At 43.1% G+C, this 116,302-nt stretch overlaps 10 protein-coding genes across 19 annotated transcripts; 6 read left to right on the top strand and 4 right to left on the bottom strand.

Moving 5' to 3' along the window:
- Positions 1-11,651: 11,651 nt before the first annotated feature.
- LOC147196127 (protein L-Myc-1b-like) lies at positions 11,652-15,019 on the bottom strand. Of its 2 annotated transcripts, XM_086127983.1 has the most exons (3): positions 14,774-15,019; positions 13,930-14,491; positions 11,652-12,945 (listed from the first exon to the last, which is right to left on the bottom strand). In XM_086127983.1, the coding sequence occupies exons 2-3, from the start codon at positions 14,441-14,443 to the stop codon at positions 12,371-12,373; spliced, it is 1,089 nt and encodes a 362-aa protein (XP_085984109.1). In that variant the 5' UTR covers positions 14,444-14,491; positions 14,774-15,019; the 3' UTR covers positions 11,652-12,370. The 2 variants fall into 2 exon arrangements, with proteins under 2 accessions (XP_085984109.1, XP_085984110.1); XM_086127984.1 differs by lacking the exon at positions 14,774-15,019 and having other exon boundaries at positions 13,930-14,741.
- Positions 15,020-21,651: 6,632 nt separating this feature from the next.
- Positions 21,652-25,142, top strand: LOC147196126 (zona pellucida sperm-binding protein 3). Its single transcript, XM_086127794.1, has 9 exons — positions 21,652-21,710; positions 22,661-23,129; positions 23,197-23,309; positions 23,690-23,796; positions 23,880-24,054; positions 24,133-24,250; positions 24,321-24,400; positions 24,480-24,568; positions 24,641-25,142. The coding sequence occupies exons 1-9, from the start codon at positions 21,652-21,654 to the stop codon at positions 25,057-25,059; spliced, it is 1,629 nt and encodes a 542-aa protein (XP_085983920.1). The 3' UTR covers positions 25,060-25,142.
- Positions 25,143-25,407: 265 nt separating this feature from the next.
- LOC147196125 (uncharacterized) lies at positions 25,408-63,748 on the bottom strand. Of its 3 annotated transcripts, none has more exons than XM_086127630.1 (8): positions 63,479-63,748; positions 44,167-44,479; positions 32,309-32,449; positions 32,164-32,204; positions 31,942-32,077; positions 31,619-31,729; positions 27,510-31,253; positions 25,408-26,158 (listed from the first exon to the last, which is right to left on the bottom strand). In XM_086127630.1, exons 2-8 carry the CDS (start codon positions 44,453-44,455, stop codon positions 26,118-26,120), a joined length of 4,503 nt encoding a protein of 1,500 aa, XP_085983756.1. In that variant the 5' UTR covers positions 44,456-44,479; positions 63,479-63,748; the 3' UTR covers positions 25,408-26,117. The 3 variants fall into 3 exon arrangements, with proteins under 3 accessions (XP_085983756.1, XP_085983755.1, XP_085983758.1); XM_086127629.1 differs by lacking the exon at positions 63,479-63,748 and adding an exon at positions 61,660-61,758; XM_086127632.1 differs by lacking the exons at positions 44,167-44,479; positions 63,479-63,748 and adding an exon at positions 33,437-33,681.
- Positions 63,749-64,057: 309 nt separating this feature from the next.
- LOC147196124 (syncoilin-like) lies at positions 64,058-67,337 on the top strand. 4 transcript variants are annotated; one of them, XM_086127824.1, is made up of 5 exons: positions 64,058-65,049; positions 65,287-65,732; positions 66,070-66,480; positions 66,550-66,674; positions 66,876-67,337. In XM_086127824.1, the coding sequence occupies exons 2-5, from the start codon at positions 65,292-65,294 to the stop codon at positions 66,943-66,945; spliced, it is 1,047 nt and encodes a 348-aa protein (XP_085983950.1). In that variant the 5' UTR covers positions 64,058-65,049; positions 65,287-65,291; the 3' UTR covers positions 66,946-67,337. The 4 variants fall into 4 exon arrangements, with proteins under 4 accessions (XP_085983950.1, XP_085983951.1, XP_085983949.1 ...); XM_086127825.1 differs by having other exon boundaries at positions 64,058-65,732; positions 66,876-66,974; positions 67,061-67,337; XM_086127823.1 differs by having other exon boundaries at positions 64,058-65,732.
- On the bottom strand, positions 67,180-72,274 carry LOC147196123 (histone-binding protein RBBP4). Its single transcript, XM_086127822.1, has 11 exons — positions 72,156-72,274; positions 71,335-71,482; positions 71,115-71,260; positions 70,097-70,270; positions 69,882-69,997; positions 69,622-69,782; positions 69,418-69,544; positions 69,261-69,338; positions 68,008-68,142; positions 67,814-67,924; positions 67,180-67,733 (listed from the first exon to the last, which is right to left on the bottom strand). The coding sequence occupies exons 1-11, from the start codon at positions 72,169-72,171 to the stop codon at positions 67,671-67,673; spliced, it is 1,275 nt and encodes a 424-aa protein (XP_085983948.1). The 5' UTR covers positions 72,172-72,274; the 3' UTR covers positions 67,180-67,670.
- Positions 72,275-72,338: 64 nt separating this feature from the next.
- tslig1 (tRNA splicing ligase complex subunit 1) lies at positions 72,339-74,695 on the top strand. The gene is made up of 7 exons (XM_086128192.1): positions 72,339-72,512; positions 73,140-73,164; positions 73,255-73,376; positions 73,443-73,525; positions 73,707-73,759; positions 73,866-73,902; positions 73,984-74,695. The coding sequence occupies exons 1-7, from the start codon at positions 72,431-72,433 to the stop codon at positions 74,068-74,070; spliced, it is 489 nt and encodes a 162-aa protein (XP_085984318.1). The 5' UTR covers positions 72,339-72,430; the 3' UTR covers positions 74,071-74,695.
- Positions 74,696-76,770: 2,075 nt separating this feature from the next.
- On the top strand, positions 76,771-81,715 carry khdrbs1a (KH domain containing, RNA binding, signal transduction associated 1a). Of its 2 annotated transcripts, XM_086127764.1 has the most exons (11): positions 76,771-77,136; positions 77,589-77,716; positions 78,261-78,377; positions 78,478-78,624; positions 78,696-78,820; positions 78,889-79,144; positions 79,260-79,336; positions 79,420-79,481; positions 79,568-79,742; positions 81,404-81,466; positions 81,533-81,715. In XM_086127764.1, the coding sequence occupies exons 1-9, from the start codon at positions 77,046-77,048 to the stop codon at positions 79,675-79,677; spliced, it is 1,113 nt and encodes a 370-aa protein (XP_085983890.1). In that variant the 5' UTR covers positions 76,771-77,045; the 3' UTR covers positions 79,678-79,742; positions 81,404-81,466; positions 81,533-81,715. The 2 variants fall into 2 exon arrangements, with proteins under 2 accessions (XP_085983890.1, XP_085983889.1); XM_086127763.1 differs by having other exon boundaries at positions 79,568-81,466.
- Positions 81,716-82,828: 1,113 nt separating this feature from the next.
- On the top strand, positions 82,829-90,841 carry tmem39b (transmembrane protein 39B). The gene is made up of 9 exons (XM_086128078.1): positions 82,829-83,000; positions 83,545-83,727; positions 83,803-84,022; positions 84,637-84,720; positions 85,264-85,418; positions 87,425-87,758; positions 89,397-89,584; positions 89,682-89,802; positions 90,473-90,841. Exons 2-9 carry the CDS (start codon positions 83,597-83,599, stop codon positions 90,704-90,706), a joined length of 1,467 nt encoding a protein of 488 aa, XP_085984204.1. The 5' UTR covers positions 82,829-83,000; positions 83,545-83,596; the 3' UTR covers positions 90,707-90,841.
- Positions 90,842-91,769: 928 nt separating this feature from the next.
- On the top strand, positions 91,770-97,017 carry ccdc28b (coiled-coil domain containing 28B). Its single transcript, XM_086127203.1, has 6 exons — positions 91,770-91,919; positions 93,370-93,639; positions 94,674-94,843; positions 95,074-95,228; positions 96,161-96,183; positions 96,262-97,017. Exons 2-6 carry the CDS (start codon positions 93,401-93,403, stop codon positions 96,314-96,316), a joined length of 642 nt encoding a protein of 213 aa, XP_085983329.1. The 5' UTR covers positions 91,770-91,919; positions 93,370-93,400; the 3' UTR covers positions 96,317-97,017.
- Positions 91,913-115,458, bottom strand: togaram1 (TOG array regulator of axonemal microtubules 1). Of its 3 annotated transcripts, XR_015102664.1 has the most exons (25): positions 115,202-115,458; positions 112,560-113,724; positions 111,066-111,132; positions 110,571-110,699; positions 109,579-109,836; positions 109,214-109,491; positions 108,835-109,058; positions 104,607-104,707; positions 104,357-104,521; positions 104,228-104,293; positions 103,887-104,041; positions 103,651-103,798; positions 103,304-103,540; positions 102,624-102,747; positions 102,312-102,417; positions 101,618-101,853; positions 101,372-101,530; positions 100,783-100,909; positions 100,178-100,293; positions 99,758-99,941; positions 99,458-99,677; positions 99,291-99,377; positions 97,993-98,498; positions 92,901-93,006; positions 91,913-92,520 (listed from the first exon to the last, which is right to left on the bottom strand). XR_015102664.1 is itself a non-coding variant. In XM_086127201.1 (23 exons), exons 2-23 carry the CDS (start codon positions 113,592-113,594, stop codon positions 98,239-98,241), a joined length of 4,482 nt encoding a protein of 1,493 aa, XP_085983327.1. In that variant the 5' UTR covers positions 113,595-113,724; positions 115,202-115,458; the 3' UTR covers positions 97,379-98,238. The 3 variants fall into 3 exon arrangements, 2 of the variants coding, with proteins under 2 accessions (XP_085983327.1, XP_085983328.1); XM_086127201.1 differs by lacking the exons at positions 91,913-92,520; positions 92,901-93,006 and having other exon boundaries at positions 97,379-98,498; XM_086127202.1 differs by lacking the exons at positions 91,913-92,520; positions 92,901-93,006 and having other exon boundaries at positions 97,379-98,498; positions 104,390-104,521.
- Positions 115,459-116,302: the final 844 nt, after the last annotated feature.

The raw sequence follows: 116,302 nt of genomic DNA, 5'->3' as shown, positions 1-116,302 counted from the left end.
ATGTGGGAAGGCAGCGAGTGCTCGTGCCAACTACCTGAGCTGCAATTCTTGTGTATGTGTTCACTGGCGGCACGGAATATGCAATGGCTCTCTTCACTTTGTGCCCATCTCTTTGAACAGAAAATACGCACAATAGCTATTCTTAGGCTAAAATAATTAAGAATTATTGAATTAAAAGCAAAATAACCAATGGAAAGCATGGACCATAGAACAGAAATAGGGACATAATGTATACATCCATCCAATTTCTGAACCCCTTATCCTCACAAGGGTCGCGGGCTGGAGTTTATCCCAGCTTTCTTCGGGCAAGCTGGGGTACACCCTGAACTGGTTGCCAGCCAATCGCAGGTAACTTAATTTAATGTAATCCTTTTTTATTTTTTTTTTTAATATCCTTCACATGCAGGGGATAGGACAGCATGGAGCAGCACTGCCTCACTTGCCTACCCTGACTGCACATCCCATTTTGCTTCAGGCATGACATCTAAGTTTCTGCTCAACAACTCTCAGCCCATCATTATTTACAAGGCAAATAAACAGTTGTTGGATGGCTCTTCCCGCTCTTACTATATTGTCTTTCGGGTTGAGTGAACGCTGGCGCGTTTTGGCTGCCGCTGCTCAACCCATGTTGTTTTGTGTTTTTTGTTATTGTAAAGTGTCCTTGGGTGTCTTGAAAGGCGCTTATAAATAAAATCTATTATTATATTATTATTATTATTAAAGCCCGGACTGCACCTAAAGTAGCAGGAAGTGTTCCTGCAGTTATTTCAAATTCTTTGGCAGTCTTGATAATCCCGTCTCAGAAGTTTGATGTCACCTCCTGCAATCCACAAACACGATCCTCGGCGCGTCAAATGAGAAACCACATTGTAATTAAAATTATTTAATGAGCTGCAAATTACCCCAGTGGCTGCCACATTCAAATGCACTACAATGGCAAACAGCTAAAAAAGATCGTTGGATGAAGTTGAGAAAAGAAGTGCATTGTGTACATTTTGACAGGAATATAATTTAAAAGATATGTTATGTGCCACTGCTGTATAACAGCAACAAAGAACAAGGGTTATCTCAAGGGTCACATATATTGAAGACGTCCAACAGATCCATACATGTGTCAGCACTTTGGTGACAGAGTCACTCTAACATGAAAAAGCATCTAATGGAATGGAAAAAGAGTTGGGGCTCTAATTTCATGACTGATATTAGTTTTGCACAGCACGTGACATATCTCTTGTGCGGGGGCGGGTTAGATCCGATGTTGGTCATTTCCGTGACAAGCGCAGGACAGCGATCTCCGCCGCTGTGAGAGTGGTCATAACTGACTTTGGTAATGGTAAATCAAAATGGCTCCTTTCATTTTCTTTATATTTGGTGTGTTAGGGGGTTTTTTGTGTGTGTGTGGAGGGTGGAGGGGGCAAGGGTTGTTTCAGGCACTGCTACGAGTTTGCTGCCCAAAACCACTACGCGCCTCACCTGTTGCTTTCACTGAGGCATCAATAGAGCAGTAAATCAACCTTCAAGGTCTAACCGTAGACATGTCGACCAGTCGGGTCAACCCCTACAAGGAGCTGGCTAATCCCAGCATATAGTAATTACACTTGATACAGTACAACCATTTTATTTCTTTACATTGTCTTATATGTTTTATGATGTTTTTACACAATAGAGTGGGATTTTCCTTCAATGAAAGAAAAAGTAACAGTACGGTGATTTTCGGGGGGCTGGAATGGATAAACGGCATTTAAATTCATTTCAACAAGGAAACGACTTGATAAATGAATAAATTGAGTGATGATCTTGGTCATGGAACGAATCAAACTCATGAATCAAAGTACCGTTGTAATTATTTATGATTATGTCATTGTGTAAGAAATTGCTTATCCGTAACTGTCTCACCCGCAGAACCTGTCCACCTTCTTTGAGATTGTGTCATAACCAAAATAAAGAGGGATTTAAAAATAATAATAATTTGTTTCGAACATGCATAAAAATTTAAGTATCATACAATACAGTAATTTGTGAAAAAAAACTGCAAAAATTAAATCCCTCCCAAAAAAAAATTTAAAAAAAATATGCAAATAGAATTACAAATGATCAATACAACATCGGTGATATTTTACCTGTTTCCACCTCAATTTTAAGTTTAATGCGAGTGTCATGCAGTGTGACATCTTAAGAACTTTTGATGGGTTCATTATAATGACCGCCATGGTGTTTGCAGGCACAGATGGCAGTAGTGTTTACACTAATGGGATTAGGGTTGTCTTCAGATTAGACAGGCAAATTGTTAGGTCTGATGCAATGACATTGCATATGCTACATGGCTCCAGTTAACCTTTGTTTAACCCGGATATGAAAATCCAACCAAAAGTAACATCACCATCGCCTGATTTGTATGCGGGCATCGTGGAATCGGTTCTCACTCATTGACAGGGTCGTTGTGGGTGTGAATGGTTGTTCGTCTCTATATGTGCGACTGACTGTCGACCACTTCAAGTGGTCAGCTGAGATAGAATCCAGCAGCCCGTCCGCCCCTGCTCAGGATGAGCGGTGTTGAAAATGGATGGATAAAAAGTGTCACCGTGTGCGCTGACGGGGTGAGAGCAGTGCACAGTTGCTCAAGTGCCTCCCACACGCCGATCCATCAGCCTGTGTTCGTCGTTGAAATGACCAACATCGGGTCTAATCCACCTCTGAGCAGAGTTACACTATGAGTCGTGCAGCATTTGCAACGCTCCTGAAAATAGACCCCAAAGCAATGGTTCTTAACCTTTTTAGGGGTACCGAACCCAACTAGTTAATATGCACATTCACCGAACCCTTCATGAATGAAAAATAGAGGTTTTTTTCATAAATTCAAGATGTAAAAAAAAAACATTTTTTTAAAACTGAAAAACAAATTCAAGAGATAAGTATCCAGGTACTTAAAAAAAATTGTACGACGTACTATAACGACAGTCACACGTTGACGACTAGGCGAAGTAAATTTCCCACAGCACTGATTGGACAAGCAATGTCATGTGATCATCCGCAGCCAATGATGGCCAAGCCGGCGTGTCATAACTAAATGACATGTTGAGTCAGGTCTGTCTTAACCTCCATGGCATAGGCTCCGTCGAACCCCTGAAACCGATTCACCGAACCCCTGGGGTTCGATCGAACACAGGTTAAGAACCACTGCACCAAAGAGTGGACTAATACATGGATTTTTAAGGTGAATATCAACTATGGGGCGTAAAAGCACAAATGGCTTGCCATAAGTTTCAGTCAAGTAATGATGTTAATATTGCCTCAGTTACTTGGCAATAGCATAGTTACTTAGCATTCAACAATCAATATCAGGCTATCAACAGAATTCTTCATGTTTAATCAATTGTTTTGCCCTTCCCTAGTCAAGACAATCCCCATTCTTTAATTCGATAATTTTTCAAGTCATGTAAGGGCAGGCGCTGATAGAGATAATATGTTTTTGGTGAGTGGGAACGACCGGGAATCCAAACAATGTCCAGCAGGTGCTAAAACAGGAACTTGTCAGGCTGCGTGTGTTTATTTGGTCTTGAGAGCAGCAGCAGCGTGACTTTACTGAAATGAATGCCATCGCAAGCCAAACAGTTTAACACCAACCCAGAGAAAGAGGAACACATACACCCTGTTACAACTGAATCATCGTTGTTATGTAACGCTGACCTTCGGACGGGGAGGGCATGGAGGAACTGATCAAAGAAGCATGACCCAGATCAGCAAATACATACACGCATACCTGGGGAACAACAAACTGTGACTGTCGAGATAGGAAGTCGATACGGTAGATGAAAAAAAGGATAGTGTGGGAGGGGCCGACTGGGGGGCGGGGAGACAGTAAAACGGGGGATAAAGATTATGACTCGCACGCCTGTGAGTAGTGACTGCCGGCTCAGTTCCAGTGACACAATCCTGCTGGAATGTGGGACAGTAGGCAGAGAGAGAGAGTACAGTGTGACGAGAGAAAGTTTCCTTAAATCTGTGTGCGTCTGTGTGTGCGTGCCGTGTATGTGTGTGTGTGCCTTTGCGCCTACATGACAGTAAGCATCTCTTCCTGCTTGTGTTTGCCACAGCTTCCTTGACTGTCAGCCTCTCGAACATAGACATAAGGGAAGGGCAAGTGAGTGTAAGCAAGTTTCAGGACGAGACAGCTTCTTCCTCCAGCTAAGCATGCAACCGCCACAAATCTTTTGAATCACATCCCAATGAGTGGTTATAACATTCCCGCCATTTACACACAGTGCGTTTGACGTGATCTATTCATCTTCCGCCTTTATTATGTGTCCTACATTTGCGAAATGGAGGTCAGTGATAAGAAACACCAACTGCAATGTGTTTGGGGTCATTATTCACACCACCTCACTAGGTAAACACACAATGCAAGCTGGGCCAGGTAGAAGACAACTGTCAACAATGGCAGAAATATTGCCCAAATAGTGTGTGTGTGTGTGTGTGTGTTTCAACTACACAGGCAAAGAGACTCAGCACAAACTAGCGGATGCGGATGTTGCAAAACTTGACCCTCCCTCATTCCAAGAACGAAGATGCATTTTATCTCATTGCTCAATTCAAAAGCCTGAAACGGTGAAGTTGATGTTGTCAGCGCAACACTTATTTAAGCTTCACGCCTGAAAAGGAGAAGACCTGTCCGTTTCTGTTTACATTTTTTCAATTCTACTCAAAATAGCATGGCTAGACATGCGACCACACTTTGCAAACAATGGGTAACTTTCCACATTGGCCTATGATGCAAAATGTCAATTTTGTTCACCGTGCAACATCATGCATGACAAGATTTGACACAAAGTCAGGCCATGTACTGGAAAATCCTCATCATAACCTGAAGCTAAATGACATCAAAATTTGCGATGTTCCATTAGGACTTGGCATTGGTGAGGATTGGAAAGATGCAACAATTTTTGTTGTTGCGAGTATCTCTGTACATGCTGCAGGACTAGTCCCCAGGACTGTTTGAACCACACGGCACTCCACTCTGTATTGATCACTTCCTGGTTTTCTACCAATCCCCTGCCACTCACTCATATTGAGGTCATTATGGTGCATTCTGGGCCTACGGAAGTTACTAAAGGAACCTACAACAAAACTGCAGTCTGAGCATTCAATAACTTGAAATGAAATTAGTTCTGAGGTTGAGAGTTCAAAACAAGGCTTCCTGTGTGTGAGAGGAACCCGGACTCAGAGCAAACCCACACAGAGAACATGAAAACACCACACAGGAAGGACTGGGCCAGAATCAAACCCATGATCTGTGCACAATGAGGTGAACGTGCTAACTAGTCGACCACCGTGCTGCCCCTAGTTTATACTTTCCGCTACCAAATTTTCAGGTGCACCAGCCACATGTGAAAGGAAACCCTCAGTATGCTCCCAAACATGCTGAAGGAGTCTTGCACCTGCACGCAAATCAAAGTCCGCCAGTTTTTACTCCCGTGTGCGCCATGCGCTGTCTGCAAAAATAGAGCCCTGTGTCCCAGTTCAAGGTATGCCCCACTTCTTGCACAAAGTCAGCTGGGATAGGCTCAATCTTTCCCGCGACTCCAATAGGGACAAGAGGTGTGTGTGTGCGTGTGGGTCGGGGTTGTGGGAGGCGGTGGGGTGCCTTTTTTGCCGGCAGCAGCGATCTAACTGTGACCCAAAGCAAACATGAACTCAGTCTGTTTTAAGTTTGTTGGTAATTCTTATTTACCTTGCCCTTCATGATCCGTCAGCAATCCGACCGGCATGAGCTTTGTTCCGCCCACATCCGATCCTACCAGGAAATACAAACCAGCAGGTACTCGATACGATGCCTGGTAAGGATGAAACCACAAATCAGGTAGAGCTATACAATTAAAACACACAAATACCCTCATTTGTAGTCCTTGACATGTGACGGGTACCAAGTCCGGAGAATAATTTAAGCGGAAACATTCAGAGAGTAAAACGCTATGTAAAAGATACAACCTTACTGATTTTGAACGCGATAAAGCAATGAGCATCTAAAATGGCTGAGATCAAAGGTCAACTCAGCCCATATTGTCACCCTTCTTCCCAGACTACCACTTAGTCTGTGATTGCACCACATGTAGATGTCACACACACAAAAAAAAGCACATTGTCAAAGAGATGAAATTGAGTGTGCGTGGAAAGAGGAAGTAAAGAACAAAAAAAAAAAAAGGCCTCTCTCCACATAACCAAATCATCCATTCTCCACAGGCCCACCCTGATCATGTACATCGAGTTGTGTATTCAGAATAATGTGCCAGATCGATGTTCCTTCAATACTGGAAGGGAAAGCAAGAATACTAAAGTAAAAAGCTTTGAGTGCATCAAATGGTTCCTTGTGGCTCCCAGATGGGGAAACGAAAAGAGCCGCATACATTCTAGACGTGTGTGTGCATGTGTTTGAGCGTGTGCGCGCGCCTGCGTTTGTGTGAAAGTGCTCACATGTGCACTTCTAAAGTTTTGTGCGGTGCGAGACTTAAAACTCCGGAGCTGAATTTCTGGTCTGGCAAGTTTGTGGAGTCGAACCGGTTGAGCAGAGCGTCTCCCAGGATAAAAAAAAAAAAAATAGAATTTCACTGCTAACTCGTTCTGAAAAGTCTGCTTTTTGACAGAAATGAGTTGGGTGTGATCTATTGCGGTTTATCTAAACTAGACCGGTGCAATTGTACATGCTCAGGAGCCACCAAGACTCTTTTGGTGTAAACGTTTTTTTGGATCTGGATAGCCATCGGTTAAGTTAAGAATCAATAGAACTGTTAAGAATCAATAGAACTGTTTCTCCACGTGAATGTGAACGAGATGATATAAGCGTAGCTTGATACTGGCCTGAGGTCGTATATCAGTCACAATTTAACTTTCACTTCCTCGTGCAGTGAAAGTTTCAACCATCCGGTAACAACTGGTAACAAATGTGACAGAAGCATTTGTCAGATACCTTCACTCTGTTGAGAACCTGAGTTGAAGGATTTTGTACAAGAAGTAAAGCACGGTACAGGAGACATTTTTTTGTCTGTCCCAATGAGACGTAATGTTTTGAGGTTACTTACAGTGCTCATTGAACTAGCTTGTGCAGTGGAGAAAGAAAACCTTTATGTCAGAAGGTGCTCAACAGTTGTACTTACCTTCTTTTTGTTTGATTGTGAACATAATCACGCCCAAAACGTATTTCTTACCAAGTACGGTTTGTAGTGTACTTAGATTTTCACCGCTGTGTCGCCGTAGAATTCCGACACAAATTTGTGTTTCGTGACCAATGTCGCATATCAGTTATAGATGAAACAAAATGCATGAAATTAGATGTTCTCTGCTCAGAATCAGACCTCTCCTATTTCAAATGCGGATTTTTTTAAAAAAATGTTTATTGGATATTTGCCAGTGTGACTAAATTGCATCAGGATGGACTGGATCTAGCCTGTCATGTCTGGCATCATTCAAATAATATACAGCTATTTCCCAAAACAATATGTTTAATCAGGAGTCCAAAAAACAATTGGTGTGTGGTTCTCAAAGGAGCACCAACCCATCCATAGTCTCCAAGCGGCCTTTATGATGTGAAAATAAAATGTCAAGTATGTGCTGCTTTGATGTTGATGCGCGCACACGTCGGCAGGGCAAAGGAACAAGAGCAACGACTTGTCTTGTGCCAACTTGCCAATTGGGAGATATTGTTGCTGTACTTGGTGACTTCTCCAACCGTTTTATGAATTGTCACGAAACGCATTAGGGCAACACTAACTTTGGTCCTCGTGTTATTTCCGGCACAGTGGAGGGAAAAGGGGAATTTGCCCTGGTTATGATTTGGGGAGTCCTAATTTATAGACGTCAATGGTTTGCATCATGTCAGCAAACAAAATTAGGAAAAAAAAATTATAGACACCCTCGACATGTTATCCATCCATCCATCCATCCATTTTCCAATGCGCTTATCCGCACAAGGGTCGCGGGGGTTGCTGGAGCCGATCCCAGCTGTCTTCGGGCCGTAGGCGGGTGACACCCTGAATCGGTTGCCAGCCAATTGCAGGGCACACAGAGACGAACAACCATCCGCACTCACACTTACACCTAAGGACAATTTAGAGCATTCAATCGGGCTGCGATGCATGTTTTTGAAATGTGGGAGGAAACCAGAGTACCCAGAGAAAACCCACGCAGACCAAGGGAGAACATGCAAACTTCACACAGGGAGGCTGGAGCTGGAATTGAACCCAATACCTCTGCACTGTGAGGTCGATGCGCTAACCACTGGACCACCGGGCCGCCCATGTTATTTTTGGTGAATTTTGATTTAATGTGATGCTAAACGGATGTAAAGATGACATTTTGTGGTGATTGATGATATTTTTAATAGTTTTTATGATAATATTATTTTCTAAATACATCAACAAAACCACAAGAGTCATTCCGTACACAGTGTCACACGAAACAATCGATTTGTGTGATAGTTGCAAAAAAATTCACTATGTACAGCAGGGGTGTCAAATCCATTTTTGTAGCGGGCCACATTTTAGTTCCCGTTTCACTTGGTGGGCCGTTATGACTGAAACCATATAAAGAACTCAAGAATAACTGTTGATTCAACTATTGTTTAAGTGACTATCATGAGGGGTTTGGTACAAGAAAATGCTTCGAATATATCTCTTATTACATATGAGAATTAAACATTTTGGCAGACATTTTAGGAAGGATCATGGAAGTTGACATGTTTGAGCTGCTTTCCCAGGCCACATAAAATGATGTGGCGGGCCAGATGTGGCACCCGGGCCTTGAGTTTGACACTTGTGACGTACAGTAATCCCTCCTCTATGGCGGGTTCTGGGTTTGCGGTCTAAATCCTCTGAATTTCAGCCTATCAACAAAATATATTCTCCTATTTCTGTATTACTCCATGAAATGGAGACTGATTATCTTTGCGTTCAATCAGAATAACACATTTGCAAACTTTTTTCAAATGTGAGCATGCCATCAAAATGTCCAGTGTGTGTTGTTGAATTTTTGCAATTGGTTTCTTCCCGCTGAAAATGTGTCCTGGGGGGGTGAAAGTGCGCAGGAAGCAGGTGAAACACCAGCCACCAATAAGGCCTTAACAAAGGAGAAGTGTGAGACGGTTGGAGTGCAGGGTGTGCCGGGCTCGTTCATCAAGCTGTACCTGAACAAAACTCTGCTTGATGTGCAACTGACTGAGAATTCCACAGCTCCAGTTACCCAGGCTTGCTGGGACTCGTCTGCGGGGGGGTCATCAACACGGTCATCGAACAGGAACTAACTGTAGTAAACGGACAGTCTTCCTGTGTTCGGAGTAGTACGAAACCAAATGGTGTTTGTACAACCAAACTGCCGGAACGCTGCAACAGTTAAACAGCATCAGTTCATGTTTTCCGCCTTTTGCCCAAAGTGAGGTGGGATAGCTTCCGCCTTGCCCGTGTCCCTCAAGACGACAAGCGCTGTGACAAATGGATGGCTAGGGGGTTTCTCATGATTTGTGAGGAGCGAGGCAGGGAAACCACGGAGACAGACAGACAGACAGGAGAAGAATTCACCTTGCAAATTGCTTGGTTGACTCACACAGAATACTACTGAAATATTTTTACACGACACCTTAGTGCAGTGATTCTCAACCGATGGATGCGGACCCAGAGGTGGATCGGGGACAGGTACTAAAAAAAATACAGGGTGTTTTCGGTTTCATGACAGGGTGTAGACATAGGATATTTTGAGGTTATGCTAAAGTGCATGTAATTAAGTACTTTGTTCAGCGGTGTAAGAATAGGTCACGCTAAATCAGCGTCGTACTGACTGCGTTTCATTGGATTATTTTATATTTAACACGTGCTTTCCATGCAGATATTTGCTGTAATTATGACTTTCGTTCTGTGTTAGGGTACTTAGTGACAGAGTATAGAGTTTTCTGGTTTACGTACAATATCGGATTACGTCGCTCGGAGCTAAGAACGGAACTCGATCATAAACTGAGGAGGTCATGTCCAGGTCACAACGTGCACAATTTCCCAAAACAATTTTAAATGTGGACTCGTCAGACCACAGAACACGTTACTACTTTGCATTTTAAGTTGCACTTACAGTCGTAGCGCCAAACTATTTATTTTACACTGGTTTTCTGTAGTGTTCCTGAGCCATGTCAGTTTTTGATGCAGTGCCGCCTAAGGGATCGAAGATCACGGACATTTAACTCATTCACTCCCAAAGACGTTTTTAAACGTCTTTTCAGACTTGGTCAAGAATTGGCTGGTACTGAATGAGTTAATGTTGGTTTTTGGCCTTGCCACATACATCCAGATTATCTGAACCTTTTAATATTATGAACTGTAAATGATGAAATCCCTAAATTCTTGGAACGTAACCATAGACCATGGACGGGAGTTTGCTATATTATACAGTATATGTATGTGATGTTTACTGTAAACAAGCCAATGTCAGCCATGGCTGTTATGTTTGTAGCATGACTTATTTGTAAGAGTCTACAACACAAATTGTCATAGTGTTTCACTTATTTGGAATGAACAACCCATTAAAAATCAAAAAGAGGTGGTAAACTTACCTGTTGAGCAGAAATATTGCGATTGCGATTGTATACGGGGGCTTACCTGCTATGAGTGTGCCCATGAGGGTACAGAAAATTCTTGACACCTTCATCCATCCAGCCATTCAGGAATCCACTTTTCCTCACAAGGATCGCGGGGGTGCTGGAGCCGATCCCAGCTGTCTTTGGGCAGTAGGCGGGGGACACCCTGAACCGGTTGCCAGCCAATCGCAGGGCACACAGAGACTAACAACCATCCACGCTCCCACTCACACCTAGGGACAATTTGGAATGTTGAATCAGCCTACCATGCATGTTTTTGGAATGTGGGAGGAAACCGGAGTACCCAGAGAAAACCCACGCAGGCCAAGGGAGAACATGCAAACTCCACACAGGGAGGCCGGAGCTGGAATTGAACCCGGTACCTCTGCACTGTGAAGTCGACGCGCTAACCACTGGACTACCGGGCCGCCCTGTCTGTGTCTTATGTGTTGTATTATTTTGTCATTATGTTAGGACTTCAAGATGGCGCCGCAAGAGTGGCTGCCTTTACAACAGCTCCTATACTTTTTGTTCTTTACTTTTCCTTTCATAACTTTGCTGCTGTAAGTTGGGAATTTCTCCATTGTGAGACGAATAAAGGTTTTATTTTTCTTCTTGTACAACTTTCTGCCTCTAAATATCATCTTGCTGGATGGAAGAATAGGCCCATATTGACATCACTCGCTTAGGATAGTTCTATAGATGCCAAAAGTGTCTTTACAGTATGTGTGCACGCGAGTGTAACCTAGATCAGAGCACATCCATGCAGCAGCCACTGCAGAAGGGAGGATCCTCAGCAGCATTGCGCGCATGCTTGTTAAGGAGAAGTCTCAAGGACAAGCTGTCTTACCTCATGTTGTCCAGCAGCTCGCCAATATGACTCTGCTTTGAGGCAATACGCCTTAAAGCAGAGTAGTGACTCAGAAGGCACGATATCGAACAGTTGGCTCTATTCATCTTGCTGTTTATTCGGTTCAACTGTAGGTTTGCTTTGCTTTCAAGGTGTGTTACATGTGGAACCCCCCCCCCCAAAAAACGCTTCACATTTGGTTGCAAATAACGTATCAAAATTTAATGTTGCCGTTGAATGAGCATGCTTTAAAATGAACCAAAAATCAACAGATGCATTGCATTTACAAAGTGACGTGTGAGTGTAAAGTACAGCAGTGCGACTTATCAAACTTTTTTGTTGCATTTTTTACTCCACATTTTCTTAAACAAAATAGAGGCTCCTCTATGCCTAGTGGGCAATCAAACAGAAAAGTAAAGCTCAGCAACAACTGATGATTTTGTTACGCTCCTCCAACCGGGAGCAACAAGCTATTATTTACAGAGAAATATGAACAGGCGCACAAAAACAAACAAACCAGCTCGCACAATTGCACCGTACTACCCTACGGCACTTCACTCCATTCTAAATGTGCAACGATGGAATGAAGTCATCTCAGCTCAATTCCACACATATTCTGAAGGATGCGTCACACCACATTGGAGTTCCTCAGCTCCCATCACAACATACCGGAAAATAGCTTCTGTCAAACTACAAACATCTTTTGCATTATCCTCACTGCATAACTGTGCAAAACAGGAAAGAACCCCCACACCTTGAGTTATGACAAGCCTACTGTCAAAAACAGGCTGAGGGCAACAATTGCTCAACAAAATGATCGTATTCCAAACGTAACTGCGGGCGATTAACAGGAGGCAAGTCGTCATATAAAAATTGTGGCTTTGCAAAAGTGACAAAAGTTCCTATTTGGAGATTCAAAAACGCTTCAGTGCAGCTAATCTGCGCAGGAGATGCTGCTGCCGGATCTTGAGGCGTTTGCGCTCCTGGAGCTGTCGCTTCTCCTTGGAGTGCATCTCCTTGAGGTATTCTGCGGCGTGGTTCAGGATGGCAACCTTGGGGGTCTTGGTGGATTCCAGACCTGGGATCTGATCTCGGAGGGCCAAGAACCTGGACCTGAGGTCGTTCCTCCTCTTCCTCTCCAGGTAGTTGTGGTTCTTTCTGCGATCTGTGTCCTCCGCATCAGAGTTCAAGGAGCTTCCCGAGGGCGAGGTCGGGCGACTGGATGCCAGGTGTGCACGTTTGCTTTGGAGCTCCTCTTCGTCGCACTCTCCTTCCTCCTCTTCCTCCTCCTCTTCATCATCTTCCTCGTCAGGCTCAGTGTCGGGGAAGCGGGCAGCGTAGTTGTGCTGCTGGCGGTGAACCGAGGCGTGGAAGTGTTTGGGGCAGGGGTCCGCACGCACAGTGAGGGTCACTGGCTTGCGGACACTCGCCACTCGGGCCTGGTTATGCTTGCTCTCCACGGTGACAACGTCAATTTCCTCTTCATCATCTGGCAATTATACACAAAGACAACTTTTAAAAGCTCTATAATGACACAACTGAAAGAAAGATGCAAGGGATATTTCATTTAAACGTCACACATTTTCAAAAGATAATAATTCACAATCCCTGTGCGGCACAAGATGAGATGTGGTCACTGGAATTTATCCGATTTCACTTAATCGATGTGAAAACAAAATTTACCTCCTACAAATGATGTACCTTTCTCCATTTAAGCCAGTGATGTAAAGTGACAGGCATAATAATGAAAAGCCCGTCCGCTAAATGTTAGATAGTAAAATTAACGTGGATATCCGACTATCGCTAGACATCAAACAACAGAGTAGTACGTCAATGAAACAGACCTAGATATCACAATGAGAATGTTCGAATAAATTCAGATCAATTATAGCATTATTTCTTTTTTTTGTGACAAATTGTTGTGTGGCATTGCCATGAGATTCTTCTCATGTCAAATGTGTCGCTTGACTCATGAGAACCACTGTCTAAGGGAAAGGGACAATAGCAATCCAAATTAGGTGGCTATAGGAAGTGCATTCCACAGCCAGGCAAGCGCATCACTATTTCCCCCCACGCAGCCTTGGAGCGTTGGAGCAGAGAAGAATTCAAGCCTTTGTCATCGACCACAAGGAACATTAATCAGCTATTGTAATGACAGGACCTGGTGGCAGTAGGCGTCCACCAATTAAGAAATCTGAAAGTTTAGCGCTTTTGCTGCTGAGTGGTGCAAATGCTGATAAATCACAAGGACTCTGCCAATACAGCCCCTATGGTGCACTCTTGATTCTTTCCATTCACGTGAGGAGGGGAAAGGCGAGGGGGGATGGGTTAAATAGCCACAAGACACACGTGGTATATTTTCGGCGAGTAAAGCTATGCTCGGGCTTGAACGTCCTTTATAGTTATGCAATGTTTTCATATTACGTATTGGTAAAGGGCAGTAATGCGGAGGGAGGTCAGGCTGCGCCCTTACCGGAAGAGTCGGTCCGAGACTCGGAGCCAGACGACGCCGTCTTCCTGCAGCTGCTTGCCGGGTATGTGAGAACAGCAGCGGGGTCGACACAGTCCGCCAACGACGTGGCGAGGTGAGCACTCGGCGAGACGCAGTGAGCTTTGCTCGCCCTCGCGGGGCTTTGTGGGCCCGGGGGAGCTCCGGGAGGCTGTGGCGGAACCGATTGCCTGCCGTGGACCGCCTTCTCCAGCTGCTTGCTGGCTGAGAAACTACTCCACATGCAGTCCTGGATGATGATGGAACTGAGGTTGCGGAAAAGCCCCTGACCCTCGCATTCGTCGTCCTGAGCCAGCACTCTGGACAACCAGCTGAGTTTGTCGTCCTCGTTCTGTAGAGTCCGGATGGGCGACAGGGGAGGGGTGGGCAGCAGCTCGAACTTTTTCCAAATGTCCTCGCTTGGTGCGGTTGAATTGTAGAAATCCTCTTCGGTGTCAAAGTCATCCAAAAAATAGTGCTGGTAACAGTCAAACTCCATTGTAACGCCGGATAAAAAAGTCCTGTTTTGGTTTTAGTCCTTTTGAACCTGAAGGAAACATTGCAGTTAGTTCGCCACTTTGTCCCTGCACAGATCACTTCCGACACGTTGAACGAACCAGTTTAATTGTTGCAGTGACGCCGGAGCACATGTGTATCTTGCATAATGTCCTCTCTATATATATTTAAGCGGTAACTACACTTGAGTGGCGATGAGAGCGGCCCGTTCATAACTCGAACGGCTTCAAAGAACATTGTGGAAACTCCATTCAACTTAATAACCGCGACCAACCTAAACTTTCACAGAAAATAGGCCGCATCTACTACTCACCGGCTCGGAAAATTCAGGCCAAAGACAAATCCACTGATAGAGCCTTCAAACCAGAACCTGCCCCCGTCGAGTTGTTTTTTGTTATGTTTCGTTCGCTTTATTTTAGTCGTCGTTTAAGTAGTCAGTCCCGGGCTGCGATTCCGCCGCGTGACGTGTATTGAAAGCCGCGTAGTGCGTTTTTCGCGCCAGTCGAAATCCTGTTATAACCACAAAAGTTTAGGGAGGGGCCTCGTAAATGTCTGCCGCAGAACATCTCCAGCGAGATCCGGGTAAGCCTCTTCATTTGCATAAAGGGCGGAGACGAATAAGCTCACCCCGCCTCTATGACGTCGCCATTTATGGCCACTGAAAATCGATTTTGGACTAAAATTTCCACCATTTATCGCTCTTTACTCATGTACGGAATTTTAATCTGAAGCGGTAGCACTTTGATCTACAAGAGCAGATTTACACAACATTCCAAGTGAAACCAAGGGAGTTTGGAATGTTGGAAGTGCCAAACCAAGGAAGTGCTAAATAAGAGATCTTTGTACACATTATACACTTCATTATTATTACCATATATGACCTACTGTGTGGAAATATGGGGAAATGCCTGCAAAACAAACACACTCCCTATTCTCAACCTACAAAAAAAAGCAATTCGAATTATTAATAGATCAAAATATACGGAACCCACAAATCCACTATTTATCAAATTAAATACGATGAAATTTTATGACCTGGTTGACTTTAAAATCGCCCAATTAATGTACAAAGCACACAATAACCTGCTCTGCCAAAACATTCAGAAGTTTTTCGAAATTCGAGAAAGCAGCTATGATTTAAGAGGTACCAACTTATTCAAAAAACTCAAAACAAGAACAAACATCAAGCAAAGAAGTGTATCTATCAAAGGTGTTAATCTGTGGAATAATCTCGAAACGGACCTGAAAATGAGTAAATCGCTTGCCGAGTTCAAAAACAAATTCAAAAAAATAGTACAAACAACCTACATCAATCAGAGTTAAAATGATAAATTCAAAACATTAAATATAATGATAAATCAGAAATAAGTTGATAAATAGAGAAAGGTATATAAATATCCATTATGAATACAAGAGAAAATTGACACAAGAGTGTCAGGGTGTGGAAGTATATAATCCCGATACAAACCAAAAGGTGTAAAAATATCACGGTAAAGGGTAAAGTATGAGCCTTAATGGAGACTTCTTTCTTCTTACTTTTTTCTTTTCTGATTGATATAAAAATGATTTATTAGATACAATCACATAACGGGGTAGGACTAGATAAGTGTTTTACTTCTTCCTACTCCCTTGAACATAATAACTGTGTTGAATGAAGATTGATTTCTTTCTTTTTACTTTTTCTATCTACCTTATTTTCTGTCAAATTATTACTGTATATATGTTTTATGTTCAATAAACAAACAAACAAACAAAAGCACAAAGTGGGACACTGAAAACACCAATAATACGCCAGTGTTAATGCAGCGGCATTGACTCTCAAATAATTAGCATTTTAAAAGTGTAATCGGATGTATTATTTGTGTTTAAAACCGCGTGTTCTGATCATCTCTAGCGAAAAAAAACAAAGTGCAACAACAACTGAAATGGGCAGCATTTTTCACAGCCCCACTTTGTTCAGCGGAAATGTCGGTGTTGGACAGTCTGCGGCTGGATGGATGGAGGACTTGTGGAGCCGACGAGAAGAAAGAAGCATCAGCGCAGAGCGCCGATGCGTATGTGGAATTGGGAGTCGCGGTTTGGAATTTAAGCGGATTTACATGGGCCAGGAGATGTGAGCCAATCTCTTTTTCGTCAATGGATGCCACAGCCTCTTGTTGCTTTCAAACTTAGCTTGTAGCAGACGTGTGCACATTTTCACCATGACGTCTTTGATCCACTGGTGAAAGGACACTTTGAATCGCTCCTCTTTTATCTATAACTGCTTCAAACAACAAAGTGTATGCAGAAAAAGTGGTTAAGATTGCACGACTTATGTGTTGTGTTGTATTATGTTGTCATTTTATGTTAACTGTTCTTTTGATGGGGGTGCGGGCACACGCAGCGCCTGTGGTTGAGAGGAATGAAATTTCATCTGTGCTGTACGTTACACATGTAGCACATTTGACAATAAAGTAGTCAAAAAATCATCTTCTCATAATATTGCACTACTAATCATAATCATGTAAATTGAAACAAAAAGCAAAAAGAAAGCTGTTGCTTTCTGAAATTGTAAAAAATGGAAGAGCATTGAGACGGTCAATAATCTCTTTTCAAATAAAGGAGACTGATCATGAAAAAAACGTTCCCTTCTTTCAGTGTTGAAAATTAGTGTGCTGCCCCCAGTGGCGGAAACTGCAATTACAGCAAAACGCCAACTACTGTACTGATATATTGGATTGGATTGGATATAACTGGACAACAACAACAAAAATCCATAAAATAGTGAGACCGCGAACCTGGAAGGCACGATGGAGGGAGTTCACTGTGCTCTGTCCAACAGAAATTGGGGAGCCCTAGTAGTAATCAGCAGGTGCTGAATTCACTTTGCTGTCAGAGATCATTGAGAAACTGTGATTATCAATGTGATGATTAGATACATGGTATGCGAAGTGCATTCCATGTATCTAATAAGACAAGAGTACAAATGTGGTAAAATTCTGTCATTCCTTCACTGGCTCCCCATACATTTTAGAGTTATTTTCAAGATCCTCTTATTTGTTTTCAAATCTCTGAATAATCTTGCGCCACCTTACCTCTCTGAGCTCATCCGCCCCTACACACCTGCCCGGCGCCTCAGGTCTGTGGACCAGACATTATTAGAAGTACCAAGAACTAAACTGAGGATCAGAGGGGATCGAGCCTTTTCTGTTGCTGGTCCCTCTCTCTGGAATGACCTCCCACTGAACATTCGGCAAGCCTCCTCGCTGCCCATCTTCAAAACCCTCCTCAAAACTCACTTGTATTCTTTGGCATTCGACTCAGCATGACTTAGATTTGTTCTTGGTCTTACTGTTTGGTGCTTTCTACCGCCTTTATTACCCATTTGTCTTACTGTTTATTGTGCATGTTAAATTGCTCCATGTACAGCACTTTGTATGCAGCGATGGCTGTTTGAAAGTGCTCTATAAATACAGTTGACTTGACTGGACTTGACTTTCAAATATAGTGTTCTGTTTTGGGGAAGTACAGGTTTTATCAGTGTTTTTTTTTAATTTACATTGGTCATGATACTAAGATTCGTGCTGTTACAAAAGTTACAAAAATCACATTTAGACACCCCCCCATTGACATTTAGTCGTTCATGTTTTCTTGTGATTTTACTTATGAATGTTGTTATACTATTCCCAAAACATTTTCACAATCTGCTGTGATTAGTTAGGATAGATCACTTTATTTCATGAAATTGGATTCATGAGGGGGGGGGGGGGGTCAAGTACCGTTGCTGACCTGCTGTTGGCAGATACTACAGAAAACAGCTGAGAAACTCGTCAAACACTATTGTATTGGTAAATACACGTCTTAGCATTTGTATGGTAATGGGGGTGCAAATAATTCAGAACAGCTGGTGGCTATCTCATTTCCATCCCAACACTCATCATGTTGGGGAACAGTGAAAGGCGTGTACTGTATAGCATGCTTGAAGACATTATCAGGTCAAACTTTTGTGGTACCTGAGGTGGGGCTCGACTTCACTGCGGCTAGTATATTGTTCCGTTTCAATCTTACTCATCACTTGTTCAGCCTTCTCTTTAATCACACATCAACAGTGGGCTGGACAAAAGCGTCTGTACTATGTTCAAGCTGAGTGAATGACACTGATTAGTTGATGGTCATCTGTCTTTGGCAAACAGCCCAAGGTCAAGCACATGATGGTGGTGGGGAGACCTGAATACTGTGCTATCAAACTGGAGGCTTGAAATAGCATGACAAGCCTTGAACATTTAAATTAAACAGGTGACTTGTTGGCCCCAGCTCCGGCCTCCCTGTGTGGAGTTTGCATGTTCTCCCCGGGCCTGCGTGGGTTTTCTCCGGGTGCTCCGGTTTCCTCCCACGTTCCAAAAACATGCTTGGCAGGCTGATTGAACACACTAAATTGTCCCTAGGTGTGAGTGTGAGCGCGCGTGGTTGTTCGTCTCTGTGTGCCCTGCGATTGGCTGGCAACCGGTTCAGGGTGTCCCCCGCCTACTGCCCGATGATGGCTGGGATAGGCTCCAGCACCCCCCGCGACCTGAGTGAGGATTAAGCGGTTCGGAAAATGGATGGATGGACTTCTTGGCCAAAAAAGATTATTGTGTTTCTGATGTAAAAACTGGCCCGTTGGCATCGTTCTTTCACAATTTCATATGCATGGTGCTAAAACTTGTCAGTACAGTGGTACCTCGACTTACACACACCTCTTCATACAACATTTTCAAGTTATGAAACGCCTCAATGGGAAAATATTGCCTCTTGTTACGAAAGAATTTTCAAGATACGAAAAGGTAAAAATACCACCAAATCAACTACAAACACTTATTTCAAGTGGAATGCTGTCATCCAGTGGTTATATTAAAAAAATAAGTCTAACATCTCTGTTGAAATGCCAGGTTTTTGTGATGTATAAAATGAGACCAAGATAAACAATTCTAAAACTCTTTCCACCATTTATATGACTTATAACCTATACACCTTAATTTTTTTACATCTTTGCAAAAGTAAGAATAAAAACCCGACAGAATGAAATATGTCAAGGTGGAAGGAATTCTGTACAATTCAAAATAGCTGTCACAACCTTCAAACTTCTGCGAGAAAGCATAAAAATGTCACGAAAAAGCTGACAAGAATATCTGAGCATTATTTGGGGATAAAAATGGTGTCAGGAATGTGCCGATTCCCACATAACAAGAGATCAAATGCCACCTGTTATATTAAACAATAAGAAATTGACAATATAATGAATGAACAACTGTTTATGTTTAGGTGCACTAGTAGCTAGTTGAAGCTGTTGCTAGCAAACTGCTTCTGTTGTAGCAGAGAGAATCCGTCAACGTTCGCCTATGTAAGCCCATCGAAGCTTTTTGAGACTGTCTTGATCATTCTTCTTCTTAAACTTTCTTTTGAGGGTTGTCCTCAGCGATTGATTCTCAGTTATGCTATTCACTGCCTTTGGATTACGTGCAAGATTTGAACCTTCCACTGCGAATAGAAAAGTATGTAAAGTCATTTACAGTATGTAAAATGACTCACATTCAGAAGCTCATAGCAGAAAGACTGACACAATTTACAAAGTAAAAAAAAGCCACTGTACTTTGAAACAGAAAAAAACAGCTCAAAGTATGTATTATTTTTCATGGCAAAATTATATTTATTATGGGTAAACTTTTTTTTTTCTTGACTCTGAGCAGGACTGCCTTCTAGCCCAATTTTGATTGGTGCCAAAGGGAACCTTGTGAAAAAACATCCATCTTTAAAATCTTATTTTTCCTCAGTAGGGACTTTATTGGGGTAACAATCCTTAACACTGAGAAAAGCCCACCCTCTCCGTTACCCCACACCCTCTTCTTAACTTTAAGTGGCCACCATTGTCTTTATTGTTATGGTAGTATACGTGTGAGGATGCTAAAGAAAGGAAAGAGGGGGGTGGGTTTCACCTCGATTGAGCACTCATGTTAGTCACATGACCCATGGAGTATTCCGAGGGGTATCACACAGTCGGCAGAGAGGGAATTTGGATGGCTGGATGTGAGCATGAGGAACCCTCCTTTTCCCCACGACCTCCATGACACTCACACTAGCCTTTGACCTCTACATCCCGTCTCTGAGCAGGTTTCAAAACGGGTCTAGTCAACCAGAGACCATGCAGATAATGTGAATTATTCACACACGTTTTATTGCTCCCATGAGTGGTAAAAACACCACTAAGACACCCCCCCCCCCAAAAGAGGAGTGGAACAGGCCGGCTGACAGCTTTAGCTGTCAAAAATGACATAGAGCTGACTTTTTTTTTTTTTTTTTACATTAGATGTTATGTCCTCCCATAATTCTCACAATTGTGAGTTGGAGATGCAATTTTAATATATAATAATAATACATTTTATTTATAAGCGCCTTTCTAGACACCCAAGGACACTTTACAATAAAATACATATATTATTTTATGTATTATTTCTTACTTTCTGGGAATCTGTAAATCATATCAAGAGTGAAACTCAAAGTCAGTGTGATAGATATTCAAAACAACCACACAATCGTGTTTTATTCCAAGGGCAGTGGCAACTTTGGAGGTGTTGTACTTCCACTGAAGGAAAGTGAAATTGGTATCAATGACTGCTTGTCGTAGCATGCCTCTTGGTGGCTAAGATGCGTCATTACATGCTCTTCTCTTACGGCGAAAATCGTTTCGGAGCCGTGGCTATATAAATATATATATACAGTATATATATACAGTGTATATGTATACACTGTATATACACACACTCACACACACACTCACACATGTATATAACGGTACTCCAGTGGATCATTTTCAGGTTTCAATTTTCCATACAAATGTCAGGACTAATGTACGTATTATATTTGAGATAAAAAGACAGTCAACATTTATTTTGGGGAGATTAACATTTACACATATTCACAACATGCTCAAATATGTCCTTGGAGCTTTTGAAAGAAAAATGAATAAACTAAAATAACTGACGGGAATCGAATAACCCAGGGGTAGGGAACTCCGGTTCCTTGAGAGCCATATCCTGCCTGTTTTAGATCCCTCCCGACACCAACGCATCTGATTCAAACGATCAGTTCATCAGCAAGCTCGGGAGAAGCCTGGAACGATCATGATCAATTGAATCAGATGTGTTGGATTAGGGAGAGCTCGAAAACAGGCAGGATATGGCTCGCGAGGAACTGGAGTTCCCGAGTCCTGGAATAACCAGTCCCTCGGTGCGATTGTGAGCGTGGATGGTTGCGTGCTGGAAACTATCCCAGCTGTCTTTAGGCAATAGGCGGGCTACACCCTGAACTGGTTGCCAGCCAATCACACCTGGGGACAATTTAGAGAGGTCCATTAAACTGTCATGCATATTTTTGGAATGTGGACGGAAACCAGAGTACACGGAGAAAACACATTCCGGCATGGGGAGAACAGGCAAACTACACTGGAAGGGCAGGGTCTAGATTCGAACCCTGGATCTCTCTACTGTGAGGCAGATGTGCTTACCAGTCACCCTCTCCAATTATTTTTTAAAATTATTATTTTAAATGTTTAATGTCAATATTTATCAACACCTGCTGATATGAAATACTGAAATTGTGACACATTTTTAGTCCCATTTTCTAACTTCATGGTGTCATGCTTCAAAGTTACCACTAAAACCTGTATTATTTTGCATTTGAATTTATTTTAAACAGACTAAAACTCAGGGTGATGTCAATTTTATTTTTCACTTTTGTTAATTTATTACAAATGACTCCTAAATCGGAATGAGTTTTATTTTGGAATTAAATTCCCTATTGCAAAGTGAGTCTTCGGCCTTTTGTCAGGAATAAACAAAAGGTCTTCAACATTATTTATCACTGGTTTCATAGAAATTTTATTTCTCAAAAGCAGGGCAGTTGGCACGGCAAATATGGCCCTTCATCAGCCAAATGGCCAATGTTTGCTGATTGATTCGACCTTTATGTAAACTAACCATTTACAGCTGTTGTACAAGTGGCACGGGTCTCATTATTTATAACACAGAATTTAATACTTTTTTTTAACAAAATGAGCCCCCAGTTGCCTGTTACTTGAATTATATGATGGATTATATGATGAAACATAAACGTGTTGGCGCCTATGTGGTTGTCCAATTCTTATCTTTTTTTTTCTTTTTAATGTATCGCCTCTAATAACCTCCAGCTGTGACCATCCGTGGTTTTACGTGCACCTTGCGAGGAAAGACCGACCAAACGTGACAATGACTCGGCATTTTTACTCTTTATTTTGTGCTTTGTTACTTTTCGGCCTCGGCTGCTGCCAATCAAGTACCGACGGCTCAACGTCTTCCGTAACGCGAAATAAATTAACCAAACTGGGCACCTCAAAATCCAAACCTCGCACAATTCAAGTGAACAAACCCACGTGCGGGTTGCTTGACCACGACACCGCAAAAGGAAATACCCGTTTGGGCTTGACATACCTTTCGGACGTCTCTGTGACCTGCTCCGCGTTCGATTTGGTCGTCCGTGTCAAGCCATCTTTCTACGGATTCGGCGCGGATGAGTCGGAGCTCCAACTGGGCCCAAACTGCCTAAGCAACGGTGCCCTGAGCCCCTTCGGAGACCTGCTCTTCATCTATCCCCTGACGGCGTGTGGATCCCGGAAAGAGGTACGTATGCTATGGACACTTTTTGTGCTTCATAGAATAACTTAACCCCCTCTCCTCCCCACGGCAGTTGCAGCGGGACTTCATTGTCTATAAATTCACTCTCCATTATGAACCTTCAACCGAAAGGTTTCCAAGCGGAGCGCCTCGGATTGACGTCGATATTGAATGTCGTTTTCAAAGGTAAGAAGAGGTGACAAAAGTAAAAACACTCTGTACTTCAGTTGACATTTCCTGGCGGCTCTCCTGCTGGCTAGACGCCAACTTTCCCACAAGGTAATTTATATTCCAAGAAAACAAAAGCAGCTTGCTCAATAAAGATCGGGAAACACTTAGTGCGGGACATAAAAAATATTTATTTGAATGTGGCATCAGTATGAGTTGATCCTTTTGTGCAACCGAGAAATTCAACACAAAACACGGAAAGTGAAATGATCCCCTTAAGAGATAAACAGGTGAACTGAATTAATGTAAGGAAGAAAAATGCTGTTGTATGTTTTTTTTTTAAAATATTTTGTTATCAGAAAACTGACTTGCAAATCTCTCATGCTATCTTTGCCAAGGTACCACCATGTGTACCAACTGGCAGTCAAGCCCACCTGGACAAATACCTTTGCGCGCAAAACTCTGAGAGCCCATCCAAATGAGTTCCAAATTCATCTTATGGATGGTATGCCTAAACACAGCATACGGGTATGGGGATGCTTTACGTTTACGTGCATTATGTCACTGTAAACTGTGTGTCACATTCAGATTCATGGCGCAATCCTGTCAAAAATCAAGTCTTCCAGCTTGGTCAGAGGGTTAACGTCCAAGTCTCTGCTCCACATCTGCCCGCTGGAAGGAGACTGTACATCAGCGACTGCTATGCTTCCCCAGGCGGTGGCTCTTCATCGTCCTACAAGTACACAATCATTGGCAATATGGGGTATGGATTATGTACATGACTATGCAGGTTATTCTCTTTGGTGTTCCATTTGTGATGTCACATTTTCGCCCTCCGTAGTTGCATGATGGACAGCAAGCGAGACACAGGAGGGGCCACTCAATTCGTCTCACATGCTAACGGGACCCTGAGGTTCTCATTCAAAGCCTTCCAGTTCATTTTTGATCCAGACAGTGAGGTGAGACTCAGCAGCCGTGCCCCCTTTGTCCTAAAGTCAAATTTAACTTAATCTGTCGTCTTGTTTTCAGATCAGCATTTACTGCAAATTATTTGCCACATCAAAAGAGCCAGGCCCAGCGCAGAAATCGTGCACTTATGGAGAGGATGGGTCAGACTTAACTCTAAATTAATTTATTGTTCAGTCTTCACCGAGTGGACGGAGCATTTTTTTGTGCATCTTTTGTTAGGTGGAAGGCCCTTTCGGGAGATGATTCCATTTGCAAGTGCTGCGATTCACAATGTGTGAGCTCCAAGTCAAAGAGAAAAAGCATGGAAGGTACGCAGGCTTTTTTTTTTTTGTTTTGGTTCTTGAATGTTTTTAATCCATACGTTTTGTTTCTTTACAAAGGGTCCGTAAGGAGTGGCTTAATGGTTTCAGATCAGCCGCTGGTTGCAGAAGGCTTACTGCGTGTCAGAAGACTGAACAATCCCCTCCACGATGTGCACAGTGATGACATCTTGTGGCAACATGCACACATTCTCAAGAATGATGACGAAGAAGAAAAAGACGATGTGGACGATTCTGGAGGAGAAAGTGTGATTCTAGAAGAAAATATAAGACATGACGGTGACCCGGTTGCTCTTCAGAGGAAAAGATCTGAAGCCAGCATGCAAGGAGATCTGCCACCGCTTCATGACAAAAGTGATGAAGGAAACCAAAATCACTCGAATGGGACTGAAGAGGCAACAAGAATGCAATCCTCCAACGTGCACAAAAATGAGCTGGTAGATGATCAAGAGCTGACTTGGTATTTTACATGGATGTAATATTACCACAGCTGAATACATCACTCTTCACACACTGCCATTTCAAAATAAAATTGGGCATGCATCATGATGTGGTAAACATACGGCTTTTGCTTGCATGGTAGTTTTTTTTTTTTTTTTTAAACCTAGGCTTGTAGCTGGAGCGTCCAATGGTGTCAACTGACAACGGTATTCCGAAGTGCTCCCGAGCCTGCGTCAATATACCGGTTTTTAAAGCAGTGTCACCGGAGGGGTCAAAGGTCATGGGCACCCAGTGTTGGTTTTCAGCCTTGCTGCCTATATGTGCGGTGATTGATAATGACGTTGCAGGCATCAAATTCAGAGTCCTCCGCAGTAAGAAAGAACATGTAGTGTGTCCATAAATCTTTATTTTTTACATTTATAAATGATTTATTTCACTCGTCTTTTTAAAGTCTGTGGGGGAAAAAGGTTCAAAGCAGAATTATCCCACTGAGCCATAACAGCAAATTGTGCTCTAAATAAGGAATTTCAGTATTACTTGACAGTGATTGTTAACTGACCTTGAACTACATTAAAGGCCATGAACACAGAAGACCTGAAATTAAAGGATCATCTTTTGAATTGTTGAACAGAGAACACAATAAGAGTAAGAGTGAAACACAAACTCTTGATTCATATTATAGAGATTCATACAACTTTGCAACGAGGTTGTAGGTACCCTCTTTCTGAAAAATAACTTATTTGTTTTCTTAAACATGGTGTTTGGAAACATCTTTGGTAAATTACAGAACTCCCCGACATTCGCTATATTTACAGAAGAGCGCCCTGAAGTCCCATTGTCAGAATTCCGACAAGCACTGATTCAGCAGGACATACTGCACGACAGCGGCACAATTATTATCAAACAGTCAAGGGTAGCATATTTCAATGTCTTGCATCAGTAAAGCTCAGAACACCGTGTGGCGCGGAAAACGTGCTGTATCTACGAAACTGTTGAATGTGCACACAACCCACACCATTTGCATCAGAGTGATTTTTTTTTTTCCAATTTACAACAACTTAGCAATAAAATCTGTCTCGTCTTCAGTATGAAGGGATCATGTCTTTCCTCCTTCAGAAGTAGCCGCCTCTGCTGCATCTGAAGTTGAGAACAGAGGAAGAGTTGGTTAATGTGCTGTTTTGGGCACTGTGGTGACCTATTGGATGAAACTAAGGTAAAGCTACAGAGTTGAAAATTAACTCCCTATTTTAAAATACATTATTTGTGTGTTTTTTCTTTTTACTAGTTATTGTTATTATTTTAAAAAGTGCTTTTCTATTACCCAGTATAAGGAAGCTTTGAGATGACTAATCATTGTGAGCGTCAAAATGATTGAAATGTAACTTATCTAATACAGTGGTGCCTGGAGAAAAGAATGACTAACGGTAGTTTTGTTTTTGTTTTTTTCAAGAAAGGAGCTTTCCAATTAATTTTTTGCTTTGACTTGTGAGCACAGACTTGAGAAGACGAGCACTGTAGGATTTCAGCCAACCTCACAAAGCAGCACTTAATAAGGAACCAGTGCTTCAAAAAATGCACTTTCCACTCTCAGTTGAGGTTTACTGTGAAACTAAACTTAGAACAAGTCAAGTCAAGTCAAGTCAACAGTATTTATAGAGCACTTTCAAACAGCCATCGCTGCATACAAAGTGCTGTACATGGAGCAATTTAACATGCACAATAAACAGTAAGACAAATCGGTAATAAAGGCGGTAGAAAGCACCAAACAGTAAAACCAAGAACAAATCTAAGTCATGCTGAGTCGAATGCCAAAGAATACAAGTGAGTTTTGAGGAGAACAAAGAAAATTACACGCTGTGTATTTAAAACAACAACAACATAGTTTAGTCTTTCAGTCCACTATCTTAATGGCAACATTAAAGAGCATCAATAACGCTTTAAACCAGGGGTAGGTAACTCCGCTTCCTCAAAAGCCATATCCTGCCTGTTTTAGATCGCTCCCTATTCTAACACACCTGATTCAATTGTTCATGATCGTTTCAGGCCTCGACAGAGCTTGATGATGAGCTGATCATTTGAATCAGGTGTGTTGAAGTAGCGAGAAATCTAAAAGGGGCAGGGTATGGCGCTCGAGGAACTGGAGTTCCCTACCCCTGCATTAAAATAATGGATTGAAGAGAAACGGTGCAGCATCACTCGTAGACAGAATGGGTTAATGGCATTTCCATTCATTTCAGCAGGAAGACATTAGTTGAGATACAAGTGTTTCAAATGACAAGTATGGTCAGGGCATGAATTATGCTCTTATCTCAAGGCACAACTGTAACAAATCCTAATTATCCATCAAAAACATTTAGCATTCCCCTCTCAGTTCATTATTCCAATTCAGCGAGAGATCACGCCCCCTTGATTCTCAATTGATAACTCAACAATAATACGAGTTAATAAGTGTTGATTGATAATGAAAAATATGTACTTAAACTCTTACCGATGATGCTCTCGGTCTGTGCTGGCTGTCCTGCAGTCTGCTCCATTCCATCGCCGTTCTCCACATCTATGGCCTTTGTTATGGGTTTCTTTGCAACAGGTGGTGGCATCTTGACTTTCTTTGCCAACTCCACCTCCTCGACCACCTTGATCGAAATGTCTTGGGTTTTCTGTAAGGGTTTTTTGGTGTCTATCACCACCCTCTTGTTCTTGGAGAAGATAAAGCTTGCCGTGCTGGTTGGAGACCGACTGTGGTCTTTCGGGGACGTGGGTGATTGCAAGCTGAGGCGAAGTGCAGAGCTGTCTTTTGATCTGGCAGCTGTCCGCAGGCGGATGGCCTCTTGTAGGTTCATGGAGGGGAGAGGAGAGGTGGGCATTGCTGGAGACTTGAGGGCTGTAGGTGAAAGTGGAGGTGGAGGTGGAGCAACAATAACAACAGGCTGGGGCTGGGGCGGAGCTAGCACGGAGGTGACAACGGCAGGTGGAGACGTGGATGTTGGCGAGGATATGATCAGAGATCTCCTAATGGGCTTCTGTGGGGCCTCATTCATGAGTTGGGGGGCTGGCGTAGGGTTGCTGGCTTGCTGGTTTGTCAAAACGTCCACAGCTTGAGCTTGTTGCTGTGCCACAGGAGATTCGGGGCTGTTGTTAACGTGCCGCAATTTGACCATCTGCAGAAGGGAAGCGGTGACCACAGGGCTGGGTTCCTCCTGAACATGATCAGAAGAAGGTTGAGGGGTTTCGTTCTCTGTGCTTGCAATATTTGTCTGGTGCGAATGACTGTGAGGACCCCCAACAGGAAGGGGTGGTGGCACAGGAATGCTTACAGGTGGCGATGACTGCGGGTCCTTGGGCCTCTCTGGAGACGTAGGGATGTCAAAATGTGATGGGCTGGACGTGTCGCTCGGTGGTGAACTGGGGGCCTCCTGAGCATGGAGCCCATCAGTGTTTGGTACTGCAAGCTTACTCGAAAGGAGAAGGTGTAAGAGAGTTGGAGGCGGAATACTTTGTGGGGGAGTAAAAATACCGTGACGTGACAGCAGCTTATTTTGAGATTCAGGTGAGACGCTCTCTTGTTGAAGGATGACCTCTGACTGTGGTTTTAGGGATTTATTTGGTGGTGGCGGTGGAATACTTTGGGGCAGATAGAGTTTGAAAGCCGGGGTTTCTTCTTCCGGTGTCTGTGAATGACTTTCTTGACAAGATGGAGAAACAGCGTCTTCAGAACAAAGAGCTGAGCCCCTTTCTGGAGGCGGAAGGAGGTGCTGACTTCCTGCTGGGGGATCTTCTTTAACATTGACCAATGGTGGAGGGATGCATTTTGTTATCTGAGGAGGCTGTACTTGAACCGGTGGTGGGACAGACTCTATAGTTAACACAGCTGGAACGACATCTGGGGGCGGTGGAGGAACCTGTTGAGTTATCGAAGGAGAAACCTCTTTCGGTGGAGAAGTAATGCCTTCTGTCATTCTCATAGGGATGGCGGCTGTCATTGGTGGAGGGGGGGCTGCGTAGGCTGGTGGAGGGGGTATTTTCAGGGGAGCTGGAGGTGCAACCCCATGTGCTGTGACAGAACCCTCTGGTTCAGGTTCCGTGGTCACCATAATTATTGGAGGTGTGCAGTATGAGTGACCTCCCGTGATTGTTCCCGAAGCAGGTACGGACCTTGGCGGCGACGTCGGAACGGTTGCAACTAACCCGTCTCCACTAATTAAAGGTGGAGGCGGAAGGGGGAAATCTAACTCATCAGGCGCACCCGCCACTATTATTGGTGGAGGTGGTGGGGGCCAGGATGAATCAGGGGACGCTGCTTTGTTTACCTGCGCGGTCTGTTTGCCGGGGGGCTCTGGGGGGAAGTGTGCAGGAGGAGGAGAAGGGGACGGAGTTACGCGTGTTAATGAAATGGCATGTTTGCTATCCACTTTAGTCGTTACGTCTGGAGCTTGTGCGGGTGGATTTTTGCCCACGTCACTCCTCATGGCCAACCTTTCTTCCCTTTTCTCGATCGCCTTCACCAACATTCCATTCAACATATCACTTACACGTACGTTCTCATCATTCTGTTTCACTTTTCCATTTCCTTCTAAAGCTACATTCTGAATCAGTCTTTCATTGCTGATTTTGTGAACCTCATTCACATTCAAAAGTGCACTTTCTTGAACCTTCTGTGTACCTAACGCAACTCCATTCGTAGACTCCACGGTTGCCGGCAGACTTTTCGGTTTTCGTTCTCCGGTCAAACTTTTCACTGAGCCCTCTGTCGACACAGATGCAGATGACCTCTGCTGTCTCCTGTCTTTCGGATTCTTTTTGATGATGGCAGAGACGTTGTCTGGAGCTGGGGGTCCCAGAAGCAACTCAAAGGTGCGTTTGTTGTGAGCCCAAACCTCCGGAGGAGGGGCTGGAGGTGCATGGACCTTCGGGTGTGGAGGGATGTCAAAGAGTTCTCTCAAGGTCCTCACAGAGGGGCTGACGCTTTCACAATCTATTTTCTCTGACTTTGGGTCCTGGGTGGATCTTGTGTTTTCATTCGTTTCCAAATGTGTGAGGCGGGGTGGAGATGAGGCACCGGGAAATAACCTTTGCAGCTTTGCGAGAATTCCGCCTTTGTGTTTCGGTGAGGAGGTGCAAGGATGAAGCTGTGGGGACATGCAGTCTTGGCTGGAGTAGCCGCTGGATGGGGAGGTTATTTTGCTTACTTTATTCTCCTGTGATGATTCCCACTTTTGTTCTGAAGAAGAAACCGTTTTTCCCACCTTTGCTGAGTCACTGGCCTCTGGTGTTTTTGCCATACGGAATATCACAGAGCCTGTTGAGTCATCCAGAGAGCTGGTGTCCCCGTTGTAGCCGGGGCTATCAATGGTCCTCACGGGGGACGCTTCGGGCACATCAGTCCCCCCACCTAGAGCTGAGCCGCTTTGAGGAGAGGGCTCCTTTGAAATGACCACCACCTCTGCTAAATCTCGTGACCGCCGCTTCATCTTGTTGTGCAGAGAATAGGAGCGGTTTGGGGGCGGCGGTGCCCTTTTGGCCTTCATAACAGAGAGGCTACGCGCAAAGGGCCCCTCCCGCTGAGCGTCACGTGCCTTACTAATGAGCTTGCCGTTGATGATGATTTTGATGGAATCGGCATCTCTGTCTTGTGAGGACGCCTTTCTGGAGATATTGCCGCTAGAGATGGTGGAGGAGTCTGACACCAAAGTCTCTGAGGACTCGGACTGGCTCCAACCTGAAGCGTCTGACAGGTGGTAGGGGTTGTGGTGGTAGGCTGAGCTGATTTTGGAACCTCTAGAGGAGCTACGGGATGGAGAAGGGCTGGACAGAAGAAGGCTGCTCTTGCTGACAGTGCGGAGGCTGTTGCGGCTCTGGCCTCGGCTGATCTCCACCACTTCAATAGATGGCGGCAGCACAGCATTGGGGATGATTTTAGACATATAAGCAGCCTGGGGGGACATTGACATGACCGGGGAGGGCAGTTCCTGCTGGTAGCTGTTGGCGGTGGTCATTGAGGCAACGGCCACTGACCGAGGCCTCTCCCCATCCAGCAAGTCCGGGCCCAGTTGGTGCAGCAAGGCCAGGTCATCGATCTGACCAGCACAATTCTGCTCAACTTTGTTTTGGTTGATGGGATGGATCCGGTTTTGGCCGGTCTCATTAGCTCCGAGTTGCTCGCCGTCACTCACACTGTTGAAATACTCCTCCTCATCTAACTTTGAAGATGTTGTCCGGCCAACTCTATCCAAACCTGATGGTAGGAAAAGTAATCAACACACGTTCTGAGGTACATCTGTGGTGCAAATCATCTTGCTATTAAACCATCACCACGCTATGATGAAACTGTATCGTGTTTTTGCTGACACATATTGTTGTCATGTAGCTGGTTCTCCGCAGGTGTTTTTCTTATCTACCTAAGATTTTCTTATCTACCTAAGGGTGTCTCGACAAGTGATTTGAATTTAGAAAAAAAAAGAAAAAGCGCGTTTGAAAAAAAATCTAAGGTTTCTGCACCCATTATACGACCAGCAAAGATAAATGAAGACCTGCTATCGTTTGAATCAATGCGGCCAATAATCTGTCCTCTGGGATAAATTTCAAACATATGCTCCATACCGAATTCTCGCTGGACATGCCGAGGGATGCTTGCCACAGTCTTCCTGTGTCGTCTTCGTGTCCTGCCTTTTTCTGCTTGCTTCCCAGAGTTTAAAGGCCTGAATGTTGATCCTGGTCAAACAGAGAGAGGCAAGAATAGTCTCTCGAAATTGTCCGACAAATACAAAAACATATTGAAAGTAAACTCTGTGTGAAAATTGAGGCCGACTATAAACATTTAGCAATGTGCCCGGGTTCTCCCTCCTCCCACCATCCGTAACCCATTACGATAAAATTGTCATTGATTGCTAGGAATTGTAAATTGCGTCTTATTTTGCAGTTACCTTGCCTGGTGAGACCAGAGCGGGAGGATCTCGTGGACACAGACGATTTCATCGAGGCAACAGAGGATGCGTCAGGAATGGTGCTGTCAGTCGTAAACCCTCCACCCTCCCCGTCTGTCTGGGCCGTCATTGTCGACTGACAGGGGTATATGATAACAGTTCATTTTCGGAAACTAAAATTAACCCAAGAAATAGAGAAAATTAGCTTGCAGAATAACTTACAATTGTGCTTTCATCATCTTGGAACTCCAGACCAGCGTTATCTGCAAAAAGAGCGACATTCACATCTGCCCTTTTGCAATGTCACACTTTTGAACCACAGACTTATGGCATGCACTGCCTCTTCGGGACTACAACAACATTTTACCTTCCTGTTGCATCATTTTCAAGCCTTCCAAGGCCTCACTGTGAAGGTCCTCAAGGTACTTGGGCCTGCTGGCCTCGATGAACACGTTTTCCTGGAGCAGCGGAGGAGGCGGGGTCTTGTCATCATGCAGATTTAGCGCAGCTTGAAAGAGAGAACAAGAAAGCGAGGCGAGGTGATTAGCAAAGTACATTGTTACTCTAACAGCAGATTAGCTGCCCATATGTACCTTTCCCAAAGAAGCAAACAGCAGACAGAAAATCAATGAGATTAAAACCTTAGTTTCACTCTTGAATGCAGGATTAAACTTTGCCTTTGACATAAGCGCCAAGAAGGATTATCAAATAATATATTTTTTTAATCGACTTTTCTATAATTAATGATGGGATTTACACATTCTTTTGGACCGAATCTCATTAGACAGTGAAAAGGTGAAACACCGTCACATTAAATTGTCCATGTGTCATATGATATTTTTCTTGCTGAAGTAATTCAGGGACAGCAGCAATAAGGTCTCATGACTGTGGATTCAGTCCAGAAAAAGACAACCTGATTTGAGATACAAATGACTTTCAGTCACATGAGAACTTCAAACAAGACAGAAACCTGAAGAACCACTTTGTCGGGCCAATGAATGTCTCGCATTCTTGCACTTAGATCATCACTGATTTCCATGTTGCTGTACATTGCCCTTATTTTCTTGACCTAACATATCAGCTACCGGAATATTTGGATCTTATTCACCATACAGCCACTTCAATATGTGGGCCATGTGATGCAACTCCGGTGGGACCTGCTAAGACACTTTTATGTAATGCTGACAGCCACTCTACATTTAGCCACCTACTGTCCTCAATTTGCCACACAGTCACTGGAAAGCCATGTGAGAATTAGCCTTAGCGGCCGCATGCTTAACTCTTGATTGTCAGCACTCTTTTGTAACAGCAATTAGAAATTTCCTATCAAGAATGTTACTATTGCAGTATACCTTTCTCACATTACGGAGCATGTTACAGGGGGACGTGTGATCCACAGTGAACTGGTTTCCATGAAGCAGTCCTGGTTTCATTACGTACATAAACCAATCTGCTTTATTGAACGGATAATAATCGATGTGCTGCCTTCACTTACCTTTCTTCTTGACCTTGGGAAAACAGTAGAAACTCGAGCTGAAGTCATTAGTCAAAAGCACCACCATGACTTCTTTTATAGCCCGTCAAAGATCCAAAAGTGCAACAGAATTTGGTAATTAAAAAAAAAAATGTCTTGACCAAAACTAGGCAAAAATCCACATGTAATTTCAACAGACTGCCCGATTAGGACAAAATTATGATCCGTGTTGTTTTTGTCCATTCCATTCAAAGTGGACAATGTCTCAACAGCCAATGGACAATCGGAGCTCAAGCACTAATCCTGTGCAGCCTAATTCCTGCCATCCCTCTTGCTGCCCATCTGCAAACAGCCTGATTGGTCAGCGGGGATCAAACTGTGGTCGTAAATGTCAACAAATAAGAAAGACTTGTTGTCAGGGATTTGACAAACGAGAAATTTAGCGGCGTTTCCTCACTTATTCACTGTAAAAGCTTATATTTCCTAAACCCCTCTCTTTATGGGGAGGTTTATTATTTATCCACAAGGGGGAGCATGTAGACCGAGTCAATGAATTCCGAAAAAACAGGATTAAAAACATGTTTCAAAAGTGGCCTGAAGCTCCACAGCACATGGCCACACATGTGAAAGGTCTTCCTGTAGTCTTCACACAACTTTGTTAGGTCGTAAAAATGTAAACCGGACGAGTCAGACGAAAACAGGAGACTAATTTGTGATTTAACTTATTGATGAAAACTAGTTCGACGTGACATTGACATGACGTCTTTGAGGTGTGACTTGATTTAGTTACTGTATTTTCTATTTACGTCTCCCATGCAATGTGTACATTTGCGGCTAGACAGAATATACGACATCTGAACACGTGCAAAAGGTTCTTATGCTTGCAAATCGCCTCAATGTCTCAGACAAAATCAGTATGCAGAAGAGCAGAATGAACTTTTATGTGTGATACAGAAAGAAAAAATAAATGAACCACACTGGCTTGCTGTTTTGGCATGCACATTATGTATAGAGTGACTTGATATGGACACGAGACGGTGTCTAGTTTCTGTGACTGAACACGCTTGACAGGAGAGGCATGGGTGGGGTACGACTGGCAGTTAATGAGGAACTTTGTCAACTATCACTTGACTGCACTGGAATATGTGTGCATATTAATCACTGACCTCTTAAAAGCACCATCTGTCTGTGGTGGATTGACAGTATTAACAGGCTGGAAGTGATTATGTATCAAATCCGGGCTGATGTTTACATCTTGGATTTGAATAAATTTGCTAAATCCACTGGACACGACCGTGTGCGTAACCAGTCTATTCAAGTTACAGAGCTCAGCCTCCAGAAAGGGAAAAACATTGTGTGACAGAAAATCTGCTTATGGAAATGCGATTACATTCAAGAGTCATACTGTAAATATTAATTCTCTTTATATTTGGAAAATGACAAAAGGCTTTCAGAAACATGTCAATAAATTGATTGCCAACAACATTCTGTTCAAAGACTAACTCCAGTTAAGTAATCAAAACAGTCTTGTTAAAGAAAAAGGCAGAATTAATGAAATGTTTGATTTTAAAAGTATAACTAATGAAGTTGCTGATGTGTCTCTCTTCATTTTTTTGGTAACTTTTTTTTCACCATTTGTAGTGAATGACAAAACCATCTCCTTGATCACAATAATACGGTCATTTAATCGGGGTCAGATGACAACTGTTATTCATACACGACAACGGCAATTTTATTCACCTGACGGTCCCGCTGAATACGAACTCTGATAGTCTTTTGCGAACAATTATTTCAATGTATTGTTGACCTTGAAGTGGCCAAACTGACCTGAAAAAAAATCCACCTGTCAAATAAAAAACATTACAAAGAGCGTTAGACCTACAAAATTGTTCCAGCAACACATTAATAACTTGTTCAACCTGCTGTCGACAGTTGGGGATTACCGTGCATTTGTTGCAGCTTCACAAGGGGACGTGTGATATCACACTGTAAGCGGAATATGCACCACGAGAAGCGTTCGAAAAGAATGAATACCAGTGGTGTACTGTATACAGAAAGCATATCTATCAAAATAAAAGTAACATTTTGAGCTCTTTGTAAAAGTGACGCGACTCAGTGTCGCCATGGTTCCATGCACGTATCCCATATAGCGCAAAGACCCTGCCCTAACCTTCCCCTTTTAGTTCTGACACAGCCTGGCTGTTCAGTGTTTTTGTGAACCAGAGACAACCACCCTAACACAAACCACAGTGGGAAACATGAATGGGCCACTGACTGTATTAAGGATGAAAAGATTTGCACTCACAATAACATTATGTACAGCAGTACCAGTCCATTAAGATCCAATATAAACATTACACACAAGCAGCAAGGCCCCAATTGTTTTTGGATAATTTATTTTTATTATGATTATTATTGTCATAATTTTGTGTTTGTGTTTATTTTTCGCAAATAAAATAAAATTTGGGGGGACCTAAACAAGCACAAAAACTCAAACTGCACACTCATCAGCCCTGATGAAAAATTTGATATTTTAGAGTTGTCATGAAACAAAATGGCTCAGAGTGTAAAAAAAATCCCAGTACGTTTGACCAACACCTACAAAAATTGTCAGACACATGTAACACCCCAAGATGTACAAAAAAGTCCATTGCAGTCATAATTGAAAATGAACAAAAAGTGAGCTATGAATTTTTGAAAGTCCAGTTTTGGCTCTTTTTTGCACATTTACAGGGGTCATACTTTTAGGGATATTTGACTTTCAAGTGAAACTTCAGGACGAGCCTAAAATGCATTCAAGGTGAACTTAATGTGAACTTTTTGAATGCGCATGTCCGACTGTTAAATGTTTCAGTACTTTTTGCACAAGTTGCTTTCTCTAACGAGGAGCTTAATGACAAAATTCACAACAGATATATGACCCTTTGAAGTGATCAATAAATGTCCTGCTTCAATTAGAGCTAGTGTTTAAACAGTCGTCCTCATCACACTGTTCACATTTTGACATCATGAGACCAAGACGACACCTAACAATGGATCAACAGTACCTTGCCATTGTGATGCTTTAAACAGGACGTTCTCAGACGGAAGTGGCCGCTGAGCTTAGAGTGTCACAGTATCATCAGCAGGTTGCAAGAGAGATATTGGAAGAGTCACAGACAGATGTAGAAGTGGACATCCATTGGCCACATCCCATGCTAATGACCGCTACAATGTGAAAAATGCCCTGAGAAACCAGATGATGATTGCCACTCAACTCCAGACAGGTTTAAGGGAGGCCCATATTACCTGAATAGCAATAGTGATTGTGCCCCTACATGAACCAATTCAAAAAGAAGTTTGCCATTTTTAATTTCCTTTCAGATTTAGCCAAATTTTGGGCCTTTTATACTTTACCAAAATATACCTAGGAGTGAACACTTCGTATACATACACACTCTATTTTGCAGAATCTAGCTTTGAGCATTTAGCTTTCTGAGGCTGCAAGAATTATGTGGTCACTTAAACCATCTAAACAACAACCATTTAAACTATTTTCAGCTAAACAGTCTAGTAGAAAAGGCCCCTAAGGACGTACTCACACAAGGCCATTCAAACCGTGCCAGGCTTGGGCAAGACTTACCCTCCCGTTCCTGTCCTTCACTGCATGCACATGTTTTTTTGTTTTTTTTTTAAGCATTCTAACTTTATCCCATTTTGCATTTGCTCCCATATACAAGGTTGAATTCTGTTCATTTCGATTGGGAAACGTGACAGTTGCTTTAGTGGAGTATATGACAGCACATTGCAAAGAGTCATGTGCGTGCCATTGAACAAGCCTGCTGTGGACTCTTTTAGACACGGTATTATTTCTATTTGCTATTATACATTTTGTAAGGTGACGGTTATCGTTATCGTATAATCAAACCCTTTCTGACAGTCATCAGACATCAGCGAGGAACCAGGTTCCATTAAAGGTCATGCAGGAGAATGTAAACTATCAAGGCCTGCTAGTGCGAGTTTAAGTGCAGCTTTACAGACTCTTACTGTATGGTATGACAGGCAATAAAACTGGATTTGATGTTGTGTGCCACGCTGTAATGGAGTGAGTTGAGAGACATGTTTAAGGAAGACTGAGTCATCGGAATATCAGAAGAGTGTGAGTTTATCGCTGTGGGCTCCTGACCTTGACAGAACACTATGTGCTCGGACAGGAAACAACCAGCACCTTTGTTTTACCAAAACCTCCTGTGTGAGAGTGCCAAGTTATCGTCCATACTATGGAGTCCAACTCTTAAATCTTTTGTCTTGTAGTTCTAAAGCACTCATTCAACCCTGCGTTTACTCTGCATGACTCACTAAAGACACACTTATCAGTCTGTGTGTGTACTCACTACACTGCAACATTTTTCTTTCTCGACAATAGTCACACTGTAGCACAGGGGTGCCCGATACGTTGATCGCGATCGACCGGTAGCTTGGGGACTGGTCTCAAGTCGATCGCGAGGGGGGAAAAAAAAACCAAACCAAAACATTTGTGTGTCTCTGTGTGTGGTATAATTATGATATGCACCCTTAGCATCCTATCAGTCTCACTTTCACAAAAAGTCTTTAAAAAATAAAATAAAATAAAGCAGGTCACAAAAGCCATTCAGTTGGGGTCACATGACCTCAACTAAAATAAAATCCCCATAGATACCTGCAAATGCCTGTTGTCATATATAAGTACCACTTATCAGGTACATCAGGTAGTCAAGCTAAAGAACCACTCATTACATGGGCGAGTGTCATCACAACACACATGCACGTTGCAAACCAACTTGTGAGAAACTCCTTTTGAGCCCGGGCGTCTTAAACGTCAACTCAGAGTACACCTCCCTGAAACGAATGCATCCTAAAAATGTTTTTGGTCACTTTCCATAATGAAGGGAAGACAGTGAATCAAACCAGTTCGTCTGTCTGTCCTTGTTATGTCATTGTCACAGATAACAATGACACGTTTGAGAACAGTGAGAGTAATCATAAAGGTTTATGACGGGGAAAGCTTAACATTGGAACGGATCATTTCCATCAACTCGCATTTGTATTAGCCAGTCTTCATTGGGGCTTTGGGAAACAGATGATTCTGCGACATAAATTCTGCCTAGCAACAAATGATTTGGAATGTGCCCAGAAAAAAAATAATAAATTGAGCAATATTGTTGGCATAGGCTCCACCTACTAAAAAACGGCATTGTTGTTTCAGTGCTGAGGTTTAATTATGAATCATGTAAAATGTTTCTTTTTCTATTGTATTGTCCACGCAAGTGTTGGCGCTCCACCACATTTTTGTTGTTTGTTGCAAGAAGAATTGTTGACCATACTGAGATGAAGCAAACATTTACCGCTTGGTGGCTAAAGGCAAACAAATTGGAGAGATCACATCGTAACCCCTCGACAAAAGCTATCCGCCTGACAAGTGCCTCTTGCACCTCTATGTGGCTGCTTCTTTCACTTCCCCAAAGAAAGCCAGGGTTTCATTTCCTTGTCCGCCATCTCACAGCTAAAACTGCTATTTTACACAAAGCTGACGCTGGAGCTGAAAAACCTGTACTTGCAACAGTAGCGACGGTGTCACACCTTTGTATATCCTGGCCATATGTTGCAATCCGAACGATCACACCAAGGCTCCTTATATCCTCCTCCTTCCAACAAATGGCTTCATAAAGGTCAGGCATGTGCGGAATCTTAGAAGGGGCCTTTGGGGAAAACAGGTGACCTGTTGATGTATATCTGGAGAGGAGTCCATGACCCCGACCATCATCCGCTTACCTCATCCCAACTGTGCTTGGGCCCAAATGACATCTTAGGTCCATTTGCCTAGTTTTGTTATGCACTCGTAATCAGCAAACTTCCCGGCCTCTGACACACTTACAAGAGGAGCGCTTGACTGTTTGCGACGGTTCATGCACATGCACGCACATGTGTCATGCAATTACTGGAAGGAAACCGCTCATTGCCAGTCATTCATAACGAGCATCATGCATAATATAAATACATAAAATGACAGGAAATTAAGTTTGAAGAAAAAATGCCACTGCAAGTTTGGTCATGCACAGGTGTGTCCGTGTGTGCATGCAAGCAAAATTACGCGTGCGGACAGTACCTATGTCGTTAATCTGACAGCCACTTCTTCGCGATAACTACCACTGTTAATAGAGAACTCAAAAGAACTAGAAATAATCCACTTTCTAAACAGTCTACAGCACGCTCTGTCGCACACAGCTGCATACACATGTGCGATGTACAATTATATAATTAACGGGATTGCTCCTTCTAACTATTCATGAAACTGCTTCCTTGCACAAAAGAATCTGATTGATTTCAACTTCACTGAAGTTGAAATGCATACACAAGTCGGTTAGCAAGGAAGACGATGCCAATAAGACTAAAAGATCCAAAAGGTCAGAGGTTATCTATCACTCCAGCCCAGCCACTGTGCTGTTCAAATTCCACCGACCTTGTTTACAGAAAAAAAAAACCCATTCCGAAAAAAGGTGAAAGGTCAGACAACTTTGGATGCATCATCTAGATCAGGGGTCACAAACCCTTGCGACATCGAGTGCTACCACCGAAAGCATAACAACTCGGGGGCAAATTTGTTTGACATAACCTTTCTAAATAATTTGTTACGTCTGTGCAAGTGTATATAAAATGTACGAATATGATTTCAAGTCAGCCAATATTCCCCTTCCGTTGGCGTAAAACCAGGATGTCCAAACAAGACTGGACCTACCTCAATGTTAAAGTAGTATGTATAATACTAATAATAACGAATAATAAAAGCACAAAATAACTTTCGCACTTTATTTTCTGGAGCAGGTTCAAAGTGTAGTGATATAAATGATTTGTGTTTAATTCCATCCACTCCGAAAAGACTTGGTGAAGTCATTCATGCCTAATCCTGATGCTAATTAACAAGCATGCAATAAAAAACATAACTTCCTTTGGGGGCAAGGGATGGGGGGGGGGGGTCTAGTTTTTTGCAAATAATAAAAGGGTAAACAGTCAGATTTGTATCTTGTGTCATGAATTAAGTGGCAAAAGTCCCTGACAAATCTTATTTCGCTCTCTGTGGTTGTAATTGTAACATGAAGGCTGTAACCAAAGTGATTCTCAGGTGTTGGTGTCGTTGCCACATAGTGATCCTTAATGGGTGCCAGTTTCTCAAAGAGGAGGAATTGTGAGAGGTCAGGAAAAACAAAACCTCTTGTTCCTCCGTCAGTGTAACAGTGCTGGCACAGCTTTTTAATGAACTGGCTCGGTGCCAGGCATTGAGTGACCAGGAGGCCCCTTTCTGGCATCGGTGCGCATCATCATCACAAGCTCATGTGGGGGGGGGATCTAATTCTCTGTGCCAGCGTGCTACAGTCCAGCGAGTCCTGCCCCTGAAGGTTACTCACAGAAAACACACAGAAGGGAGTTGACTGTGCTTGTTGCCAATAGCAACTTTTTGTACACAAACTGCTCATTGCTAAGGGTTGCGCCAGTCCGCAGAGACATAACAGAGCAATGATCACAAATGAAACTGGAAATGGGTTAGGCTGCTGAGTACATTATCAGCAAAACAAGAAATAACATAACTACACCAATTAATTTTAGCAAGCGTATCCTAACGTAAATAGCAGACAGGATAATGGGCTAGTAATCCAATAAACTTGCCAACAAATAACATCTTTCCTCTTCTCTCTCCTCTACGCATCTGCCAGTCTTGCAGTAATAGTTTTTAGAGGTGTAACAAAAAACGATTTCCATCCGTCCATTTTCCGATCCGCTTATCCTCACTAGGGTCGCCGGGCGTGCTGGAGCCTATCCCAGCTGTCTTCGGGCAGTAGGCGGGGGACACCCTGAACCGGTTGCCAACCAATCACAGGGCACACGGAGACATACAACCATCTGTGCTCACACGACAATTTTGGACAATTCTGAGTGTTCCATTAACATGCCACGCATGTTTTTGGAATGTGGGAGGAAACCGGACTGCCCGGAGAAAACCCACGCAGGCACGGGGAGAACATGCAAACTCCACACTGTAAGGCCGGAGCCCGAATCGAACGCTGCACCTCTGCACTTTGAGGCCGACGCGCTAACCAGTCGACCACCGGGCCGCCCCCAATAACAATTTTAATTGGAAAGCACAAACTAACCAAATCGTTTTACTTTAAAAATATGACGTCCTTTTATCGTATTGCACCCCGGGTGTTAAGGTTCGTATCAAATCGTCTTTTGACAAATTTATGGTACTGGCATTCCTACAGTAAATTAATGGTCTACTTTCAACATGAAACTAACCGCAACATCCTCTCAAAGTGAGCCATACCTTATATAATTGAGCGGTAATCCCACCAAATCGAACCGATCTGAGGTGTTCCGCTTTAAAATGTCCCGTCTTTGAATCGTATCGCACCCCAAGTATCGTGAGATATGTACTGAATCTGGTTTTTATTGGAAAGATGCACACCCCTCGTAGTTTTCCTTCTTTGCTGTTGTGTTTGCATTATTTACGATAACAAAATTGTTTTCCAAAGAAAAGCAACGTGGAAATCAATCACAGAATAGATTGTGGCTGACTTGAGAGGTTTCATTGTATGTAAAGCAAAATGCATGAAAGAGTCACAGACAAGTCCTCTCTGGTAATCTCTGGTAAGGGCAAACTAAGAGCAACTCCACATGCTTCATTGACACAATACATTTTGGCAGTCAATTGTGCAAACAAGGGAATCAACTCGGCCCTGCTTGCATGGTTGACCTGCAAGCAGGGCTTGCAAAACGATATCTCCTTATCTCCAGCCGAGTTGACTTTTTTTTCCCAAAACCTTCAGCTTTTCCTTGCGGTCGCAATGAACCACACGGAGCACTATATACAGCAAAACGAGGTGCCTGCACTCGCCAGACACATTATTAGATCCACAAGTATATTCGAAACAATCTCTCAACAACCTTGAGAAAGATATCAATCTTAGAAAAGACAAACAACAAGCCATGTATTCTAGGTTTCCATTCTCGATTTTTAAGTAGTGTTATGTCTGGACGTGTGTTCTTATTTAACAGTGGTGGAAATGAAACATCTGTGTGAGCCGACATTATTTTGGACTTTGTGGAAATCCCCTGACACCCACCCTACTCAGGTTTTGGGTTCACACTTTGAGACCTAGCATTGAGCGTAGCGGGCGGACTCTCTCTCTCGTCTGGAGTGTAATCAGGCAAAACTACAAGAGTGCTTGCTGCCAGAAGACCGTGGATAAAAACGGCTCAAAACAAGCAGTACTTTTGTGTTCTTGCGAGAGCTGCCTCATTTGCAAAAAGTACTGCCTCCGTGTCTGATATTTTCTCTTCTGATTATACCTGTGAAAAAGGCGTTTGAGTAACGACCGTGTTAAATTTAGCAAAAACTTAAAGCATGCCATTTTGTTGTCGACAAAACGGAATGTGTAGTTCGCAACTGGTTGCGCAGACTGCAAAGAGAAAACTGGTTTGGGGTTGTGTCGCAGGCATGTGCAAGCTCAGACAAGAACTCCTGAGCGCACCTCTGGGAAAAGTCACTTTTTTGCAGGTGAGTGTGAATACCTTACGCCGTTCAAAGCGTGTGGGTGTTTAAACCGCCTTCCGACGGCTGTGCGAGGGTGACCTGATGTCTGAAAAAGCCCCGATTCACAGAGTCTGAGTGCAGCACTCGGTGGTGAAACACACCAGGTAAGTCGGTGATTGTATCAAAGAACGGGAGAGACGACAACAGAAAAAAAAGCAGACCGAAAGGTCAGCCGGCGAGGAGGAAGTCTTCAAACAGTCTTCCAGCGAACAAACATGTAGGCCCCGGGGCGAAGGAGCAAGATATTCCACAGGTTTCCTTTAACTTATCGCAAATGTTGCGGTGGAGTTGCAACATTTGTAAGTATTGCTTTGTGTCAACACAAAACTCGAATCGATTTATATACATGTGCGTACACACGATTGCCTTACGAAGATATTCCAAACTGCATGTGGTGATGCAGTCAAAGTGTTTTGGAATGCCAACATTGGCAGGCAGCTATTGAATTTTGCATGATTGAGGTGCATTCCCGGGACATGAACAAATCTTCAGCCCAAATTCAAATGAGTCAGGAAAAAAAAAAAAAGCTTCCAAATTCGTATTACATTCTAGAAGGGCTGAACTAAAAAAAAAAAACACAAAAATGGCTGATTACATTAGAACAGTCTTGGGCAGCTTTCAAGACTGATTTTGTTTTAAATGTTCACGTTTATTCAAATCAAATTGGGGGGGGGGGGGGGGATAAGCCTAAAAAGTTGCACTTTGAAACACGAGCTGCCCTCGATATGAATTTACGCCATACGAGTGTTGTGCTTTTTCTTTGGCTTGTTGTTGACAAGGACAAGCCAAAACAAGGGTTTACACGAGAAGACGAATGCGAGAAGAATGTACACCAGTGACGTGGAGAAACTCATTCTCAACTTTGAGGGAAAATACTTGATTTACTTGTGGTTTACTCGAGTCACTTCAGCGACTTTCATGAAGCATATCCACAGCACGAATTCCTTTTCCATTGCACCATTGCCACATTGTGTTTTGTTAAAATCTTATTTTGTTTGTTGTACCGGCAGTCAACCAGCATCTCAGAACCAATCGGGTTCTGCTCCGGAGGTTGTGCTTTAATTTATGAAAATTAAATTGCATAAAGACGAGGCCAAAACTTGCTTGCAGAAAGCGAATGATAGAAGTTGCGAGGGCTTCTTACCATGACTGTTTCCTTGGGTATGTCTTCCTGACTTGTGTCCTCCCTTGTTCCCGCCGAGATGCGCGGCCACGTGTCCGTCCAAAGCCAAGTCCAACGCGGGGCCGAGACCGGGGTTCTGCGCATTGGCGTCGAGATTCTTCCTCTTCTTGCCCTTTAGCCAACCCAAGGCCCGGCCCAGGGAGTGACTGCGCTTTTTCCTCCCCTTTTTATGATGCTTCTCTTGGGCAAAGATCTCAACCACATCGTGGGGAATCAGCTCCCCAAAACCCAGGGAGTCTCGGTTGGACATCCCAACACTTGCTGGATTTGAGCCCTGAAACAGACACGCACAAAAAAACGAATGGCTTATTCAACAATGCTTGTGTTGTTCCTCGGTGTCTGGTAGATACATTTTAAAGCTTTCCTGGATACGCCACAAAAGGAGCGAGTGTGACAGTGGCGGATTCTCAACGATAAACAAGTTTGAAGCCTCGGGTCCATTTGTGTGCCTACGTGTGTTTGTGCAACTCTGTGGGCACGACTCACCGAGTCGGCCACATGGCAGCTAAACTCGGTCCCCTCCGCAGCCTCGAAACCAAACTTCACAGTTCTGCAAAGAAAGGCCTGGCACCGCTCCCTTCATTCCACAACACAGAGTCATAACTCACAAAGCCGCACCCCACAGCGCGCACACAGCTACACAACACACAGGCACAACTACACGCGATGAAGCCCAAAGCGGGAACATAAACAATCCCTGTTGTGCATCAACGTTCATCTCAGAGAACTTTTCAGGTTATTCTCAATCGTATCTGCCCTTTCATCTTTCTCCATGAGCTCATCACCCTCCCTCGTCCTCCTTCCTTCACCTTGCTAAGCTGCCGCTCCTCCTGGGAATCTGCAGCATTGGCTGGGCGTCTTCCAGCCGCATACTTTATTGGATATTTATCTACCACTCACAGGATAAAAGTAAGAATGTGCTTCCCCAACGACAGCGGTAAGATCATGTAAGCAAGCAAGGAAGGAAAAACCCTGATGAGGTTGGGTATGAAAGAATCATAAATCCTGGCTTGATTTGTCAAGATCAGTTGCTCAATTGTTGTTGGCTCACGCTACGCAGTCGAGCGTGGTCACCCTCCCCCTGCGCCGCCACCCCCACCAAAACTAATTTCAGCATGCTGAACAGTAGAACGGAGGGAATGTTTGTGTCCTTTGGTGTGAATCACACTGAAAGGAAACATTTCCAAATAAACTCCGGTTGTCAAAGCAGACATACAGAATAAACATCAGAACCCATTTGGATGCAACATGAGGAACGTTTTGGGCAAATTAACATTTTAGCTAACACATCTTGCCAAAGTCACTGTGGGAAATGGTGGGAACAGGGGAGGGAATATGCCTTGAAATACCATGAAAGTTAAATGTAGATCTGGTCTCTCGGTTACCGGGCGATCCACACAAAAATATATGCACACGGCAACGCATGCTGAGCTTCAGGTTGTTGGGTGTTGAGAAGTGTGTTATTTCCACGTGGCTGAGCTCAGCTTGACTGGAGCATGTAGAATTTGAGGAAGTCTTAGTGAAAGGCCTTTGAAAAGACGATGCAGACATCTTTATGAGACAAAATGACCATGTCTTCCTCGCTGCACCGGTCCCCATGTTTCTGTGGCTCAGTCATTTACCTTTGGCTAAGGCATGTGGTGTCAAACATACGGCCCGCGGGCCGGAACCGGCCCACAAGGAGGGTCAATCAGGCCCACAGGATAATTTAAAAGTGAAAAAAATGCATAAAAGACACAGAATTAATATTTGAATAAGGTGCAATTCATTGAGTATCCGCTCGGGGACACTGTTTTGATCAGAGAAGAAGACAACAGCAGCCTCAGTCCGTCACTGACACAGACCCATGACAGCACACGCTATCAATGGCACTCTCACATTTACACATTTAATAGCACTCTCCTTAGTTTGTAAGGTGTAGGCAGGGATTACATTTAGATTTTATATGCACGTGTAAATGGTTTAAAACTTCCTTTCTTTATAAATCTTGTTTAATCTTAAAGTGCATTACTATATTTTTGGGATCAGTTGCAATGCATATTTGTGAATGATAAAAGTAAATTGCCCATTTGTCGAAGGAAATGTACGGTGCTTCATGAAATGTTTTGTAAAAGATATGTTCATTAAATTTCAACATTTTCCTAATGTTCTTGTGCTTCTTTATACCAAAACAAAGGAAAGACATGTTGTTTTGGTTATTTATAGCAAAGTATGGTATCATTTTAATGGTCCGGCCCACTTGACATCTACTGGGGCCGTTTGTGGCCCACCATGTGAAATGATTTTGACACCCCTGGACTAAGACCACTCTATGTGTATTGGATCAAAAATCAGACGCTTCTCCTTGGAGACGGGCTGGTTCCATTGTTTACAGCTCAGGACCGGCTGTGAGCGCCACAAACTTCCCGATTATTTTCTCCTAAGAGGAACCAGAATAGTTCCTCTGTAGTAAGCTGTGGCAAAAAGGACCACCCAATGACTCACACAACTATTTCCACGGTTACACTTAAAAGCCTCCAAGTATTAGTCTCGCAAACGCATTCAAAGAAGAATCACGCACTAAAAATAAAACTGTCAACCCCATGAAATGGATGAGAACCTTTTAGAGTACACCGAGTGGAGAGGTTTACCCAAGCAAGCCAGACAAAATGTTCAAAATCTTAACGGCGCAGTCTTCATTGTAGAGAGAATCATTCGCGAGCACCCCCTACATCGCAACTCATCCGATTTTATCACGAAAATTCAGCCACAGTCCAAGATTATTCATGCATGTACATCACACAAGACGAACACAACCTGTGGTTTTTCGAGTCCTTGTGTGTTCCAACATGCTGTTTACATACCCTTCAAAATGGACGTTAGACTATCGCTCTGGAGAGGAGACACTGATAGCACCCTGAAACGATGTGTTGGTACTATGCAGTAGATGTCTATCTAGTAGTTTATGCACCACTGGTCAAATATAATTTTGGGCTATAAAAAAAAAACAATTAAATTAACGTGACCTATACAACTCAATTTAAAATTACTTTCAGTCTTTGTGAGGGGAGGTTAAAATCAATAACTGAGAAAATGTGGTTGCACAAGTGTGGATTTGTTCCAAATTAACCAATCCCATTTAAACTCAAAATAAACGGAGGCCGCACCTCCACCGTTTTTATGTAGACTAAACATATACTTAACAATTGTACCTGGATCCAGATGATTGTATTTTGTACAAACACTTGACGAAAAAAAAACTGTGAATCCAACACATTTATTTTTCAGTGTGCTCGCGATTCACAATACTGCCATGTACTTTGAATGGTCAATGCAAACAGTGAAGTCTCTCATTACTCCAAACAGGGATCCTTGCATTAAGCATGTACTGATAACAATATTTTCAACAAAAACTGATCAGAAGTTGCCAATAACAGTAGCAACGTAAGATGTCTGCCCTCTGGCTTCAGCCGTGAGGGTGCTGATATTTAGTCCGTTATATGGTCCGTGTTAATTCGTGACAAGCTTCAATCTTTCGGAGATGCCACCATGAAATGAAGAGATCAAAGAGCAATAGTCTCATTTCCCTGAAACATTTCTGCTACTTCCTGCCGCACTCCTCTGTCATTCTCCTTGTGCCCTTGATGGAATTTCTGGTGGGAGGCGTGAGGAGCTAGCTGGAAAGCATGATGCGGCCACCTTCATGCTTCACTATAAGTATCTCGTTCTTGAAGTCATGAGCAGTGTTTTGTTTACTCCAAATATCCATCCATCCATCCATCTTCTACCGCTTATCCGGGGCCGGGTCGCGGGGGCAACAGCTTTAGCAGGGAAGCCCAGACTTCCCTCTCCCTAGCTACTTCTTCCAGCTCTCCCCGGGGGATCCCGAGGCGTTCCCAGGCCAGCTGGGTGACATAGTCACTCCAGCGTGTCCTGGGTCTTCCTCGGGGTCTCCTCCCAGTGGGACATGCCCGGAACACCTCACCAGGGAGGCGTTCAGGAGGCATCCGAATCAGATGCCCAAGCCACCTCATCTGGCTCCTCTCGATGTGGAGGAGAAGCGGCTCGACTCTGAGCCCCTCCCGGATGACCGAGCTTCTCACCTTATCTCTAAGGGAGAGCCCGGACACCCTGCGGAGAAAACTCATTTCGGCCGCTTGTATCCGGGATCTCGTTCTTTCGGTCACGACCCATAGCTCGTGACCATAGATGAGGGTTGGAACGTAGATCGACCGGTAAATTGAGAGCTTCGCCCTTCGGCTCAGCTCCTTCTTCACCACGACAGACCGATACAACGTCCGCATCACAGCAGACGCTGCACCGATCCGCCTGTCGATCTCCCGCTCCCTCCTGCCCCCACTCGTGAACAAGACCCCAAGATACTTGAACTCCTCCACTTGGGGCAAGATCTCCTCCCCGACCCGGAGGGGGCACTCCACCCTTTTCCGACTGAGGACCATGGTTTCAGATTTGGAGGTGCTGATTTTCATCCCAACCGCTTCACACTCGGCTGCGAAACGCTCCAGTGAGAGTTGGAGAGCCCTGTTTGAAGGAGCCAACAGCACCACATCATCTGCAAAAAGCAGGGATGCAATACTGAGGCCACCAAAACGGACGCCCTCAACGCTTCGGCTGCGCCTAGAAATTCTGTCCATAAAGATTATGAACAGAATCGGCGACAAAGGGCAGCCTTGGCGGAGTCCTACCCTCACTGGAAACGATTCCGACTTACTGCCGGCAATGCGAACCAAACTCTGACATCGGTGGTATAGTGACCGAATAGCCCGTATCAGGGGGTTCGGTACCCCATACCCACGAAGCACCCCCCACAGAACTCCCCGAGGGACACGGTCAAACGCCTTCTCCAAGTCCACAAAACACATGTAGACTGGTTGGGCGAATTCCCACATACCCTCGAGGACCCTGCTAAGGGTGTAGAGCTGGTCCACTGTTCCACGGCCGGGACGAAAACCACACTGCTCCTCCTCAATCTGAGGCTCGACTTCCTGACGGACCCTCCTCTCCAGCACCCCTGAATAGACCTTACAAGGGAGGCTGAGGAGTGTGATCCCTCTGTAGTTGGAACACACCCTCCGGTCCCCCTTTTTAAAAAGAGGGACTACCACCCCGGTCTGCCAATCCAGAGGCACTCTCCCCGTTGACCACGCGATGTTGCAGAGGCGTGTCAACCAGGACAGCCCCACAACATCCAGAGCCCTGAGGAACTCCGGGCGGATCTCATCCACCCCTGGGGCCCTGCCACCGAGGAGCTTTTTAACCACATCGGTGACTTCAACCACAGAGATAGGAGAGCCCACCTCAGGGTCCTCAGACTCTGCTTCCTCCAAGGAAGACGTGTTGGTGGAGTTGAGGAGGTCTTCGAAGTACTCTGCCCACCGGTTCACAACGTCCCGAGTCGAAGTCAGCAGTGCCCCATCCCCACTGTACACAGTGTTAGTGGTGCACTGCTTCCCCCTCCTGAGACGTCGGATGGTGGACCAGAATTTCCTCGAAGCCGTCCGGAAGTCGGCTTCCATGGCCTCACCGAACTCTTCCCACGCTCGGGTTTTTGCCTCGGCGACCACCGGAGCTGCGTTCCGCTTGGCCAGTCGATACCCGTCAGCTGCCTCTGGGGTCCCACAGGCCATAAAGGCTCGATAGGACTCCTTCTTCAGCTTGACGGCATCCCTTACTGCTGGTGTCCACCAGCGAGTACGAGGGTTGCCGCCACGACAGGCACCAACCACTTTACGGCCACAACTCAGATTGGCCGCCTCAACAATAGAGGCACGGAACATGGTCCACTCGGACTCAATGTCCCCCGTCTCCCCCGGAACATGGGAAAAGCTCTGTCGGAGGTGGGAGTTGAAACTCCTTCTGACAGGGGATTCCGCCAGACGCTCCCAACAAACCCTCACAATACGTTTGGGTCTGCCAGGACGGACCGGCATCTTTCCCCACCATCGGAGCCTACTCACCACCAGGTGGTGATCAGTTGACAGCTCCGCCCCTCTCTTCACCCGAGTGTCCAAAACATGCGGCCGCAAATCCGATGATACAACCACAAGGTCGATCATCGAACTACGGCCCAGGGTGTCCTGGTGCCAAGTGCACATATGGACACCCTTATGTTTGAACAAGGTGTTCGTTATGGACAGTCCGTGACGAGCACAGAAGTCCAATAACAAAACACCACTCGAGTTCTGATCGGGGGGGCCGTTCCTCCCAATCACGCCCCTCCAGGTCTCACTGTCATTGCCCACGTGAGCATTGAAGTCCCCCAGCAGAACAAGGGAGTCCCCAGCAGGAGTACTCTCCAGCACACCCTCCAAGGACTCCAAAAAGGGTGGGTATGCTGAGCTGCCGTTTGGTGCATATGCACAAACAACAGTCAGGACCCGTCCCCCCACCCGAAGGCGGAGGGAAGCAACCCTCTCGTCTACCGGTGTGAACCCCAATGTACAGGCACTGAGCCGGGGTGCAATGAGTATGCCCACACCTGCTCTGCGCCTCTCACCATGAGCAACTCCAGAGTGGAAGAGAGTCCAACCCCTCTCGAGAGAACTAGTACCAGAACCCAGGCTGTGTGTGGAGGCAAGTCCGACTATATCCAGTCGGAACTTCTCTACCTCACACACCAGCTCGGGCTCCTTCCCTGCCAGAGAGGTGACATTCCATGTCCCAAGAGCTAGCTTCTGCAGCCGAGGATCGGACCGCCAGGGTCCCCGCCTTTGGCTGCCGCCCAGCTCGCATTGCACCCGACCCCTTTGACCCCTCCCACGGGTGGTGAGACCATGAGAAGGAGGACCCACGTTGCCTCTTCGGGCTGAGCCCGGCCGGGCCCCATGGGTGTAGGCCCGGCCACCAGGCGCTCGCCAACGAGCCCCACCTCCAGGCCTGGCTCCAGAGGGGGGCCCCGGTGACCCGCGTCCGGGCAAGGGAAACTGAGTGCCATCGATTTTGTCTGTCATAAGGGGTTTTGTGAGACCCAAATATATGTCCAAAAAATTCCCACACCCAAATTTCCCAATAAAACATGTCATGGCCTGATGAAACCAAGTTTCATTAATTGACTTGTACAGGTCATAAATTATTCATATTGATCACGGTTTTCTATCTGACCAAAACCTGAAATTTGAATGGAAGAATTGAATGAGAACTCATAATTGTTCACACACTGTCTTGAAACAAACAGCAAAAGTGCTCATATTAGGAATTGGTAGGTGTTGGCTGTCAAGAGTTGCCCATTCAGAAGCTTGAGGACATGCATTCCAGTGCAAAGCTGTGTGTACTCTGGTTTTATGAACCCAGGTGAGGAGAGTGAACGAAACACAAAGCAATGGCAACTGCATGAAACTGTATCGAAGTACAATGGAACATGGAGAGAATAAGACAAATCTGGAGGGACATATCACTATATGGCATTTCTGTCTTCATATGTTGAAGAACAAGAGAAAGGGGGAGCCACTTTTTTTGTATGAACAGCTTGTTATTCAAAATCCTAAAAAAAATAATAATTGAAAAGTGAGCTTTAAAATGATTCAAAATCCTTAAAAAAAAGTGTGTGGTGAGAAGTGAGCTTCAAATTGCGCTTATGAATTTGCCAGCATTTTTTTCAGTGGGAATCAAGCCACAAGATGCTATAGCTTCAACTGTACTGAATTCGGTTGTTTTAATGTCTCTCGCTAAACACGCACGGAAACTAAGTAGCTTCAAACGGAACCTACAACCGATGTGATCCTCTTTAAGGATTTCAAAAGCATCTGAGCGGGCACTGACATCAAGGCCGTGGTCACCGAATGTGCAAATTTTAACCCTGGAAATTTGGCCCATATAAATTCTGCTACTCAAATGCTACCCTTAAGCACCAAAGGGTCAAATTTGGCCCATCAGCCTAAATTAGGATTAAAGCACTAAATATTTGAAAAAACATATATTTTGGTGTTCAGTGAACATATAGCAGTCATTTAATGTAAAATTCATCATTTTCCAAAGAAGAAAACGGTTCTTGGGTTCTCCAGGTTTTTTAAAGAACATATACGGCCCTATGCCTTTTGTTCACATATTATGTTTAAAATGACTGAAAAGGGTCTTGTTAAGATACTGTGTTTGAAGTATTCTGTCTCATAAAGGGCCTGCTAACTTCTCTTCACCGTTTGAGTCACAATGGCATCAATGAAATGATCCACCACCCTGAATCATTGTAGCACCATCTCTCTAAGAAACAATGACTCATCTAATTTTGTTTTGTTTTGTCTACGGTTTGTGTTTCTACTGTGTGAAAATCCGCATACATTATTACATTATAGCATCACTAAAACAACAAACCTAAGACTTCTCCTCAGTACAGTAAATTTAACCGCTCAATATATTGACTAAGGAGGGTGTCAAGTTTGACCAAGGTGGCTAGTGTTGCTTTTATACAGACTTTTCTTAGGACTGACACTGAGGATTATTTCAATAATCAATTATTAAATCGGATTTTATATATTAGTGAGAGCTTTTTTTTTTAAAATTCAACACAAAAGATAATCAACCCACACTACATAAATTGCATAACATTTACCATTGCAACAACCAACAAGAATTCTACCTTTGTCCACAATGCAACGTGGGATTTTAGTGAAGCCATGAAAAAAAAAAGTTTCTTTTGCTAGATGTGAAAGTTTTAAATCCAACCGAAATTCGTTGATAGAATTGTAGTTAAGGCAAGCCATTTCAAATGACAGTAAAAAGAAAAACAGAAGCAGATGTTTCTTTTCTAACGGGAGCTGCTTTCAACACGGGAATTTAGTAATGGGAATTTTCTGTGCGATTCTGAGTTCTAATTTTAATACAAACAAGTCGCACCTGAGTATTCTGCAAATCTCAGGACAAGCCAAACTATGAAAATAAAAAAATGCAATTTATAGTCCGAAAATTAGTCCAAACGCAACAATGATTGAGATTTTTTTAAAAACATTTTTTAAAAATACCCATTGATGAAAAAAAATCTGTCTTCGAACTTTAGCTAACGTGAAGGTCCATTTTGGGAGTGGGGCTGGCAGACAGACTGATTGCTGTGGACTGCCAAGAGGGCGTGGAAGAACATACAGGCAGCCAGCTTTGTTTGGACTAGAACGAGCTCAGTATAACCACGAGGACGTTCACATCTCGACGCTGCGGTGCCTCACGTGGCCCAGCATAGCAATCAGTGATCAGCTGGATATCGTTAGTCAGTATCTGCAAGGGGGAAATAACACATTATAAAGGTCCTTAAAAAGCAGTTCGTTTTGGGTTGTTTCCCCGTCTTCCTTCACCAAACAAGCAGCTGTTTACCTTTGCTTTGTGGCGTTTCTATGTAGCACGTGCACACTTGTAACATCGACACAACCGTTTTGAGGATAGAACTTCACATGGAGGTGTACACCGTGAAAACACAAACTGGATAAAAACTGCACTCACGACTAAGACACAAGTAGTGTTACTCTCGTGGAGTTTACAATACCAGCACGTGAAAATCAGATGGAGCTCAGGGTGAACAAGCTAGCTAATGTGGAATACTGATTCAAGAGTTCAAACCATACTGAAACAGGTATTTTCAGGAAGCTTAAATGTGAGGAAAGTGTTCATTTTTTGGGGGGGGGGGGGGGGTTAGAACTACAATGTTTATACGAACAAAGGAACATAATTTTTTTTATGTTAACGTTTGTTGGCCAAAGTGGTCAAAATAAGTTCTGTATTGGTATGCCATGTCAATTACAGTGGTCAACATATTACGCTTCCTTAAAATCTATTGATTCTATTTAAATATATTAATATATATGGCCTCTCCGTGAGCCGTCACCTTACCGTGGTGGAGGGGTTTGTGTGTCCCAATGATCCTAGGAGCTAAGTTGTCTGGGGCTTTATGCCCCTGGCAGGGTCACCCATGGCAAACAGGTCCTAGGTGAGGGACCAGACAAAGCACGGCTCACAAAGCCCCTTATGATAAATAAAATCGATGGCACTCAGTTTCCCTTGCCCGGACGCGGGTCACCGGGGCCCCCCTCTGGAGCCAGGCCTGGAGGTGGGGCTCGTTGGCGAGCGCCTAGCGGCCGGGCCTACACCCATGGGGCCCGGCCGGGCTCAGCCCGAAGAGGCAACGTGGGTCCCCCTTCTCATGGTCTCACCACCCGTGGGAGGGGTCAAAGGGGTCGGGTGCAATGCGAGCTGGGCGGCAGCCAAAGGCGGGGACCCTGGCGGTCCGATCCTCGGCTGCAGAAGCTAGCTCTTGGGACATGGAATGTCACCTCTCTGGCAGGGAAGGAGCCCGAGCTGGTGTGTGAGGCAAGGGAAGTTCCGACTGGATATAGTCGGACTTGCCTCCACACACAGCCTGGGTTCTGGTACTAGTTCTCTCGAGAGGGGTTGGACTCTCTTCCACTCTGGAGTTGCTCATGGTGAGAGGCGCAGAGCAGGTGTGGGCATGCTCATTGCCCCCCGGCTCAGTGCCTGTACATTGGGGTTCACACCGGTAGACGAGAGGGTTGCTTCCCTCCGCCTTCGGGTGGGGGGACGGGTCCTGACTGTTGTTTGTGCATATGCACCAAACAGCAGCTCAGCATACCCACCCTTTTTGGAGTCCTTGGAGGGTGTGCTGGAGAGTACTCCTGCTGGGGACTCCCTTGTTCTACTGGGGGACTTCAATGCTCACGTGGGCAATGACAGTGAGACCTGGAGGGGCGTGATTGGGAGGAACGGCCCCCCCGATCAGAACTCGAGTGGTGTTTTGTTATTGGACTTCTGTGCTCGTCACGGACTGTCCATAACGAACACCTTGTTCAAACATAAGGGTGTCCATATGTGCACTTGGCACCAGGACACCCTGGGCCGTAGTTCGATGATCGACCTTGTGGTTGTATCATCGGATTTGCTACCGCATGTTTTGGACACTCGGGTGAAGAGAGGGGCGGAGCTATCAACTGATCACCACCTTGTGGTGAGTAGGCTCCGATGGTGGGGGAAGATGCCGGTCCGTCCTGGCAGACCCAAACGTATTGTGAGGGTTTGTTGGGAGCGTCTGGCGGAATCCCCTGTCAGAAGGAGTTTCAACTCCCACCTCCGACAGAGCTTTTCCCATGTTCCGGGGGAGACGGAGGACATTAAGTCCGAGTGGACCATGTTCCGTGCCTCTATTGTTGAGGCGGCCAATCTGAGTTGTGGCCGTAAGGTGGTTGGTGCCTGTCGTGGCGGCAACCCTCGTACTCGCTGGTGGACACCAGCAGTAAGGGATGCCGTCAAGCTGAAGAAGGAGTCCTATCGAGCCTTTATGGCCTGTGGGACCCCAGAGGCAGCTGACGGGTATCGACTGGCCAAGCGGAACGCAGCTTCGGTGGTCGCCGAGGCAACAACCCGAGCGTGGGAAGAGTTCGGTGAGGCCATGGAAGCCGACTTCCGGACGGCTTCGAGGAAATTCTGGTCCACCATCCGACGTCTCAGGAGGGGGAAGCAGTGCACCACTAACACTGTGTACAGTGGGGATGGGGCACTGCTGACTTCGACTCGGGACGTTGTGAACCGGTGGGCAGAGTACTTCGAAGACCTCCTCAACTCCACCAACACGTCTTCCTTGGAGGAAGCAGAGTCTGAGGACCCTGAGGTGGGCTCTCCTATCTCTGTGGTTGAAGTCACCGATGTGGTTAAAAAGCTCCTCGGTGGCAAGGCCCCAGGGGTGGATGAGATCCGCCCGGAGTTCCTCAAGGCTCTGGATGTTGTGGGGCTGTCCTGGTTGACACGCCTCTGCAACATCGCGTGATCAACGGGGAGAGTGCCTCTGGATTGGCAGACCGGGGTGGTAGTCCCTCTTTTTAAAAAGGGGGACCGGAGGGTGTGTTCCAACTACAGAGGGATCACACTCCTCAGCCTCCCTGGTAAGGTCTATTCAGGGGTGCTGGCGAGGAGGGTCCGTCAGGAAGTCGAGCCTCAGATTGAGGAGGAGCAGTGTGGTTTTCGTCCCGGCCGTGGAACAGTGGACCAGCTCTACACCCTTAGCAGGGTCCTCGAGGGTATGTGGGAATTCGCCCAACCAGTCTACATGTGTTTTGTGGACTTGGAGAAGGCGTTTGACCGTGTCCCTCGGGGAGTTCTGTGGGGGGTGCTTTGTGGGTATGGGGTACCGAACCCCCTGATACGGGCTATTCGGTCACTTTACCACCGATGTCAGAGTTTGGTTCGCATTGCCGGCAGTAAGTCGGAATCGTTTCCAGTGAGGGTAGGACTCCGCCAAGGCTGCCCTTTGTCGCCGATTCTGTTCATAATCTTTATGGACAGAATTTCTAGGCGCAGCCGAAGCGTTGAGGGGTCCGTTTTGGTGGCCTCAGTATTGCATCCCTGCTTTTTGCAGATGATGTGGTGCTGTTGGCTCCTTCAAACAGTGCTCTCCAACTCTCACTGGAGCGTTTCGCAGCCGAGTGTGAAGCGGTTGGGATGAAAATCAGCACCTCCAAATCTGAAACCATGGTCCTCAGTCGGAAAAGGGTGGAGTGCCCCCTCCGAGTCGGGGGAGAGATCTTGCCCCAAGTGGAGGAGTTTAAGTATCTTGGGGTCTTGTTCACGAGTGAGGGCAGAAGGGAGCGAGAGATCGACAGGCGGATCGGTGCAGCGTCTGCTGTGATGCGGACGTTGTATCGGTCTGTCGTGGTGAAGAAGGAGCTGAGCCAAAGGGCGAAGCTCTCAATTTACCGGTCGATCTACGTTCTAACCCTCATCTATGGTCACGAGCTATGGGTCGTGACCGAAAGAACGAGATCCCGGATACAAGCGGCCGAAATGAGTTTTCTCCGCAGGGTGTCCGGGCTCTCCCTTGGAGATAAGGTGAGAAGCTCGGTCATCCGGGAGGGCCTCAGAGTCGAGCCGCTTCTCCTCCACATCGAGAGGAGCCAGATGAGGTGGCTTGGGCATCTGATTCGGATGCCTCCCGAACGCCTCCCTGGTGAGGTGTTCCGGGCATGTCCCACCGGGAGGAGACCCCGAGGAAGACCCAGGACACGCTGGAGTGACTATGTCACCCAGCTGGCCTGGGAACGCCTCGGGATCCCCCGGGGAGAGCTGGAAGAAGTAGCTAGGGAGAGGGAAGTCTGGGCTTCCCTGCTAAAGCTGTTGCCCCCGCGACCCGGCCCCGGATAAGCGGTAGAAGATGGATGGATGGATGGATGGATGGATGGATGAATATATATGGGTGACTCATTCTCCAAAGTCCTGCTTTAATGCCAGTGTTGTATTGAGCAGAATAATGCTACCTGGTGGATTAGCCATAGAACCCGCATATATTGCAAGAGATAAATTCTAAAATATCTATCCATCTAAACTATTTGAAAATCCACAATATACAGACAAGGTGTCAAAAATAATCAATTAATTGTCAACTATTTTGATCATCTCTTAATTGTTTACAGTCATGGGAATCCACTGATTTCAGCCTATCAAATGTTCTCTGATTTATGTCATCCCACTTAACTCTTTCATGCACCCTGTAACCTGATAACATGATTAGTTGTCCACTGCAGTAAACGCTGTCCCTGAAAAGGTTAAACCAGTCTGATTGCGTTATTTAAAGCACACTGATTACATTATGTGTTTAATCAAAATACATCAGTTGTAAACATCTGCTTTTACTTGGGAAATCAATGATCACATTTTAGACCAAACCAGTCACTGAATCACAATACATTTACAGCAGTCAGTTCTAATAGTTTGGTTACAATAGTTCTGTGTGGAGTTTTGATATTCTTCCCGTGCCTGTGTGGGTGTTCTCCGGGTACTCCGGTTTCCGAAAACATGCACCAAAGTTTAATTGAACACTCTAAAATTGTGCCTGGGTGTGATTGTGAGTGTGAATGGTTATTTGTCTATCTGTGCCCTCCGATAGGCTGGCTACCAGTTCAGGGTGTACCCGCCTACTCACCGAAGGCAGCTGGGATAGGCTCCAGCACCCCCTGCGACCCTTGTGAGGATCAGCGGATCGGAAAATGAATGAATGAAAACACATTTTTTTCCAAAACACTTTGTGAGCACATTAGAACACACAAAATACCGCAAGATATAGAAAATAGTTTAAATAAGGTACCATCTGTTAGATGTATGTGCCTTTAAGAGGCGGGGCCTGGTAGGGTGTGACTTCAACGACTCTGCTTGTAAGTTTGAGGGTGTGAGCGATGGCTCACAGCAGCTCTTGCCTGAATGTGCTCATTGTCTTGGTGTGTTAAAGTACATAGAATATTCTCCTAGCATTCATTCAACAGCTAAAATGTGCTTTTTATTAGCAATCAGTATATCTAGTTGAATAACTGACAAAGATATTAAATGACACTTTAATTTCAAGTCTCCTGCAAGTTGATTCCAGACAGCATCATACAACAAGACTGATATTATCTGACTTTGTCTGAAGCAAAGTCCAGGGATAAAGTATCAGGCATAGAGAATGCGGAGAGGTAAGTCTATACTAGCATAAATAAAGAAGACAAAGTGACACGAATGAGCTGACTGAGATTCAGATGGTAATGCAAGTTGCCGTGCCGCGAGGCCACTGTAGCCATGCAGCAGCATGTCTACAATGAGAACAGGCTGCATTCCTAAGAGATTGATAATTACCCACCAAGGACTCTTCTGGCCAAATTTGCTTGCACCCTCCCACCGTCTCTGCCACCCCCCCCCCCCACACCCCACACCACCACTCCACACCACCACCCAATGCTCCCTTTCACCACCTGATTGCATCCCTCACTTCCACGCCTCACATCCCCTCATGCACATGAGTGAGAGAGACTAGCCACATGCCGCAACAAGTCAAAGGATAGCGGCGGGGCCATGACTCATGAGCAGATAACTGTTTGCTAACATGAACTGTTACATAGTTTCTCCTTCATCAAACGTTATCCACGTCGATTTTCTTGGTTTTTGCCACACCGTTAATTACAATGGCTGTTAATACCTAAAGGACTAGGTTCCACAAGAGGTGTTGAGAGATTTACATTCAAAGCATTGAGACTCAGCCCTCACCAGACGCGTTATCGCTTGCTAGCCAAGTTAGAGACTTGTTTCGCGTTTACATTTTATGGCGCTTAACTTTTTTTTTTAAGATGTGTGTAATTGTGTTTTTTGCAATCCGTATGGTGTGTTAAAAACAAATTCTATTTCCATGCGTCATTAAAATTAAAACTGCGTGCTTTGCGTTTACGTCCTAATGGTGACTTTTTCAAGTTTAGAAGTCTCTTACTTCAGTCCCTGTAATCTTTATGATTTTTCTTTTTTTTACAGAATATCAGCAGTTTTGCCCTGGGACAGATCATTTCTATTTCGATTATTTACCTTGGAAAAAAACGATTTGGAAATTATTAAAAAACTATTGTGGAGTATATCCAGCACAGATTGTGTTGACCCTTCGAGGTTCCACTCTACATTAGCTTGGTACCATTCAAAGTATTACTTTTGTACCTTTGACTTTACATTCAATACAGAGCAATGGTTAAATTTCAAATTAGTGTAAATTTGTTGTTAGAATTCTTAGTGTGCTTGTTTTAGTGTGTGTGTGTGTGCGAATATAAACATGTTTCTTCTACTATAATGGACCTCGTAAACTTGCTGTTTGGCACTTGCAGATTCACCTTTTTTTCCCCCCAACTTTAAATTTCATTTGTTTGTTTTTCTTGTGGTTTTTTTCTTTTTGGGGGGGCAACCCCCATTTTTGTGGAAAATGCATACTGGAGGTTTATCACTGATTGCTTTTTGAATATTTTTTTTGGGGGGGGGGGGATTACACAGCCCCACCTTTTGCATTTCAATGGGCATCAATTAATATGCGTTTTCATCGGGCACCCGTTTAAAAAATGTACTCAACAGTTTTATTTACTTCTTGTGGCGGCCAATATCCACTCAAGTGTGCAGCCAAACTTAAAGTCACTCACGCCATGATGGACAAACACTTTCGCAAGTTTTACTTTCAGTTTTGCTTGCTTGATGCTTGTTGGAGAAATCGAAATGTCAACTTCAATTACTGCTTTGAACACCATCTTTCAGTCTTAAGTGTTCACTATGACAACTTCATAAAATTCTATCAAACACATGTGACGTAAACATAAATCAGTCAATCACAAGTCAGATTAGGATAATAATGCACACAAATCTGTGGGTTTAATGAATTCCATTTTTTATGTTTCATCTAACTATGATCTATAAACCTTTGGACTCCACTTCTGAAGCACTGAACTCATCTAGTAAATAATTGGAAAGAAAGAAATAACAAAATAAATAAACAAACAAACAAACACACACACACACACACACACATGCATACATATATACATAAAGAATAAAGCCTATGAACTGAAATGAAACAGTGACTACATTTAAATGAAGTCAATATTTAGGTTAAGGTCAAAATTCCGGTTTCGGAAATATTTGGGATAACCTGTTGACATGCGTGAGTGGACAGAGTTACTCCCGCATTAAAATGCTACAATTTAAACGGGCGAACAGACAACGTTGTGACGCAAATAGACATAATTTACGCCTGTTACATTCAACATTTCCACCAATAATAACGTGAAAATGCCGCAGAGAAATCAATGTATTCAGGTTAGGTGAATTATAGCAAGTAAGCGGGAGGCTGCGCATACACTTACTTCCTGGACTAAAAAGACCTAAAGATTCCTTACAAATATGATAGAACATGTGCAGCGCACAAACTAATATCCCGCTCAAAGGAGGTAACCCAATCGTGATTATATGACCCAATGTTCAGGAAAAGGAGTAATCCGGGGGTCATTCGGGTTTTCAAAAACCCGTATAATAGCATATTCATGTATTCGGGTGTGTTTGAGTGGCCTTGCAAGCCTGAATACTGCCAATAGTCAGGTTTTAAAAGTGTTATTGACCAAATGTAAACATCGTCAGTGTTTTGTTTTTTTTCTGGCTGGGGGTTACAAATTGTAGTTTTGCAATATGAAAATTGCATTCGTCTAAACAGCGGTGTTGATTTGAAATGAATCAACTGTTCAGTCGTACCTCACTGACACCAGAAGTCATTCGAATCTTTTAGAGACATTCGATAGTCGGGCCATGCCTGCATTTCCTGAAAAATCCTCTCATTCGTCCATGTTGTTTTTAACGCATGTACACCACTTCTGAATAAAGCCCTCAAAATAAAGTTCCTCCAATCTACCGTCAAATGAAGAATGTAAAATAATTTTAAGCACAAAATTTTGTAACGCCTACCCATGTTTGTGTATGCCAAATATTGTTTGCGATAAGAAGCCACCGATGAGTTACTCATCAGCTAAGCCTATTGATCAACAGTGTCACTCTTCAGTCTTGAGTTTCTTTCCAAGCTGAAGCAAACACACACTTAATCTACATCCAAACACATGATCATAAGTGTTTACCAACTGTAACACCCCCATAGTTGTTCCCCTAAACATCTCCTGAACCATTCGGGCAAAGAAGAAAAAAAGCTTTCACCTCAGCAGGTACCATGTTTCTGTCTTCTCCCCAGTCGGCACGTCTGTGTTACAGTCTTGTCTCAAACTTTATACTGTGTATCTCTGTTTCAAGCCAAAGCATCTAATGTGCCTGCGGTGATTACATAATTCACCTGTAATCTCCATGGGTACGTACATGCATGTCCCAGCATGGCAGGGTGCAAGGGAAGGAGCACCAGTATGCGGCACACCCTCTCTAAACAAATGGCTCTGCCTCAGCCTCACCTAAAGCTGCAAGTGCACAAGCTAAAACACAAAGGCTTTTCCTTCCTGTGTGACTGAACTGTTGGTAGTTTGTTTTTCTTTTGGATTTTAGTGGGGGTGATTGGATTAGGACCTCAACTTTCAAATTTCAAAGTTCAGAGAGGTATCAGACAAGCATGGGAAGTTATCTCTGTCAGGTTAATCAAGTAGGAATCCGTACAGCATATAACAATTCGTACAGCATACAACAGCATTATGATGTAAACACATACACACAATCACAAGCAGTGGAAAAGTACTCCCACTCATTATTTAAGTAGAAGTACCCGTACATGTGCTTTAAAAAAATGGTAAAAGCAGGTTAACCAAGTAAAAGCAGAATAGGCAGACTTTGAAATGTACTTGAAGACAAATCAGAAATGTATTTTTTGCTGCAAAATGCCCATTTTGATAAACGGGTGTAATTGGGTAAAATAAATAAAAAAATTAATGGATACATACAGTATATGTAAAAGGACTTCTCTGCACACAAAAAAAGTTTCCCTATTTTATTAACTCGCTTGAGGGCTTACACAGAGAAGAAAAACAAGCTAGCTTGTGAAAGCTATGGATTTTATGATAACAATAAAACATTTTCCCATAGCTTGGCCAATATTTTTAACAACGGAAAATGCTAATTTAGTTAATATATTTTTGAGTCAACAATATTTAGAGTGCCAGAAGCTTGTGTTTTTAGTCTGTCACAAACACAACGCATCCAATACAAAAAGGTCTTGTAGCCAACAATATAAAATATGATCTTAAATCAGACCACTGGTAGGGAATATCTTGCATCTCCCAATCATCATCATCGTTAACACTGCCTGGTTCTCCTTCATCAATGTCGCTCCTGTCCCTGTTTTTTCCACATTACAAAAGCCAAATCCTTCAACCAATCAAGATCCTGCCTGTTTACATTGCTTTCATGGCTTTGTCTTATCCAGATAACAAAAGTATCAGATGTATTTTGTCAAAATAACCGGGGGAAAGTACACCTATCTGTTTTTCAAGGTGGGGAATTCACATTTAGAAAATGCAAATACCCAAGTGCAGTCATCTGAAAAAATATATACTTCGGTAAAGTAACTCAGTATTTGTACTTTGTTACTTTACACACGCACACGTCAGTGAATAGGTTAAACCATGTGTGTGAGCTCCACGCTGTCAAGGCAAACCAGTGATGGGAAACAACACAATAGCCTTCATTGTCATGAGCTCCGCGGCTGGGAGAAACGCGACAGGTCTTAAATTACCTTTACTTAGGATCCCTCAAGGCTAAGCTGAGCAAATGTCCCACACCTACTTTTTTCCCATACATGCCTCGACTCAACCTGAATCAATTTCTCACATTACACTTTTGTGTTTGAGCGTCACCACCTGAGCTACCATGGTAAAACCGATTTAAACGAGGTTTCAGTCAAACATTTGTGATTTTTTTTTTTGTAAGAAACAAATTAGTTCCAAGAACAGGAAATCATGTGTAACATTTCCATTGCCGTGTGACGCAGCGAAACTGAAATTCTCCTCGTAATTGACGACAAAGAAGATGCCTATACCTTGTTAAACTTTTATGGTCCGGGTGGCTTGACGTCCCCTCAGCCCCTCTCCATTTGCAGCCTTTCTTTCCACTATGAGTACAAAAACTTTTCAGCGTCCCGAGCAGGCAAGCTTCAGGTGAGACATTTCTTTGCAAAAGGAAAGAATCAGGAAGCTACACTGGATTCGCGTGTCGACGCGCTTCGTCGGGGGTCAACTCAAGTATTTGTATCCCAGCTGTCAGCCGTCTGAGGACGCCCCGCCGGGCCGCGGAGGGAGAATGGCTCGACGAGGTGGCGCTCGGGTGAACATGTACCGGCCCACCTGCAGGAGGCTGGCCGGCTGTTGCTCAGGTGTGGATGCGACCACGCGATCTGTGTGAGAACGACACCTAGTGGCTAACATGGAAAAATACATAAACCGTAGCTGGAAAGCTATACAATTGTCGGGGTAGCAATATTCACAAATATCCAGTACAGTACTTATAAAAAGACTTTTTATATATAAGTATAAGTATATATAAGTATTTCACCCGAAAGGTTAATATCACTTTTTAAAAAAGTGATATTAAGCTTTCGGGTGAAATTTATAACAATACCACAACCTTTACAGGCGAACTTGGCCTTCATTAAACTTTTTAATGTGCATGTTCAATATAGTTCATTACCTTAATGTTCTCTAGCCATGAGTCGAAAAGCAAACTTATTGAAGTATTTTCGTGCATTTTTTCCAGTGATGCATTTTCCAAGATGAATGATACATCCATAAACAGAATAAGGAGCCACAGCTACTGCCTTAGTACTGCAAATAAATTTCTCAGTAGTCATATCATCAATAGTATTTTGTTCAGTAAAACAATGCTCTTAATTCTGGAATTAATTTCACCCAGGAGATTGTAATGTGTATGTATTTGTACATTTCATTTTCACGTAATTCGTGCATTAAGGGGCAAACCATACCCCACTGTATTTACTTTTTAAAATCAGTTCATTTTACTCATATGAATATTTGATTTTTGGGCAGTTATCCTTCAAAAGGTAGTACAGTATTTGTTTCAAAGAAAAATACAATTCTAAAGTAATGTTTTCAAAGTTTTAATGACAAAATGTCTTTACCGTTAAGTTTCATGATATTTTCTGAAGGGCGACCAGTATCATATGGATCTTTACTATCAATTCCAAAAATTTTAATCATCAACAACTGAAACTGAATTTTAAGTATGACTGGGTTAGCATTTGAAACATTTACTCATCAGGCATGAAAAAAAGAATTTTATTTATTGATTTTTACACTTATCTTTTCCGCCATTGCTCAAATTATGAAAACGACCCACATACGTATGACAGGGGAATACAGAGCATGTACGGTATGCCAGTCTGCAAGGAGCACTGACCCCGATTTTTGATCCCTCGTGGGGGTCTGACAGACTTTTAACCCAGGGATAGGGTTACCACACTGACTCTAGCTGTTATTAATACACGCAAAGTCGGCCTCTGTTTTGCTAACGGCAGAAACACAGCAGGGAGAGTCTCTCAACCGTGAACAAATTCGACCAAGCTACCATCTCTCTGGACTGCAATCTTCAAACTGAGTGAGTATCGGCTGAGGGTGAAATTACCATTAGTTGATTGTTTTGATTTACAGTCATCACTCAATGGTAAGCTCATTGGCTTTAATTTTCCTGACTTGTTATGCAAAATAACTTGAGTCAACAACTCAAACTGTGATCTAATCTTTGACAAGTGATTGCTTTCATCATCATCTGACTAATGACTATTACAAAAATGCAACAGTGATTAATCAGTCTCATGTTTTGTTCATCTTTCAGTCACCATGGACAGTCACGAAAAGGCACCCACTGAGGAGCCACCCACACAACTCATTCAATTTTTTGAAGACATCAAACAAAGCGCTGATGATGACAAATTAGAGCGCGACCACACTTCTAAGATGGACAAGTCAGACATGGAGAGTGTTGAACAGATGTTTGAACACTGCATCCAGCAAGTGTCCCTTTTGGAGATACGGAGAGAAGAGCTGATACAAGAGTTACTGTATCTGCAAGAGCCCATGATGCAAATTGTGGATCAGCTGAGGGAGAAGCTGAGGGAAAAGCGGAGACTGATCGCCCTGGCTCAGAGGGATCACACGGACGTATTTGAGGAAGTGCAGCAGGTGAAGAGGAAACTCTTCAACACAGCCAGAGACTGCATCCACAGCCAAGTGATGCTGGCTGAACAAGAGTATTGGGTGGCCCAGGAGGCACTAACAAAGGTCAGACACCAGCTGGGTGCTTTTAGGCTCACAGGATTAGGCTGCAGGTTATTCTTTTCTATATTCCGCAGTGTGTGTCATGCAATGAACATTGACCATGATCTGATCAGTGTGAGTAATTGTGGGTAATATCGGGTCTGGCAAAGAGCTGAGAATAATTAGCTTTAATTTGCAGGCGGGGTTTGTACAATTTCTCTCTTCAGCCAAAGATTGTTCAATATTTCGCCAATACATAATGACCAGTAACAGAGTATTGATATCCAATTCAAGAGCTGATGCAAAGATGATTTACTGTGGTAATATTTTTAGGCTATTTTTCAGACTCATCTTTTCACAGGAGGAGCTTAAGGCCCAAGTCCAATGTCTGACCGAGGAGTTGTTTCAGCTTCAAGAGTCCCATCAAAAACATCTGAATTGTTTGAGGGATCAGGCCAAGAAGCCATGCAGACCGAGAGCCATGACCGATGTCAACCTGTGCCGACAAGCTTCCGTCCGCCTCCAGCGCCGGCTCAGCGTCAGCATTCAGGAGTTGGAGAGCTGGTATGAGCCCCGACTCATCGCACTGCTTAAGAGGAGGCAGTTGGGAGAGAAAGCCTTGAGAGTAGGCCAAGAGCAAGCAGCGAGCTTCAGGGCCCAACTAGAGCCCCTCAAACAGGAGGTACAACGACTGGAGGAGCAGAAGACCTATCTGGAGCAAAGGATCAACCTGATGCAGCAGGAAAGAGAGGAAATGATCACACATCACAAGGTACAACGCATCAACAATTTAATAGATATGATGAATGGTTCATACACATAGGAATGTTTCTTTACCCAGGAAGTCGAGGAGGAAGTAAAACAGGCCCTGAGGAAACTAGTGCTGGACTTTGAGGTTCAAAAAAGACAAAAAAAAGATTTGGAAGCCGTCACCAATTATATTTTAGATGAGATGGCAAATCTCAGGTGAGTTCTAACAGGTTAAGTCATGTCCTTGGAAATCATGTCAATACTCAGAAATGTTCACTAATCAAAGTGGGTTGAGTTAATACTTTGGCATTATGTTGAGACATGACTTGATATCAAGTGGTAATTTATATATTTTTCCCCACACAATACCTTGTGTGAATGAATGACAGGAGTCTAACTTGTACATATTCTATCTAGAGTCTGCGATGATGCTTCAGCGGAAGAACAGCCAAAGGATTCGACTTCCTGTCAATCCACCGAATGTTGAACATTTTTGCTTGAAATTTGTTTTATAAGGTAAATCAAAAACAAAGCATGAACTCTGTTATTATAAGGACTACCATTCATTATTTTCTTACGTGCCATCCATCCACATTCTGTAGCTTGGCCTCATGAGGGTCACGGGTGCCTTTGGGTGAGAAGTGGGCACACCCTGGACTGGTAAACTGCAGGACTGATATGGTGACAAAGAAACATGCATTCACACTGCAAAGCAGACCACTTTACTTCAAATATTTATTATGAATATAAGCACACAAGAGCTCAGATGCCGCACAACAGAACAGAAAATGTAGAGGGAAGAAAAATGGATGCAAGATGTAACACAGCTAGAAAATTCTGACTACTTTCACACAAATAAAGTGGAAACCTTTGTATGTACATTTGTATAAAAATGGATCTTTGTAGAAATGCGTGGATCTTAACTAACCAATTCCAGAAAAGATGAGGGAAAACAAACTCGTCGAAATAAAGAATTGGAATGACAGCCGACTTCTTGACGGTTTCATCACATCAGGGTTGAATAACTTGGATTATGACAAACTAACATATCTAAAAGAATTGGAACCAATTCAGACGGATCACAACGGCATGTTATGATTTTCCCCAAAAACACTGGTGCCCGAAATGTAGATTTAAAAGAAGTGCTTATGCACCCAACAATGAAAAGAGATCATTTGAATAAGCAGGTCAGAAGAAAAGATGAGAATGCATTCACGCTTGAACCTCAGAATCTGCTACTCCTTCAGGATCTTCATCATTGTAGATGTTTTCAGCCTGCAGAAGAAAAAACATTTCAAAAATTGTAATTAGGACAATATATCTAATAACTGACGTTGCTAACAATTATTCATTACCATTTGCCACACTTGCATGATGTTGTCCTCCGACACAGAACAGATGACCCATGGCTCGTTGGGGTTCCATGAGAAGTCTGATATCTTCGCTGTGTGTCCACCATGGATGAACTAAATCAAAAATATTTGTGAGTGACTTTACATCCCAGCAAAAGGTCCGAATTAAACAAGAACAGCTAATTGCCCCAACTGACCAGCAGCTCAGGGGGGCCATCCTCTGCATCCTCGGGAGACTGCTCCTCGCCGATCTTACTGAGGTCCCACACGTTTAGCCTCCGGTCTGTGCCGCTGGAGGCCAGGATGGTTTCGTTATGAGGAGACCATTGCACCTGTTTTTCAAAAATGGGACAGACGTTTCATTTCAAGACAGACCAACTAAAACGCTACAGCAAAGCTACTTATCAACATGAAGTCATGCTTTAGAAATATTTGGTGTCAGGCGCAGACATCAACGTAGGGGTGAAACAAGTCACTAATTTGAGCGCTTCGATTCAAAACAATGCTCAAGGAAATGTTTCTGCCTCAGGTACCCATTCATTTGGTGACTGTGTGCATGGTTGAGAAGAAAGTCAAGCCAGCAGCAGCAATTGCTGATGCTATGCATGACAGTAGCACCACCAACTTCAAAATAAAATCTTCCCAAATATAGTAATATGCGCAAATATGCGCCTTGGCACACTTTTACTTTGAAGTTGTTGATGGCACCGCGTGATGACAGACTTGTCATCTTCCCGACAAAGTTGAAACCAAGTTTAAATCTACATTGCCATCACAAACATCACCCTGAAATGTTGTTCAATCACTAATTAAAGACGCTAAAGACTCAAATTAATAACACTGGCATTGTAAAGTACATCTGTTTCCAGCATTAGCAGCTTAGTGGCGAGGAGCAAGCCACTAAACAAGTGCCCAATACAGGCTTGCAAGAGCCATCAGACTTCTTTTTAAAGGCAGTTTAACAAGTAAAAATTACCCTGCACACTTTGATACTGACAGCTTGACACACTTGTAGGTCCTATCAATTTTTAGCAAAGCATGCTTATCAAGTGTGTCATTTTAACAGGTAAAATCGCTACTGTGATTATGACATCACTTCATCATAGCCCAAAATGTCACTAGTGTGTCCTGATAGTTTGCTACTATGTACAGTTTGAATTTGTGTGGGGGGGGAGAAATCATCTAAAAATTAAAAATAGAAACGTGCTTTCTCGTGTGTTCATAATTGTCCTTTAACCAATCAAAAATATACAAAAATGTATTTTTATCTGAATATTCAATTATTTGATAACATTTTCAGTAAACAATCAGAATACAAAAATATTCTGTAGCTGCAGGCCGTATCAGTGAGCCCATTTTTTTTATACTAGGCTAATACTTTAGTCCGATTTCAAAACAAAAAGCATAATAATAAACAAGCATAATCACATTGACTATCAAAATCACTGACCTGGAATATCTCATCTTTGTGAGACTCGAAAGAGTGCAGCTTTAGCTTCAAGTTTCTCAGGTCCCACAAAGCCACGGTCTAAAAACACATCCACATTCACATCAACTCCCACTGATGATAGTAGGACTGGTGACAATCGCGAAGAGCGCAAACCCACTTTGTCTGCGGAGCCAGTGGCCAGGATAAACTCACTGTACGGATTGAAAGACAAGCAGTTGACCTCAGCAGTGTGGGCATCCACTGCGTGACTGGGCTTGGATGTGTTGTTGGATCGCGTGTCCCATCTTTTCAAGGGAATACATCATCAGGTTTAAAGACAATGCTGTGCTCGAGTGTTTACATGGTGTTTAATTTAGCTTACATCATGAGTTTCTGGTCGTCAGCCACAGACCCAAAGAGTGACTCATGGAGCAGGTGCCATGAGACATCCTCCACAACAGCGGTATGGCCTGTAAAGATAGTCTTGGCATCCACTATCTTTCCCTCCTTAGGCACGGTGCTGATGTCCCACAAGCAGATGGTCTGAAGAGCAGGCAGACTGGTCAGAAACTGGCACGAGCAACTGAGAAATTACCACTTTCACTTGTTTAGTTAAAACAAAATAAAATAAATAAAAATTACGTGGTCATCTGAAGCACTGAGGAGGCAGCCGCTTAGGTTTGGATTCCAGGAGAGGCCGTAGCCCTCTTTCTGGTGACCTCTCAAACGAAGGTCTGGAGTGCACTCTCCAGAGGGGTCTTGAGGAAAGAAAAAAAATAATATATTGACGAGGCAAAATTAGGGAGAGAAAATTACACCGGTTAACCAAGGATTGTGAAGCATGGCTTGATTGTTACCTGGCTTGGACGGGTGCTTAGTATAATCAAAGACTAGCACATCACTGGTTGGGGTCTTGGTTGCAATAATGCAAGGGTTTTGGGGCATATACCGGGCTCTGTTGACTTCTCCTTCATGATTGATTTTGATTTCAATCTCTATCTTTCCACTCACAGAGCCAAAACCACCAAACTCTGTAACAACACACACATAAAAACAACATGATTAATACTGATAAAACGAAATACTTCCGATTAACAGGGAAAATATTGACGACAGGATAACATTATAAAATACCAGATCTCGATGTCACCCACCGAGGTTGTAAGGGACATTCAAGTAAATTTCCAACAACTTCGCACACTTCCTATGCATTTTTTTAGATCGAGCGAGAGAAGAAAAAAAAGAAGGGGGGGGGGGGGGGGGAGATAGCCCGGCACTGGCTTTTGTTACAGCGGCTATTTTGACAGGTTAAATCTAACAGACACCAGGGGTAAGCAACATTAATGAGGTGATGAACTAGTTCAATTAATTTGACAAGATCCAGTTTACTGCAATGTTACATTTTGGTGAAATTTGTTTTTCAACATAATTGTGTGCTCTTTTTTTTCCTAGACAATGTTAATTTGTCTGTCTCGTGAATGGCTCTTAGGTGGTAGTACAGTCACTGCATGCCATTCGAACTTGATTAGCATGCTCATACTGTTTTGCCAATTTTTCATCAACAAGAAAGCTAACGATCATGACAACTAAAGTTAATAATAATCCTAATTCTTAAACCGATGGTTCCCGACCAGTGTGTTGGGAGTTAATCAGGTGTGCCGTGTGAAATTCACTAATTGATTGAATTGATTGATTGATTTATTTACTACAATTTATCTTTTTTCAGCCGTCTATGAAAGCAAAACAGATAGATGGGCAGTGTCCAGTTTTTTAATCTGGTGGTAGTGGCTCATTAGATTTTTCTCGCATGTCAAAATACCTGCCTTGGGTAAATAATGCTGAGGAGACACTGGCCGACATTATACTTTCCCTTACCTCCTTTCTCACTGTCATAGTGGGAGGCATCGAACTGAGCATCATCATTGGGGAGCTGAACGCTAGCAATCACAAGGTGGTTCTGCTCATCTGAGGTGTGTGTCCCCAGAACCAGCCTGTGTACACTGTAATCCTTTCCTTCCGGTCTGTGAATGGAATTAATACATTTCAGTTGCAATTCATTCTTTATGATACTTTAGTACAGGCGTTGCCCACCTACCTGGTAACATCTGGCAGCCACTGAGCAGTTAGACTGGGCCACTCCAGGGCGTGAGTCATGACCAGGTCGTAGAGGAAAGGGGTGTTCTTCTTCCAGATCTTGTACTCCTCATTGATCACCCTCTCCTCCACAGCATCGTCAAAGGCAGCTACAAATAGGGCAAACATCAAGAACAAGTTTGTGAGTTACCTCAAGGTTTTCAAACAATGAATAATGCATACAATAAATAAACAATACATCATCAAGAACTGCGAGAATAAGTCAGTAACACATTAATTTGAGTGAACGCTGGCGCGTTTTGGCTGCCGCTGTTCAACCCGTATTGTTTTGTGTTTTTTGTTATTGTACAGTGTCCTTGGGTGTCTTGAAAGGCGCTTATAAATAAAATCTATTATTATTATTATTATTAAAGACTGTAATATACGTGACGGACAGTCGGGATATACGACAGCCAGACAGTGCCTGACTTCATAATTAGCTCCAGGGTTTATTTTGGTGTGCAGATCACATTGGGAAACGTTGCTAAAGTGACAAGATAAAAGACCAGGTGCCGCTCAGCCCGCAATTTAAGCACAAGAGCTATCCACAACTCCAAGTGGAGCGACAAATTACCACCAACTAGTAGATTAGACCCCGTGTATTTAGCACGCTCGTGGCAGCTAACGCTACATTTGCTAACAGCTAGCTTGTGCGTTTGTAACAATAAAATAAGATGCGTGCAGATGCGCCAACCCCGGACCAACTAGTCCAACAGTTTCGCTATTTCGGGGTATCCATAAACTAAGTTGTGCCAAGTAAACAGGAAAAGTCTCCATTCATACCGTCTTTGTCAGCCATGGCGCCTTTGTTGAAAAGCTAATACTCGACCAAGTGCGTCTTTCCGGGGCGAGCGCTTTGAAGACAGCACGCAGCGTCTGCAATGGCGCCAACTCCGTCGAGCACGATTATCCAATCGCTGTAGCGGAAACCCAACCGGAAGTGAAACACAGCGTTCACGTCCCACCCCTTCGACCATGTTGGAAAGCACTGTGGAGTCCGACATGCTGGAAGTTCTCTTCCGCCAAGCTCTACTCTTTACGTGCCAAACAACCGTGTAATGGACGATCGCCAGCTAGACCTGACAGACGCGCAGAAAGAGACCAAATCCAAGTACCCTCCAATTAACAAGAAATATGAATGTGAGTAAAACCAAGAGTAGAAGTGCTATCTTAACTTACAGTACTAATAGACTATTCGAATAGCCGCCCTGAAAATAAATTACATTTTAGGGCTGGGCAATCTGGCCTCAAAACAAATGTCCATTTTTTAAACACAAAAATGTGATTTCCGGTTTCATCGACTTATCCACCTTTGCTTATAGAACAAGCGAATGACAATTACCGCATTCAAAACATGTTTCTTTGTTTGCCTATCGGCTTTCTCAGCTGATTTGAGGCGAAAGGCGGACTCCACTTTCGGTTCACATTTACTGAAGAGATAGATGCCCACATTCACGCTTGTGGCAATGCACGCTGTTGCACTGATTGCGAGTCCATCAGTGACAGAGCAAAAAAAACCTCACAATTTATACAGAATTCATATTTTAGATGTTCAACGATTTAACTGCGTGGGTTTAATGGTCGGTAAGTCTGTTCTCAAAAAGCGCAATCCCTACAATGGGTCACCAACGTGATGCCCTTGGGAACCAGGTAGCCTCCAAGGATCACAGGAGTAGCTCACAGGCATGTTCTAAAAATAGCTCACTAGTGATGGGACAAAAGCAAGATGTGAGGTCTGTCTAAACTTATGGCCATGTCTTATTACAGATTTGGATCATACAGCAGATGTACAGTGAGTGTTCTTTCATGTCAGAGTTCATTCACAGCATTAGGTTTTGGGATACTGTGATTGGTGTGTTAACATTTGATTACCCTTTCTAAGAATCCACTCCTGGGGAGACTCCTTGGAGGAAGCCTTTGAGCAATGTGCCATGGGCATGTTTGGCTACATGACGGACACCGAAACAGTGGAACCCACTGATACTGTAGAAGTGGAGTCAGAGGGTGAGAAATGTGATTGCAATCATTGACTCTGTACAAATAGTAATGCTTTCCTGTGGACATCTACAGGGGAAGACTTGGAATCTCTGCTCTTCCATTTCCTAGATGATTGGTTGTACAAGTTTAGTGCAGATCTGTTCTTTGTTCCCAGAGTGAGTATGTTTCTAAAACTTACCTAAGCCCCCCCCCCAAAAAACCCCCAAAATAAAACAAAACAAGCAGTTCCTATGCAAGCTACAAGATGGAGAGGTCTCAGAAATATGCATTTAACACAATATCTTGATTCCATGGCTACAATCTTCATTGTGGTTTTATTTATGTTTCTTCCAACAGGAGGTCAAAGTTTTGTACATTGACAGAATGCGTTTTAGGATTCGCTCCATTGGGTAACGTTGACCTTTTCATGAAGATGTTACTTCAAAATATACGTAGCTTGCGATCTCATTTGGCTGATCTTTCTCATCCTGTGCCTTTATCTTTTGTGTTTTTAAGGTGGGGTGAAGAATTCTTGCTGTCGAAGCATCCACAGGTGCGAATCCAGACAAAAGGTTGTTTAGAGAAACATGACAAATTGACAGAAAATGTGACAGAAATGTTTTTCCCCCCCTAGGGTACAGAAGTGAAAGCCATTACATATTCTGCGATGCAAATCCACGATAAAGAAAAACCTGAGATATTTGCAATTGTTGATATCTGATACTTGAAGATTTGATGATGCGACTGGTTCATTGGAACTGGAATCCATTGATGGCCAAATTTCATGGTCTTTTTATGTAACCATTTTTATCATTGAATTGTAAAATATGATTTGCTGCTCTTGGGTTCCGTGATAGATTAAGAGTGTATATTGCATTAACTCTGAATTGTCAATGCAGTGTACAAATAATTCAATCGTTATTATTTGTTTATGTGATTCTGAAAGGTTTTGTTTTGAAGAAATATTTATTGCATTGGGGAAATAATGCCTCTTAAGTTAAACACATGAATAATGAATTTGCAAATATCAATTTTCTGTAGTGCTGTTCCTCATTAGGGTTGCGTGTGAGCTGGAGCCTATCCCCGCTGACTTGGAGTAAGAGAAGGGGTACACGCTGGGTAGGTCTCCAGTCATTCGTAGGGCACATGTAGAGAACCATTCATGAAAACCAACGCAAGCATGGGGAGAGGAATGCAGAGTTGAGATTCAAACTGAGAACCACTCAACAGAGGCATGTACATGCTTCCACCTACACACCTTGCTGCCTCAATCATGAAATGTAAACTTCAAAGTATGTTGTTTTGAAAAATAAATATATTTTGAAAGCAATGCAATTTAAAAGCCATTTAACGTGTTGTTTGGATGCTTCTGATAAGAAACCTTTATTAGTCTCGCAGTGGAGAAATTCCCGATTCACAGCAGCAAAGTTATGAAAGGAAGAAGTAGAACAACAAAATATAGGAGCTGCTGGAAAGGCAGCCACTCTCGCGGCGCCATTTTGAAGTCAAAATAACACAACACAACACATAGGACACAGACAGTCGTGCCATCTTCACCAATTTTCTGCATACACTTTATTGTCTGAAGCAGTTATAGATGATACATTGTTACTACAAAAAGCCATCATTACTGGAAGTCTGGAAGTAAATTTCAGTAATAATAATAATAATAATAATAAATTTTATTTATAAGCGCCTTTCAAGACACCCAAGGACACTTTACAATAACAAAAAACACAAAACAATACGGGTTGAGCAGCGGCAGCCAAAACGCGCCAGCGTTCACTCAACCCGAAAGTCAGAAAGAAACAAGGGAGGGAGAGGGGGAGAAAAAAAAAACCCACGCTCGAACTACCCTCATTTGAGGATAATTTAGTGGAAAATAATGTTTAAAAGATCCTGGTCCCCCCAGGTTATGTTGAGTTTGTATTTTTGAAGCAGTGGCATGAGCAGCTCCTCCCATCTGAGCCCCACGGAGGTCATATCATTCTGACCAAAAAAAAAAAAGAAGTTTTTTTAAATGCGTGTAGTTAGCCTCGACACTGCAAATACAGTAAGGGTTATGCCACACTGATGTTCTTCAAACTTAACCACAACTGTTTCAAACAATCCACGCGTTCGGGTCAGTTATAGGACAAAAATCATTTTTTACTATTACGTAAAAATTGCTGTTGGCAATTCTTAGTGGCGGGAATTAACAAAGTTGAAATACTTTATTGTATTTTAGTGGATTTCCTAAACCTAACCCTAACCCAGTGGTGGGCAAACTACGGCCCACAGGCCGAATCCGGCCCGTTGGTCTTTTTAATCCGGCCCGCCGAAGGTTGGTCCACAATTAAGGTTCGATGTGAATGATTGCATTCATTTCAATTGGACTTGTAATGACAGGCATTTCACCGCCAGGTGGCGCATTGAAGTTGCAGAACGGGGGGGGGGGGCAATCTTTTCGACCACCTAGTACCTCTGTATCGCTCTACTTCTACTGGTCTGATCACAACCCATCTGCAGCGATGCACAGGCTAAAATAGGTAATCAACAACACTTTTGTCATTTAAAAAAAGTATATTAATACCGTACTTTCATGCTTTTGTTCTGTTGATGTTTGATATGGACTGTCAACAAATGCAGTTTTTTTTTTTTATGTACCATAGCTCGTGCTGACCTGGCCCTTCTGTTAAATTTTAAAAGTCAATGCGGCCCCCGAGCCAAAAAGTTTGCCCACCCCTGCCCTAACCCTTTCAGCTGTCTACATTGAGGCTTTCTTTTTCTAACAGTTTAGTAAATGCACTAACTTTTACCCCTTCATCAGAAGATGCTCATTACTTTTTACAAGACGTACTGTACATAGAGACAGGTAATGTCAACTGCCATTTAGCTCTTGATTGAGGTGTCTCCGAGACTTAGGTTCCAAAAAATTATTGGGACACCTACTGCCAATAATAATATATTTCGCACTGATCTATATATTTGGTAGGCCTGACAAGGAATGGCTAATATGAGTTGGCAGTTTTTACATAAAAATACATGTATTTTTAATTCATTGAAACAAGACAATTTTTCGAGACATAGTAAAGAGTACAAGCTAATTTTGAGGTTAGCATGTTTGCTTGGCTCTCGAGTGAGTATTCCAGCTTCTCATGTTGTCCCTCTGCAAAATTAATTGCCCGTCAACCCTCTTCTACACGAAATAGTGAAGTCAATCTGAGGCTTGTGGTTTACAGAGCTTTTATATTAATATTTGTCCTATTTTATGGACATAAAAATGTAATGTCACAATTAGAACATAGTGTATCTCAATACTCCCTGCGTGGGCAAAAAATAGAAGTAAAGGATATACGGTAGAAAAACACAATTTCAAATTACGTTTATTATTAAAAATATTTAACCTTTTTTGGGCGGTGACTATGACGTTCCGTCCGGCGCTTGCCTCTCTTCCCCCTCTGGATCAACTACAGCTGCGCCATCTCCTCTTTGTTCGTTGGCGAAAGGCAACGGTTCGCCGCAAATCTTGGACAGGGCGACATTTTCTCGACGCTGTTCACCACGAGGTTGCTAAATTTTGTTGCTTGAAACCTCGGCGCAGCGAGCAACGCTGCGTTTGTTACATTCGGTGGTGTTCGCGAGGTTTGAGTTGAGCGAGTGTTCATAAAGGCCGATTCGAGTCCGCCGTCGAGACCTGTTCACTGGAACGGCAAAATGGAAGACACAAAATACCTCCCGGAGCTCTTGGCCGAGAAAGATAGCTTGGATTCATCCTTCACCCACGCGATGAAGCTGATTTCTGCAGGTAAGATGATTTGACTGGTGATTAGCTTTGTTGGCCTGCATGCTAACAGTCGGCTCATTTATTTTTCAAGAATTGAAATGTCGATTGAAACACGTGTCTGTGTAGGTCAAGCGTCCTTGCGTTTGGATTTCTATATATACTCCCTTTAACACATTTTTGTTGGTTGTGGTTTATTTTTCTTGTTACCGTGTATTTTAACTTGGCTTTTTTGTCTTCGGCCATTTGATCAAGTAGGCCCGGAGTGTCTTTGTGTGCCCATTGTGTGTCCTGCGTTACCAATACTGTTAGCAATCGTTACTTGGCTCAGTTTTGGCTAGAAAACGACATAATTTGACTTATTTATTTTGATTCATTTACATCTTGTGCATGTTGTACCAATGTTGAGAATTAACGCTTGACTCGCTGCTTATCCTCGTTTCCTAGTTTATATATTCATTGTTCTCCTTTTGTAGAGATTGATAGGATCCAAAAAGGCGAACCCAAAAAAGACCAAGACAAAGAGAAATACTTGGACCTATTTGCTACAAAGAATCTCCAACTCAAAGAGCGTGTACTTATTCCATCCAAGCAGTATCCCAGGGTAAATCAATCAATCAATCCACCCATCCATCAATAGTTTGTAAAATAAAACTCTACTCTTCTGCACTCCTATTGACTAACCACAGTAGATCAAAATGTTTTATTTGCGGGGGCCGGGGGGGATAAAGCTGGGACAGGGAACGGAACGCTAGTTCCTCGAGAGTCAAATCCTTCCTTTTTTTTTTTAGATTTCTCTCTGCTCCAACACACCTGATTCAATTGGTCATTTTTGTTTCAAGCTTCAACGGAGCTTGCTGAGCTTCAATAGAGCTTGCTGATCATTTGAATCAAGTGCGTTGGGAGATCACACAGGCAGGATATGGCTCTCAAGGAACCAGAGTTCTCTACCCTTGTATGCAAGGATAGTCTTTACTGTGGGTTTTTATTTCGTGTGTATTGTGCTCAGTTTGAAAGACTTAGATTGGGGTCATGAATCCTGGGTTCTCAGCTGGTTTCTGCATGAGCAAACTGTCAGCTGTTGCTGCTTATGTGGGGGTAATCCGGAAAGACACTGTGCTGATTTTGCCGATGTTTAATTCCACAAGGTCAATTTTGTCGGCAAGCTTTTGGGGCCACAGGGTAGCACCATCAAGAGGCTACAAGAGGAAACTGGTGCCAAGATTTCTGTTTTGGGCAAAGGTTCTATGAGGGATAAGACTAAGGTATGCATGTGATTTTTCGATTGCCTCAATTCATAATAGATGATGTACAGTATGTACCCTTTTATAGTTAGTTGTACTACAGCTTGAATTTTGGTTTTAGGAAGAAGAGCTGCGGAATGGTGGAGAAGCCAAGTATGCTCATCTTGCACTGGAGTTACACGTTTTCATTGAGGTGATGGCACCCATCCCAGATGCCTACCTTCGTATGGCTCATGCGATGGATGAGGTCAAAAAGTTCCTTATCCCAGTAAGTCACTTTTGTTTTACAACATTTTTATTTGGCTCTCTGCAATTCTTTTCACGAGAATTTTTTGTCAGGAACCTGGTGAATATGACCCATACATGGACCCTAATTTCCTGAATGGCTCTCATGATGGTTCAGCCAGGGGACGTGGCGGGCATATGGGAAGAGGCCGAGGTGTACCTCCAGGTGCTGGGCCAAGGTAAGACGAATGCAAGTGGTGGCTCTGCTCCATTCCTAAAGCGCTAATGTGGAGGTTCGTTTCCACAGAGGACGTGGACTCCCCCGCGGTGGTCCCCGTGGGGCTATGCGCGGTGGTGGCCCACGAGGAGGAATAGGCCGGGGCAATTCTCGAGGCGGGCCAGCCGGTAGAGGTGGACCCACGGCTCCCAATCGAGGGGGCTCTGCCTCGCGCTCCAGACCCCCTGCAGCCGGTGCACCGAGGATGCTCCCCGCTGCTGCACTTTCCCACCAGCAAGGTCCCCCTTCCGGCTCCCAAGCCAAACCAGAGTCCTATGAAGACTATGTAAGCTATCAAACATAGCTTTCTTATTTAGGCGTCTCAATAAATGGTTTATCAAACACACGTCTTAGCATTTTTCTGCCATGATAATGTACTGGGTGATTTATCCTTCTTCCAGCCTGCTTATGAAGATTCATATGCAGAGCCAGCCTATGAGGGATATGAAAATTATTATAGCCAACAACCTGTGCCCACGTAAGTGAATATTATGACATGAGCTTGACATCCAGTTTATTACTTTCCAACACATTATGCTTACATTTGAAATTTGTTCACAGGGATACTGAATATTATGACTATGGTCATGGAGAGCCCCAGGAAGCCGGCTATGAACAATATGGTCAGTATTCATTGTTGTTCACAAAAAAATATGAATCATTGATGAATGTATTGACTGGTTATCTTCATTTTCCCTTCCCCCACCAGCTCAGGAGGACTGGGAGAATACTTGGGCCGCTGCTGCAGCTGGAGGCAAGGCTACTCCAGCAAGGCAGTCAAAAGGAACCTATAGAGAGCATCCTTATGGAAGATTCTGAACAGCTACTGGTAGAGAGTTGCCACGGCAACTATCTTGGATTGTAACTCACTTAACCTTTCAAAAGTAATTCCGACTGTTTTTTCCTCACCCTTTTATCGTTTAATTTTTTTTTTTATAGCTTTACATTTTTAGGAGAGATTTTGTTGCATGTGTCCGATTTTTTTTTTCTTCCCCAGGGGTAAAATGATATGCTAAGTTTGTCGTCAGTTTACTCTTTCCATTTAATAACTGTTAAAATTAGTAGTTGGCAGTTCCAGCGTGACAAACTTAAGAGGCATTCACATTTTAGCGCTATTTACTGGTTATGTTTTAATTGTATCGTAAAATTATCGTGGCGAACGTAATCACATAGGCTTCATATCTAGTTCTTTACAAACGGAACAAAAGAGAACAGAGTTTAATTTGCAATCTAAAATAAACCTTTTATTATGGTCCAACACAAATCTTACATCATCGAATTCTTGTCTTCTATGAGGTCATCTAAACCATATGGTTAAAAAAAATTGAACAAATGAAAAATATACCTGATAATCTGAATGGTCACAATTACTTGCAAAAATACTGAAGGCCAACCAGTTCTCCGTGTGTCCAGGTGACTGCAGCCTCAATATTTTGTACATAACTGTAGGACAACTATTGTATGTTGCAAGACAAAAATGCATCAGTGTGTACATTTGGTTAAATAGGATCCTAAATGCGTATTTCCAAATGTCTTTCTGCCTTGCGCTGTTGAAATAAAGTTTCTAGTTTCAGTTTAAACTTGATTTAAACGTGGTATTTTGCCTTTGTTGTCCGAAAAAAGATTTCCGTTGGTGAAGATGTCAATGTTTTTGACGCTGAATACGCTATGTGTACTGTCAGTCTAATTTTTCTTTCAGACAAAACAAAACGGTGTCTTGACATTGACCTATGTTTTTCCAAATTTTCTAAACTACCCTTGTAATGTCACCTACGATAATAAAGCTCATCATTCCATGAGGTATGGTCTGCCAAATATAAGTTGGACTTGATATCCTGCTTGAATATGTATTGTCGTGAACCTTTAGTGCATCTGCAACTCTAGAAGGCGTCAGCCGCTTGAAGTAACTGAATCTCAACAGTATTTCAAACCAAGCTTGCAGGGGTCTTGACTTTGAAGCAAAGTCATGCTGGCTGCTTTTTTAAAAAAGACAAAAATCGCAGAGGGGAGGATTCTAAAAGCCAAAAGATCGCCACATGAAGGTAACAACTAACCAACTCTCATCTATTAGATATTTGTTTTTATATTGTGCCAAGTAGAAGTTATTATTCGAAATGCACCAAAAAAAAAAATGCTTGAAGTGCAAAATGTTATCAGTTATTCCGAGCAAAAAAGCCGTACAAAAAGACTGTAAAAAAATGTTGTGCTGCAACTCTTGCTCAAATAAAAAACATAACTTACTCAATACCTTATTCTTATTTTGGCAATTTCTGTAGATTGTAGATGGATGAAAATTAGTCTCATAATATCGGACCTAATACATGTGATGGTATTATATCGCATGTAGACGGATGAAAATTAGTCCATTGTAATATATATCACATTTAACATGTGCTAGTAATATCCCAATAATGGAAAAAAAATGCTTGAGTTGCATAAATCTTTAGATCGTGTTAGATTTGCATGTTTGCTTGTGTGAATGTGTGAATGCCTGTTCAGTGTGCAGATTTGTGCTGCCGAGAGCTCATTTTGTCTTTCTTCGTAGGTTTTAAGTGAAATGTCTCAATGCTGGAGACAAAACTGCTTCCAATCTCCCTGAGCAATGATGGTATGTGAGAAAATTGTCGGACATGTTTTGGCCAGAAAGAAACTGAAATTTGCTGTGCTCACACAGGTCTTTCAAGTGTCCTTTTTGAAAGAGGGGAGGCTTTGTCAACACGGAACCTGGACTTCGCTTTGCAGAATGTTTACAGAGGAGACAAGTCATTTTTCTTCTATGAGGAATTTTTAGAATGTTAATTCTTTATTTTTTTTATTCAAATTTGTAATGTTGATTTCAATAAAGTATTTATTTCAAGCAATGCATCAGTGACTTGTCACAAAGCAGAACATGCTGTGTAGAAACTCTGTAAAGTTAATGGCCCACACTTTAAGCCAACTAGGGTGGTTTTAGAATTTAGTGCAGTACTTTCACATAATGCCTTTCTCACTGTATTGTACATTCGGGCTACCCATTCTAATTCGCAACTAGATCAATCTGTTAGTCCATTGATTATACAAGTGAAACAACATCAAATGTACAGTGCAAGTTAATAACTTGAAAATTATAAGGATTCGTTCAATCTTTTGATTCTCATGAGGAATTTGTATGACCCGTTTTATGACATTTTCGTTATAAATTTAGCAAGTCTGCTGTTGTCAACACATTTGGAATGAAATGTCATCCAAAAAGTTGATGTGGCAAAGGCCCGGGATCCTCCAGATCCTTATATGTAAATTAGCCTCGTTCAAATGGCTTCGGGGCGTCTTTGTCAGTATTTTGTTACAAAGGCAAGAGGCGGGGTACAGTCTACAGTGGTCGCCTGACAATCGCGCGGCACAGCGACGTAATTGGGGGTGTGCAAACCCTAGCACGGGGCAATCAGTGGCCGACTGCATATTTTTAAACAACAAAGACATGCCTGCACACAAACATAAAAAAAGTTCAAAGTGTTCAAAGATAGCACACTCAATTTGAACGCGTCTTTTTCAAGTGTAAAAAAGGAAACGAATATTGCGAAGTAAAATTGAATGTTACAAAATATGATCAAAGTAATATTGTTTTCTACTGATAACACCCAACATGAGATTTACTTTTCTATTTAAATATGTTTAACATGAGATTTACTTTTCTATTTAAATATGTTTAACTGTCAACATCCTGTGTCGTGTGCTGCTCTCAGTGAAAATGGTTTGGACAGCCCTACTGCAGACACCCCTTCACAATCAAGGACAATTAAGTCTTCAATAAACCTAAGAACATCCACCCAAGCATGACGAGAGCTTTCAAACGCCACACAGGATGCAGAGACACGAAGCATACATTTCAGCAATGTGAAGCAGACGTTCGAATCTCGAACGTAAGCGCACGCGTTGTGACGGCGCATTTTCTTTCTTCCAGGCACTGTTCCTTTAAATGAGACTCCGCCCTGCGGTTGCTAACATCCGCGCTGCCGTCTATCAGCAGCCACTTGTTCAACAACAATGAATGTATTTGGCGATTTCAGTGAAAAAAACGCCAATATCGCCGTAGTTCTTCTAAAACTCTATTGCCTTTAAGTGGAAATTTATGCCGCGAAGCAGGATTTGACCCACTCTCGCTGGTAAGCTTTCATCTTCCTGTGTATCGATTTAATATCTTAGCTGAACACTTTGCTAGCTCGCTCCATAGACTCTTAGGCCTCTGATCTTTGTATTTGATCAAGCATGGTCTTGGCGGAAAGACCCTCCGGCTCCATTCGTCATTGCACAGTCGCACACGTTCTTGCAGCGTGTGTTTCATGGCTTGGACGGACATTTTCGCTGCTTACAGAAACAGTTGTGCGACGTAACCTAGAGAAGACACTGCAAATCTAAAGGATGATTGTGCAGCAAGCAAGTGCGAAATCATTTGCAAGTTTGAGACGCATTCATTAGAATTCCAATCTTTATGAAGACAGACGGAGTTACCGCATTACGAACTGAACGTATACTTTGTGTAACTTGTGATAAGCTTGAACGATCTCGGGGGTTCTGCTTGTTTTGACCACGCCTTCGAGCAAATTAAGTCCCATTTGCGAGTTGATGCCAGCCATTTAAATAGCATTATTCTATAGTTGCTAATACAATGTGTCAGGTTGTCTTGACGGTTTCCCCTCCTCTAAACAGGTCTTTTAGCAAGGAGAGGAATCCCTTTAGGAGTGAGCTGTGGGTGTGTGTAATGGCAGGTGGAAGGCGAGGGGCCAACCGCACCACTTACTGCAGACCCCCACTTGGCAGTGAATCAGGCTCAGTAAGCAATGGCAACCACTCCACCAGCTCTCCGGTCACCGGGGTGCGATCTCGCACGAGGTTCGTTTGAATCATTCGCTCGCATCAGGCAGAAAAGCATAGGGAGCCGACTCCGTGGTATTTTTCCCCCCGCAGGAGTGGTACAGGAGCCTGCATGTCCAGCCCTCCGCTGGCTGCGCAGACAGTGATTCCTTTGAAGCACTGCAAAATCCCCGAGTTGCCTGTGGATCACAGCGTGCTTTTTGAGCTCCACCTTTTCTTCTGCCACCTCATTGCCCTCTTTGTCCACTATGTCAACATCTACAAGACTGTGTGGTGGTACCCGCCATCACATCCTCCCTCGCACACGTCACTGGTGAGTACCGTTACGGTGACGTGGTCGTCATCATGGTTCTCACATTAGTTAAAACCAAAAAGGATAAAATGCCACAGTAAACATTTAACTGTACATTTGTTGCGTTACATTATATTTGTTATTTTATGTTAACTGTTCCGTAAAGGGCTTTGTTACAGCTGCAGCTGTTGGTAAAGCGGGATATAAATGAAGATGTATCGTATTCATAACTGTGAGCGTGGTTAGCACTTCTGCCTCACGGTTCTGAGGTCTGCTCTTCCCGTGTGGAGTTTGTGGTTTCTTTCTGTACATGCATGGGTTTTCTCTGGGTACTTTTAACTAGCGGCGATACCAATCACATCACTTTATGTCATCTAAAAAAAAAATGAACTCATTGCATATAACTGTTTTTCCCCCTTGCAATACATATGTTGACAAGATGGCCAATTTCTCATTGACAAGCCTCATTATGTGTCTAGTGCTGAATGTGTTTGTCCTGTCATTGACCGCATCTCCACAATCTCTCTTTGACGTGTACTCCTCTAAGCATCTGTTTTATGAAATATCAGATGGAACATTGTAAAATGTTTGTCCAAGTGGCAAATCTGTCCTTAAATCTTCATGTTGTTTTTCAGAACTTCCACCTGATTGATTATAACATGCTCGTGTTCATAGTCATCATTTTGGCCCGGAGGTTAATCGGATCAGTTGTCAAAGAGGTGAGAACATCTATTTTTCCCCTCTTCTAACACTGCGTTAGCAAAAATTGTGTTACATGTTTATTGTGCATACATACAACAGCTCCACAAATAGTTGTCAGATATATTAAATATGTACAAATTGTAACTCGTGCTGATGGAAGAACAGCGCATCACAACAGTATTCACAGCTCCGCACTGTTTCCGCATTTTGTCCAACTACAGCCTTATTCCAAAACGGGATGAAATAAAGTTTCCCTCAAAACGCTACACACAACATCCCATAATGAGAATATGGTAAAAAAACAAAACAAAACATTTTTCACACGCTTGACAAAGCTGTTTTGAGGCAATTTCAAGACAACAATTTCCATGTCATCATGTTATTCCATTTAGGAATTAGTCTGTAAAACTGAGAATATTTCCCAATGAACTGTGCGTGTAGAATCCAAAATAAAATGGCAGCTGACATCGGAATTTGAAGAATTCTGTTGTTCCTGTTTACCTTTGATCCCTATTCTCAAAGAAATGAAATGTCCTCTTTCTGTTTTGGCTCTCCTGTAGGCATCACAGAGTGGCAAGCTCTCATTTCCTCATTCCATCTTCTTAGTGATGGCCCGGTTTGCCGTGCTCACGCTGACAGGCTGGAGTCTGTGCCGCTCCCTCATTTATCTCTTCAGAACGTACTCTGTGCTAAGCCTGCTCTTTCTCTGCTACCCGTGAGTACCATCATGTCTGCTTCATTCAGGGAACTTTGGACCTTGAGCTTCTCAGTACGTTGACACGCACACTTAATCGGGTTACTGACATGGTTCCCTCTCTCAGTTTTTGCCCCCACACCACTCTGAGTTAATGTGATGATTATCAACATGCCTCTTCCACAAGAAGAGCTTTTTTTTTTTTCACGAAATAGCAGAAAGAGCAACCGCAAATGTATGTTGTTCTGAATAAGCAGTTTTTTTCCTTCCAAATACATGTTTAGTAGTTTGTTCACATTTCAGATAGTTCTTATCGTATTTACTGGTAGATTTACAACTTTCTTACCTCTGCTGATAATGCACAATTCCATAAATCGGTTTTCTGACCATTTTTTTTTTTAAACACGTGAGACAATTACAGTTTTAAAGGTATTTTTCATGGGCTGCCCCAACTCAATTCAGAATTATTAAATTGCTATGACTACTGTGACCTTCTGCACTCCACAATAATTGGGCCTTTTCATTTAACCCTCCGCAGTATGAAATATGACAATTCTATGTTTATCTGAATTGGATAAAAAAAAATTATAATTTAACTTTTTGTCTTTGCCAAAAAATATCCATTTTGTCGCTTTGGCCTGTGCGTTTGTCAGAGATAAAAGTGATGAACAGTTGAATAAACAGACTCAGGAAGATATTGTCTTTGCTGCCGGCAGGAGGCGCAGTTTTCTACGAAGCCACTCTGTGTACTGCTTCTTAACTGACACCTGACCTCTGCAGCCGCTGCCGGCTTTTTATTGATCGTGTATGCAAATTACACGGGATATATCAGAAAAACACTCCCTTCTTCATTTACATGTCACGCCTCTCAGTGGGCACCTGGAGGCCAAAACATCTCTCGGTACAAACAATGGATACCTTGTGACTTCAATGGGTAGATTTCGCATGAATTGAGACACTGTAACAAACTCAAGGACATCTTATTGTGCTGCCCACCCGAAGTTGAACCTTCCCGTCTGTGCTCTCAGTTAACATGGCCTCAGTTTCATTCAGCTCAAGTTGGCCCTTTTTCTCTCTGCTCTAAACACACGCGTTCGAGGTCAATCAAGCATACAACAAAATGAAACTTTTAAACATGATAACTTTGAGTTTGTCTATACTCTAGCAGCGTTATCATCATCGTTTCATTTTGTTGACATCACTCCACTCTGAACCGTAGGCCCTCACTGGGGTCTTTGGGTTGTAGGTGCCCACTTTACCCATAATAATTGCTTTAGTCTCTTTGCAATTGAATAAATAGAAGCAGCCGGCCACAGTGTGAGGAGTATGTAGCACATCCTGCTGCTTGGTGGAAACAAGGCTGATGAGACACATTAGCTCACCTCTCTGAGCAGTAGATTGATAATGGCGCTGCAGTCAGAGGAAGAAGTCGCTCGTTTTTTATTTTGTTGGCTGGACAGTTCGCTGCTCGTTAATAGGCGCTGACAATGTGGACATTGTACAGGGACACAAGAGCGCATTGAGCCGCTTCGTTCCCACGTGATTTACTGTTGCTTTCATTGCACTCGCTGTCTCCCACTCACCACCTGGAGGACCTTCGGTGGTTTTGTGTGAGGAGGCTTTCATTTTTGTCTGTTTCGTTTATTCGGTGGCCCTTGATCACAAAGAGAGTGAAGTCACACGCAATTGTGGTTCGGCATTCACAAAGTCAGATTTTTTTTTCCTATTTGCTGGCAATTTTTGTTTTTTTTTTTAAATCATGCATTTGCTCCTGGGCTCAGACTCGGTGTCGACTGTATAAAAATAGTGCTTTGCAACCATCTTGTACCATCCATAGGCAGTGACAAACCATTTGGGGTGGGCACTAAACCTTTCATGCACCCTGCAACCTGATAACATGATAAGCTGTCCACTGAAGTAACCGCTGTCCCTGAAAGGGTTGATTAATTAATCGTGCATACAGGGGGTTGGGGTGTTACTGTGCAACCATAATTGTAAAAACTAATTGTAGCTCTTGTCCACTACAGATTTGGGATGTATATTCCATTCTTTCGGTTGAGCTGCGACTTCCGGCGCGCCGGTCCCCTCTCCCCCATCGCCAGCATTGGCTCCAAAGAGATGGGCAGCGTGGGCCGGGGGCGGGACTACCTGTCGGTGCTCAAGGAAACCTGGAAGCAGCACACCAGCCAGCTGTACGGCGTCCAAGTTATGCCAACTCACGCCTGCTGCCTTTCCCCAGACTTGATCCGCAAAGAAGTGGAGTTCCTCAAGATGGACTTTAACTGGAGAATGAAGGAGGTGCTGGTCAGCTCCATGCTGAGTGCTTACTATGTGGCCTTTGTACCCGTCTGGTTTGTTAAGGTGAGATATGCACGGGTTTTTAATATGCAACGGAACTTTGAATACCCCTAAAATCATAGAATTCGCAATGTGACCGACATCAAGTTAGTTCGGCAGTCAAATTAATTCATGTGAGACTCCTGCATACATTGTCTTGAACTTCTTCAGCAAAGCTCATGACACAGCTCAGTGACTTTCTACAGAATTCAATGTTTTGCTTTTGGGCTTTTTTCTTTTTGTCTTTTATTTTCTTTTTTTCTTTTTTGTGAAGGGAGGTGAGCAATGGCATTGTCTAAAGCTCCTGACTTTGATGATGATAGAATTGGAAAGAGAGATGGAGCACATCTCAGTTATGGCTGCTTGGAACAATATTGCCAGATTGAACACAACACGAACAATGGAGTTAGATTAAGTTGTAATATATTCTAGTGGTTCACTTTTTATCCACTTTTTGTGATTTGATGACAGATTTTCAATGCTTCTCGAATTGAGGCGTTTTTTTTTTACCATTGATGACGGTTTTTCTTACTGTCACTCCTGACTTAGTTTTTAAATTTCTAATGGCCCAGCTTTAATAATCAAGTACACTGCAGTTAACTCATTCACTCCCAAAGACGTTTTTAAACGTCTTTTCAGAATTGGTCCAGAATTGGTTGGTACTGAATGAGTTAAGTTTACTTCCATTAGCTTTCATTGAAACGACAATGGAAGAAAATTAAAGATTAGAACGTCAGCTACATTGCAAAAAGTGGCATTTCAATTGTGAGTATTGAAGTTATCGTCAAAAATATATCATTTCCTGCCCCATACCTGATGGTCTCTCACGGAACACTAGTTGTTATTATCGGAAAAATCTCCCGGCAGACCTCAAAACAAAAATGTCCCCAAAAAAAAGTATTTACTACTGGAATACTGTTGATCTCATCTCAGTTTGCTTACACATTTACTTTGTGTCAAATCTGAATTGAACACTATGTGCATATATCCACACAGAAATGGAAGAAAGACGCACACAGAGACCTTCACCAGAGCTTGAATCGCTCTCTTTTTGACAGTCATGCTTGAAACGCCACAATAAAACTCACAATAATTGTTGAAGTGAAGGAGAATTTGTCCTTTTCGCAAATTCAAATTTCTCAGCTTTTAAGATTATCAAATTCATGTACGTATAAGCAAATGAAACCCAAGTAAACCTGAAATGCAGTTTTTAAACGGTGATTTTGCTTAAGGAAAAAAATGTTAAAAGCTACCTGGCCCACCGATAAAATCATGAATGAACTGTGGTTAATCACTTTTTTTGAAAAATTGAGTTCATTATCTTTGGCCACACCCACACCTCATTTACTCTGATGAACAAAACTGTACTTAAGTAATGATGCAATAAAAATATATTGCACACCCGATTGTAAATGTTTAACATATCAAACGAAACTGTATTATACTTAAGTTAAATACAACTGAACTGCACTTAACAAAAAAAAAAAAAAAAGTTAAACCCACTGTAATGTTATGAGCACTTTGAACATGCATTTTAGTGGGGGGGTTTTCTCCACACACCCCTAGAGAGAGCCATGCATGCTACTCTCTGAGAATCACAATCTTCGTACCATAGGATTCATGCTACACTTCATAGGTTGTTCCCCCTGTGTTTTTATTTAGAGCACACAGTATGTAGACAAACGGTGGTCTTGCGAGCTCTTCATCCTGGTGTCAGTCAGCACGTCAGTCATCCTCATGAGACACTTATTGCCACCTCGCTACTGCGACCTGCTCCACAAAGCTGCAGCGCATCTCGGCTGCTGGCAGAAAGTAGACCCGTCCCTCTGCTCCAACGTCCTCCAGCACTTGTACGTACTCTCACAGTTAACCAGGAAACTCAATCGCTGAGCTGTGCCTTGTTGGAAAATAATTCAGAAGCATTGTCTGTGATGCGTTTCCTCTCAGGTGGACGGAAGAATACATGTGGCCACAGGGAGTCCTGGTCAAACATAATAAGAACGTCTACAAAGCGACAGGCCACTACAACGTTGCAGTACCATCAGATGTGTCCCACTATCGCTTCTATGTGAGTAATACGACCTGATCAGCTGGCTGCAGACTGGTTTGTACAGTAGTGCCTCGAGATAGGTTTTCGAGATACGAGTCATCGTTCGGCTGATTTTCTGCTTTTCACTTTTGAGGAAAAAAATAAAAAATAGGAGTGCGCAAACATTTTTGACCCGAGTGCTGTATGATAGCAATAAAATCAGTATAGCAAAGAATTCACCAAGAAAAGAGGCTTGATGCTGTTTCTGGATACTCCCAGTTTAAGTTTATGGTCAAAATAGATAAAACACGTAGCAAATGTGGTATGCCAAATTGGACCTTGACCAGTGTGGTGAATGTGGGAAATATTCGCCGAGCCACATTACATTTCAGTTCGCTGTTGGCTAAGTGGTGAGTGGGCAACATTCAGTATTAAAGAGGGCTATTTTCTCATTCAAAAACACATTTGTCTTTTTTTTTTCTTTTTTTGGGTGGAACTGATTAGTGGCATTTCCATGCATTTCAATGGTAGAAGATGATCTGAGATACAAGTGTTTTGAGTTCCAAGCATGGTCATGGAATTAATAAATCATATCTCATGGTACCACTGTTTTAACTTCTTAAAAATAGTTTGCGCTACATCAGATTAATCTATTGGCATTGGTTTGCTTTGCCTCGCAACTGACTCGCTCTGTCTTTTCCACCCACAGTTCTTTTTCAACAAGCCACTACGAATATTGAACATCCTCATCATCTTGGAAGGTACCATGATTTTTTACCAGCTCTACTCGTTGATATGCTCAGATAAGTGGCATCAGACTATATCGCTGGCACTGATCCTCTTCAGTAACTATTATGCCTTCTTCAAGCTTCTGAGAGACCGAATTGTCTTAGGCAAAGCGTACTCCTACTCAAACAGCCCATCAGAGCAGAAAGTCACTTAGGTATAAGTTATTATTGTGGGACGCGTTCAAGAAGAAGATGCTCAAGAGCTCTGTATTTTTTCTACAAAATTGCATTTTGTGTCTTGCTTTTGTTCCAATCTGTCATAATAAAAAAAAGGAGATATTTTTGTAGTACTTAAAATGTTGTCTTATTGTTAATGTTTCATGTCCTTCATCTTTTCCTACTGAGTGCGTGTTTAAAATTCACTTTTGGTAATACGTCTTTATTTTTATAATCTTATGGTACGCATGTCATAAAGGTCCATTATTCAATTACATTTATTTGAATAAACAAAATTGTGCCGCAGAGTGGCTGTGTGTTTAAGCACATCTGCCTCAAAGTTGTGAGATTCCCATTGAGGCCTTGTGTGTGTGTGTGTGTGTGTGTGTCTGTGTGTGTGTGTGTGTGTAGGGACTTTTAATGAGGGGGAAAAATAGGGACCGGGAGGCTTTAATAAGGACTGCAACAGATTCAGAGAAGCAAGATATTCCCCATCCAGGGTCTCATTTAAGGGAGTTGTTTGGTGTTGTCTTGTTTGAGCTTGAATATCACCAGCTTCTGACGTTCCAAATTTGTCTAATTTGAGACACCTCCGAGTAAGGTATTTTTACAGTCTTTGTTCTCACAAGTACTGTGATTGTACTTCCACATAAGTGACGTAATGAGGACAAGTGACAAAGAAAATGGAAGAATCCCAAAATTGTATTTATGTCAAATTAATAGAATGAGGTATTCCAAATACACTTGATGAAAAAGATCAAAGACATATGTTTATGGTAATGGTACATTTCAATTCCAATTAATGTTCATAATTGGAGACCTGAATTAAAATGAGTTGACCAATCAGCTTAACAAAGACATAAACAAAGGACATATTTTGGAGGTTTGGTTCGATGTTCACAGATCGACATACTTGATGGCATACATCATGCTGTCAGAGGAAAAAAAAATACAATAGCTGCTCAATGCTTGTCAGACAGCGTAGGCGAAACCAGAAGAATTTTAGGCGTACTGTCCCTTTAAGAGTGCCGAAGGCTGCAGCTGCGCAGATGGTCGCTCATCTCAGCCACGATTGAACGTGTCAACCTTTCTACGGATGCTTCGAGGATGAATTAAACCTGCTTATTTAGCCATACACGCCCAAATGTGGTGATTGACAGATGGGAAATATGATGGCGCGACCATTGTCTTCCCAGCTGCGTTACTGATTCGGTAAGTGGCATTTGTCAAGACGATGTTTTCACATGCGTCTTTTTTTTTTTTTTTAATTGTAATCAATGCATTTAGAAACAAAGGACAATGGTTTTCAAGCAACGGTAGATATAAGCTTGAATTTCTAAAATGTGGCAAATATTTGGATTGCAAAGAAGAATTTCTGTGGGTGTACTCTTTCGGATGTTTAATCCGTCAGATAACTGCTATTTGTATTGACTTCGGTGGATGTTATAGGATGAATTGGTGACATCTTTCTAATCGCATTAGGATGTCTAACAATAAAATTGCACTCTTGATGGGTTAACCCACAGTAGATATGGCTGCAGACGTTTTACAAGAAAATTATCCTCATGATAATATTTCTATTGTTTTTGATAGTGACGTAACACAGTCGGTGTTTTGGTTGCCAAACAGCACTACACGAAATGAGTGCTTGATGATGTAAGGTTCTAAGAATTGATTCCACCGCTTGAAGTCATGCCATGCGGTCTATTTGAAAGGACTTTTAGACACATGTACGGTATTGTATTTCAGTGGTTCTCGAACTGGGGTCTTCTTGCCCAAAGACAGCTGGGATTGGCTCCAGCACGCCCGCGACCTTTGCGAGGAGGATAAACAGATTAGAAAACGGATGGATGGATGGAGTATTATTGCGGGAATATTTTTTTTATTCCCGCAATATATTTTTCTCAGACTACAGTATTTTTTTTAAATACTTTTTCGAATAAACGGTGTATTTTTGAATTTCCACCGCTGTCTTGAAAATACGCAGCTTTTATTAGCATTGATAATGCACATTCAGGAAGACAAGGCAATGCACCGGTTTAGAGGACATTTCATACACAAGGCAACTCAATGCTTCACACAGCTAAAACCACTGCATCTGAAAGCATTTACAACACAGCTGAATGCACCCTCGAAAAGCAAAGAGAGGTTGTGGGTTCAAATGACCAAAGTCAATTGGTGCTAAAAACTAACCAGGGTACAGGGTTCGATCCCAGGTACGGCCTTCCTGTGTGGAGTTTGCATGCTCTCCCCGTGCCTGTCTGGGTTTTCTTCGGCTACTCCGGTTTCCTCCCACATTCTAAAAACATGCATGGCAGGTTAATAGAACACTCAAAATTGTCCCAAGGTGTGATTGTGGGTGAGGATGATTGTGTGTGTGCTGGGGTTGGCCGGCAACCAGTTCAGGGTATACCCCGCCTACTGCCTGAGGACGGCTGAGATAAGCTCCAGCACGTCCACAACCCTCGTGAGGACGAGCGGAATAGAAAATGGATGGATGAAATACTCATTATTTATGTTCCAAAGACCCAGAGAGGAAAAGGATGAAAAAGCCACATGCCGCATGTTGCAGACCCCTCAGTTACAGTAGATGGGCCCTGTGCCAGTGACTGGCTGCACACACATGTATGCACTAAATGGCCTCATCAACAACCATCTGCAGAGCTCCACAGGAAGAAGCCGGCAATCTGTGGATGATGGAGGACAAGCGCAAGAAGCGGAGCCCCAAAGTGTCCCTTCCACAGCCGCCTCCTCCCCCCATCAACCCACGCAAGGTCTCCGTCCTGCCCGCCAGCAAAAGTGCCACCTTCTCTCTAGGCTTGCCGCAGCCCCCTTCCCCCAAAAACCGAGGCAAGTACAAAAGGTCTGTTGGAGCGGCGGGACAGCCTAAAGAGGTCTTTGCTGGCGTGGTGCCTCCACCCAAGGTTACCAGGTAAGTATACTACCACATACCGGTATGAGTACAGTTCAGTTGCATTTAACTTTTAAGTATAGTGCAGTACATATGTGTTTAATAATTTAGAAGTGTTTGTTTGCAAACATTTATTCAGGTACATTTTTTTTAAAAATGTGTACATATGCAATGCATTTTGAATAATTGATTCATTTTTATTTTCATATATTCATATTTGAGAGTATTTAGGGAACTTTTTAGAAATATTTGAGTGTGCTTCATTAGGCGAAACGTGCTGCTATCTTGTGGCATTTAATGGCTATTACAGTACAGTCTGCTGTATGTCAGTGTGTGTGGGTTGGGGGGCATTAATTTCTCATGGATTTTTGCCATCTTCTGCCCCTCTCCCCCGCAAATAGCAAATGTGATTGTGCAGCGATTCTCAAAGTGCGGTGCTCGGGCTCCCTCTTCTACGTGTACTGAAAGAAAAAAAAAAAGACGACAATTACAGTTCAGTTGTATTTTACTAATAACTTCAATACATTTGTATTTAATCCTTAAGAATTGTTTTCAAACCTTTATTTAGGTACACTTTTTGTTCAACTTAAATGCAGTGGGCTACATTTTACCGCAATATTGGAGCGCACTGTAGATGTTCAAAATGTGCATGTTATAATGACTTTCAGGAAGATTATTATTTTATAAACCCATGCTCATGTATTTTGATGTTGGTTATGTTGATATTTATTTTTAGGTGGCACTTACTGTAAACGTTGCTCAGTTATATTGCTGCTGATGTCTTTCGTGCAGAAGGCGCACATGTTAGATCTTGAACCACCATCCATTCCAAGATGGGATGAAATGCAAGTGGATTGTGTCAGGAAGAGAATATGGCATTAAAAAAAATGGGACAAACAAATTTAAGTGATTTGTTGTCATTACCAGTGAGCACAATAGTCAACACAATTACATTCGTACAGAAGAGGGCAAATCCAATCGTTTCTGACCTTTGATTGTACAATGGTAAACAACCTCGGAGAGTCCAATCTTTCAAGTTTTTGTGACTCTTGCAGGGCCCACAAGGAAAAGCCCAGGGCCCCTCAACCTGCAGGGCCCAGTAAAGTCATGCAGTCGTCCCCCCTGCAGCACTCCTTTCTTACCGATGTGTCCGATGTGAGGGAGATGGAGGGAGGCCTTCTGAACCTCCTCAATGATTTCCACTCGGGCAAACTGCAGGCTTTTGGTGAGATGAATTTCAGCAACTTCTAATGCCTGTAGCTCATCACACATAAAGGATCTCAAATCTGGGGCATGGCACCAATCGAAACGTTCCAAGCAAACTTTTATCAACAATCTCCATTGTAATTTTTTTTTTACCCGTGCTGGAATTGTCTCTTTGCACAAAAAATAAAATAAAAAATAAAAAGTACACGTAACCACAGCTGTGTGTGTGCATGTGTGTGTGTGGCACAGGTAAGGTGTGCTCCTTTGAGCAACTGGAGCATGTGCGAGAGATGCAGGAGAAGCTGGCGCGACTTCATTTCAGCATGGACAGCCACGTGGAGGAGCTTTCCGAGGACCAGAGGAAGTGCGCCTCCGACCACAACCTGGAGCGCCTGCTCGGCAACGTAAGCACAAAACTGAACTCGATCGATTGTTCCAGCATCGGGTCTTTACTTGAGTGTTTATTTTTATGTGGACTTTTGACATTTAATCCCAACATCTGAGAACAATTATCTGTACTTTCTGCTCCTTACTTTTCAAAAGAGATGTAATTCTTTTTCAAACTCTATGAATGTTAAAAATAATTTTTAAAAAGAAATACTGTAAGAGAGAGGGGTAAAGTCAACCGCGGTTGAAATTTTGATTGATTCATATTTTAGGGACGTATAAGGCAGAAAAAACTGCCACATGGAATGTGAGCTGAGCAGCATGAATGACAATGATGCCGCAAATTTGGAGACGCAAAAATATTCTTCATCCATGGCCGTATTCAAGAGAATTGTTGTTGGTGTTGTCGGTGTCTTGTGCTTGCCTGCTTCTGGTGTCTTTCATAAAAAACAAATACAGTAATCTAAAATGTCTACACACCTAAAGGGTTTTGTGATATAAAAAAAATGAGACCAAGATAAATTATTACCAAACTTTTTGCAGCCATTCATGTGTCCTATAGCCTGTCCATCTCAAATGTGAAAAAAAAAATATTTGCGGGAGTTGAATTAAAATTAAACAATTGAGACAATGTGGGTGCACAAGAGTGCCTAAATCATGCCCCAGAAAAATAACAATTGGGCTGTTGCTGCGGTTCATTTGCCATCATGGAAAGCTCATGAAATATTTAATCTGCCCAGAACAACATTCTAGTTGTCCGTTTAACCTCCCTGTGCCGGGGCGGTGAGCTCATTTGATACAATTGTGGCTGAGGCTTGTCTTGATAAATGGCATGAGATGGAAATATTGACAAGCAGGCAAATTATGCAGTACGGCATTAAGGATCAGTGTCAGGTTCAGTTCCCACTTACGCACGTCTAACTTTCTTTTGTCTCTGTTCATCTTACAGCTGGAGGAGCTCAGCACCTCAATGTATCCTTTTTTTTTTGGGGTCTACTCAGTTTTAAAATACCCAGAACGCTTTTTGTAATCTTTAATGTACGTGTTCAGACAAAAGCTCCATTTGGCTGAGAACCAGGATCTGCCCAAGACATCTGCTCCCTGACTAAGTGAGGTGTTGAGAGGCCGTTAACATCCCAGCAGACCCGGTCACCATGGACGTACGCCACGGGGTTGCCATAGCAACACGATGAACGCATAAAAGAGGGAAGGTACTTTTCCGTTGGGTCACTGAAGGCGCAGCAACAAATGACTATACCAAAATTCATTCACGGCACAAGAAAAGGTCTGACAGACGGAATTCCTATGATTGAATCTAATGAGTGTACTTTGCATTTCGAAAGGACATTTCATCAGCGTTTTGAAGTTTTGGGGACACATTACCCTTGGAATTCACATTGTGGTTCAGTCAGACGCTTTATATCTTTGCTAATGTTTTGAACCGGGTGTAATAATGTAGGACAATCTTCACTGCATGGAAGAGCAAATGTAGAACTTGGGTATTTGATTAAGTAACCTGTTCAATATTGGGATTCACATTTCCCGTTATTATGACTTCATGGATAAATGTCATTATAATTTCTCTGTATTGTCTTGGGGTTTCAGTAGGATGTGTATACGGTGTCTTTATATAGGGATTCAAAATGGCAGCTACTTCCAGTTTCGGAAATTTAAGGAGCGGGTTTTTGCTTGATCACAAATGTGCTCCCCGACAGGCAAGTTCAAGTTATTGCTTTGCCCAACCAATTATTTTTTCTCTCGCCTGTGACTCTATTAATAAACAACACGTGGGATTACCTCTTGGAATTGAACTCAGCTTTCACTGTGATAAGTAACACACGACCGAAAGTTTTTTTTTTTTTTTAAACCTCCGCTGACAAAATAACTTGCAAAACCAGCATACATAATTGTGGATCGGTAACCAATTTCAAACACGTGTACTTGATACTCACTTGCCACAACAACACCAGTACCCAAGCTGTATCATAAATTGAATATTGTCATTTTACAACAGTATACTGTCAATCTATCAACACTGATACGTTTACTGAGGTAAATAGCACTACCAAATGATGTGGGCAGTGAGCGCTATTATGCATGGATTGCGAAAAAGGCACAGGAAGTTCGATTTACAGAAATAAAACACTTTATATATGTACTGTATATATTTAGATATCAATCTGTCTTTATCATCGTTTCCAAATATGTTGAATATAATTTAACAATCAAAGGCGTTAAAAGGCTACTTGAAGACTGGCACTGTACTGCGAATCCTCCATCTGTGCCTTTTGTTTCTCCGGCAACAAGGGGAGTCAGCCCAAAGTCCTTTTCAAGAGCCTTGACGCAGGCATCAATACACACTTAGCTATTACGAAGCGTGTGTCTCGTTCCAGAGAAATGGGTCACGCAAACAAAACAGTCTGCAGCACATCAACAAGATTTAAAAGGGTCACACGACAGAAAAAAATGGGACTCATGATTACAGAAGAAACTAATACTGTGCAAATACATAACCAGCTGTACAGAAGTATCTTGTACTATGATAAATCTCATTTTGATGACTCGGCAACAAAAAAAACAGCCACATAAATCCGAAAAAATATCACCGGACATTTTCTGACACCGCTAAAACACGATACAACTTTCAGATCCCTGTCTGTCCTTTTTGTGCATTATAACTTTACATTCTGCAAATGGCTCTCTGGTTTGTGGTTCGTGTTCAGCAGATGAAGTAAAGCAATGACTGATTCATATGCAAATCTCGCATTCATCATGAGCTACCTTGTCAATGTGCAAAGAGAGCAGTGTTGTCTGGGAGCAGGACCTGGTGTCAGGATGTTGCAAACTTCCAAGCTTCTGTACCAGAGGAAGAAATATCACTGAGAAAAGAGTAAAAAGTTCCTCATCGTTGAGGACTTTTCTCTTCATTGGGAGAAAAGTGCAGGCACGAAGAAATGTCGAACATCTCTATGTCTTCAAGTAAGTAAGGTCAACGTTGTGTCTGTATGGTCTCCAACCGCTTGCTTTTTATCTTTTGGAGGCGGACTTCAGAACCTCGTTTAACCCTTTGTTGACGTTGGCCGATTGGGATGCAGCACACTCGCACAGGCCGGCCCCCATTTGGGCGTGAAGAGCCACGCACAGGTTGGCGGTGGCCGCGCGCACGCTGCCGCCGCGTCCGTGAATGGTGCCGCTGTGGCTCGACGTACCAAGCAGGTGCCACAGCAGGGGCAGCGCTTTCAGCTCCACCATTTGGGGCTTGCGAGGGTAAAGCTCGCTCACTAGATCTGGAATTACAAAGACCAGATGGTTAAAAGAGCTTTAGCGCCCCGCCACTCAAAATGGGGGTCGCCTTAGCCGTAGCTTGAGTGTCTGTTAAATCCTTTGCAATACATTGCAGTAGCTATGTCAAATCATTAAAAAAAAAAAAAAAGCTCAGAGATGATTTTGATTCAAAACATAAATCTACTTGCAGCATTACTAGCCCTCTCACACACCGCTCAATAATTTACAGGTAAGGCAAAATATTTGCTTGTTGGAAGCGCATAATTTGGGTAAATGTTTGTCAATTCACTTTGCCCCCAAACTCAACATTTTCATTATTTTAAGGACTTTGTGCACAATTGAAACATTATGCATCCACTATATATGTATATCAACAGAATTCATATACTCATATACTATGTTTTACTCATCCGTGTTATAGATTACTGTTGGTAATAGTACGCAGTCCACTGTTATTTCACGCTAATTGTAGAGATAATTCTGTAGAATAATCATGATTCCTACCGATCTGTTTTTTCTTCCGTCTGTCTAAATGGGCAGGCACCATGTCTATGGACATGTTTAGCACGACTGACTCCACGGGGCAACTTGGTTACATAAAAAAAAGTATCTAACATGCAAGTATTGAACTTTTGTCCACAGACGCCAGTGATGACGTAAACCAAATCTTTGCAAGTTCAGGGTCAAAGCATCATGTCATTAGCCTGTAGTTGCAGCACACACAGGAAGTACGAATGCCGTGGAAAAGTAAAACAACAACAACAAAGCCAGTCAAGCAGTTGTTACAGATTTACCTGCAACCTTCTCAACAAGATCCACCTTGGCTTTGCCGCTTGCAAATTGAGCCTTAGTGCAGAAAGGCTGAAGGAGGAGACTGTTATCTGTCAAGAAGATATAGCGATACCGTTAACTGGAGAAAGTGAACCAAATTCTAACATTTTAATGGGATGCGGATTCATACCAAGGTTGACCATAAGGGCATCAATGGTTCCAATAGCAGCAGAGTAGATGGCGTTGTTTTTAGAGTTCAGGTGATTGTCCACAATGGCTGGGACTAGAATGTTCACTACTTGAGACAAATTGTCCCTCATCAAGGGGATGATTTTCTGCAGCGACTCAAGGGCGTAATGGTTGACCTTGCTGTTGGCCTCCTGCAGCCTGGCCTTGAGCGCATCGAAAACCTAAAAACAAAGGGAGAGCTGAGGCCAAAGTCTGCTTTCAATGTTCACGTTTAGATGATTACGCTGAGATTTCTCCATACCGGGAATATATTGTGGGTGACAATGTTCGGGTTGTGCTGGCAGTCAGCCACGAGCTGGTCCATTCCTTTGATTCTCTCTCGGAAGTCCTTGGAGCCCAGCAGGCCTGTTATGTGCTTGATGTATTCATTCTTGTCCGCTATACTCTGTGTCTGAGATCTGTTGCTGTAATTACTGTTGGACATTCTGGAAAGGACGCACAATACATGGCGTGATGTATTAGTGCCAGCCTCGCCTTTAATTGTACACGACATGTGTACAAAACTAGACGTCTCTCTTGATTGATGTAAATCAGTTAAGACGGCTCTATGCTTTCAGTCGTCATTATCTTTTAGGTGTGTCGGCCAAAAGTACTTTTGTCCTTACGCTGTATTTATGTGAAACGGATCTTTTTTGTACTGGTTAAGTAGAAACACGCTTACCTGATGGGGTGGTAGAGTGGCTCTCTGGTGAGAGACAAGGCTCGGACTGTACCGCTGCCTGGGAGGGAGCGTCTGCCCCTGGCTGACTGCGTGTCCTGCGGCATCTCGCCAAGCCCCTAACACCACCCCCGTAAAAAAAAAAAAAAAAAAAAAAAAAGGATTAAGACTCAAATTAAACACAGCAATGGTGTTTTAATATAATAATAATAATAATAGATTTTATTTATAAGCGCCTTTCAAGACACCCAAGGACACTTAACAATAACAAAAAACACAAAATAATACGGGTTGAGCAGCGGCAGCCAAAACGCGCCAGCGTTCACTCAACCTAAAAGTCAGAAACAAGGGAGGGACAGGGGGAGAAAAAAAACCCCACGCTCGAACTACCCTCATTTGAGGATAATTTGAGTGAGGCAAAAAACTCCTGCACAAGCATATGACAGTTACAACAGGTCACAAGACATAAACAATGAAGACGGTGAAACAAGGGAATGTATGAGGGAGGGGGTGATGGTGGGGGACTAGCTTCCGTGCGTACTTTCATCAGGGGAAGGTCGAGATAGCAGATGTTGTTTTGGTTTTGAAGGTATTAATTACAGTTGTACCTTTGTCTTTAGAGTTAAAATGGTATCTCTAGTGGTTTGCAGGTCTTTGGAGGGAATCGTTCTTTCCAGGATCTTCTCAAAGTCTGTGTGGCAGGACAGACACAGCAGCATTCGGCGGCCGTGGTATCTAAGGAAAGATTGCACGATTGTCTGTGTCTAATGTCTTGTCTTGCAATATTTTGTCATTTTATGTTCACTTTTCTTTTGATGGCGGCGCGGGCACCCGCAGCGGCTCCTCTTGTTGTATGTTGTGAGAGGGAAGAAATTTCATCTGTGCTGTATGTTGCATATACAGCACATTTGACAATAAAGTTGTACTTGATACTTGATAAGGGTTAAACGATTAACGAGTCTTTGTCAAGTCCAGATCCTCAGACATGTACATGGATTTTCAGGCAAGAAACAGGTGTCGATCATTTTCTAATCCCCCGAGACAAATCTCACCCCCGCTTTCTATGGTCCTTGTTTAGCGTGGTACACATGATGTCATCAAATAGCACAGTGACTACTGGTTAGATGTATTGATGCACGGTTACAAGTTTTACAAGTCTTTGTACACCTAAACAGACCTACAAGTCATCAGGCATACCTTGCTTCCTGCGAGGAGTCTTGTGACAGCTTGGTGACTGCAGGTAAGATTCTTTCAATTAGATCTTTACCTCCAGAAAGGAGGCGAGCGGCTCCGACCTTTTCCACCAAATTTGCCAAGTGTTGGGCAGTGCACTTCCTTACCAATCCATTGAGATGACTAACAGCAAAAGCAAATTATTTTAAGATCCCAATTCCAGATTCTGAGAAACGGCATATGTGCTGTGTGTGGTGAAAGCATACTGACCCAAGTCCTCCAGAGAGCAGCGCATGAATGCCTCGGGTTGGAGTGCAGTGCTGCACCATGCTGTCTAAAGCAGCATCAACATCCTGCCTGATAAAGGCGTTACTTTCGCCCGCCTTTTGCAGCAAGGCTTTAACGGTCCCCTCTAGCTCCTGGTCCATTGCCTTCTGCAGGTGCATGTAGAGGTCACCCAATGTACACACGGCAGTCCTGGACACGCCCGACCTGAGGTTCTTCACCTGAATAAGGAGATTTTCATACTTATAGGAAAACAACAAAGTTGAATGTCCCTGAAGGTAGCATTTTTTTTTTATATGTAACCAAAAAAAATGGCCTTGAAAGTTGTCAGGGTTTCACTTTGTCGTCACAATAAACTTTGTTTTTGTTGTGTAAATCGATTCATCTATGAATGGCGCCTTTGTCATTCATACTGAAATGACTTCCCGCAGTTTATTACATGCGGTGCTCAACTATTTTTTTAAGACCAGTATGTTAAAATGTGAGTTAAAATAGCCCACAGAGTTGGTGACTGTGATGACAACATTATGACCCTGAAAGACACATTTACAATATTCATTTCTATTATTTGTTTCCAAAATACTGTTGAAGTAAATGGGCCTCCCGCAAGGGATTGTGTTTGACTTTGGCAGTTCTACTATATGATTACTTTGTCATGACTTCACATAAATGCTGTTACCTCTTGAATGAGCGATAGGCAGACATCACGAAGCCGGCCCTGGAGTGTGTCAGAGTGGTACTGGGCCAGAGAGCGTAGAAACGTAAGACCTTCAATCTTCTTCTCCCTGAAAGGCAGAACAGTAGGGGAAAGCATTCTCACATAATGGACAAACATTTTTCTTTGAAGAGCCATTGATAGTCAATGTGATGTGTAGTTTGCATACAAATGCATAGAAATTTACATGCGGTATTTATAACAATAAATATGATTCTTTGCTCTTGAGTTATCAATGTAACGGGATGGGTTTTTCTTAGAAGTTGTGTTTCTCACCAGTGCGTGGAACTCAGCAAGTCGAAGCTGTGCATCAGCGCCAGGTCCGGTTTGGAAAAGGGACACAGTTCAGGAAGCTGAGAGACATTTTTCTTGTGGCCCACAGTAACGGGGGACAGCTCATCTGAAAAAAGGCCATCCAAGACAAGACTCTTAGACCTACAAGGCTCAGAACAAGCAATGTGTGTGTGGTGATGGATTTATGAGTTATCAAAATGAGCCACAGTGCACAATAGAAAGAACATCAATACAATTTCCTCACGCTCCAATACCTTTAATGGTCGAGCACACATGCCAATTCCAGGGACCACATTGCTTTTAAATGTCTCATTAAAAAACAATATATAAGGTCCAACCAACAAAGAAAAAAACTCCCGGGCCACAACAATAGGTAAACCTGCACATGGAATGAGATTCGATACAATTGCCGAATCACAGGGAAATTCTGCTGCAACAGAGTTTACTTCTCTGTTGTCTGAGAAACAGTCAAGGGTGTTTGTTAATTCAATGCCAGTCATCACTTCTGCTGTTACAGTAGATTGACTGTGTGTGTGTGTGAACATGAAACTATGACTGTACTGTGGCGTGTGACAATGAATAGGTTTCGAAAGCCAAAGATTGTACAGGTGTACCTCATGTTGTGGACATTTTTACTCATTGCATGTTGATACCCCACTGACCTGAGCTGTGGGAGAGCGAGGGGCGTGCTCTGTTCAGGCTGGGCGCCCTCCTCATACGGGACAGGTTTTGGGGTTTAGGAGGCACTGTGGGGGGGCTTGGTTGATGGGGTGGAGTGAGGCACTTGACAGGGCTCTGGGGTGCTGGTGGACTGACTGAGGTTGTGACACTTAATGATGAACCATCCGAGGTGAGGTCTTCTGTCCAAGAAGTGATTGTACTGCCATTCATATGCAGATCTAAAACAGAGATCATCATTGATATGTCAAAAATATGTCGACATTTTTGCCTGCATAAAAACAATTCTCATTTTTTACTGATACAGTCACACTGTTTAGAGATGTCACACCTTTACTATTGGGATTTTCTTCATTGGGCGAGGCAGAGAGCATCTGTCGGACACGGTGCCGAATCTTGTCCCTTTCATTGGACTGCTCCTCAGGCTGATCCAGATGTTTCAGCTGGATCTTATCCCGCATGGACTTCATATTCATCACCTACTCGTGCAATGGAAATACATAACAGGCACTGCTGTGACAAATGCGGACGCCTCGTAGTGATCTGAAAAATAGGGCCAAATGTTACCTCATCTGGATAGAAATTGTCACGGCCCCTGTGGTCACCAGAGATAACCGGGGGGGCTCCCAAAGGATCAGCGATGGGTTTGGTGACTGAATCACCCTGCTCCAGTGACAAGGCCAAAGCCAAACGAGGGGAGGATGCTGCGGTACCAAACACGCCTAAAACAGATTAGGGGACATTTGCAGATAAATTATGTGACCAGCGTTCCATTGTACAAATTTGTGAGGATCCAATTTAAATGTAATGGAAATATACCATGGAAAACAAACAAACAAAAAAAGAAAACAACATTCGGTTGAGTAAAAAAAAAAAAAAGAGCAAAACTAATGATTATGTACACCCACCTCTTCCAATGACTCCCTCAGGCATGTCTATGGCTGGCGAATTCTTGCTTCCATTGCTTTGAGATCCTTAAAAAACGACAACAACAATTCAGTATAGCCCTGAAATCTGTCATTTCTCCAATGGCTTACCTTTTGTGGACTTGACGGCTCTGAATGATTTACCTAACAATGGTTTCACCAATGGAGGAGAAGGTACTGTCGCCTCTTCACTGGCTCTGATTGTTCCACTGGAATAAGTAACTCTTTGCCCAACAACGCCTGCCTCAGATGACAAATCATTCCTCTGAGATAGTCCTTTGAGAAGCAATATTAAAATAGGCGTAAATAATTAAATTCAAGCCATAAAACGTCTGATTCAATCATTACTACTGACCCCTACCTGGAAGGCTGCTAAAGTCCATGGACACAGAAGACCTCAGGTTTGCAGAAGGCACTCTTCCAATTCGAGGCTTCACTCCTGGGGAGGCCATGCTTCCGGAACTATTAATAGGTATGAAAAGTTAGTGGACCTTGCACATTCAAAAATTTGCATTTGCCACCGCTTCCCTTGACACTGGCTTAAATACAGTATACCAAAATCCTAAACAAGAAATCAATGCTAGGTTTTCCCCTCAAACTAACGCGAATTATCAAACAATACAAAAAGGTACTAAAATCTTTTTAGCCATTCAGTAGAAAAGTGTGTGAGAGAGAGAGAAAATTGATTTCTGGTTGCTCCCATCAAAAAAATAATAAAAAATAAAAAAACACATTGCTGTACCAGCTTTTCTTAATTACATTTGAACATTCATTCTTGACCAGTTAGTATGGCAAACACAGTTTGCATGTACAATTGAGCAAGAACTCGAAGTGTTGCTTTGCGGCCCACCACTGTATGACTAAAATCCATCCATCCATCCATTTTCCGAACCGCTTGATCCTCACTAGGGTCGCGGGGGGTGCTGGAGCCTATCCCAGCCATCTCCGGGCAGTAGGCGGGGGACACCCTGAATCAGTTGCCAGCCAATCGCAGGGCACACAGAGACGAACAACCATCCACGCCCACACTCACACCTAGGGACAATTTCGACTGCTCAATCAGCCTGCCATGCATGTTTTTGGAATGTGGGAGGAAACCGGAGCACCCGGAGAAAACCCACGCAGGCCCGGGGAGAACATGCAAACTCCACACAGGGAGGCCGGAGCTGGAATCGAACCCGGTACCTCTGCACTGTGAAGCCGACGTGCTAACCACTGGACTACCGGGCCGCCCTTGACTAAAATCAAATTTTATTAAAATAAAATGTAACAACTGAAAAAGCAAGATTCATTCAGCTATATTTTGAAAAATGTTTTCTATTGATAGTTGAGCTGGACGAATGAAATTGTATGTTTTATTGCCTATTTTCCTCTTGATCTTAAAAACAAACAGAAAATGAATGGCCCGTTTTTTAACTAATATTGGTGGCTAGTTTGTACTGTATTTCAATTCTAGAGCGACCGATGTACAGTACCTGTCGACTTTGAGCGTCAGCTCAAATCCACCCGAATCCTGAATGGTAAAACATGAATTGGGTTTTCTTCGTAAACACCACCGATGGCGCTAATTCAACAAGCCCTGTACGTGAACAAAGGTCGACTCCTACATCGAGCGCAGGTTTCCAAGCGTCACCTATTTGAGACGGGCTTCAAGGGGGACTGTTTGAAAAGCGCCTCCACGAAAGGCGACAATCACTGTGGCGTCGATGACGTGTTGTGTTGACAAACGCGGGGACGACGATGTCAACATGCCGTCATCGGCGCTGGTCACATTTCCGTGGGCTACTTGTATATGTCGTTATGTTTGTAAGTGAAGAGTGCCGTGTAAATGTAATCTGCAAATATGTGAAGAGTCGATGTACGACGACGAAACAAGCCGCTTGCCGGGGTTGTGCCTAAGTGCTTAAAACCCCGAGAAAAAAAAAATCCGTATCCCCTGACACATTGAGTGAAGGGAGCGGGACATTACTACGTTTGTTTTAATTTAAAGATATGAAGAAATGTAAATGTTTATGGGGTTTTTTTGTAGTTATATCAACGAGGTTTTATATAAGAGTGGTAGCATTCGTCAGTATTATTCGCTATAATTAAAACAAGCCATTGATTCCGCCGAAATAGGGGCGGGGGGAGCTTTGTTCATTTGCATTCGTTCTATCAAGTTTTGCCTTCAAATCGTTTTTAAGGACCATCGTGAATTTCAGTAATATAAAACTAAGTGACAAGGTACAAATGGGTGCGCTCGAATTCTTCGCAAAACATTTTATCAAGTGTAAATGTGCATAGGGTTCCAGCTCTTTCGGCGGAATTAATTGCTTACAGTACGTGTTAAATTGTGGCGAATAATTCGTTGAATAAAATACGGACAAGTGCGAGCATTTATTATTATTATTTTTTGTTGCAAAGTAGTGTTTCTAAAAATATAAAACAAACACAAAAGTGCGTTTTCTTTATTTCTTTGGATGAAAAGAATCGTAGTAGCAATGAGTAATGGCCCACAGTGAAAGTAAGCCCACGTTGTTTTGAGACGGGCAGTTTGTAACTGTTTGAAGCATTGAACGTGTTTGAGATGGCCTCCGGTGTGAGGATTCATTGAATGACTAGAGTCGAATGCAGAACGCGAGTGACTTTCTTTTGTTTTTCTTTCGGTCCTCTCGAACGATCGATAGCTGCTATGGATCGTTACAATAATAATAATAAACAAAATCAACCAGTCAATTGGAATACTAGTATGTGTGGGTCTATTTGTGCCCTGCGTCTGGCTGGCGACCTGTTCATCTACCTCCCGCCAATTAAAAAATAAATAAATAAATATATATATATTGTTTACAAATTGCCTGTTTTAAAACATTTGCATTTCTTTGCGGCCCCTGGGTGTACCTATGTTTGCATATACATCATAACCCCACTGAATAAAGACCGACAGGAAGGTTCTGTGTGATGATATGAGCAAATGTAGGAAATACAGGGGGAATGATAGATTGATTATTTTTAGTTATCATACGTTCGCTTATTATTACTGTTATTATTAATGCCATATTGATATTGATTGATTGATTGATTGATTGATTATGCTTGCAAAGAAGAACACTTATGCCTGCAATCATTAATTGACTATCCCTGCAATTAAGAACGCTTATGCTTTTAATAAAGATATAATGCTTTTAATCATTATATACTCCCATTTATAATCAAGAATGCTTAGTGCACTGTGTGGCAGTTTAGGGACGCAACCACCTTTTCGAGGACGTGGTTGGGAAGAGATAAATGGCGCCGCGTGAGTGGCTGCCTTTCCAGCAGCTCCTATATTTTGTTGTTCTACTTCTTCCTTTCATAACTTTGCTGCTGTGAATCGGGAATTTCTCCATTGCGAGACTAATAAAGGGTTTCTTATAAGTATTAAGACTAAACAGGAGCAAGGTTGGACAGGGGATGGAGCCATCAACACCAGCTGCAACGTGATGTTTTTTAACAATTGCACACAAGTACGTAATTTACACTCACATACACACACACATAGTCAAACATGTTCAGTGTGTCTTCAACAGCCCCCCCCCCCCCCACCCTTTAGATTGGACACACATATGTAGTAGATTTCCCAATAAATGAGGGGGTAAAGGGGGAGATCGTGAGGGTGACGTGCAGAGAACTGAAACCTAATGCTTCTCCTCGTTCCCTCCTGGGACCAGAATTGAGTCGCCTGTCTCCTCCTTGTGTTTTATGTCTAGATGTCAAATTGATGGACCTGACAGGAATAATGAATATACCAGGGAGAAAAAAATAATCCTACATTTAAAAATATTATTTATGTCAAAACCAGCCATGCATTCATCCATTCATATTCTAATCCCCCTACCCCAGCTGTCTTCGGGGTACACCCTGATCTGGATGCCAGTCAATTCCAGGGCACACAAAGACATACAACCATCTGTGCTCACACGCACACCAAGGGACAATTTAGAGTGTTCCATTAACATGTTATGCGTGTTTTTGGAATGTGGGAGGAAACCCGAGTACCCAGAGAAAACCCACGTAGGTAGAGGGAGAATATGCAAACTCCACACAGGACGGCCGGAGTTAAACAGCCTTTGTATTTAGCAGTCTGAATTCCAGAATCGAACCCTGCACCTCTGCACTATGAGTCGGACGTGCTAACCAGTCGACCACATTAAACCTTGTGTGCCAAAATTATTAGCTCCCCTCATGTTCATACTTGTGACAGCTCCCTTTTACCAACAAAACAGCACCTAATCTAGAATGTTTTACAAGATGGGAGAATAGAGAAAAAGGGATCCACGACCATTCCTCTTTGCACAATCTCTCTAAATCATTCACCTATCTCACTCCACAGGTTTTCAATGGGGTTGAGGTCTTGGACTGAGATGGCCATGGGAAGAGCTTAATTGTGTGTCTGGTGAACCCTTTCTGGAATTTTCTGTTTGAGAGTAGGCTTCTGCAATCTAAATTGTATTGCATTATTTCAAGACTTCTAACACACCTTCACCTTTGGGCTTCCAAACTGGGTGTTCGAGTCAAGTTAAAAGATTGATAAAATTTGTGTCTCCACAAAAACAAATGATTGATGACTGTACCTTTTGATGCCAAAGACAGTGGAGGTGGTGGGACTCAAACTGCAAAGACCACTGTCGCTGGTTGAGCTGGTGAGCACGGGAGGGGTGTGCACCATTAGGTCTTGACCAAGGGGTGACCTTAGAGCACAATCTAGGCTGTCCTGGTCTGGGTCTGAACTGCTTAGGCTCACTTTGGCCCTCTTCTTAGCAGCACTGTTGCGCAACGAACGCAGTGAGTTCCACATCTGTGAGCAAATCATATTGGCAAACATTGACAGGAAGGGAATGCATGACATTAATTTAAAATACATTATACGTCCACAGACTCTATTTACTCAAGACTTTGGGTGCACAGAATTGATCAACAGAATTCAGACAGGTAAATACAAAGGCTGTTTACCTCCTGCACGTCCAGGGGCTCATCTTCTTGAGTATCCTGTATTGTGTTAGCGCCCACAGGCTCTAGTTGAAGGTCCCTCTCTAGATACCGATTCTGAGGGCTGCTGCGTGCATTGGGCCTTTGGTCATTGTTATAAAACTGCTCTCCTGAAGGAATGACTGGTGAGATGGAAAGGGATGTCCTGCTGCTGTTCAAGATTCTGCGGAATGACGATGTTGATGAAGAACTTTTTAGGGAGGCACGGATTGGCCGAGGAGAGCATCTGCTAGAGAGGTCCCCTGGTGCAGGCGAGGGCAGAAAATTGATCATTACAAAACCATGATCAGCTAATTTTACATTCAGCTAGCTGACAAGCTAACCCTTGCCTTTGACTGCTGCGTCCGCCCTGGGGCTGGTCTCTCGCTGGTGAGGGGTGTTCTCTCGCTTGTTGGGCCAGGTGTTGGACATAGAGAGGGACGAGTCGGCATGGCGACGGGATAGTGTTGGCGTGAGCACACCTCCTGGGAGTGCAGCCAGTGGATAGGAAGGCAGCAGAAAGGAGCCAGGTGTGGTGTAGTTAGAGGGGAGAGAAAGTGTGCGCTCAACACTGCCATTCCTGGAGAGCATGTGTCCTTTGGATAACCCTGGAAGACACATTTTTTTCACTTTTGGACATAAAAAAATAGTTCAATATAAAACATTATATTAATAATATCTTATTAATAATATAGTGACCTGGCTGTGTGACACCGAAAGAGACAATATTAAATAATGACAGAGAAATGAAAATTCCAATAGAATTACTTCAAAATATACGAATATCTGTTTTTAGATGAGCAGGACAAATAGTTTACAGCAATTGATTCGTTGATCGTTAAAATTGATTCGTTAATCTCTGGTATCTCAAACGACAACGTACTTATGGTCACGCAAAACATCACTGATAGCCTCTCGTTTGAAGTGTGACATGTGCACGAGGTCCTCGTGCAATACATGCGTATTTGGGCAGCGGAGTGTGCTGAATGGCACTGCCCAAGCCAATAAACTTTGAACAGCGTCATTTCCTGTTTGGCCGAGAGTGGCTCTTGCGTGTGACTGGAACTTGCCACATCCAATATGGCCACCCCATTGACTCAGTGACCAGGACATTGATGTGGTGGCCGTATTGGATGTTGCTCAACCAGGCTCCTACAACGTCGCTGGTTTTGTCTTCATATATTGAACTCAGTCAAGTCACTTCAAATTATTTTGAGAGGAAAACATGGAGCCTGGCAGTGATTTTAAATATGAGGTCAACTTTCAGAATGAAGTTCCACTTCCACTGTTGAACCGAGATAACAATATCTATATCTATATTATTTTGGCAAAGGTTCCTTACCGCTGTCTGACTCAGTGAAATTTGTAGTTTTAAAGATGTCAGGGTCTAAGTTGAGGCTTCCGCTTCTTCTGAGCCGGGCTGGAGATATTCTTCTCCTGGATGTTTGGGGTGTCTGTGATTCTGCAGCACCTTTAGACAACATTTTTAAAAAAATTAATTATTCAAAGTATTGCAAAATAGACTGGGGCAACTAACACAGGGCTGGAAAGGCAGAGTTGTAAAAGTCAAAAAGTGTGTTGTATTTTATGAATAATTACCGTTCATTATATCTGGCAAACTGTCTAGTACGATGGGTTCATTCATTCGGGTTGTGCCTTTCAGCCACTTAATTCTCAGCGCTTTCTATAACACGTGATCTTGTGACTCCTTTGACTCAACATGCTAATCCAATTCCAAGAGGCTCTTAATATGTACCAGCAAATTGTTACAAGCATTCAACTGTACTTGTTACCTCAGATCAATGTGAGCGTGTGACGTAGATGGATCGGCACTTACTAAAAGTGGATATGTAGTTCGCCGGACTCAATTTCCTGGTGAGCGGAATAACTTCTTCCATGGTCACCTGTTAAAAGACAGAGATGCATTGATTACAAGAGGCGGGTGGTTGTTTATTCTATGCACCAGGCTAAACAAAATGATTTTCTGCTACACCAGACATAAAAAGGTCTACACACCCCTGTTCAAATGGAACGTTTTTGTCATTAAAATAGAAACAAGAAATATAAATCATTTGACCCCCCCCCCATTAATGTGATTTAATCTGTTGAACTCAGCTGAATTTTTATTTTTTAGAATAGGAAAGTAAAAAAATAAACAACTAATAGAATTGGTGCACAAAACCTGCCATTTGAAAAAGGGTGTGTTGACTATTTGTGTCCGCTGAATGTGGAAAGAGTAACGGCATACTTGACATGGCGTCTATTTTTGTAGTTCCATTTCTATGTGAATCGGAATCTGTAAAACCTTAATTTCAACAACTAAAGCACAAACAGAGTAATGAGAGCTTTTTGCGTCTGCCAGCTCACTCTTAGTAAAAGGTTGGCGGGGTTTGAGTTGGGTACTGCACTTCCAGCCAGCCTGCTTGCTTGCTTGAGAGCACTCCAGCACTTGCATTTTACACCTGAGCTGTCAATAGGCCATGTTGTACAAGTCTAACCATGTAATATTACCAATTGTATTTGCCGAACACACACACTGTCACACACGCACGCACACCCATAAGAGGTGCTCTGCAATCATGGGGTTGCTGGGAAACAGACGCTGCGGTAAACAGAAGGTCTTGAAATGAACATGAACACAACAATGCTGGGCAACAGTTCCCAGAACAGAATTAAGTCAATTAACACTGCCGGAAACACACCACCCCCATCCTGATCTATGAACGGCATGAGTAGAACGTGTCTGATAGCTCTGCTGTGAGAGCTGTTGGGATCCTGGAACTAAAATAAGATGAGTCACCACCAGATGCAGACCTGCCAAGCTATAGAAATTCACTTCCAGACAATTGATCTATATTTACATATTTTCAACATTGTCAAGAAAATAACGCTGGACAGATAACACTTTATACACTGTGTATTAGGGCTGCCAAGACTCGTCTAGTCAAGACGTAGACGATCAAAATCTATTATTATTGCTATTATTCCAATTTTTTTTACTGATATTTTAAGTTTTTGCCATGGTATCCTTTCAGGATCGGTACAAAGGTACTTTATGCAGGTATAGTATCAAAAACGAAATTTTGGTATCGTGACAACACTTTCATCAGCATCGTCATCAGCATTTGGTGAGAATACAAGAACATTCAATACTCAAATATACCATTCTGATTTTAAACTCCTCCATACTTTGCAAACTGGATTTGCCAGAACCAGCATAGCATTGTTCCGAATCAGCAACGAATGTCTGGTCCCGAATGCATCGATCACAAGTATGTCGATAAAGGAGTGATGTATAACAGCAATTGAGCAGCAAGTAGTGTGACCTCACCTGCTCGGAGCACTTTCCATTGGGGGAGCGGCACTGATGGTTATTTTCAGTCAATGAATAGCTCAACATCTCCCAAGGTAATTTATTCTTCCCTTTACCTGCGCTGACAATCCTCCTTTGAGAGGGAAGCTCATCAGTGAGTGATCCTAAACTGCCGTAGCCATACAGTCGCTCATATTCTGGCTCAGTTCGGTGACTCCTTGCACTGCTAATCCTTCCTCCATTCATCACCCAGTCCAGATCAGCTCCTGAACAACTAGCCTGTGGGGAGCAGCGGAGGCCTGATTTCGGCACAACCAGACCGTATTCCACCACTCCCTCTGGGGAAAGTTTTGGGAGAACGTGTCTTGCACGTCTGGCCTGTACAGCTGCCATAAGCCCCTCCGCGTCCTCTTTGAGCTCAACGTTGTCCACAGCTTTCGTGAGGGGCTGTTTCTTCCCTGTATCGAGGCAGGAGTCAAAAACTGCAAATAGCTCAAGGGCAGCGTGGCGGACCTTCCTTTTGCTGTCTGACAGATAAGGTGCAACTTCCAAACAAAGCTTGGGGATGTTGAACTCTTTTCTGGGATGAGTGAGCATAGCTGCAATAATGATGTTAAGAACATCCTCGCGGACTCTGGAATTCTTGTGTTTCAAATTACAAATAACAAGGTCTAAAACTTGTTGTGGGGCCACAGTTTTCATCATCAGATGAAACATGTTCATGTATTCATTCCTGGCGATGGTACGAGTATCACCAAGGGCCTTGACGGCCACCAAAACTATCTGTTTAATATATTTGTGAATACTTGCATCTAACCTCTGAATAAATAAGTTTAAAACTTGTAAGGTGCCATAAAACACTTTAAAATTACTGTCATCTAAAAGTCTGGGAAGAAAATTGATGAACTCTTCCACGCTGTCAGAAGGGACCAATTTCAAGTCCACTTCCGAGAGTATTCGCTTGAGCTCTTCCACTCCATTTGTGCGATTCTGGTAATTCTTGGCATCCAGAAGTTGCTGGTGTAACTCCTGGGAGATTATTCCACAAATCATTATTGGTGATCTGACAGATGTGGTCAAACATGAGAAGAATCAAGCGCAATCTTAAGAGGATGATAATATTCCTCTTCATTCCCGTTGGCTTTCATCCTGAGTGGTTGATGATGGGAAGCCAGCCACTTTACTGCGGAGAGAACAAAGAAATCAGCAATGACACAGGATTTGGATTTGTGTCATCAAATTGAATAAAGCATAAGTTGATGGCGAAGAAATGCATATTATTCCATCCATCCGTTTTCTATTCCAGTTATCCTCGTAAGGGTTGTGGGAGCGAGAGACAGCTTATAACTGGTCACCAGTCAATCGCAGATAACAGACGCAATTGATCATTTGTACTCACATACACGCCTTGATATCTCACAGAGCGACCAATGCTTGCCACGGTACCGATTGTTGAATTGGCCAACATTCATCAGAAATGTTTGGGAACTTTTGGGAATGTTTGCAAACGCCTAGAGTAGCAGGCAAATCTATGGTCCCAATCCAAATTAAAAGCTGCTCAAACCTTCCCCAGTATTCAGTTTTTGGCTGTCCAATATTGAAGATGGATTTCAATAATGTGGAAGTTAATTTCTGCGGGTCTGCAGCATCTTCCAAAACTGAAGGGAGTTCTTCCTCGGCATGTACATCCACCTCCCCAATAACCACCGAGGGGTCATTGCCTTCCCCTTTGGGCCTTGTTTCCTGTTGCCAGCCAATGTAGAAAATGGGTACAGATATCTCACTGGCAAATGCATGTGATTGCTTGCACGTGAACACATATTGAACCATTGTCACGTGGTCGCTCGCATTGATGACAAGTGCTTATGACTGTTTTACAAAACGACTTTCTCAGCAAAACGATGAATCCAGCAAAACAAGGAAAACCTGTGACACGTAAAACTGTTTGCAAACATGTTTGCAACCTTTTACGAACCCTGACAGGAAACCAAAAATGTGCTACGGTCGCAAGCATTCTCTGCTCAGTGAGATATGGGCTCACAATCATTTGCATCTTCATTGCATCTAATATGTATCGTTTTTTGGAATGTGGGAGTAATTATTCGCAGATAACACACAAATAAGGGGACAACATCCACCTCCACAAAGTAAGACCGGGGCCCGGATTCGACCCCGAACCTCAGAACTGTGAGGCAGACGTACAAAACAAAGAAAGTACATCATGAAAACTTGTGGCACAAAAAAAAACATCATGAAGACAGACTAATCATCTTGCAGCACTCATTGACGAGAGCATGACAGGACACGATGCACCTTAACGTGGGCAACCAACAACTTGTGGCTGGTTGCCACTCACCAACATAGCTCAGAACAACGTACACCGATGTATACAATTCCTTTCTAATGTAACATGCCAATGTATTAAGTAACAGAAATACCGACTGCAGCAGCCCATGCACTTAAACATAAACGGTGCCTTCAGTGGACTTCTAACAACCGACCGCCTACGCCATGCTGAAGAAGACACAAACTCGATATATCGAGTCGTTGCTGGTGTTAATATCATTGGGTGCACTGTGCTAAGCTAGCTCGCTACTCGGTTAAATAATGCTGACTGATTCTGGCAAGCAAAGTTAAAGCAAAGCAATAACAAAACAAACCTTGCAATGTCTCACGGTTCTTCGACTTCGACAGCTCTACGTCGAGACTATTAAACGTTACGTCGTCTGCGTTCCCATGTCCGGCTGCGGAGCGGGCTGCTTATTCTTCAAGCGTGAACATTTTGGTTCTGTTTAGTTGGTGTGTGAAGTGTTGAACGTTCGGAAGCTACAGAGGTATTTTGATCGACGGGAACCCACGCAGCACACACACTTCGCTCGAGCATTCACACACATGCACACGTACAATACGCGCGCACGGCCGCACACACCGAAGCACTGGGAGGCAAAATGGCGTATCCAGGTCGCAAACTGAGAGCTTCCATGGTGACGCGAGCTGCGGGTTCGTGCACCCACTACCGCCGCCACACGGCCGCACGCGCACGCCGTTGGGAAGCGAAATATGTGAAACATCTTTTTTTGTGCAAGTTTTATTCCCATTTTCAATACAAAACATTAAAGTAAAGAATACAACTTGTTAAAAATACAATAAGGGGACCTGCAAAGATTTTGAATCTTGAGATTTATTCTCAAGTAAAAGGTGCAAATTTGAAAAAATGTTCCTGTTTCCGGATCTATATGAAGCTCTTCAAATCCTTCTTAATGATTATTGTGTAACAAGTTCTATAGTCAATTTTCCCCCAAATTATTGTTTTTGTATGGTGCATTCTTTTAGATATTTTAGTAAACGCCATTTTATTTATTTGCTTTGCTTTTAAATATCTTAAATTCTTTTGCCTCTACATGTAGCCTCTAACTATTCCATGTGAAGCACATTGAGTTCCCTTGTGTATGACATTTTCTATATAAATGAATCTGCCTCACCTTGTCTTACATTAATACAAAAAAAATGATCATTTAAATGGTCAGTGGGCCTGATTTAAAAAAAATACAGCGGGAAGTATGCGGCACCCAAGCCATAAGTTGCCCACCCCTGCTTGACACAGAAAACATTTCTTCCCTTTAGCATCGTTAATATGACTACACTTTAATTCAATGGCAAATAAATGCTACTGTGCATTCAGCATTCACTATTATTAAAAAAATACTGAACTAAAATACTATTACTCACATTAGTACTAGTAGTCCCTGCAATTGGCTGGC

Source organism: Hippocampus guttulatus, chromosome 13, assembly GCF_054856545.1.
Source record: "Hippocampus guttulatus isolate MCC_2025c chromosome 13, RoL_Hgut_1.0, whole genome shotgun sequence".
Classification (NCBI taxonomy): Eukaryota; Metazoa; Chordata; class Actinopteri; order Syngnathiformes; family Syngnathidae; genus Hippocampus; species Hippocampus guttulatus.
Note: the sequence above shows the minus strand (reverse complement) of the source record. Positions and strands in the feature narration are given on the sequence as shown.

What these genes read in the sequence shown, in the direction of transcription:
- LOC147196125 (XM_086127629.1), bottom strand. An exon ending in AAGATGATGAAAGCACAATT is followed by an intron (nt 32,078 to 32,163) that starts GTAAGTTATTCT and finishes TACCCCTGTCAG; the next exon opens with TCGACAATGACGGCCCAGAC. An exon ending in CTCTGGTCTCACCAGGCAAG is followed by an intron (nt 31,730 to 31,941) that starts GTAACTGCAAAA and finishes CTGTTTGACCAG; the next exon opens with GATCAACATTCAGGCCTTTA.
- LOC147196126 (XM_086127794.1), top strand. Translation starts at nt 21,652, where the DNA reads ATGGCTCGCGAGGAACTGGAGTTCCCGAGTCCTGGAATAACCAGTCCC. An exon ending in TTTTTGATCCAGACAGTGAG is followed by an intron (nt 24,251 to 24,320) that starts GTGAGACTCAGC and finishes TCTTGTTTTCAG; the next exon opens with ATCAGCATTTACTGCAAATT. An exon ending in TGCACTTATGGAGAGGATGG is followed by an intron (nt 24,401 to 24,479) that starts GTCAGACTTAAC and finishes ATCTTTTGTTAG; the next exon opens with GTGGAAGGCCCTTTCGGGAG.
- togaram1 (XM_086127201.1), bottom strand. Translation starts at nt 113,594, where the DNA reads ATGATTTGTGGAATAATCTCCCAGGAGTTACACCAGCAACTTCTGGAT. An exon ending in ACTGTCTTTGGCATCAAAAG is followed by an intron (nt 104,708 to 108,834) that starts GTACAGTCATCA and finishes ACCTATTAATAG; the next exon opens with TTCCGGAAGCATGGCCTCCC. An exon ending in AGCCGTCAAGTCCACAAAAG is followed by an intron (nt 104,294 to 104,356) that starts GTAAGCCATTGG and finishes TCGTTTTTTAAG; the next exon opens with GATCTCAAAGCAATGGAAGC.
- tmem39b (XM_086128078.1), top strand. Translation starts at nt 83,597, where the DNA reads ATGGCAGGTGGAAGGCGAGGGGCCAACCGCACCACTTACTGCAGACCC. An exon ending in GGGGTGCGATCTCGCACGAG is followed by an intron (nt 83,728 to 83,802) that starts GTTCGTTTGAAT and finishes TTCCCCCCGCAG; the next exon opens with GAGTGGTACAGGAGCCTGCA. An exon ending in CTCCCTCGCACACGTCACTG is followed by an intron (nt 84,023 to 84,636) that starts GTGAGTACCGTT and finishes GTTGTTTTTCAG; the next exon opens with AACTTCCACCTGATTGATTA.
- ccdc28b (XM_086127203.1), top strand. Translation starts at nt 93,401, where the DNA reads ATGATGGAGGACAAGCGCAAGAAGCGGAGCCCCAAAGTGTCCCTTCCA. An exon ending in CCTCCACCCAAGGTTACCAG is followed by an intron (nt 93,640 to 94,673) that starts GTAAGTATACTA and finishes TGACTCTTGCAG; the next exon opens with GGCCCACAAGGAAAAGCCCA. An exon ending in GGGCAAACTGCAGGCTTTTG is followed by an intron (nt 94,844 to 95,073) that starts GTGAGATGAATT and finishes TGTGTGGCACAG; the next exon opens with GTAAGGTGTGCTCCTTTGAG.
- khdrbs1a (XM_086127764.1), top strand. Translation starts at nt 77,046, where the DNA reads ATGGAAGACACAAAATACCTCCCGGAGCTCTTGGCCGAGAAAGATAGC. An exon ending in TCAAAAAGTTCCTTATCCCA is followed by an intron (nt 78,625 to 78,695) that starts GTAAGTCACTTT and finishes ATTTTTTGTCAG; the next exon opens with GAACCTGGTGAATATGACCC. An exon ending in CCTCCAGGTGCTGGGCCAAG is followed by an intron (nt 78,821 to 78,888) that starts GTAAGACGAATG and finishes TCGTTTCCACAG; the next exon opens with AGGACGTGGACTCCCCCGCG.
- tslig1 (XM_086128192.1), top strand. Translation starts at nt 72,431, where the DNA reads ATGGACGATCGCCAGCTAGACCTGACAGACGCGCAGAAAGAGACCAAA. An exon ending in ATCTGTTCTTTGTTCCCAGA is followed by an intron (nt 73,526 to 73,706) that starts GTGAGTATGTTT and finishes TTCTTCCAACAG; the next exon opens with GAGGTCAAAGTTTTGTACAT. An exon ending in TTTAGGATTCGCTCCATTGG is followed by an intron (nt 73,760 to 73,865) that starts GTAACGTTGACC and finishes TGTGTTTTTAAG; the next exon opens with GTGGGGTGAAGAATTCTTGC.
- LOC147196123 (XM_086127822.1), bottom strand. An exon ending in TAAGCACCCGTCCAAGCCAG is followed by an intron (nt 69,998 to 70,096) that starts GTAACAATCAAG and finishes TCTTTCCTCAAG; the next exon opens with ACCCCTCTGGAGAGTGCACT. An exon ending in TCAGTGCTTCAGATGACCAC is followed by an intron (nt 69,783 to 69,881) that starts GTAATTTTTATT and finishes CCTGCTCTTCAG; the next exon opens with ACCATCTGCTTGTGGGACAT.
- LOC147196124 (XM_086127824.1), top strand. Translation starts at nt 65,292, where the DNA reads ATGGACAGTCACGAAAAGGCACCCACTGAGGAGCCACCCACACAACTC. An exon ending in AAATGATCACACATCACAAG is followed by an intron (nt 66,481 to 66,549) that starts GTACAACGCATC and finishes TTCTTTACCCAG; the next exon opens with GAAGTCGAGGAGGAAGTAAA. An exon ending in GATGAGATGGCAAATCTCAG is followed by an intron (nt 66,675 to 66,875) that starts GTGAGTTCTAAC and finishes TATTCTATCTAG; the next exon opens with AGTCTGCGATGATGCTTCAG.
- LOC147196127 (XM_086127983.1), bottom strand. Translation starts at nt 14,443, where the DNA reads ATGGAGTTTGACTGTTACCAGCACTATTTTTTGGATGACTTTGACACC. An exon ending in GTCTCGGACCGACTCTTCCG is followed by an intron (nt 12,946 to 13,929) that starts GTAAGGGCGCAG and finishes TATAATTGCCAG; the next exon opens with ATGATGAAGAGGAAATTGAC.